This window comes from Enoplosus armatus, chromosome 16 (assembly GCF_043641665.1).
Source record: "Enoplosus armatus isolate fEnoArm2 chromosome 16, fEnoArm2.hap1, whole genome shotgun sequence".
NCBI classification, from domain to species: domain Eukaryota; kingdom Metazoa; phylum Chordata; class Actinopteri; order Centrarchiformes; family Enoplosidae; genus Enoplosus; species Enoplosus armatus.
The window spans coordinates 11038783-11145904 of record NC_092195.1 but is presented as its reverse complement, the minus strand read 5'-3'; the positions used below and the strand labels follow the sequence as shown (position 1 = coordinate 11145904).

Here is a 107122-nt window from a genome sequence, read left to right as displayed (position 1 = left end):
CCTGGTACATGACTGAGGCTAACCAATAAGCTGTCGAGAAAATGAGCTAAATGGGTGGTGCTTGTGGTGTGACGTCATATCATGCTACTTTTTTTAGCCAATTAAATAGAACCACCATTTTGATAGGAGAGGAAGTGAAATTGATGGTTTAGATGTCTTTTAGCTAGCATAGCATAAAGTGTTGGGACTTTTGAATATGTTTAACGATGACTAAAAAAACTAAATGGCTAGCTACCACGGCATAGTAATTTATACTTATAGCGAAACTTTCAGAAAAAATATAGATTTTTATGCTTAATGATACCTACTTGTAAATGTCGATTCAAATCTTTTACAGATTAACAATCTTACGTTTGGCCTTTCCACCTACCAATTTGCAAACATTTTCACTCTCGCACAAGTTGAGCAAAACCCAAGCCACCTGTCTGAATTATGGCCTACCAGTTAACCTTTACGAACAAAGATCAGTTTGATTGGAGACAAATCGACAGTGACAATGTGATGTAACTCCAAGCTTCTTCGTGGTGCACTCGTGTCCTACAATTTCTTGCGTTACGAATTTACTGTACCATTTTTGATTACTGAATCATTTTATTTATGTCAAATCTTTACTTGACCACTGGAAATGTTTTTTTTGAATTTCTGTGGCATGAAGCAGTTTGATTTTTGAGTAACGACCTAATTTGAAATTTGACAAACAAGATCACATGACCATTGTGCCCTCTGGTCAGGCAATGCAAACCAAGATGATGTAATTTTCTGGGCAAACAGAGGAACAACTTAAGAGACACAGTAAAGTGTCAACATTCATGATGGCTCTTCTGCAGCTGACCATGGCGGATCAGTCACATCCCAAAGGTAAGACTGCTGAAGGACAACTAAGTTAGATTACATCATCTCCAAACCCAAAGTATGGTAGAAAGTGAAAGGGATGTTTCCATGTGAGATTACTTCTTGTCAAACCAATACAAGGTTATTCAATTAAACCAGTGAGCCACCAATCAAAATCAACCACTTGAGAGTTCATTCATGTTCGCTAAGTCATACTGAACTGGCTGTGAATCAAGAAGGATGTAATTTCAAATCTGTCACCTCTGTGTTGCAACCTTGTAATGCAAAGTGTGTGTGTGTGTGTGTGTGTGTGCGCGTGCAGGAGTGTGTGCTTTGTTCCTGGCAGACTAATAGATTGTCCGCTATGCTATTATCAAATGCACCATGACCACTTCTTCAATATACACTTTATAATGCACTTTCTGACCGTGCTGACATGCAGTGAGTGGCAAATGAAAATATGTGAATGCTCCACTGATCCATTAGTTACATTTCAAATCTCATTAACATGCGGCCATCACCTCTAATAAACACTTTAACATGAGACACTTAATTGGAGAGCAATGTCTCCCTTGAGTTTGGTTTCCTCCCTCACATACAACATCAAGCAAATTTTTGAGTGGCTGTAATTCATTTGGAAGCACATTTCTCCAGAGGAAATCAATGGCTTCACATTAGACATGTATACATTTATCTTTCCTTGATATTCTAATGATGTTGAGGCTCAGTGAGCAATGGCTAAAGCTATTTACTACAGTACTGGGCATTGGTAATATTTTAGTATATATACATATCAGTACTATATCATAAACAATTAGGCGTGGATCTTCTTGGGAGCAGACACGCCGGTGAGAGAGCTGAGTGTCTTGTTCAGGGACGCACTGACAGGACATGTCAGGTTATTTCCATACAGTAATGGAGATGACCAGAATTTTTCTTTTACTCTCTAGCCAGCAGGTCACCCTGACAACCTGATCTGAATTTTCACCTCTACATGTCTTAATTACTGAATTTAAAACATGTCTGATTAGTTTGAAAAAGCCTTCAGGACCATATATATAAATGGATACTGTAATGTACAGTAGCAAGAGGGTCGAGAGGACACTGTAAATGCTGAGCTATTTAATAATTAGGCTGTAACTGAAGTGTTTAGCATATATTGAATCTCACATCAAAGTCCATTACGACAAAACACAGCAGCAGCAGATTTCACTGATTAAAAGCTCTTATCTGGCCGAACATGATGCTGTAGTGCTCTCTGCTATCATCTTATATAAATATAAACTTATACAGCCTGAATTTCATTTTCTCTTTGAGACAATAGATACTTTCATCAAAACACATTAAAATACCAGTATACTATTAGGATGAACAGGCCATAAAAGCCAGTTAAATTAAAAGCCATAAGAACTGTACATCAATCAAAGATGAAACCAGTATAACAAAATAATTAACCAGCATGAACCATCAATATGAACATTTTGTTTCTTATTTGTGTTGAGGAGAGCTTTTTAAATGAAACTATGCAGTAGTGTCTAGATGAAGGGGCTGCAGAAATAACAACCTAATTCTAATGACCAAGTAATGTTGAAGTAGTAATAGATTGGACAGATTTGCACATGACGTCAACTACTTTTAGTGGTTACAGCAGAATGTAGATCTCATTACTGACTGCAAAAAAAACTGAGCCTAAGCAGCCCTAAATATGGATTACAGATTGTTTGCAGGACATTTAACTACTGTACAACCAGAACACACACATCCACTGACCATTAGCAGATCAGAAACATATGGTTTTGAATTATGTTGGCCAACAGTGAAGACTTTGTCAAGGACATGTGTAGGAATCTACAACTGTTCCAAAGATCACACATATGCAAAATAATTGATTTCAGTCAGAAATGTATTAAATTAATCACTTTCATTACTTTAACAAGCACAATTTACAGTCAAAAACAGGCTATGGTCCATTAGTGCCTTAGACAAGCAAGTAATTAATACATTAGTCATTTGTAACACACAAGGGCAGGATTCTTTAAAAACTGCAGTTGAGTCAGGTCACCTTTAATATTATTAGACATGAGACATTTAGCTGTACAAGAGACTGTGCATTATGTCCCTCATAACTTAAGAGAGGCATGAGGAAAAGTCTGGCATGTTATTTGTCACTTGCACTGCCACAGAGAGGTCTGTGTACAACTCTGCATGTCATTTGCGTGAGAGATATAGACGTGTAAGTCCACATCCCCGCATACAGATCATTTATGTTTGAGCACTCTTCAGAAATGGCTCCTTTGCTGGTTTTTCAGATCCTGGGAGCACAAGGACCAATGCCAAGAGACACTAATATGAAGATCTGAAAAATCAGGGCTGCATTGTTAAATGTCACAGTATTTCTTTAACTTACAAAAGACTTTTGTGCATTTTAAACCAGATTAACCACTCTCTATTAGAGGCATGGAGTGCATGAGGGTGTATGCAGCTTCTGTGTTCAAGCTGTAGCTCAGTGTACAGAGAAGCTCCCACAGCAGTTCCTTCATGCCTTTCGAGTAAAGGGAAACCACTGAGGTCACAAATGGCAATCACAGCACACTTAATCCATGTAGCGTTAAAAAACACATCAATATCTTATCAGGAAAACACTGTTAGATGGGCCACAGCATAATACCTGGGCAAAACACACTTAAAGATGGAGCTTTAAATATGCCCCAGTAATATCTGAATCCAATAAATAAAAATGCATTGAGGTGAGCTGCAATAAAGAAAGAGGTTACGTCATTGTCATAATTTCATTTAAACTATGCAAAGTGAAGGGTCTGAAGTACAGAATCCACATGAGGCATCGATCCTTTTAAACACTTCAAAAATCATCTACAGACAAAATGTATTGGTGTTGAACAGACACAGGATTTACACGACTGTCAACAGGTAATCAATAGAGAACATGATTTAAATCAATTGTACATTTTGTAAACTGGATTTGATTTAGGAAACAAACCACCCCAAACATGTTGGGGGGGGTCCCATCTCCAAAGAGTCGTCCATTTTGTTGCATAATGTCATTTGAGCTTGGGCTGGAGCTGACAGATTTTTAGAGACCATCAGAGGGAGGAGCAAAACCGAGAAGACCATCTTCCAGATAAAATTTTAGACAACTGAGGTATTGAACAACCAATTGTTTACAATTTTGATAGGTAAAAAAAAGTCAAATTCCTGGAAGAAATAATAGGACACTGCATTTTCCAAGGTGGCTGGAATGTTGACCACATTTAGCCCCTTGTCCCAAATACCTCGCCTACCCCTCTTCTCACATGGTGAAAGCAGAGGCTAAGGAGGATTTGTGCAATATAATACGGGACAGGGGCAAAGGGTAGTTACGCACTGTACTGGACCATGGAGAAATTCTTCATGGCGCTGTCCAGTGCCACACCGGCCTCCTGCATCTCATACCTGTGGGTGACAACAAGCATCAGAATCTGTTCTCTCTGAATGCATCATATTCTTACTACATTTGTATTAGTGGGAAAACCTCCACGTGCTAACTCTATACTATATATCTATACTCACCAGTCAGAGATGGAGACAGTGTAGTAAATGGGCAGCTGGGAGGCGCTGAACTCCTCCAGGCCGCACGCTCCCATGTTGGAGAAGTGAAGCCAGTCTCCCACGCTGAGCTCAGGCAGCAGGCAGCGCTCCACCACATGGTCCAGCTGATCCAGTGATGGCCCCCACAGGCTGCTGGGATACACTGCCTCCTCAGCACACAGCACGTGCTGGAGGGAGGGAACAGTGTCATTAAAAGAGATAACAATCAGAAATGCCACTCATCTCTATTCTGTCACAATTAATGACATCATGCAAATGATACTAGGAGAGATGATACGCAGTAAAAATACCAATAAATATCTCAATAATTTGCAAACTGTATTCCTATGGTAGCTAAAACATGTTACAATAGCTATCTCAACCTCTATTGCTTATTAACTTACAAGCAACCTAAAACTGGATAGCCATTATCAACTAACTAATATAAGGTCACAGCCTTACACTGTTGTCCTATGGGATGAATTATAACAGTCCTGAAGCATCAGAAAACAAGTTCTACATCACTAGCCATCTTTGTCTGTCTATTTTACCTGGACCTTCTGTAATCAATTGTTACATTGTAAGTTAACTACAGCTCTAGTTTTACTTAATGGTGTGTAGTTCCTGTCACGTTTGGTTATTTTATGATTGTGAGGTAAACAGAGCATAGCAGAGGAAATGCATCATTAACGGTTACTGATGGTCCTGATTGGGTAGCAAACAGCTGTTTGTGGGTCGCCATTAACCTTTTTGACTTATGTCACACCTCGAGAGAACACTGCATGTTTAAATACCTTGGCTTTGTATGACCCAATGTACAGTCTTTATATGGGACAATTTAATTCACAAATCTAAAGCAATTCTGATCCTGCTTCCTTAAATACTCACAATGCATGACCCCCTTCTCCCTATTCAACTCGAGCCACTATCAGATGCTTCATTCAGTCCTGAATGGGGTTGACTCTCTTGGGTGGAGGCCTACTAACCTTGTGCACTGACGGGGTAGCGATGGAGTTTCCCAGCAGCTTGCGGTTGAATGGGCCATAAACACCCTCATTCATGTAGTACAGGAACTCAGTATCTTCATTGTCACCTGTGTAAATACAGTGGGTGGCCATGTCAGAAATATAGAACATAATGTATTATCCACAAACTGGGGACTCGGAGTGGGACATGATGGTTTTGTTATGATTATGCAACAGTCATGTGTAAAAAATCTTGACACAACAAGAATGAGAACACAAAGCATTCTGTCTTTTCTGAGACTGCATGTAATTATCTGCACAGTCAGGGTGCTGAGTAGTATTACAGTCAGATTTAACTGGACTACAGAGAACAAAGTCAACCTCTGAGAGAATGAAGTAACTCACCTTGAGCTAGGCTCTCCCAGTGGCGGGTCACCACCTTTTTGCCGATCACGTTGACAGCCAGGCTGAAAGCTGAGGCCACATAGAAGCTGCCTGGCTGGGCCAACACTTGCACACCGGACAGTGGGCTGAAGTAAGCATCCAGCAGCGGCCTGACTGCAGACTCAACCTACACACACAAAGTTACAGCATTCAGAGGGTGTTTCCAGATAAAAACAAACGTGAGAGAAATGATTTTAAAGCTGAAATCCTCTACTTTACACATGCAGCTAGGGAGATGCAACTGATGTAACATTTGATTTAAGTTGCACTTGTACTGATATCTTATATCACTGTTGTATGTGTAAACGGCTGTCTAGCGAGACGAATGAAAATGTCCATGAGTAAACTAGTCATGTCTTCAATAGTAGGGATGGTGTAGATTTTGCATTTGTTAAGGATTTCAACTTTTAAAAAAAAGCATGTTCTTCAGTTAAGTGTTCATATCACAGCCATTTACCACGTACCTGTTTGAGCTGAAAATCTGAGCCAGTAAATCCACCACCAATGTCCAGGATGTTCATGTTAAAGCCCAGATCCACCTGAACAGAGACAGCAAACAAGTCAGTTGTTACCCTTCATGAAAAGGAAAGTAAGAGATAACATAGCATTGAGGATACAGTATTAAAATCTTGAGTTGACTTATATCTACTTAATTCCTACTGATTATTATCTTTATAATGAAAAGATATTCTCCAGACAGCACTCACCCCCATGTCAAACACACAGCGGGCATCTGACAGTGCATGGGTGTAGGCCTGTTGCAGGTCTTGGCAAGAGCTGGGGATGTGGAAGGTCACCCCTACCACCTGGACTCCCAGCTCTTTGGCTGCTTCCAGCAGGTGCCGGCAGGTCTTCAGAGAGAAGCCGAAGGCCATGCTGGTCTCAGCTGCGTGGGCCTCGGTGGTCAACTGCAGCAGCAACCTAGAAGAAACAAACAAAATCAGCCAGGTATCAAATCATTCATCTAAATAAGATAAATATGTTTTTGACATTAACAAAGGCTTTCCCAATGTTCTGTTAAGTTTCAGCACGAGGCAGAAATATTGTACTTCACTATCAAAACAGTAATGACACTGACACAGTCTTCGGTTTCACAGTAATGCACGAGGATTAAAAGTAGCTAAGGAAAAAGGTTTGCCGTTTAATTTGATCACTTACTTTGCATTTGGGTGCAAGCGGGAAATCTTGGACAACTCTGCCTCATTTTCACACACAAGGTGCTGGATGTTGTTCTTGGCAGCATGCTTGATGTGAGCCAGCTGCTTGCAAACACCTGACAGAATGATGTTTTCTGGTGGCACGCCGTGCTCCAGCACCAGGGTCACTTCCACCTGGGGGAAACAGAACACACGTCAGAGAAATTAACACAACAAAGTATAAAAACCCCATCAAAACAATCAAAAAGGTGCCAAGTGTGTTGCATAAGGTGATGGCATAACAGTAATCAGCTGACAAGTAATCAATTGAGTGGTTTTAATGTAACTGCCCCCAAAAATCTCGTGCTTTCATAAGAGGATGAAGCACCGTGCAGTTTAAATAAACAAAAGCTACCTGAATTTGAAGTTCAAAGCTTACCTTGTTGTCACAAACGAAGCCCAGGCCCAAGGAGGCCAGCACCTCGATGACTGCAGGGCTGCTGTTGCATTTGACAGGGTAGTAGGGCTGCAGCTGTGGCACTACGTTCTGCCAGCACACATGCTGTCGCATCAGGGACCCGAGGTCACCCACCACAAACGCACTCTTCTCCACCTGGGAACAGAAGAGGAGGTGAGAACACAAAGCAACTGGTCAAACCACTAAAATCAAATCCTGTCAGATTTTCAAAGAGTTCATTGAGGTCTCAAAAACCAAAAGCATAAAACCTGCTGTCTAACAGATAGAAGTGCTAATGACAGTGTTGCGAAAGTTAATTGAAGCATTTTGGGAATTTATTCCACTGCAACCCGAAGCTACTGGTCTGTAAGCTGAACTGACCAGAGCCTGCTCGCAGATGTGTCCATCAATGACATCTTCAAGGGTCACTCCTCCCTCCAGGAGTTCAATGATGTAGCTGGGTTTGTCAGCGAGTCCTTTCATCTCAACCGTATTCCGCTAAGCCGACAATCATAAAGAACAGATAAGCAAGTCAAGGGGTCACGACTGAGCCAATGGGGTCCTGCCGGTATGCAACAAACTGGAAATGAGAGGGAGAAGAAAAAAAACGATTAATATCACCACAATAAGCTTTTTAAAAGCAATTTAATCAGGCAAATTAATTCTAGAGACATAGGGCAGATGAACTTCACACATATATGAATGTAGTCCCTTTGGGCATAAATATCCTATTACATTTAATGAACCCAAGGCTTTACTTAAATGATCTTATTTGGCTTCATTCTTTCTTGTATAATTAGTACATTTGTAAACTCCAGACACTTCATTGAGCTTCTATTTAAATTACTATTACTATTTATTATTTACTATGAACTTAAAAAAAACAAAAACAAAAAAACACTTTGCACCCAATACAAACATGTTTAATCACACCATGGTATGTAGGCCAAAGTCTATCCAGAACACAAAGATCCTGGACTTTGCTACAGGTGTGTGTGTGTGTGTGTATGTGTGTGAGGGAGCATGCATATTCATGCGTACAAGAGAGACAGAGTTACTCACATGGACAAGTCAGGAGATGGACCTGTCCCGCTATCAGCTAGGATCCCAAGGTGGCTCAGCGTTGAAGTCAAAGTGCTCCCGGTAAAGAGCCGCCCCTAGGCCCCCTGGGTAGCGCTCATACACCTGTGCAGAGACAGGGGAGCCCTATGGGACAAACATAATATTAGATATGAATACACAGGAAAGACACAGTAAAACGGAAGGCATGTACCATGTGTTTCATGTCATTATAAAGTTTACCATTATTATCTATGGATTCACATTTGTTGTCACTGTGGCCAAAATCTCACTGACACAATCGTTATGTTCAGCAACTCTCGCGCCCGTTTACGTGGCTTGTTTTTTAACCCAATAAACACCAAGTATATCATTTCTGACTAAATCATTATCTCAGCCGCCTATTTTTAAACACAATTAAGTTAGCCCGCATTATATGATAACGGTCTAAATAAAGCACAGTGATAACGAATACTGTGTCTTGATAAATGAGATATTATTATTGCAATGCGTCACCAAAACAAAACATGAAACCCTATAACACACAAATGTCATTAACTGTTATATTTAAAACTTAAAAGTGCAGCTGCATTGAACATAGGAAACGCCATCGCGAGGAAACGCGCTGCTGAGAGATTCCTGGCAGCGAGAGAGCTGCTAATGTTGAGCTGGCTGCCGACTGCACGTCGAAGGAAGAAGCTTATGTTAGCACTGTATTTTGTTCATAACCCCCCAAACAAACCTCAACACTGATACAACACAGGAATAAACACTAGACTGAGGTGCTAAAATGTTTCCATAATTTACTAATACCTTTAAATGTAACAGAAAGACATGTCAAAAACACAGAATTCAATGAATCGGTCTGTCATGTGCGGCAAGAAGGCAGAAAGACTAGCCCGCCATGTTACGTCCGCCTGCTGAATCCAAGGAACTCAACCGAAGTATTTCGCTTTACTTACGTGAGATAACGGCCAGGATGTTTTGGAAAATCGTCTTCTCTTTTTCGGCGGAATTTTTAAAGAGTAGTGGGCACAACGATATAAGAAAGAAAGAGGGCTGTTTTTGCCATATGTTTAGCTGAGGGGCGAGCGTCGGTCGAGTTGCGTCTTCTCTGTCGGTTGATGGGTGGAGAACTACTGAAGCTGAGCAGGGGAAGTGGAAAAGGTAATCAACTGCCCGTGGGCGGGGCCTAACGTTCAGTTCCACCAATGAGCTCTCTGCATTGTGGAGAATTGACCAAATATGCGTTTCCGAATATCACACAGGCCGCAGTGGCTCTGTGATGTTACATAACCATAAACTTTCCGTAGATGGCCACTCGTTTCAGTCAACCAGGCCGACTTACACTTTCACTGCTCTTGTTTACAAGGGACACTTCAGATACACTAGTTGTTGTACAATTCCAGTGGTGGTATGTAACCGAGTACATTTACTCAAGTACAATTTTGAAGTACTTGCACTGTATTATTTTATGCTATTTTATACTTCCACTCCACTACATTTATTTAACGACATTAGTTACTGGCTACTTTGCAGCTGATACTAACTAATAAATGATGATGTATTATTAAGGATTTAGCTACCCAGCAGTATATAAGTAATTACCCCACCTTTGCCAACTGCAACATGAGTGATGCTTACACATGAATGCATCACTAATGATAATCCAGTGATATAATATACTATTCTGAAATTCTGCATGAGTACTACTTACTTTTGGTACTTTAAGTATATTCTGATGCTTAAATTGATGTACTTTTAAGTAAGATTTTGAGTGCAGGACTTTTACTTGTAACAGAGTATTTTTACGCTGTAGTCCAACTTTTACTTAAAGAGTTCTTCTTCCACCACTGTACAATTCCAGCTGCTATGATGTATGTACAGGAGATGGACACTCATTTCACACAGTCCACTACAGCTATACAAGCATATATTTTAGATATAATGGTGATGAACGTTGAAATAAAAAACAAATCTGTCATATTGAGCACCATAGATCCCAATAAAAAATCCAATTTTGTATGCCCTTGTCTGTGTAGTCTTACCCACACATACTGGTTATAGACATTTTATTGAATTTCCAAAGTTCATTAAACAATAATCTGCTGTAAACATGAAGGTGTGGCTGAAACTTTGTACCCCTGCTTGAAAGCCATAAGGTAGCCTTTTGAGTCATTTGTTGTTGTTTGAACCAGCCACTTTTAAGTGTATATCCAGTAGATAGCTTTTCTGTATTTCTGTTGAATGCAATATTTCTGTAAATGTTTAGAAATTATAATTAGTGACAATGCATTAAAGTCACACACCCGGATATATGTATAGCCTAATTTGAGGAAAAGATAACATGACTGAAGCATTACTGGCTCAACCTGTTGTTGGCATTCATATATGTTTTGAGATGATTTGTATTTTCTTTGTTTAAACCTCTTTCCAAGTCAGTTTGAAAATGCAAAAAGACTGTTGGCCTTGTTTTAAGTCACACACAGGCAACAACGGTTCCTTCCATGATCATTTTCCCCCACGGCCAACATGATGTTAACTTATGCAGTGCTTTTCATAGACAAAGACAATATTTTCATCCTTGTTTTTTTTCAGACAGCATTCGTGAGCATTGAAGACATTTGAGAGTGCATAAACACAGGCCTTATGGCTGGGAAAGTTATGATGTTGAGAACATCAGTGGGTCAAAAGCATTTACATGTTATTACTGTTTTCACAACCTTGCTGAACTCAGCTATACACCGTTCAATGGATTCATATGGGGACTTAATCAATTTTAAAACAATGGCACAGCAAAGACAAAACATACAAAATATGCCTCTGTCTAGTTAGTGGATATTTTGACCTTCACGGTGTTCCTGCTTGTGTCACATGGAATCTGGGGGATTATTAAGATTCAAGAGCTTATTGAATATTTTGTTGATTAGTCCTTAAGCCTTTGTCACACTCACTTTCAGCCTTATTTCAAGTGTGATAATTGAATGCTTTATGCAATTCACTTTGATGGGAAGAAATTAGTTTTGCAAAATGCATCTCATTAAGGCAGTCTTGCGCTGTCACAACGTCAATAATCAGTGTATTTTTGTACTTACCAGCATGTTTAATGGCTTCAGTATTTGTTCCACACTGTGTAATTCAGTTAAATAGTCGCAGTTCCTGATTCATTGCGTAGATAATAGCAGGGTTTCGACTAAGTGGTCCTTCCTTGAGGTACTTGCACTGTATTATTTTATGCTATTTTATACTTCCACTCCACTACATTTATTTAACGACATTAGTTACTGGCTACTTTGATAATCCAGTGATATAATATACTATTCTGAAATTCTGCATGAGTACTACTTACTTTTGGTATTTTAAGTATATTATAAAATTGATGTACTTTTAAGTAAGATTTTGAGTGCAGGACTTTTACTTGTAACAGAGTATTTTTACACTGTGGTAGCTTTATGCAATTCACTTTGATGGGAAGAAATTAGTTTTGCAAAATGTATCTCATTAAGCATGGTGGTCAGGAGTTCAGTACAACACTAAATGACTGGCAAGATGAGCACAAAAACTCAGCCTGCAGCCACCTCAGTCGTATGACTTGTGTTTCTGTGGCTCTGGAGCAACACGCCGCATGGCTTCATCTGTCTGTCTGTAGCTGTCTGGCTGTCCTATAGCTTTTATCTTTGTTTTATGACAGTCACTGCAAAGGACATTGTGTTCACAAGACCATAACGTGACCTAGAAAACACTGGATTCTAAACAACAAGGAAAGTCCTGCATGGAAGCACTCTGACATTGATATTTTGAAGGCAAACGGCTGGCTGACCTTCTTTACTATGTTTAGAGACCAAGTGACCGGCTTAAATGTATGGATTCATGCTGTACAGTCATGCTAATGGCCCCGAGGTACATACTACAGTAATAGCTAATCAATTTGATCCACACACTTCTCGTTTCTGGGAAATAAGGTGTTTCTATATTAGTTTATTATAAAGTAATTATGTGAATGGATACAAGATAAAGTGCTTAACAGAGCCATAAATCATACACTGATGCTAATAAAAACAAGTTAAGTTCATTCTTTCCAGTCAACAGAAAACAGAGTTTTGGATTATGGCTGCACAATTATAGTTAAAGCTTTGATAATTATTCTAAATGGGTATAATGCTGTTTTCTTTAATATATTCACATTTTCTATCCACAATGCAACAAAATGTTGAGTATATAATAAAGTAAAAAAAGTAAAGTATGTGCTTCAAGGTCCACATCAGGGTCCATGAGGACAGGATTAAATTCGATTTTGTGCTTCAGTTCTGCTGAGTTCGGTTAAATGTCTTCAGTGTCCTCAGGAAGGAAATTCAATTTGTAGCTAGAAGTAAAAGATATAAACAAATGGCAGCACAAATAAACAACTCTCAATAGCCCCAGCATTTCTACAAACCCAAAATAAAAATATTTTCCAAAGTATGAAGAGTTAAGTAAGACAACTTGTGTAAGTGTAAGAGATGTTAGAGTGGCTGTGCAGATATATCCACCAGCATTAGCTCATTGAAGATATATTGGTATCTTTATATATGACAGCCGATAAGTAAAAAGAAATATCACTAAAGAAACTACAAACTATTAATAACTATTGTTTTTCACTTGTAAAATGTCCCTCATTGTACATATTCTGTTCACAATAGGCATTTTTACAGCAGACATTTGGAAAAAGCACAGCTGTTACTAATAACATAACGACGTCCCTGTTCAATTCAAGTGTCCCAGTAAGTCATGACAGTGTGACAGTGAGCCAACATGTACAATACCGGGACCCTGAAAAATGCCTATTGTTTAAAAAACAAATTTAAAGGATCATTCAACCTTGTCCTTTCATATCAGGAAAATGTGCAGGGACTGTTGAGAAATTACAAACCAGAATAGTTGGTCTATATACGAGGATTCACTGCCACCTAAAGGCAGTGACTGTTAAGTAATGTAGTAATTACATCTCACCAGAAGAGGTCGACATTGAGAGGCACTGACTGAGCTGCCAAAACAAACGCTCGTGCTGCCTTTAAGTACTATTGGAAATATTGGAATAACTATTTTATTAAAATTATGCAGCTGAAATTAATCAAAATATGTATCCTCTCCACTGCTGTACAAGATTAATACCACTGTCTTTCCATAATAAAGCATCACCTTCAGCCAAAAACTAATTTGCATTTGTACAACTAAGCTAACCATTTGGCCCATTTGTCCATTACTTTTAGCTATTTTAAACATTTATCCATCACTTTAGCTAACTACCTCAACTAATTTTACTATATGTTAACGTTACTTTTACCTAACTCAGTTTATCCATTACGTGTATCTATTTTAACCATCTATCTATTACTTTTAGCCAACAGTTTGCGAACTCTGCTTGTTTGCTAACTAGTATTCAGGTCTTGTAGCTGACTCAATATGTGGATATATATATATTTTTTTAATAAAATCACTTTTTTAACCGCCCCCCAGCGCTCAGCAAGTGCTATTTCTGACTTTTTATTCAGACATTGGACTTCACGAGGATTTCTCGGTCACATGAAGGCAGCATAGTGCGCAGCAGTCTTTGCGCAGACTCACAACTACTGCCCTGATCAGCTGACTGTGCGTAGATGCTCTGTTGAAGGACCACTTAGTCGAAACCCTGCTATTATCTGCGCGATGTATAAGAAGCTGCGACTATTTAACTGAGTTACACGGTGTGGAGCAAATACTGAAGCCATTAAACACGCCCGTAAGTACAAAAATACACCGATTATTGACGTCGTGACAGCGCGAGGCTGCAATGCAAAACAAGCTCGTGTCAGCAGCAAGCTAACACTGAATTTAACCATATATGAACCAGGTATATTCTGCCGTCTGCCAGTGATTTTTATTAGAGAATGAATAACAAATCAAACCTAAAGAGCAGCAGATCTTAGTCATGTGATGTTCCTGGTGTTTAATTAAGAGGAGGATCAGTATTTAGCACGTCGTCTGCAGCACAGAAACTGATCATATGACAGTCAATCAGCAGACATGGAGACCTGTCTGTCTGAACTGAGCTTTACTGATGTAATCAACCAGTGTGTTTGTGTGTGTGTGTGTGTGTGTGTGTGTGTGTGAGTGAGGAAATTCATGAACCAGAATCAAAATAGAAGTCAAAAGAGGAACAAAGAGCTTTATAATATGATTCTGATTCATGTAGGCATACTTACATCTCTGTATATTTATCTGTTACGTGCTGGTGGAAAAGTACTCATACCCTTTACTTTAGTAATAGCATAATGTGAAAATAGTCAGTTACAAGTAAAAGACAAGAAAGACTGTTTTTGGCTAATCCAGCAAATGAAATGCCTGACAAATCAAAGTACTTCATGATATTGATGCAAAAATCATTTTAAAAATCATTTAAAACATCGTTTAATACACCTAGAGATGTTGAAGGATTAGCTACCATGGTATAAATGATACAGCAGTGTTTCTGACGGCTGATACATTTTTATTGTCTCACAGTATGACCCCTACTAATATAATATCCTCTCAGCAGCAGCAGCAGGCCTGGAACAAGTCACAATAGAGCTCCATTTATACTGTTTCTCTTACTTCACCCTCAGTGACTTCCTCACATCAAAGGCCCGGTGCACAAACCTGTTACCAGCAGCCATGACAGAATTCTGGTTGATCTCCGCTCCGGGGGAGAAGACGTGCCAGCAGACCTGGGACAAGCTGATGGTGGCCACCACACGCACCAACAACCTCTCCGACAACAACAAGTTCAACATCCCTGATCTCAAGGTTAAACAGCCGTCTGGATCCCCCACCACAAGGAAATCCACCCACAAGTAGTCGTAGTAGTTAATATTTCTGTATGTTTTGTCTCCAACAGGTTGGAACACTCGATGTCTTAGTGGGTCTCTCGGATGAACTGGCTAAGTTAGACACTTTTGTGGAAAGGTAAACTTTCTAAATTCCTGCTGTATTTGTTGGGCAATAGGAGACTCATGAGCTCAGTTTTGTGATGAGCAAATGTCACATTTTAGTACAATTCTGACTCTTGTTGTCATTTATTGTTTGTCTTTCTGTTTATTTCTGACCCCTTGTGCTGGTCTCTAATGCCTCTGCTCACCCTGTGTTGTGTCTCAGTGTGGTGAAGAAGGTCGCTCAGTACATGGCCGATGTCCTGGAGGACAGCCGAGACAAAGTCCAGGAGAACCTGCTCGCTAATGGAGGTAATCACCATTACCAGACTAATGCCCAGACCCTCAGTCTCTTCAGTAGTTGACAGACGTGAGGTGAAGGAGGTCGTAGAAAGCAAACACCAGCGTGATGTCGTTGATAACACTTAAAAGAAAGACGTGCTAGGTTACTGTGTATTCAGATATACAACCATCCTACAATACAAAGCCTGTGGAAGTGGAGGTGATTAATGCTGGTGAGTTTAATCTGTTTTTCTTTCACTCTCTACAGTTGACCTGGTCACTTATATCACCAGATTTCAGTGGGACATGGCCAAGTATCCAATCAAACAGTCACTGAAGAACATCTCTGAGATCATCTCCAAGGTATGTTGGAAAATCTGCTCAATTGTACCTAATTGTAATTGTTTGATTATTATTATATGGCATATATGTCATAGTATATATAAAAATAAAGAACTAATCTATCTAATCTAATATTAATCCTCTCCTACTTGGTTTCTAGCAAGCGACTCAGATAGACAACGACCTGAAGGCCCGAGCTTCAGCCTACAACAACCTGAAGGGAAACCTGCAGAACCTGGAGAGGAAGAATGCGTGAGTAATATAATAATACTATTAATACACTGTATGTTGTCTCTAATTTGAATACAGAAGCATTTTCTAAATAATGTTGCACTATTTAGCTTGATCACACTCGATTAGCTTGTATTTGATCGTTGGTTATTTCCCTGTACAACAGAATGATGTGAACGTAAACCCTTCGAGAGAGAATTTTTCATTTTTTTTTGTAGATGTATAACATTTTGCAGCCCCTCTTTGGATAATGTCACAGCTCTGTGTATCATCAAGGAAGGCGGGATTGAAATATTTAAAGTAGTTTAGTTACCTTTGTACAGTACGTCTGCTCTACACATTGTGTATTTGGAACATCAATAAAAATATTGTTGATGTCTTTGTGAGAAAAAGACTCAAGTTGCCCGACAATCTGAGCTACATGTGTCGTCCTTTAGGGGGAGCTTGTTGACCAGGAGTTTGGCTGATATAGTGAAGAAAGAGGACTTTGTTCTGGACTCAGAGTACCTGATTACAATGCTGGTGGTCGTCCCAAAGTAAGTTTGCCTGCATCAGTATCTATATATCCAACATGCAGTGAGGTAGAACTGTCTTTGCATCCATGGCAGATATGATGGAGGTTCCCTAATAACTACAGCCACATAAAAAACAGTCTGAAAACTGATCTTTATTTTGTAGAATTGTTTATTTCCTCCATTGATTTTGGTTGAATGATGAAAAGAATTTTCTCTGTGTCCTGTGATGTCCCATGGAAATGGTCAAATTGTAATGCATTGACTTTCAAAAGTATTGGTGTCGGCCTTGAAGTTGTACTTTTAGACGTAAAATTCATTGCTGTCATCTTTCCCTTTCCACCCTCACCAGGACAAGCTATGCTGACTGGCAGAAGACGTATGAAACCCTGTCAGAAATGGTTGTGCCACGCTCCACTAAGTAAGGACAACTAAATGATTCAGTCCAAATTTATGAATGATCAACAACAGGAAGAAGACAGTTTCTGCTCTGTGATGTATCTGTAGTTAGCAGTGTCAGTAGTTACTCTTTATTTATAGGTGGTAGTTTCTGTCCGTTTAAGTCACAATTTTTAAATTTTATTTTCTTGGAAGATTTCTCAGACACGACAACTTGCCTGGCTTTCTCACGTTGTCATCCCACGTTGTCTTCCACAGTTGCTTTAGCCTTGTGCTCGACTCTGATTTAAAATAGGAAACATTTCATGCATGACCTGTAAAAAGCAACTGACTCGTATTAGAATAGAAAACATTATGTGGTTGACCTGCAGAAAGCAATTGACCTTTTGCCAGCGTGGGCCAGATGATTTGAGGCGTTATATTCGGGCTTCTGGACGGACACGCGGTGTGGTATGGTAACCTAGCAACCTGTATTTCCAGAACAGATATGGAGCACTGCATCTGACCTGGAAACAGGAAACATCTTATGTTAGAGCAGCTAGGGACAGGGGAAGTTTTCGTTTACTAAGAATTTGTTCGGGATTGTTTTGTCCTCTTATTTGTTTGTCAAATACTTGATACTTTCTATATGATATCTGTAACTTGTGCTTTTTGCAACAACCAAAGTGTTTTTGAGTGGGAAGCCAGTGAGGGATCATGCCCTTGTTGCTGCATTTGTGAACAGTGGATTTGATGAAATGTATCCAGCTCTCATGATGATGTGTGCTCTCCTCCAGGCTGCTGTTTGAAGACAACGACAGCGGTCTGTTCAGCGTCACACTCTTCAGGAAGGCTATAGATGACTTCAAGCACAAGGCCAGAGAAAACAAGTAAGTTATTCCTTTTCAGTTTTATCATAAGAATATGAGCCGTTCAAAATGTGTAAACTTTATCCTCATGATCCACTTGAGCTGTGTTTCAGCTTTGTTTTGAATCGCAGATTATGTATCTTGCTTGTGTTTTCCATGAACGATGTTTATTTATCCATATTTATCCCTGGAAATCGACTGCAGATAAATAGTAGTAATGACACCCAATGATTTAAGTAGGCCGCCTCTTTGTAAACGCAGGAACTGGCTTGTTATGCTCTAAAAAAAGATTCTATAATAAACACAATTTTGTCGGTACTCGTCAGTCCCTCCAATTAGCACGACAGAGGGATCTCATTGTGTGTGTTCATGTGTCTGTGTGTTTGTAACCCATTTTCAGGAGTGCACTTGAGTGTGTGTATGTATGTGTGTGTGTGTGTGTGTGTGTGTGTGTGTGTGTGTGTGTGTGCGCGCTCCTGCACGCCTGTGTGTTGGCTGACAGCTAATTGCCAGCTCTCTGCTGTGTGCCTTGATCTAGGTTTACAGTGCGTGATTTCCAGTACAATGAGGAGGAGATGAAGGCAGACAAAGAAGAGATGACACGTCTGTCCACCGACAAGAAGAAACAGTTTGTACGGCTGCTGTTTTCTTCACAAACAGCACTGCTGGCTAAGTAGGGAGGGAGGAAGTTAATGGAGCTCACTGTGTACGGGAAAAGAATGCTACGCTTTATAGATACTTGGCTGCAGATGTATGTTTATTTCTTATTCAATGTTTAATTTGAGCACACGTGACCTTGCACCTTGTCTTAAATAATGGGTGAAAGGCTGAAACCAGTGGTCATTTATATAAATCTGTCTTAAATCTGTCTTAGGGATAATTCACAAGGAACATTTAATAATTAATGCATATTTCCCCGCTGAGGGATTAATAAAGGATTATCTTATCTTATAAAAAAAAACATCCTAAATGGGAATGCTCAAGTTCAGCAAGTTTACAGGTGTGTTACCTTTTTTCAGAAATTCTTAAAATGCTGTTTCTATCTACCAGGGGCCTTTGGTACGATGGCTGAAAGTGAATTTCAGTGAAGCCTTCATTGCGTGGATTCACATAAAAGCCCTGCGTGTGTTTGTGGAGTCAGTATTGAGGTAAGCAAGTTAAGACCCTGCAGCATGAACCAACCTCAGTAAAGTCAATCAGTCTAGCATATTGGTGCAGACATACTCTCTAACATTTGTTCATTCATCCTTTTAATGTAAGATTTCATGTCTTAAAGAGGGCCTCACAGACTTGCTGTGTTTCTCAGATATGGGCTGCCAGTGAACTTCCAGGCCATGCTGCTGCAGCCCAACAAGAAGAACATGAAGAAGCTGAGGGAGGTGCTGTACGACCTGTACAAGCACCTGGACAGCAGCGCTGCGATCATTGATGTGAGTCTCCTTCACAAACTCTTTGACAAGTGGCAAGTAAAATGATTGGAGGAAGTCCAGCTCTTTGACCTGGTCTCTCCTGATCATCCTTTGTTCCTGTTGTTTGAGTTACTGACATCTGGTTATCGCTTCAGGATGGAGGGACTAAATCACCCTTTATTTATGTTGCCATAATTCTGTTAAACATTTGTTTTCTTAACTGGACTTGACTGATGTCTTTACATATGATTGACTGATGCCACCTGGCTGCAAACCAAATGTTCCCCTTGGAGACAATGAAACAACTGATTGATTGATTTTCTCCACCAGTGCAACTTATTATTTCATGTTTTGGGTCAGGCATGTAAAGTGCTTTTTGTAAACAGACTTCAGTGAAATTTTTAAAGATTAAGTTAAGAAGCCCAGAAAACATCATCATGCCAGGGGACCTTTCCACTGCCTTAGGTCCAGAAGCAAAGAGGCTCTGGCAAGCTCCTAGATGGTTCTATCACCACTGTCCAACACGTTGGGACAAATGAGACAGCCTTGTAATTTCAAAAACGAAACAAAACAATTTTGTCAGTAAACTTTCATGTGAACTGTAATAAAAGAAAGACATTGGAATATGGATACAAACAAGAAGGATGTGTTTGTAATTCTGTATCTCTGTTATGGCTGCAGGCGTCTATGGACATCCCAGGGCTGAACTTGAGCCAGCAGGAGTACTACCCCTACGTTTACTACAAGATCGACTGCAACCTGCTTGAGTTCAAAGTCTAGATACATTGCCATCATCATCATCATCTCACTCTCTGTGCAGTCGTGTACTGATGTGACATGTTCACATCCCCAAGCTTTAATTTATTTCCCCTGTTATTCCTGTTTATTCACATGTTCTCATCCTCTTTTCCTGTCTTATGTCCCGGGTACATTCCTGGGTCCATATTGAATGAGCTGTTGAACTTCTGTTCTAATATACTTGACTAATATGGGCCCTCTTCTTTGTTGTCACTTCCCTGTTTACAGCCACAAAACGGTCGACATTCCCTCACGGTATTAAACTACATGTAAAATACTGCATTTTTATTGTTGTTTTTTCCCCCTGTCACCCTTCTTTATTTAAATCAACAAAAACACAGTACACATGTGGGGGAAATGGGGAGAAATAAATGTATGTTGAATATAGTATTTATTTAAAGACTCTAAAATCAGTGAATATGTTTTTGTTTGTTTTTGAAAGTGATGTGTTTTTAGCTCCATGTAAGGATTGTCTGTTTACAAGTAGATGTTGACCATCGTTTTCCCCTCTCAAGCTATGATCCTGTGAAACACTGAGACAGGTCATTTTACAGTATAAAGAAGCAATATGTTTGCTGATTATATGCTCCTATAATTTCTGTATATTGAGCAGTTTGAGAAAAATAATGATAGGTCTATGTGCAAATACTGTATTGTCAGTATAACTCAAAATTGAACCACATATTTAACATATAAATGTGAAAAATAAATACTCTATGTGAAATATACTTGACTTTGGCTCCCTGTGCTCACTTTTTAACCGCAGAATAACGTTTGTGAACCTTCTCAGGCTGATATAAACCAACATCAGAATCACTATCAGTACCATATAAGACATATAAAGATATAACCCTGTTAATGAAAGAGGAACAGAAGATCAATTTTCCTGGACAACAGTCAAGATCTAGATGAAAGTTTACAGATAATGCAAACTTATTGGAAGTGTTGGAGCTTAGTTTTTTGATTTTACGCAACAATTTACCAGAAAGTTTCAGATTTTTGCTCAAGATTTTATGTTTTGAGTCACGCTCTAACATTTGCTCTCTGTAGTGCTACAGATTTTATCTAGACAAGTATAATGTTTGGGAAACATTATAAGCACATGTAAGTCCAGAGAAAGTTGTCAATAAGGGGTTTCTCTTTTCATATTCTGTATATCTCAATGTTTCTCCACTAGATATTCATTGAATAGACTTTTGGGTACCCCTTTCTAATAAAGCTTCCTTTATAAAGGGCTTATAAGTTGTAACTAATGGCTTTATTAATGGTTAATACATTATTTATAATGGATCACTAATAAGCCATGAATAAGAACAACTCTGCCAATTCATGAAAAATCCTGTTGGCTGGTGTTTATCCTCCTCCACACTTGCTTTGATCTTTTTCAGGTCTTTGATTAATCGTGAAAGACTGCTCCAAGAATAAAGTAAGTGGACCTCCTCTGGGAGAGGTCTGCAGAGCATCTGACCCAAAATCCATTTATGAACGACTTAACAATATTTACAACTGCAGACTGGATGTATTCATGTAAAACCTCGACCTTTATTACATGCTGAAAATCAGCATCTTCTTTTGAACTTATGAACTAATTGTATGTGTATATATAAGGATATCATGAAGTTAACAACTACATCTCCTGTGGGCACGCTTAAATGGAGGCTGGTGTATAAACAGATAATCAATGATAATACAGTAAAACACAGTTGCAATAATCTAAAAAAATATATCTACGTTATAATTGTTGACAAATGCAGTACTTTAATAAACTTCCTTCTTATAGCTGTGTACAACTACATTATATGTGAACTATTCATGAAATGTTTTTATACTGCTTATAAATGCTTAATAGGGGGACTTAAAGTAAAGTGTTCCCGTGATTCTGATGGGTATGATGCATATGATGCATGATGATGATGGTGGTGGTGGTAATGATGATGGGGACACTAGCTGGAGTTGATTTCCCTCACAGCCAATCAGCGGTCAGACTAGATGCAGTTTTAGCCCCCCCTCCTCCCCTCTCTGGATGACGCAGACAGCTCTGGTGTGTGTTAATGCTGGTCAGCTGCTGTCTGTGGAGAGCAGCATCACCGAGCAGCAGCAGCAGCAGCAGCAGCAGCACCCACTGATGATGGAAACGGAAACACGGATGGAGCTGCAGTAGAGATCCGGGGAGGATGCTGCGGCTGTTGTGCGACAAGCCGAGCCGTGTTTAGCCCGCCCGTGCCAGCTACACCTGCCGTGGATGATTTTCCCGATGGGTTGCGGAGGGAGTCGGGCGGACGCGATCATCGAGCCGAGGTACCATGAGAGCTGGACCAGAGAAACAGAATCGACGTGGCTTACCAACACGGACGTAGAGACCTCTTTACCAGTAGCAAACAGTAAGAGCCTCCGTCGTCTTTACATTGCATGTATCACAGGCCACATTCCATTCAAAATACATGCTCTTTTAGTCACACAAATGACACAATACTAGAAATACCACTCAAAACTACCAGCTGACAACTCCCTGCCATAGCAGTTTTGTTATTATCTTGATGTTGAAGGAAGCCAGGACAAGAATCTGGTTGTGTTTCAAGTGATAACCAGAGCCCTTAACTGCTGTCCAAAGGTAAAGCTCTGGAGGCCAGCCTGCGGGAGAAGAGGATGGTGAACACAGGCACCCAGTGTGGGAAGCAGGCCCTCACATCCACAGGGTCCAACCACCAGAGGAGACCCAGGCGCTCCCTGAGTGATGTAGGTGTCACTGGTAGCAGGTATTGGCATGTCTGACGGCTAAATGTGAACATCAACAGCCTCTGTCTTTGCACACATGGTGACGTACAGGATGTGAGACCCAGCAGCATGACATACTGCACCTGTCCTCCTTACATTACTTCTCATATGCAGGCTTTCTGCAGAATCAGAATCAGGAAGTAGCTTTTTTTTAAATGTGATTTGATCATGTAACCTTTATTTGAGCAGGGAAGTCCCATTGAAGTTGAAAACCTCTATTCCAAGAAAGATCTGACCAAGATGACAACACAAAATTAAAAGATAACAATACTAAAAAGCCATTGCCCAGAATGGTTTTATGGATTTATTGGCAAATGTTTCAGGAAAATACAAATATAGACATACAGAGACAAAGATAAGCAACAATATTATTCACAGGCTAGAGCTGGACAACAACCTTACAGTATCTTCAGTATATACATGTCAGCATCACGGTGCACTATATGCAGGTTTAGGGCACAAGAACATGCAAGAGAACATGGCAGTGCAAAGAATGCTGGAATGAATATTATGTGAATGGATTATAAGTAAGTCTATATACAGAGGTGTAGAGCTGAAACAAAGAGCTGATTAATAGAAAATGAACCTGCAACTGTTTGGATGAAATGTGCCGATTTGCTGCTTTTCTTTGTCATATATGTGTACATATATTTGGTGTTTTGGACTATTATTAGAACAGAGGAAGCAAGATGTCACCCTGGGGTCTAGTGATGGACCGTTTTCACCATTTTCTGGCATTTTATAGACTAAATGTGCACAAATAAACAGTAGATTGATCAATATTAAAATAAGAATATTAGTTGCAGCCCAGCTCCAAAGGAGGAGTGTGAGCTGTCACTTCTTAATCAATTGGTAAACTAGAGTGGATGTCTTTGTTTTTCTGGTTGATGAGAAATTTCAATGACAATTTTTTTTCCAGACTTCTGTAGCTGTAAGTACAAACAGTGAACATTGAGTAGTATAATAAATTGTATTGTAATAATCTGGATTCTTAGGAACATGGCCCACCATAACATTTTCTTCCAACCATCTGTTTGCCTAATCTTTTATCTCGAGAGCTAACAGCACAAACTGTTATCTGCAAATGCAAATTTATCGGCTTTAATGCTTTAATGTGTATGAATAGACGATAGAAGGAGGCAGACCGATAACACCGTATGGACACTTTTATCCTGCATGTTTTAAATTCAGTTTGAGGACAAATGCAAATGTTTTTTGTTCTTTAGAAAACTCAACAGTTCAAAAAAGATATTAAAAATCGATTCCTCTGAGCTAAGAAATTACGTTTTCAGCGACTCAGAAACATAGACTGTTGTGTTTTATTCGTTTAACCTTCCACTTATGAGCAGTGCTTCAGTGACTCAGGTCTCTGTTGGACATCTTTGCCCACTCGCTCTCTGTCCAGTGTGGTGACATTTAAATGACATTCAAAATCTTACATCTTTTTGCAGCAAACCACTCGTGACTCCAAAAGGAGGGCATCAAAGGAGGCCAGCGCTTTGTCTAAGGACGGCCAGCCTGTCAATATTAACAGCAGCGGAGACTCTGAACCTGGGAATGTGTGTGACGAAAGATGAAGACGAGCCAAGTCTCTGTGAAGAGGAAGATGACCAGAGCTGTGAGCAGTCCACCAGAGGATGGGATGGCGACTTACAGAAAGCGTGCGGATGATGTTTGCTAGTGACTTTGCAAGATCTTGGCCATTGATCTCAGTGATTTACAACATAAGCACCTGCATATGTCTCCATCCAAAGATCTCGGGATGCTGCATCTTTGTTGTGCCATTGCAAATGCATGTGTGAAACAGAGAGTGGGTCACCAACGGCGTTCACACTCTCCACCGAGCTTTTCTCCCATGCTTATGGTGCCGGTCAGGGAATGTGTCACTGTGCTAAGCCAATTTTAAGAAAACAAGGCCGTCCCATATGCACATGATAATCACTATCTGCACATCAAATGTTGTCTGTGTGGGGCCTTCCTAAAGAATTTGCTTCAGTTCTTTGTGCAAGTATATTCCTTTTGTTGTGAATGGAAAAATAACCAATAGTGTGGGAACCAGTGACGATGCTGTTTAACCTCAGCCAATGCTGTAAATTATTTTCATTTAGAAGACCCTGAAGTGCTGTTTAGGAACTGAGATTTGGAGGTTTGAAGCTTGATGGCTGAAGACTGTCTTTTCCAGTTTTTGCAAGATAAAGAAACAAACACACCCGCATGTGCCTACAATCCATCTTGATCTGAACTGCTCCTGTTTTTTTTTAACTTTGTTCAGTTTTATGTGTTCTCCAGTTCTCTTAACATCTTCTTTTATGTTATATGATGTTACACTTTATTATGATGTGACATTTGTGTGGCTTACACTGATCTGCATGCATAAATCAATCTGAAACTCCAGCCAAACAATATCAAAAGCAAGCTGTCTGGAATAAAACATTTTGCCTGGTACACATGAAAATAGAAAAAAAACTGCACACTAGTACATTCCGGAGGTGATTCAGGAAAGTGAGATTTATGGCCAGCAGATGGCGTAGTTGACCAGCTGGGGTCTTACTAATTGAAGTCCTCTAGAGGATTTCTATTGACAACAACCACTTCAAGAAAACCATCTATTTAATAGAGGATGTTCAGGTCAGCTTTGCTGGAGAGTAATTGAAAAGCAATCTATATTAAATTCAGTCTGACCAAACACTTTCTGCTTGCGATCACTGTTGCTTGTCAAGAGTTTTTGATAATTCACAGAGATGATAATGGTGAAATGTGTATAGGCCACCTTTTGTGCTGGAGAACATTTGAACAAACAGGATCTACCACATTTTTCTTCTTTGAATTAAAATCGTTGTCAGCTTCTTAAGTTGTGAAACCCAGAATGAAGTGATGTGTGCAGTCATTTCCTCGTCTCGAATTAACTAGAATTAATCAGCCTACATCAATAGACCACTATCTCGCTTTATATTATTATATCTACGAATTCATGTGTTTCTATATATCTTAAAGACCTAGTTAAATACGTTTAGATATACAGTTCTCTCATTGTCCTATACCAAGCCCACAAATACATGAGTTGATTACAGCTTAGATTACAGTTAGCTATCACTACTACTGGGCGTACTCCAAAAACAAAAACATTTTATCTTTATTTTTTGGGGGTGAATAGCATTATAATCAAATTTCAGCAAGAAAAAACAAAAGCAGTTATGTTTGTATTTAGCTAGTGAGCTAGTTTTAACTACTGTTAAAATGCTATATTCTGTTGGGATCTTATTCTGCAAATTTGAGCAAAATGAGATAAAACTTAAAGACTCAATTGATCCTCAGGAGAAAAATCACACAGCAGCACAAGAGACTGTCCAAGAGGTAAGAAAAACTATATTAATGAAATAAGAAATTAAGGAAAGAGAGGTGACATTAAAACATAGGAGAACTGTGCAAATATTTATGCAAAATAAGTCCAGAAATCAAGTACTACAGCAGTCAAATAAAAGTGGTGGAGTATTAAGTTGTAAAACATGGAATTACTCAAGCAAAGTATTTTCCACCTCATTAGCTTCTAAACCACTAAAATTCCCAACTATAATGTACCTTTTAAGCCCAGGGATACTCACTCAACATGACCAATATGTTTGGACTTTTTATACTGAATATGGCCCACACACCTGATGACGGAAGCCCTGTTGGACCAAAAACGACCATTTCGCCTGCAGTTCAAGGAGTTAAAGCTGATGGACAAGCCAGTCATGCGCAGTAATCGGCGAGCACTGAGACCACGCGGAACTTGCTGTCAGCTCGCTGTCGCTCACACTGAGCCGTTGGTGCTTTTCGTTCATACCGGAGATACAACAGCTGATCGAGAGGTTAACGTCTGACTCTGCGTAGCAGAGAGACTCTGAAATATCAACAGACAATTCGCTTTTGTTTTTTCTCTCTACCTTATGTGGTTATTATGATGTGAGGATGGCCAAGCGACCGGGGACTGACGACGGGATGTTGACTTCGCCGACCGTTCTCCGGGATTTCGCAGCCGATTTGAACGCCGCGGACGTGAGCATGGACTGCGGAGACGGGGCCGTCGAGGTCTCCTTGGAAGAAATCCTGAAGCTTTACAGCCAGCCGATAAACGAGGAACAGGCGTGGGCAGTGTGTTATCAGTGTTGTCGGACTTTAGCGCAGAAACATCGGAGGAAAAGCTCCAAGTCTGCCGGAGCTTCGGCTGTCGACTATCCGAGGAGGATTGAGGGACCCGGGGATGTGAGGATCCGGAGAGACGGGAGTATCATACTGCACTTTGAAGACAGCACAGGTAAACGAACCCAGAGCAGCCAGGTGTCGGGATTTATACTCAAACATGTGTCTGATGTGAGTAACCGCGCAGCTAAACGACAAAGACTGCTATCTCAACAGCCTGCCAACAATGAAGCGTTTTCCTTCACATCACACGCAGGCCAAAGCAGTGGAGCATCCCTGTAAAGAGGCCATATTGTTGTGGCTGTCTGCTTCCAGCCATGTGGTGAATGTGTTTACAGACGCCCGACGCGTTTCTTAATACATAATGCATCACACCCGCATCCCCGTGCAGCGAGCTGTGTTATCAATTATTAACAGACAGGGTTTGTTCTCAGAGTGTCTTATTTACATTATAAACATGCTTCATGCTACTGCTTCATTCAAACGGGTGTGTTCGCAGGGCTGATTCAGGATGGCTGCTGTGGGGTTGTGTTTGAAAAATGATACTCCTGCAGCGGTCAGTTAGCTTCAGTAAACAATGGACCATGTGATGGATTCAAAAGTGCAAAGCACCTTGGTCCAGAGCAAAGCTATAGAGCCTGCATCAGGGCCACGGTGAATAACTGGCAAAAGGCCAAACACAGATGACTCACATTGCTGCCAACAGCCCCATTATTTGTGTTGTGACATTTGGGTAAAAGCACAGATTAATGTGGGGGGCATTCGTTCAGAGCAGGTGCTTGGTGTGGGCTGCATGCACCTGAGGGAGATTTTAAACACACAATGGAAACACGTTTTGATATGGTTTGGTAAGAAAAGTGAGGTGGAAGCTTGCATGCACATGGGCTGCATAAAGTAGTTCCACTCAGCTGTGGTCCATGAGGTCCACTTTCCTGCAGGTGTGTGGTCCACCTTGACTCTTTACCTCAGAGTTAAAACGATTTAATAGATAAAATGATCAGTCAATTGACACAAAATTAATTGGCAACAATTATGAAAATCCTTTAAGCCCAAATGCCAAGATTTCACCGATTTGCTTGATTTCATGACTGTAGTATGGGGTTTGGACTGTTGCTTGAATAAAACAAGCAATATGAAGATATCACCTTGGGTTTTCCACTATATTCTGTTTCTGCCTTATCTACCCCTAATCTATCTGACAACAGGTTACCTGTCTGTTCTCACGGACAGGAATAGGCAGTTAATGGACTATGTCAAACAATTCCAATCCAGATAACTTGGACCCTGCGGTCATTTAATATAGTCAAGCATAGATTTACACTTGGGATACAAGTTGAAAGCAATCAACTACTGGAAAAACTACCATTACTCTGGCTCTCAAGGAACACCTGGTAACTGTGGTGTGAAATAGTTCCCGATGACTTGTCAACACTGAAAACCAACACGGCTCTGTGTAGTGAAAACTACAACTGAGACCCTGCAATGTATTTTTTTTAAAGCAGATCCTCTAATTGAAGGGGCTTCCTGCAAAGCTTGTTTCAGTGCACCAGTTCAGGTGTGTGTCAAAGCCTTGTACCTTTTTAACTGCATTGTATTAATATGTGAGAGGAGGAGCTGTGGCTGTCAGCTCAGCCTCAGGCACAGAGGTTATGTCCTAGCTCTCCTGGGAACTTATTAGCCACCTTTCTTCTTATTTCCCCCTCCCCTGTTTATACCCCCACACTCCTCCTCTCTCTTGAGCTAACCCCTCAGTCCAGCTCTCCTTCATCTCAGCATATTTAACCAACCCGTAATGTTTGCTGTGTGTGGAAATTACACTCTCAGTATAAACAGATTCAGCCAGTGCTGCTGAGAGTCTTGGCACTGCCAGAAATGGAACAAACGTGACTATTAGATGCACAGACTTTAGAAGTCTGACTGCAGATGAGTTTGGAGATTATGGGGAGAGTCCTTTGATGCTCCTCTGGCTGGTGGCTGAGGTATTTTGGGACAGCTTGGCCCTGTCCTGATTCTTATTAGGCCTGGCGATGAGAGAGACGGGAGATTCATTAAGCTTGCGGTAGCTCAGCGGCTAGTTTAAGAGGTTACTACCCCCCAGCAGAAAATCTATGCTAATGCAACCTATGTATGGCCTGCACATGAGTCCCTGACAAGGTGGCATGATTTCAAGCTCCCTGGCTGATGCCACGCTTCCTATCTTAGCTGCTTGTATCAAGATGTCGTCTAGATCCACACACTGCTGCTATGGTCAGCTAGCAAGGAATCGCAGCAAACAAAGAAGTGTGTATTTGTTGTGATGCATATCAAAGAGAATCGGACTAATAAGCCGAACTGAGTCCAAGTCAAGTGTTATTTTAGGCTCAATTGATGTGAGATGCACGCTGCTCCTGCTGCCGTCAGATCAATTCACATAGTGCACAGGGAAGAAAATGTATTCACTCCCACTCCACGTTGCCTGGAGAAGGGCCTGAATGCTGCATCAAGATGAGACACTTGTTTACCCCAAGATTTTCAATGATTCATACCTACAGTACAGAGGAATGTTTTTCCTTCTCGTTGATTTGGTGCAGTATTTTAAAAATAAGGGATGTAACATCTCTTCTGTGTTTACTCATTAGATTAGAGTGATTGGTAAAAGATAAGATACTTTAAAAATGTATTCTGGTGGAAACCCATCTGTATCCATTTCTGTGAATAGGATAGTCTGGGTGACACTGCACCCTGCTCCAAATATGCCCTCTGTGACTTACTTTCCCTGGCCAGACCGTCTCTCCTTGGCTGAGACAAACAGAGGACCTAGTGTTTCTCAGATGAGCGTTGGTGGATGACTGTTTATTTTCTTTCTTCCGTCCGTTAGCTGTAATTCATTCATAGTGACCTCCACAGAATCGAGCTACGCTACGAGACGAGTATTTTCCGTGAATGTCTCCTTAAGCTCTCTAGCATAGAAAAATGCCATTGCATGCAGCTACAGCAGTCAGAGTAGTCCCATTTAATTGTAAAGCACTCGGTCATTTCCTCAAATTGAACTTTTATTAGCATTCAGGTAGATGACACATCTCATTTACATGCAGTGAGCTGATTTTACACTCTGGACTGACGTTAAAGTCTGCACATTTATCGCTCTAGTGTACTTTCACCTCTGACGTTACTCTTACCAGCAGTTACCCTGTGTTCCAATCGCTATTGGCAAGTGATTAGCTGTCAAAGGTTAAAGTGAACTCTGTATGTAACAAATGTAATCTTGTTAGGGAATGTAAGTTATTCAATGTGGGAATGCCTTTTGGGCTCTTACAGGAAAATCTAGAGGTTCAGGTGTATTGGAAAAGCCAGCATCAAAACAAGAGATAAGACCGTCAAAGCGTTCGACCTCATGTCACAATCAAGGTTGAGGTTTCTTCATTTTGACTTTCCATTTTCAGACGGGTTTTCATGAAAATGAATAGAGGGCAATGGTTAGACGTCTTTCTTGCGAGTATGAATGAGCAGTCACATTACTATAAGCAGCCCCCAGTGGCAGCTTTTGACACCTCAATTTGTCTCAGGCAGTGTGCAGTGACTGCAGTGAAAACATAGTCGTTTACTCGCTCACTCGTTTTACAGTCATGTTTAGTGCTGTCGAGTGATTTAGTCTCATCTCCATTCTGATGTTTTAATATTTTATGTTCTGTAACACTGTGTGAGGTGTGCGTCTGTCTTCTTTAAAGATCTCTTGCTTAATTGTACAGAGCGCGCACATAAATAATTCAGAGGGTGTGTTTGCCTCGCTGATTGTTTGGTACAAATAACCACTTGCACAATTGCATAACTAGCCACAGTGTTTTGAGTGTGAATAATTCACTCTCTGTTCTGTCATTACAGATAAATACGGAGCGGCGCCCACGTCATTAGAGGTGAGTTTCACATCACAGCCTCCTTAGTCACTCCAAGTTCAGTTTTTAAAAAAGGACCTTTCCTTTTCAACAAGTGCCAGTAGAGCTGATTGTGGTTTTATTACCCTCAAGATAAAATATGCTGTTTTTTTCATGTTTGGGTAATGCTGTCATCAGATTCCTCTGTCATGCATTATTTAGTTCACTCATCTTGTCAACACACAAAACTATTTCAGAATCTGTTTTCACAGCTTGCCCACCCCTGACACTATTAGTGAGCAATTACACCACAAGCAGACTGGTGCGGCGGCCCTGTGTTGCAATGTTGTTGACATTGGCCTTGACAAAAACCTTCCCTCTGTATATCGAGTGCAAGAAGACATTTTAGATTAATGTTAACTGATTATCAGTGCTGGTAGAACTGGTAGAAATCTGCTTGATGTGTCACATCAGCACAGTTAGAATGTAAATATGGCACTGCTCAGCAGGTACAGATGGAAATAGGGTGTGTTTTCTTGGATTTTTCCGTGTGTGAACATGCACACGCAGAATAAACGTACCTCTTACTAAAAATGAACATGATCACAGCATTCAGGAACTGCACTGGAAGTTGTATCCCAAAAAATATAGATTTGTACTCAACATGCACGACATCCTTCTGTTTGTCCCAGAGGTTTGAGCCCTGACCTGTGATGCACTAAACACGAGTGAGTGGGAGCTCTGTACAAATGGCACTCTTTACTTTATTCTGCTGTTATTGTGTGTGCTGCGCGCTAATGCAGAAGTGCACTTAAAAAGAGAGCACGTCTTTGTTGTTTTCCTCCTCGTTTTGTTCATAAATGCATTACTTTTCTGTACTGTAATACACTCAAACATCATCACTGAAATCACGTGAAGCAGACATGTGGCCAGTGTATGTTTGGCCATGGTATAATACTGGGAGGAGAAGTCTCTCTCAAATCTTCACTAAGTGTACACAGACTAATTACAGAGACCTCTGTCAGCTCCGAGCAGTCAGATCGTCTGTTGTGTTTGTCTTGTAGTCCATGTGATCACAGGCATGCACACTATGGGTTTTTGCATGGCTTAGTTGGAAATGGCATTCCTGCTGCCTCAGCTGACAGTCAACATGGATGAAATCCCATGATTGAACTGTGGGCTGCTCAGCCTAAACCTTTGCTTATACCGCCTTACGAGTGAACAGGGTGTGTTTGCGTCGTTGATTTCTTTGAAATGCGTGACATCTTGCATAATGGTTATTTGAGTGCATCAACGTGACCACAAAGTCGACCCTGTGGCTAAACCTTGAGGGCACACCTTGTTTTAAAAGATTAATTAACTGATTTTTTTAGTCTCATTGATTGATTGATAGCTTAAGCACAGATATAATTGCTTGTCACTTGTGTGGCTTGTTTTCACGCACCCTAAAAAAAAAAAACAATAGCAATGTTGGCCTGTCAGATGATTGGTCCACCATTTTGGTCCAAAGTGAAATATCATTAACGCCACATAAGGATTATTTATAATAATTTTCCCTGACCAACATTTTAATTTGTCGTTTAGCTGGACAATGAGCAAATATTAGCATCCTAACATGCTAAACTAAGACGGTGAATGTGGTAAACATTAAACTTGTTAAATATAAGCATGTTAGCATTGTCATTACGAACATGTTAGCATGCTAAACTTAGCATTCAGCTCAAAGCACAGCTGTCGCTAAGTATAGCCTCACAGCAGAGCAGCTGGCTTAGCTGTAGACTTAGTTTTGTTTCAACTTCCCTGTTTGATTTGTTGCTTTGTAATTTTTTTTTAGTGCTTGATGAAATTTTCTGTTCTGAAAGGCTGTTAACATTAACTGGAACTCTAAATTTGCCCTGCTGCTTTGCCTTGACCTAATTTTACTGGGATCATTTGGGAACATTGGTTTACTGCAAGCAGCAACTCGCACAAACACAGTATGACCCTTTTTAATTGATAATGCACAGCTATGCTGTCACACATAGTAGCCATAGTCGTGTCTCCGTCCCTTGTGTAAGTGAGTCAGCCAACTAGCCAGTCTACCATTCTCTCATACCCTTCTCTGCTTCCACACACTCGAGTCTTTTGGAGATAATCACTAGCTTGTGTTGAGTTGACCCACTTTCCCTCACTTACACCACAGAACCTGTTAGAAGAATCCTCAATAATGTCAAGCAAGATAGCGATTTTGTTACTTTACATTCAAACTGGTCATGAGTTTGTTCTGAGTTTGTTCTGAGTTTGTGGTGCTCTGTTGTCATGTTCATGGTTAGTAGTAATTATTTCTTAGAAGGGAAGAATTTGTGTGAGACACCTTCTGTTGTAGGACGAGCTTAACCCAGTTTGTCCTCATTTGAAGATTAAGCTTGAGGTGAGATTAGTTGTAGTATCCTATTACAGCTTCTCCAGTTTGCCAGGTCTGCTCAGGTCCATGTAGCTCAATTTTGGGCCAAGACAATTATTTTGCCAGCGTCATGCACAAGGTAAAGCCTCGGACTTTGAAATGGATCCTAATAGATTGGATTTCCGGCATCAGCATCAGCAAATGGTAGTTAATGTGTTTTCTCATTCTCCAAATACTATGGACCCATCATACCCCAAGTTTGAAGCGTTGCTCACTCAGTTTTTTTCTTGTTTCAAAGTTAAATTCCAGATTCAAATTGGATCTTCGTTCTCACTTATCCTCTTTCCAGATGGTTAGAGGTTACATGTGTTTGGCTCGGATTAAGTGGACTAGTGCATATTTTTGCATGTAAACAGTGTACAGTACTGGCTTCCAAGCTGCAGCTGGTTGAACAGGGGCTGCATGTGTCTGCATGTGAGGCTGGGTGTGCAGGGACTGGGTGTCCTGCCCCCCCCATACCAGTCACTGCAGGCAATGAGCTCTTTCTCTACAAAGACTGTCTTAGCTGTCAGCTCTGATATCAGACTGCACATTTTAAGAGGAAAACACATAATTTAATGCAATTTTTAATGATGAAGACTTAAATAAGTACAGGTGTTGTGTATAGATTTTTTTTAATTCACACATAGTCCCTTCGAGTGATTGGCTGACACCCAATTTCATCCCTGTATTTACTAGTGACCTCATTGTTACATGCTGCTTTTATCCTATGACAGCTTCATTTAAAAGCACCCGTCCGGCTCATATTACAGCCCCAGAGGTTACATTTCTGCCCATACAGGGATATTCACAGCAAGTGCAAAACCACAGAAATGCAATTTATTGAGTAGTCTGAGCTACTTGAGTTGGGATATATCTATTTATATCCACCATTCAAGAGTTTTTTTTTTTTTTTTTTCCTGGTCCAGTCAGGTCTGAGAGATGAATTGAGTTTCCCCTTCAGTCTGTCAAGTTTATGAAGTTATCAGATCTTTTGTCACAGATATTTTCCAGTAGCTGCTAGAAAGCTGTTTTTTGGAATAAGACAAATGGGTTTGTGTGAAGAGCCAGTTTTGTCTTCTCTGTCATAGAAGCAGCCGGTCAGATTTGTCTGGTGTTTAGAGCCACTGTGTGGATTTCTGACAAACCCAAACTCAGTAGGAGGAACTATAAATGCAGCAGATGATGGTTATAATGAAATAAACTAGACTCTGAATGTTTGTCCCTTTTTTGGGTTGATGATTGTAGCACATACAATAACTGCTGTGTGCAGCGTGTGTTGGCTAGGCTATTTAACCTTGAAAAGCTGATTCTTTCATAGTATCACACTTGTTCTCAGTGTATTTTTTTAGTTATACCTGGAGAATTTTTCTATCTTACCTGCATCTACAGTATCAGTATTTATGCCTATGTCATCCTTTTTATAGCTTGAATTGATGACACATGATGTCAGTGATGGCTGTTTGATCCAGAGAGATGTTTTCTCAATCCTCAGCAATTTCCAGCTGACTTCATAGATGAGTGCAAACTCTACAGCTTTTGACAACATGATATGAAAGAGCATCATCGTGTTCTGTCCCACTATGAACTATGATAGGGGAGCTTCAGACTGGAGGAGGCTGAGCATCCGCTCCTGCTGTGGAAGACCTCTAGATTTAGTCGTTATGTAACTGTCTGTGTTGTGATGGCTTTGCTCTACTACTGCAGCAAATGCTGAAGGCTGCTTAGCTGACTGCTTTGTCAACTCTGTGATGCCTTGGGCTGCAACTGCAAAGGCAAGAGTGTGATCGTGTTGACGCTGACCCAAAAATGATGTCAGGCCTGTCATGTCTGCAAGAATACAGACTTTTGCTTTCAGTTGAGTAGTGTTATAACTTTTATACTTGTCATATATTTGAAAAGTAAGGTGAGAAAAGGGTTTCCTGCGATTATGCAGATGAGAATGTCAGATCATCTGCTATATTATATATTGCCATGTGCATAGATGTCAGTTTGACAACCGATATGAATTGATAATTCATTAAGGGAAAAGGAGGAGTCGTCGTATATTCCGAACTGATCTTGGTGCTAAAAGACTCAACAGCACATAAGCCTGACTTTTTCCTTTCTCTTGTGTTTGTGTGAGTGTTAGTGGTGCTCTTTAACACAAACAACTCATTCTTTGCCCATCTGCGTACTGGTTGACTCACTGATGCTTTCCCCATCATGGTTGCTACTCTTGTACTGCTTGTCGAGCCAGCCTATACAATTGCGAATACGTATGTCTGTTTTTCAACCTAGTCTTGTTTTTTAGGATTACTAATCTTACAGTTTGCCCCATATGAGTTAGGGTTAGTTATTTATGAAAGGCTCAGTGATAGTAAAGTAAAACATGCAGTGCATAGGAAAAGAAGATGTTTTGCTTAATTTATTTAACCTTCATCTAATTAGGGGTGCTCCTATTGAGAATGAGTCACTTTTCCAAGGTAGCATACAGCTTTGGGGCCAAAGGCCACATGAGTTTTAGCCTCACCAGAGACTGCATTTACACTCTACAGCTGCTGAGCTGTTTGGCCTGAAAGGAGACCAAGCAGATGTTTTTTATTATGTGCCCCTCTTAATTGTTTTTGGTTGTCAAAAGGCCACTGTTTGAGTGTACAGCTTGACCCATTTTAACTGGTTAAGTGGAAAAACTACTCTTAATTTTGTTGAGTGGGCACAAAGCTTTAACAAGGTAATGTTTGGAGGCATGAGGATTTTATTTCCATATTCACTTGTATGATTTTATCCATCATTTGAAGTCTTAGCTATTATTAGCTATTTTGTACTAGCTCTGCCTATCGGGAACTAGCTGTGGTGATCAAGATTTGATATGAAACGCAGCGTTCCTTCAGGAGACAAAGGTTAGTCATGAGTAAAAAAATTTGCCTCAGACACTGGTCTTAGTGGGAGAGGGAGGTTCTCTAGTACAAAACAAATCATTGTTTAAGACTGAAGCACTCAGGCAGTGATGTCATGCAAGAGCTTATTATGATTATTTGTTTGTGGAGCGTGAGAAAAGTTGCTCCTGAGGGAGCATGGAGTATATTCTGAATGGAATTGTTATGTTACACACTGGTTCTGATATTTGTGTATTTTAGTACACAGTAAGTACTAAGCCTGTCTCAGTAATACACAGCACTAGAGCTGAATTTACTCCCTGTGATATTTTTATTTTTTTTGACATGCAGATGACTCATCCCGCTGCATTTCCTCAGAAGCGTTTGAAAATGTAGGCGGTTTCCTGCGTTACCTGTGGTTGGCTAAGACCACAGCGACGGGAACATATGTGTGTTTCATCCACCGTGGCAGGCGTCCACCTATCCTGGGTGGGGCCTGGTTTCAATTAGTGGTTTGCTACCAAACATGTCTGCCCGTGCCTGAGACCCAGCAGTGGATTTTCTGGCTGTCTCTTCTTAACTGTTTGTCCACATACTTTTTCCCCCTCCTTCCACCTCCTGCTCCTCTGCTTTGCTTCCTTTCCTCATTCCTCTGAGTCACAAGTCTTCAAATGAGATTGTCATGTGCAATTAGAAAACCTAGCTGCATTTTTCCTCTTAGCTGTTATGCCCCTAGATTAGTCTGGGTACTGGCTATCGATACTTCAGATGACTCTTCCTCCTCCTCATCCCATCCATAAACTCAAAGGGAACTTTGGTTATTTTATCCAAGGTTTATTGGACTTCATTCAGATTATTATACAGAGTGCTTTAATTGATGATGTATTGAACAGTGAGCCTTTCTGTGCTGGCTACTGTTGAAACCACTGGGGAGTTAATTATTACAAGCTATTTTGTGTTGGCAGGGAAATTGGATTTAAACACTAACTGCCAGGATACCAATTGGAAATGTAGTGTAATGCAGCTGCTTAAATTAGACATCTATAATCAAGCGTGGAAAATCCTCTTGTATTCATATTAGTTTACTATATGTGGTCCGGCGTAAACCTTGGCGTCCCTGTGGCCCACAGACCCTCTGTGCTGTGTGTCACTCCAGCATTCCCTCGTATCTCCGCCCACTACAGCGCATGTTGTCCTACAGATGGATTATAAGGTTACATAATAAGACACTAAGGAATAGGATATTTGTTTTAGTGCTGGAATAGGATTATCAGCCGCACACATAGAGATGGTTGATAAATGATAACATTACAACCCCCACGAAACAGATTTTTTCCAGGAAAGAATAGGATCCATAGGTCAGTGATGGAAAATTCAGAATAGAGGCTGCTGCTACTTTGATGGTATTGGTGTTTTTAAGTACTCGTCATTTTCATTTATAGAAAGATATTGAATAGGGAGCTGAGTTAAACTGATGGTTCAGGTTTCATAGCAGTTTCCCATGACACAAATTCAGACATATCTGGCACTAACACCTACTGTACCGCTCAAAAGACAAACACAAAATACAAATAAATAGAAATGTTTAATCCTATCAAGTTTTAATGTATGTTTCTCTCAAGGCTCTTGTGACTAACACCTCTAACACGAGAGCACTCAACCTTCCTTTTTTAGGCATGACTGTTCTCACCCTTTTAGTAAACTAAGCTAAATCAGTAGAGACAGGCAAGGATCCCTGTAAGTCAGGTGATGTAGGTGTCTAATGCAGAGAAAAGACAGCAATACTTGTAATGATTATGACATATTATGAAATAATTGACAAACAGAAGTGGAGACCAATTTAACTTTTTAAATGGAATAGTTCCACATTTTTCTGTTCAATGAAAACAATGCAAGGGTTTAAAAGCCCATTTGGGTTATCTGAAAAAAACATTGTCACAAAGCTGAAAACAGCTATTGTTATTACCTCATGAAAAGCTGATGTTTTTGAGATACATGCTTTTCACAGCGACACCATGCTTCTCAGAAAGATCATTGGCAGAAACGATCAGTATGTAAACATCTTGGTGAGTTTACTCCAGACGTGAGGGCGGCACTTCGACTCCATATGACATGTCAGTTTGATTATGTCAGTAATGATTTTTAAACTCAGCTGCCGAAGTCAATGAGCCCAAACATGCTCGGTCAACACACCCTCTGTGCGGTACACTCCCAGGCACCACAGCCAGGTCCTGTTCCCTGGCACCTCACCCAAGCACAGCCAGCCGTGCCCATCAACACCCACATTAACAACACTCTGTTGAAAAAGGGAGGTGTCCTAATAAAACAATGTCGCTCCATTCCTGTCTGGATGAGAACATACTGTACAGAAATGACTCACAGTAGGCAGCACTGTAGGCAGCTGTTAGCTGATCATTTTGTAACATTTTTAACATTCTATTTTTACATCCTTACATTTTTAATGGATCAGCATTGGCTGTAGTATAAAGTCAATTCAGATCCTTTTGTTTATGGCAAACCATTGCACTGTTTTGTGGGCATGCTCTATTGTTCTCTGTAAAAACACTGGAACCTGTTCCACGTTGCAAACACAGAAACTTGGTCCACCATTGCGAGTTGGCTCATCACAGAGCAGCACACACAAATAGATGGCAGCAGTTTTTATGATGGATATCCACATCCAAATCCTGTGCAAACAGTTGTACACTGACACAAGTCTGTTGTTGGATATTGGAAAACAATAAAGGCACTCCACCACACACACCACTCGAAGCTACAGCATATTTTCTTGCAGGCTGAGAGTGAATCGTGGAGCTAAAGTACTATATGTAAGAAAACACAAATATCAGACATGGGCAGATGCTGAATATTATGACATATTGGTGTCAAAGGCAAAACAACTTTACATCCTTAGTTATTGTGATGTCAGATGTGATTGACTATTGACTAAATGGCTCAGTTCACATATAAAATACCATAAAAATGACGGACTAGAAAAGGCAGCATTTTCTCTAGAAAATGTGTGTGTGCTTGCTGCTGAAAATTTGCGACAAACATTGAGTGAACATGAAGTTTTAGTTTAAGTGTCAATTTAAATGTGAATGCTGTTTGAAGTTGAAGTATCAGTCGTGGTGAAAGTCCCGAAAGGAGTTTCAGTTCAAGTTCAAGCACTGAAGGAAGTTGAGATTTAAGTGATGAATTGAGCTCAGTGTCTGTTGACGTGGAAGATCTGCAAGAAATTAGTGTACGGGTTAAGGTTAACCCACATTACTTTTATTATTTCATTACTAATTAACATTTTAAGTCAACAGAGGCCCTGACGACCGATACATGTACTATTTCCTTTGAAATCATATTTTATCCAGAATCCAGATTTTGTTTTTTATTCCTTACTGAGCTCTGATTTGACATCAGTTGTCCTGTCCTACAGATGTCTGAGGTTTGCAGAGGTTGTTTCAGGTCTGCTGTCCTTCTTAGCTCAACTTGCTTCCAAACGCTGGTTAGATTAAGTTGTCAGGAGAGGACATGGCACAGCAGAGCCAACTGGACATGCTGCAGTAAAAGAACAACTTTGTTTCGTCATAGCCTGGTGGTGGTTTCAGACTGCAGGATGAGTTCAAACAAGCTGCAAAAAAAGATGGGTCATACCCTACTTATTAATAAGGGGAAGCAGTGATGAAATGAAATCATCCCCAGATTATTGTAATAATCACGCTGTTTGGAGGAACGCTGTGGCCTCGTTTCACATCTGGTTTGAGGACATGACTGAACTGTCTTCTTGTCTGCTCAGGTGAATCGAGTTTGTTTTAGAGAAAGTTGTTTATCTAACTATCTACAGTGGAGCTAAGAAATTGGGTCTGTTCCATGAGGATGTGCTGGTGTGCCATTAATTATAGAGCAGCAGAGGCAGGGAAAATATGTTAACAGCAAGTAAACAAATATCAATGGACAGTAAACTACCCTAGCTTAATTGGAAATGTCCCTCAAGTTGGAACAAATATAATTCACTTAATTGTCAAGCTGAAGAACAGTTAATGTTGTGTCTACCACTGAATGGTATTTATGAATTCACCATTTGACCCAATTCACCAAAACAAACAACAAAAAAAGCAAAAGAATAGCACTGTGCAGGTATGACAGTGAATAATAATGTTCATATTCAGTTTATTCTTTGTCTTTCATGTCTTGCTTAGAAGTAAAAGATCTGATATTGTGGGCAGTGGATGTCAATCTGAACTTGTGTGGATACATGAATCTCTTTGAGACTGTAACTGTGATGAAAGGCTCCTATAAAACCTAGACCAAATCCTACACTGGATTCCACATTTTTTTTCCCTTTAGAAACTCAATTGAAAGAAACTATTTTAGCCGGGGACCAAAGCCTATAAAACTGGTTTATTTTCCAGTGCAGAGTAATAATTTGTCCATTGTCCCACAGATTATTGACTCGCTGGGTGTCATGATCTACAAAGCTCTGGACTATGGCCTCAAAGAAAACGAGGAGCGGGAGCTCAGCCCACCGCTGGAGCACCTGATCGACATGATGACCAACACGGAGAAAACGGAGAGTGACCCCTGTCCTGATGAGGGCTACGAAGCCACAGAGGAGGAGGATGAGTGTGAGGAAGGGGAGGAGGAAGAGGAGCCCGACTCTGCTACCACCACCACCCGCTCAGACAGCAGCGTCCCAGCCTATCGAGACATCATCACGGTAGGTTGTTGGGGGGAATTCGTGAATGCTCTCACACTCACACAATACTTCTAACAACTCTTAATAATTTACTGCAACGTTTCAGTCAGTCATGGTTTGAGGGGTGGCTGATGAAGACTGATAGAAATGGCGCAGCAAATTATTGATGATATTGTAAGCGTATTAAATGTGCAGATTGTTGCTTTGAATAGTTCTTCCTTTATCCCACATGTGTTTAACAATTGCTTTGATGTTTGCACATTTTCCCACATTTTTTACATCAGGTCTGTTAACAGAGCAGTGCATCCACACACACACCATCATCATTCCAGCTCACAACACAAATTCCCCTGATGGGAGCCGTCACGCTGTAAATTCCCCAAGTAGCTTCTGAATATGTGACTGGTAATTATAGCCATGTAAACACACTGGTATTTGGGGAATAGGCTTAGAAACTTTCACAGCCCGTTCCTCCCATGTAATAAGCACAAATGTAAGGTCTGTTTGCGCCCAGTGCGTCTCTCGCCTGGCTCCTAATTCCTCCAACAATCATTCTCTTGAGTGTAAACTGCAATATGTTGGTATGACATGGCTCGATTAGATAATGCACATTCCTGACTGACCTCCTTCCTTTACTTGTACTCTGCTGCTCTGTCAGGCAGAGGTAGGTTGGGTCGGCGAGGGTTCAGAGAGACGAGGAGCTGACAAAAGATGACAGGACTTGCTAGTGAAGCATCCCACTAAGACGGGCACAGTTAGAGGTTGAATGTGCTGAATGGGTTTCCTCATTGCTTTAGTGAAATGGGGTGAACTGAAGAGTGGCTACATGAGCTGCCATCTTACCAAACCTGTCAATCTGGAGTTTAGATTGTAGTCCACTCAACTCAATGTTAATTATCGCTCATCATTTCACACAGAAGAGGCCATCAATTTAACACCAAATCTCCAAACTGTGACATTGGCATAATCTGTCGTAATTTCTCAAAGTTGCGTAGTTAATCTACATTTTGTGTAGTAAATTAAGTTTTGTGCTTGTTTTGTGTGTATAGATTGTTTTTAGCACAAACAGTGGAAACCACCAACGCAGCGGTATTTTAAGCACGCTAGTAAAGACTCTCACAGCTCAGGTGTCATTTTACCTGTGAATTTCCCTTCAGTGAATGAGGAAGAAGACACTTTTTGCTGTGTCAGACATTCCTGTGGCTATCCCAGCCCATCAGGAGAACATGAAAATATGTCATTGGTCTGGTTCCCTCCTTTTGTGTCACTGGAGATAATTTGACAGCTCATCCATTACTGTGGCAGGCAGCCTTTATTATCATTACAATCGCATTCAAATACCATGAGAGTCAGAGCTTTAAGTGGTGCACATGTGATGCTAGTCAGATAATGTTGCTCTGACTGGACAATCAGGTTCAGGCTGTCGATGGTTCTGCTTTACATAGTTTTCAGCCACGCTAGCAGCATGGTTCTATGGATGACAATGTTGGCCTGTTTTTGTTTTCTCCATATGGTGAAGCCTACTGACTTTAGTGATCCCCTGATGTTTTCTATAGCGCCACCATGAGGCACTCTGACACTTTTGTTTTTTTATGAATGGATGATATTTAATAACTTGGGTGTTCCATTTCCATTTTCGATCTAGCGGCATCATCAGGCGAAAATTTTGATTTGACCAAATAGCCTTTAAAAAACTAATGACATTCCAGCCTCAGCTGTACTTTGTGTTTAGTGCTAATTAGTGTAATGTTAGCATGCTAACACACTGAACTAAGATGGTGAACATGGTAAACTGCTTAATGTTGGCCATGTTTAATGAATGATTATTCAATAAGTACCAGTATATATAACTCATTCCTTCCCTTTTCTCCTCTATAGCTATGTTCTTCCCACCTGCCCAGCCCATCGGACGCCCCCAACCATTACCAGGCTGTGTGTCGTGCTCTTTATACCGAGACCAGGGAACTATGCACCTTTCTGGATAAGATCAAGAGTGCCAAGGAGGTAAGAAAGTCTAGCATGTGACATCTGCAAGTTCTTGATAAGTCTGCTGAGGATGAGTCACAGTCGAGCAAAAACCCAAACGATGTCGCCTGCTCACCCACTTGAATCATCATTTTTTAACCATAGCAATTGATAATAAACTTATGAAGTCACCTGAAACCTATTTCAGGTTCAGAAACTCTCACTTTTTAATAATTGTCACTCATCCATATTCCCAGAGTCATTTAAAGTAATTTTCTCCATGAGTCATGCTCTCACAATAGGAGAGAAACTGAATGTGATGGGGAAACTTGTGCTTGGAGGCACAGAACAGATAAGAGGATATGAGAAAGTACCAAACCTCTCTTGTCCCTGGGGTTTACCACTCTGCTCCCTGGTATGTGGATTCACTGTGTAGAATTAAATTGGTTGAATTAGGATCTGTCAGGCCAACAGGCTTTCTAACGCTGGGAAAAGAAGTGGTGCCCAGAAACTGCACAATAGCAACAAAACAGCCCACAAAGTGGTAATGGCCCAGAAGGATTGAGACTGTGTGGGTGTCCCTGTCTGACCCCTCTTCCGCCAATTGAGCACTCAACATCGTTTGGCATGACTTAACTCTACATGGACGTGATCTGGCATCTGGTTTCTTATGTCGGTGTACTAGCTTATTGTCAGACTTATTTCTGTACATGGAGTATTGGTGCTGGTGTAATTGACTATGATCAGTGAGGTATTCCCAATAGAGCTTGTGTGTCATAGAGACAGAATGTTTTGGACTTTTAACACACTGTACAAACAATTGGAATTCACTCTTTTTAATTACAATCATTAATTGAAAATTGTTAGCATGACAAAGTACCAGTAAAGAAATAAACCATGGAAGATGTCATAAGCAGCTTGAGCAGACCCAGATGGACATCAAATGAAATTCTTGTACTATTATTAGCACACCTTTTGAGTTCCCTCATTGAGTTGAGATCTAAAGATGTAGCCACATGACTTATTCTATAGCTTGTCAGACAGCTTTACTGTACAGTATGTACACACTCATGCGATAGGTGCTGGCTGTGACATGATTCATGCAAACAATCTTATGTAATGTATGGTTATAGAATCAAGTTTAACCTTATTACAGTAATTTAAGGAGCTTACAGGAGGGGACCGCCAGGCTATAGGGAGCGCTTTGCACTTCTTGTAGCACTGAATGTCTACGGATTGTTGCTAATGAGTAACCATACACAGTACCACAACACACATGCTTACAAATTAGGAGGTTAGTCAGTGAGTCTTTCTTTCAGTTTCTCACTGGTGTTGTTTTTCTCTTCCCTGTCAGTGTCTATCAGCTTCGTCTCGTTGGATTCCCTACGTCTTTTCTAGAAATGAACTAAAACCATCATTTGTTGTGAAGGGTGTCAAGTGAGCGGCAAGTTAAATGTTGTCATGGTTTTAAAAAAAAGGAAGGAGTCCTGGGTAACAAAAGGTGGAAGATGAATTGGCAGCAGAAATGCATTTTGATATTAGAAGGTCAGATCAGCAGAAAAAAGATTAGGAAGAAGGAATGTGTTTCAGCAGTAGACAGGGGTGTGGATGAAAAGATGTCAATGATAAGAAGAAAAACAGCTGTCAGCAGAGGAGCCTTTAGGCTTTCTCTCTGCGAGTTTATGATTGAGGGAAATGTAAAAGTATAGTGGAGCTACCAGAACAACACCCTGTCCCTGCATTCAATCTGGGCAGCTGCTTTGTTCGTCTTCGCTCAGTCATCCCTTCAGCAAAGAAACATATCAACTGAAAGGATGATGTGACAGCAGAGTACATGTTTACAGTATCTTCAGTTGCCACATGCAGCTGATTTGCAGTAAAGTAAATGGAAAAAGGATGCACGTATTGGAGATGTCAACAAGGAGGGCGATCCTTAACCTTACCCAGTTTGACATTTGAACTAGTCACCCAGAGCAGGCAGACATTAATGGCAGCCATTAGTTGACTATTGGCTTCTTTTACCTCTGCAACACTGTCAATGTAGGATGAGACAGACATCGATGTGTTCATGTGAAACAACATCCATTGATTAATTAACCAGACTGCTATGACAATATGGGCAGTTTGCCAGTGACCTCAACTTAATTTCAGCCAGTGCTGTGAATGAATGCAGTGGTACACCAATTTAATATCATGACATTCTCTATTTTTTTTGCCTGTCTCTCTTTTCTTGGCCAGAACCTTCGAAGAATGGAAGGTGAGACTCGGGAGGAACCCGTTAAAGACCTCGATGAGTTGCAAAACGCAGATTGGGTAACAAGAATATCTACTTACTACACCACACACCACTAGATTTAACTCTGGAACCACGTGTTGGTATTTACATAACAACAGCGTTTATCACATTTCTTTTGTCCCCACCAGGCCCGGTTCTGGGTGCAGGTGATGCGAGATCTTCGCGATGGCGTCAAGTTGAAGAAGGTTCAGGAGCGTCAGTACAACCCTCTTCCCATCGAATACCAGCTCACACCGTATGAAATGCTGATGGACGACATCCGCTCCAAACGCTACAAGCTGCGGAAAGTCATGGTAAGGATTTTACTAGCTATTTTCTCTGTTTGGAATAAGCCACGCCCAAAATATTACAATGAGATGATTGTTTTTCTTTACCACTTGTTTTGCTACATTTAATAAGCCGCATATCTTCATTGTCTTTGAAATGTTGATCAGGTGGCTGTTTCATGGTAACTTCCCACTGCGGAAAACTTTTTCAGTTCAGTTTATTTTTTTGATCCACATCAAATTTAACAATGTCATTCCAGGTGAATGGAGACATCCCGCCAAGATTAAAGAAGAGCGCACATGAGATCATTCTTGAATTCATCCGGTCGCGACCACCTCTCAACCCTGTGAGTAGTACACAACATGGTGCCAGTAATCTGTCGGATGATATGTTCCCCATTGTTGCACAATACAGTATTCACTATGCAGTACTGATATGTCATGTATTTTCATCAGAGTGAAATTTCAGGTTGGCAGCATTTAGAGCATGACTGATATGATAATGACTGCCCATATTCAAGCTGGTCCTGAAAAGTCAATTAGCGCTTAGTCAGTCAGTGCAATCAATATTTAGTTGTCAGTTGTTAGACTCGTACACTGGCATTCACAGCAGATGTCAGATGACAGGGTGTGAATGATGGGAAACATGATGTCACATGCATGTCAGTCAAAGTTTATCACTTTATTAACGCAACCCCCGAACAGAATCGCTAGACGACTTCATGCAATTACGACTTCATGCCCTCTTTCTGCGGAGGTGTGAGGGGGAAAAAAAAATCTCACTTCGGTTTCCACGGTGATAGCAGTCGAGTGCTCACTTGTGTGGTTGTCATGACAGGTCTCAGCCCGTAAACTCAAACCCCACCCGCCACGTCCCCGGAGCCTCCACGAGCGACTGCTGGAGGGCATCAAATCTGAAAGGAAGCTCAGGCCGGTCTCACCGGACATGATCCGCCGAAGCCGCCTGGGTAAGCCGCTGACAGTTCCACAAACACTCTCCTGGGCATAACTGACACTATTTATTGGACGTTTTGTTCAAACTATCAAACTAAACCTTTTTGTTTCTTCTTGATTTGTTTCTCATCAGTGAGAGTATGACTGTTAACTTACTGCATGGCTGCTTTTTATGAGCCTAACAGGACAGAAACCATTAACCATGACTTAATCATTATTAACCACATCCATCATGATTACTCTAACAACCCTCTTCCTACAGTGATCTGTTCACTTAATCAGACGTGACCGAGTGTTTAAGCAGAGATCACTTTGTCTGCAGCCGTGTACAGTATGTACACACTCATGCGATAGGTGCTGGCTGTGACTTCTGCAGGAGGCATAATTCATGCAAGCTATCTTATGTAATATATGGTTATAGAATCAAGTTTAACCTTCAAACTGCTAATGTGACTCTTGTGGTTACAGACAAATGTTCTCTGGTTTGAACTTAATTGACATTCCTGTTGATATAAGTCCAGTATGTAATGCTGCACTTTGTGGTTACTTTTTATAAAAGCAAGCAGTACACAGGAGGTAGATAATCCTTTTGGTATGCAGTCGTCCTAATTGGCCAATTGGATATAGCATATATTTTGAGAGTCTATACCATACAGTGCTTCTATGCAGTTTACACAAGACGCCTTTTGTAAGGGGATTTTGGAGGGTTACGGAGCAGTTGTTGCATAATCATACATATGGAAGTTCTCTGAAACTGTTGCTAAAAATAATACGGTCCTTATAATCTTAGATTTATTCAGAAACTGTCTATTTTTGCGAATGTTTTTTTAAACTTGGATGAGTCATCGACTTCACCATCCATTTTAACTCGTGGATTTCTTTGTCTCCTATTTCCTTCATCTCCTTTTTTTTTTCCAAACATGGGCATATCTGTCAGTCATACGACCTCTTAGCATGTCGTACAGTTTTGACTCATCAGGTAAAGTTTCATGTCACCTATTGTGTTCCTATTGTTGCACCTCGTGTTTCATTCCAGGCTATTTTAGGGTTAGCACCTGATTTAAACACACACACCCTCTTTATTATTTCACCCTCGTATGACACACTGTCACTTACTGGCTGTTGTGATAGAGATGCTGTACCTGAGAAAGAAATGGGTCAACACAGTGCAACCTAATCTCAGACTGTGTGAAATGGTCACCTTGGTTTTCATTCACCTTTGCAACGTGTTTGCTGAGAGTGAAAAACATACAAGGCAGAGTTTCTATATTTTAGGCATGTTATGAATGATAAGTTCAACAGCGTTCCCTGGATGTGGTAGTTACTCACAGGGACTAGCTGCGGCCTGATAGCCGTTGAGCCAGAGCCAGTAGGGTGAGATTACAGATCATCACTCTGCCTCTGCAGCCAGTCTGCCCTGCTTGTCACCCTAATCCGCTCTCACTGTGGAATATGAAACATTACATAACACTGGTGTCAGCGGCCTACCTCCACATAAAAAGTTGCATGGCAGATGACAGTTTCACAGGATGACCATAATCCAGATGGTTGTACGGGAGTAACCTTTTGCACTGTGGCCGCACTCATTGTCTTTCTCTGCTTCCCTGGCACTTCCCTTCACTTACCCGTCCCTTATGCACAACATATTTGTGAGTGTAGCCCACAACTCCACAGCATCCCTGCAATTCGCAACTGGTCTGACAGATGCTTGTTGTCCTCCCTGTGGTATCAGTCTGATGTTAGGGATGGAAATGATAATATGTGTGTGTGTGTTTGTGTGGCCCTACTGAAGGTCATATTCCCTTAATTCCTCTACAGGTGCAGGGAAAAGCATCAGCACTCCTCAGGACTTGTTCCGCAGCTCAGGTAAAACACTCATGAAGCAAGGTCTTCTGGGTATGAAGCCGGTTTCCTTCATTTAGATGAAATGATTGATGAGTCCGTAACATACATTTATGGCTGGGGCTCATATTGGTCACCATGTGGTCTGCGTATACTGACTCTGTGGTATCCTACAGTCACAATACAATGACACCCATAGTTTACACAGGAGGCATGATGGCCAGCTGTTAAGATAAGGAGACAAGGTTATGCAAATTTATGGTTCACTTGTAATACAAAATTGTGTCTTTCACCCGCAGACACTCCTGATGCACTCAGGAAGTTGGCTGTCAGCACCCAGTCTCTGGCCAGTGGCCCCACAGGACCCACTCAAGGTGGACTGCAGCCCCTCAGCCAGAGGAAGAGGCTGCTCAGAGCGCCCACGCTGGCTGAGCTGGACAGCTCCGAATCTGACGTAAGCTAGATATCTGACTCTTATTGGCTGGGCTCATAATATGATCTTCCCCTTAATGTTACAACTTCTTTACCAAGTGAATTGATGGAGAAAATCTAAATGGTTTAATTGCACAACCGGGCTATTGCCCACACTGTGTCAAGTCATATTCCAATTTAGTCGCTTGAAAAATGTTGATGCAGTATCTTACAACTTAGTATCCATGTTTCCACAAGAAAAATGACACTTGGCAATAATGGTTTACACGTTTCTATAAGTCAATTATGTGTATTTGTTTTTTTCTAAAGATGTAAATCAGCCCAAAGATTATTAACGAAGTGTTTTAAACATGTAAACCGGGCATACATAATTTGGCTTATTTAAACAGGCTTTCAAAAGATGACCAACTTGTTTAATATTTCTTAGGGAAATTGGACTGGATTTTGTTTTGCCGCGCAATATTCAAAGTAATTTAAAACTATCAGTATCAGGTGACTTAATATGTAATCCTCTTGACAGGAGGAGCCCACACGTAGCAGCTCCAGTATGTCCACATCTTTGTTGGAGGACACGTCACCCGAGTCTGTTGTAGGGAAGAAGGGTAAGAGCTCACCTGGAGCATATTGTAATATAGTACATTCTGCTAGTTGACCACGACACTGAAGTTGTCATATCTTCATAATGTTCACTCTTTAGCAGTCTTTTCATGTGTTCTTCTTTTTCGTCCCGTGTCTTCAGCTCCTCCAAACTTCCTGCCCGTCTCTGCCACCCCACAGCCAGACAAGCGTCAGTCTCCACAGAGGCGGCACTCCATCGAGAAGGAGGCCCCCACCAGTGTCCACCCCTTTGCGCCTCCGTCCAGACAGAGCTCCAAGTCTTTGGTATGTCGACTATAAAAGCTCTTTCTATTGGATTATTTATCAAGGCTGTTATAAAACTAATGAATGAAGCCTCTAAGGTTGATAAATACACTTACTGCACATTAGATGATTAAACTAAGAAGGTATATCACGTTCCTTATTGGTATGACTAAATGAAAAGGAGAATTTGCTAAACAAGTAAAAAGTGGTTAAGTACAAGCACATGTGAACTGCAGAGTTTGTAGAATAACAAATATATATAATATGTATCTGTTGAATTTACTCCCGTCCTGTGACTGCTCATTTGTTTGCTATGAGGTCATTGGTCCTCTGAGTAACTCTGCCGGTTGTATGATTCTAGTGAGGTTGATGGATGTAATTGAAACCACAGGACAGGCCGCTGTATGAAGGGCATTTAGATGGAATTGGTTCATTCTCGCCACTTGCTAGTTTAAAGGCAGACCTCTGGCGCCAAACCAGAGGCCTGAGTTATAACCACCAGATGATCATCCAGATTAGAAGAAATGCACTTAAAACCCTGGAGGAGACGGCTCTCCTGGGGACAGTTTTACACTTTCACGTTGTCTTTTTCTTGAAATTAGTGACCATTTACCTTTTGTTGCTATTTTAAAGGCGATCCAGAGGAAGAGTTAGCATTGAGTACCACTGGTCATATGTAATGTAAATAATGTAAAACCGTGTTGAGTTTATTACTTGGGATATTGCTGATGATTCACTTTAAAAGCAATGGCATAATTTATTAATAGTAACTTGTTTTATCACTTTTCCTTTATGCCTTTGATGTGAATGATTACATCCTGTCTTGCCTCTTAAAAAGACAATATTTAAACTTCTTTGTGACAGATTGAGGTTATCAAAAGCTACACATTTACAGTTTTCTAGTCATCCTTTTCATGATAAAATCAAAGAGTAATTTATTTTACCAGAAGCCATGTTTCTTTTCCTTTCCTCTCTCTTGTCTTTGATTCATGCTCTAACATGCTCTACCTTTCACATAGCTACTCTGAGTTGAGCTTTTCTAGTAGATGTAAAACAGTAAGATCCTTGTTGCAGTTCCCCCTCCCTTTCTGGTACTCATGTTATGTCTCATTAAAATGTTTACACTGGTCCACTGACTTATCCCAAAGACTTACTTGCTTACTTGACTATTTTATATATAATGCTGCAGCTGATGGAGGATCCCAGCGCCAAGGTAACTTGGTCAACCTTCTGTCTGTCCATCACCATCAGCCCATTTTTACATTTAGCTTCGTAATGGCATTTCTTCTATATTGGAGCAGTAGAAAAGTAGAAAAAGAGTGGGACAGATTAGGGGAGACACAGGAAGCAGGGATGTGTAATGATCTGCACCATCAGTAGACACCAGCTGTGATCCTTGGTGTCTATGATGGAGCAGAAAGAATGATACCATGAGATGATGAAGGCTGTCCTCTCAGTGAACTCTTCTCCTTTTTAGAGAAGGATGATTTTTCTGTCACGGGACTTCCTGTTATGAACTTCTGCTGTTAATGGAATTAAATTTCATGCCACATGTTGGATAAAGTAACAGTTAATTGATGATATGAGCTCATGCAAGTAGAGATGTTTGTGAAATAATGTATGAACTGCAGTAAACATTTGTTATAAGAACAAAATGGAAGACAAAGTTTGCCTCTCAAAACATCTTTTACTAGATTCACGTAGTTCTTTTTTTTTTTTTATTAAGTGTTCTGCATGTGAGTAGCTTGTTGGAATATAAGTTCCTGTTTGAATGTTCTGTTCCCTCTGTCTGCTGGTCAGCTGGAAGCCGCCAGTGGTGCTCAGGGCACGGTATGTCACTGCTACTGCCTATCATCAAATTGTATCATCAAAGGCACATAACTCTGTGTGGGGAACCCATCTAGAAAGCCGTATAATCCAATAGACTTGTTTTTAAATGAATGGGGGCCTTGTGTCATGACCATTTGTGTGAATGGGAGATCCGCCGCATGCTGAAAATATCTCAGGGAAGTTTAAAAAGAAAATGGACAGAAGTTGAGGAATGATCTGTAAACATTTACAGCTCACATTTTCTAATCCAAGCTAACCAAAGGACAATGAGTGTAAATGATTGGTGAAGAAGTTCCCTGAGCAATTTTCACTTCTGTGTAGTTTGACTCTGGGTGCATTAAGCTATCAAGTTGAGACAAAAGATGGATGAGTTTGTTGAAAGTGTTGAATAGCCTCCCAGCGATGTCACAAATCGTCTGGCAGCAACGTGCACCATGATGGGGGTCCACAAATTGGTTCATGTGGAAAACCGTCATAGTGTAGGTCCATTGACTAAAAAACATAAACATGTGGTGCAAAAAAAGAAATCCACCATGTTGAGCTGGCTGACTTCTCCATGTAGAAGCAGTTTTTGAGTGTTTTTAATATGGATCTGTGGTCAGGAATAAAGTAAACAATAATTGTAGTAAACTGATGTGGACCACCAACATGACGGTTATGTTGCATCACCAGCATGCTCTGTATTTCTGTTCATGTCAGCGGAAGCATCGTTTGTGGTTCATAGAGGAAGAAGACCTGGTGTTTTCACCATCTCATCGCATGCTTGGTCTTTTGGTTCGGTGGTGTGCAGTGGGTGTCACTGTATTGCTTGAATTGTGCATTTGGCCACATTCACATGGTGTTCGTCTCATCGGCAGCAGAAGCCATCACTTCTTGCTGCTGCGCTGTTTCGGGTTATCTGTTTCCTTATCTGTATATGTGAGTGTAGTTTGTTGATGTGTGTTTTTTTTTTTCGTCCAGGAGGAGTTCTGTTACCCAGTGGAGTGTCTGGCTCTGACGGTGGAGGAGGTGATGCACATCAGACAGGTTCTGGTCAAGGCTGAGCTGGAGAAGTTTCAGCAGTACAAAGACATCTACACCGCTCTGAAGAAAGGAAAGGTAGACGCCACGTGTTTGAGTTTTTGTCGTTGGAGTAATAATTTTTCCTCAGTCAGCATTTAAATACAACAGATTCTGTGTCCCTTCTTCACCTCATGCTCTCCATTCTAGCTTTGCTTCTCATGTCGGACCAAGAGGTTCTCTCTCTTCACCTGGTCCTACACCTGCCAGTTCTGCAAAAGGTAAATTCAATCACTATTACTAGAAATACTCGTCTTATAGGGGAACTCCACAAATGTTATACTTTAAAGTCTGTTTACAGATGTTGGAGTACTATTGCATATGTGGGAAGCATATGTCTGATACGTTTCCAGCGTCAGACTACAAGTTTGAAAATCTTGAAAGGCTTACCAGACCCCTGTAGCCCGCTCCTCATCTCTGCTTGAGGGAAGCAGCGCGAGGCTACATTAGCCGCTATTAGCATAATGCACCCGAATCTCCGACCCACCTGTCTGCGGCCGTGTTGCATTATGGATAATGCAGGTTTTGACAAGGAAGAAGAATGCATGAAATAGAAAAGATGATATCTCTGGTTCTGCTGCATCAATTTTTATCCTTTTTGTTTTAAACTGTCCAACAATGTTATAGTGCAATGCTAAATCGGTAGAGTACTCTTTAAGTATAGCATCTGTTCAGTAATGTTCAACTAAACAGTTAATTTTTATCGTCTCCAGGCCCGTGTGTTCCCAGTGCTCTAAAAAGGTAGGAGGCTGACTAATATTTAACACACTTTTGAACTTTCACTTTGGAATCTGTTGACCTTCTTGACATGTTGGCACCTCTATGAACACCAACCGCATGTATGAGCAGTTTTGTATTTATTTATTTATTTATTTATTTATTTTGTAACCATTTTGTTTAACCTCAGATGCGGCTGCCTTCTAAGCCCTACTCCACCATGCCCATCTATTCTTTGGGCCCCAGTGCTGTGGCTAAAGAAGAGCCAAGTGGAGCGTCTGCCCCTGCTGAGCCAGAAAAGCACCCATTTGGGTCTGGACATAGCCGACACAGCCTACGCAGAAGTGTTTACAAGTATGTTACAATACAACTCCTGTTTCTTCTTTATATAATGAAAACCTATGGTAGAAATGTCATGCTTTATCAGATTAGCTGTTCATTATTTCTTTCCGTCCTCAGGTTCTCTAAGCACAGCAGTAGTGGCAGCAAAGATGGCCGGTCAGAGGACGAGCCAGAGCTGCCCAAGGAGCTTACTGAGGACTGGGTCACCATGGAGATCTGCGTAGACTGCAAAAAGTTCATCACTGAGATCATCTCCTCCAGCAAGCGCAGCCTGTGCGTGGCCACCAAGCGAGCCCGCCTTAATCGCAAAACCCAGTCCTTCTACATGTCATCGTCTAACTCTGTGAACTTCAGGCCCTCTGAGCGCACCATCAACGAGGTGTAGAAAGTGGGACTGCCTTGTGCACTTTTGTTCACGTCTCTCCCAGAGCTTAGTTATTCAATGAAGAAAAAGAAGAAAAAATAATCCTGTTAGTCTAGTTTTGACATGGACTGGTTCACTGTGACGATGAAGCCAGTCCATCCCACCCCAAAGTTAGTAAAGGTTCTTATACCTTACCCGGTCTCAGGAAAAGTTGGTATGCTCTGATTGGTCATGACAGGTCAGGACTCGACAGTAGCTGCCAGATAACAAAGGAGAGCCATGTTTCTATAAGTCAGTGATAATTCAGGACACGGTGGGTGGATACATTGAGCTGCTGATGTCGCTACCAGGTAAGAGAATGTATATTTGACATGAGAGCGGGAGATGATACAGAAAGCCCAAAGGGGCAGTGATAACATGTAGATAGCATAAAGGCCCGTCCCTAATCTTAGCTATGAATACGTTTTCCAGTTCCTGTTTACTTCTAGCACTCAGGAAGGACAACAGATTGTCTTTTGACAGAAATGCACTGTAGATCCTGCTGTCAGGTCTGTTGGGGTAGACCTCTGCCTCTCCCCTGCCCCCTCTCTTATTCTTCCAGCAACAATTATGCCAAATGTTACATCATTCATTTTTTAGCCAGTTTAAATGCATATTTACTGTTCTCTCATGTTGTAGGGACGACACGCTGAGGGGCGACAATAGTCCGATTATTTTTCTCGGTGGGTTTTAGCTATTAGTTTTAATGTATATTCAATTCTGTGCCTGGTGCCAAAATGTAATTTCTTTCTTTGAATGCCTTTTTGTAGTTGTGGACCTATTGTACATATGTGTGATAAACTCAATGGGAGACATTTTAGGGTTTCTCGCCCTTCCATGTTCCAAGCTGGGCAATAGAAGCACAGAAATGTAGGGTTGCGGATGTGTAAATGCTGTATATCTTAATTGTTCCAAATTTAAATTTAATATAAAAAACTCAACAAAGTAGAAGTATAATTTTACCATGTTTTTAAGATTTCTGCCTCTGGAGTTTCTTTATTTGAAATTCTTCTTTTGAAACCTTTATTATTACTGTTATTATGTTTGTGTCAATGTAATATTAAGATTTTATTTCTATTGTATAGTTTATAAACTCCTCAGTGTTAAGATAGTCCTCTAAATCGCAAATTGCACTTTTATTGGACCAATTTATTGTTTATGTTGGGTTTTTGTCTTAATTAATATTAATGATTAAAATCTTTTGTTTTTCATCTCTTGGGGGTTGATAGTGCCATTTCCTCATGAATGAAAGTTGTGAGTCTGTGAATGGCTGCAAGTTGTTTGTAAGAATGAAATAATGGCTAAAACAAAACAAAACACTCCATTTAATTGAATGTGGGCATTTTTAAGTGTATAACTGTCATTGAATATGCTTTATGAACTTTTAGTCCCTTTCAAAACACACACACACACACACACACACACACACACGTTCATATAGTGTGTTTAGTGACAATTATAACCAAATGAAGATGAAGCCTAACCAGCCTGTTAAATAATGACATCTGACCAGTTTTATTTTAGACCTCCTGTAAGGAATGTATGCATGCTGTACTGTGATCAGTTTGTTTTTATCAAAGAAATTACAATAAAATCATCATGATTCTTTCGTTTGAGGCAATGATCCTTTTACAGAATGTAAAAGCCTGGTGTTAAAAATGCACTGTTACAGAGTGCAAAGTCATGTCAGACGGCAGAGGGCGATGGAGGTACATTGAAAGGAAATCTTTCTGTTGCACTTCACCTCACTCTGTGGTCTTGGGGACATCAGGTGGTGAAAGGTGTGTATTGCAGGCATTTTTAAATTCCATCACTTTGCCATATTCAGAATTGATGCATCTGATTATGCTGATTGAGTAACATAACAGAGTCATGCAAACACTGTCTTTGCAAACTGTCTCTTGATTTTTCTTTTCTTTTAAAAAAAAAAAAAAGTGGTATTACTCCAGTATTAAAATAAATTAAAAATAAACCATGCACATTTTAAAATATATTGATTCTGTAGCTTATTTTCACTAAAATGCTACTGTACATGTCATCTAGCTTTGTAGCCTCAAGAATTAAGTGAATTTTCAGAGTACTGAAAGTTACCTTTTGGTCATAGCTTGCACCAAATCAAAGCGGTGATGTATCTGGTCTTAGTAGGACTCATGTGAAAGAAAAAGGCAGAGTCTCTTAACATTTCTACTCCACCTTTTAGCTGCGTAGGTGTAAACCTTCTTAATCCCCCGGTCCATCACATTAACACACTGGGTTAAGTTACAGACTGGCAATAGGCGCAATAGGCCCTCTCATGTGACGCAGCAGGGAAACCCATCAATTAAAACTACTTCAAGCAGGTGGATGTTGTAGTTTCTTTCTTTCAAACAAGAAAATAAACTCACCTGTATTTTTCCAGTCATTGAGATCTTAACTAAGGAGGAGAAATGGATGTCACTGATTGATTTGAGGTTATATTCTACATGACATTTCTTCACCCTCAGGTTACACGGTAGTACACATATTGTGTAAAACCTGATGGATTATTCCATTTTATTTATGTAATGTAAGATTTATACTGGTGGCTCTTATATATGCATATAGTTCTTCTAACCACAATTGACGTATGTGTGTATGTACACACACACACACACACACACACACACACACACACAGAATAGGCTAGCAATGAAATGCTATCCCTTGATGGGTTAGTAACAGACACTGAAAATAACCTGCCAGGCCACAGCCTCCCTGAAGGGTGACCCTCACACACTGGTTTCTATGGAAAGACTGCAAGCAAACACACAGTCAATAAACAGTCTGAATAGGTTGTGTATTTAGCAGCAGCTCAATGAAAAAAGTTTCACAGGGTGTTGTTTGGAAATGCCGCTCTGGCTAACTGAGTCGATGTGACATCTGACTGATCTGATGGTAAACTATTCAGAATGGTCTTTGTTGATGGGTTAAAACTTTTAGGTTTGAGGTAAGACATTCTGCTGTCCTGTCTATGTGTCTTGATAATAATTTGATAAGGCATCAGCTGTTGAATCCACACACACACAGAGGGCTATTGTGAGACATTCAGAGTGACCAGGCTAACAAGGAGCTATTTAACTCAATGACAGTCTGGGCGTGCTAATGTGGAGTGTGCAAGTTTCAGTGTTTCCCCACTAATGGGCAGGGATTCAAATGTAAGAGTGAAATCTGATCCCGCATCTCTTCCCCTAAGGTCAACTTCAGCGGAGGGCCGCATACAAGTAGGCCATACCATACAAACAGTGAGCCTCTCAGAGGGGGGGGGGGGGGGCGGCGGAACTAGATATTTAGCCTACACTTGGAGCTCCTTTAGCCAGACGCTCTTTATGATAAGAATGTGGCATGATGGTGATGATGATTGAATGGTTTGGTCATGTCAGTCATAATGTAACATAAAGCATAAAGTATTAATTTCATGCCAGATAAACTGCTTTAACTTTCTATCATAAGTTAAGCAGTATTTTGGGGGATGTTGCAGTGACACTTAATGATGTATGGAGAACAAATGTGTCACCTGATAGCCAGTGAACATGTTTCTGTGTCCGTGTCAACAATGTTCCCTTGAGTATGAAGGGAACATGACTCAGCCAGTCCGCAGACAAATAGAGAACCATTTAAATCTGCACCAAGTTCAACCAAAGGCACTCCAATGAAACAATAACAAAATATGTACCGCTGTCCATAACGGAAAACATTCTAGAGAACATTCTGTGCAGAGAAATTCAAAGCAATGAATTAGAAATTGGATTTTCTTTGCGGTATCACCACATACATATACATAAATAACAGTTCCTTTATAAACCAAGTCACAAACAGGGGAATCAATATCCAAAATATAAGTATGTTATACAGTAGGAAACATTTTAAAGAAAAACAAAAACGCAAGAGAAAGTCAATTGTGCAAGTAGCAGCAACACATTATGCACCATGCAGCTGATCAGTGATGCAATCTTAAATAGATACTCACTACAGGGTTGCATGCCATAGATGATCCAACGGGGTGATAATAGGGTTGTCATGGCAATTGTTGCCAAGGCCAGCAGCTGGAGCACAACAGTGTGGTCAAGAGGGTTACAGGGCCAAGACAGAAGCAACAGTGGTGGAAAAGAGAGGTTCCACAGTCTCATTGTCTTCCATCTTCCTCCGATAAGTTACAGCTTTTGTTCTCTTTGATTATTTGCAAACCCCGAAAATCTCCCCATCACTATTTCCAGTCATAGTTGCCTTTAGCAGGTCACTGCATCCCTACAATGCACTTGCCCTCACATGTCCTTACATTAACATAGCTGCCTGCGAAGCCATTTTCTTCATTGTACATGGTGAAATTAGAAGTAAACCACCACTGAACTACTCAAATCTTTATGTTTACAGTGATTCAATTGATCTAAAATGTCACATCTTTATTCTTCATATCACTTCATACACTACATACATACACTGCATATGTTGAAACAACACAGAACATGCTTAGTTGGGGGTTGCAGGAACAATTCTCGGTCATGAATCAAGCCAGCTCAACTGGAATAACGTTGGCCCAGATCATTTCATTAAGTACAAATGTGCTTCTCATCAACATTTCAGCAAACATGATAGACTAGTGCACTCTGATAGAAGCATGTGGGTCAAGGAGGAATGTATTTTCTACGAAGTGCAAATTCATTAGCCCTCTGCTCTGTCATTTTCAGTTTTACAAGACAAGCAGATCTCACAGAGTTAGCAAGCAGCCAGACGTGTAATTCCTTATATATTTAATTGTTACAGGGAAGTCAACTGCAGTTGCCAGGCAGTGATATGCTGTATATAAATATTAGGGAAATGAAAGCATTAACACTTTCAGTTACCATCAAACAAGTGCAGCCATCTGCGGAAAGAGCTTTTTGGATTGCACATGTGTCAGAACAGCTGCTTGCTGTGTAAGTATGTCTGCCTCTTGTCATCTCTTGGGTTCTCAGTTCGGTTCGACCCCAGGTGCCTTAGAAGTGACACCTCTGCTCGTCAGCTGAGCTCTCCTTTGATTCAGATGAAAGCCAGCCTGGCCTAACGTGCTGCTAAATTGCAGCAGAGACTGAGCTGCGTGAGGGAATGCAGTCAGTTTGAAATGGTTTCTCATTTGAGTAGTTAGAGGCCAATAAATCATGGCAAAGGGGAGGGGATGACCATGTAGCAAAGCATTCGATGATGGATCACGGTGGGTTGGGTCTGTTGGAAACACAGACTAGCGGCAGGGAGCCGTGGTCAAACAGCTTGTATGGCAAAGAACCTTTCGAGGTCCAAAGATCTGTCTTCGGGTCATAACACTCGAAGCAGTCCGAGTCCTCAATGACATCTTGGCCGTTCAGGATGCGTCCACCGGTGACATAGAGCTTGTTGTTGATCACTGTAGCGCTGTGATGCATCCGTCGCTCCTTTAGGTTCTCACATTTGACGAATTTGTTGGCTTTGGTGTCGTAGGCAATCATTCGCCTGGTGTATCCTGGAAATTAGATTTTCATTTTCATAAGTCTGGTGATATTTGATATTCTTGCCAACAATGAATTGACAACAAGTATTGTTTGTGTATCCAAAGCTGGATTTAGCTTATTCCTCTGTGCCATAGAGCTGCAGTGTTGTCAGTAAACTATTACAAACACATCACTGAGCCGCACCATTGCACTGGGAGACCTGTTCTTTCATTTCAATGACCATGGGAACTGTAGTTTATTTTGAGTCACTCCCACTTACATTGCCATGCTGCTGGAAATACTTTGTAGAGCACCAAAAGTGTATTGATCTGCAGCTGAAAATAGTTCCAAAAAATGCACTGTTTATTTCTGTTTGAGTGATGTTTCCTAAAAACAACAGTTCCCAGCTGTTTTAGGAAAAGTTACTGAAGTTACTGAGCCTTTTTTAAAAATGAAAATATATATATTCTTTTAAGATTTACACCTTCAGTAGGAAACAATGGGCTTGGGGCTGAGAGCCACAGACAGAGTGAACAACAACAAATTATTTGGCAACCATTCATTGAGCTCACCTCCTATGATGTAGATCTTGTCTTCAATGACAGCAGCCGGAGCACAAACGTTTTTCACCGTCCTTGTCTCCAGCCTGGACCACAAGTTGCGAGAGATGTGATACACCTGTTCACAGACATCAACAAAAAGCCAACCAAATACTGAAAATGAACTCTGTTTAAGGGCCATGTCTGTATTTGAGTGACAGCAATATAGGAATTGGTCGTGAGATGAGAAGTCTATTATTATCTACCTGAATCAGCTGAACTGGATTCTGCATGGCATCCTCCCCTCCGAAAACATAGATCCTCTGATCACTGGCGGCAACAGCTGGATGCAGCACCGCTGTGGGCATAGGTGCCATGGCCTCCCATTGATTAAACATACTGTTATATCTCTCTACAGATTGCGAGATTCTCTTGTCCACCCCAATGCCTCCTAACACAAAAATAAAGTGCAGATAGGAAACACTTTGGTGGGCGTATCGTGGCTCCAACATGGGCTCAGCAGTCCGCCACTGGTTGGTCTTGAGGGAGAGTGTGTAAACTGTGGCGCTGACTGAGCTGTCACCTGATGTCATGCAGAGGCTGAGTCCGCCAAGCACATAGAGGATGCTATGAATACACACATATGCAGCTTTGTAGAGCCGCAGAGGGAGCTTGGCCAACCACTGCCAACGGTGAGTCCTTTCGTCATAAAGTAGGGCTTCTCTTGAGGTTTGTTCATTGTTTTTGCGTCCTCCGACCACCACCAGTGTTTCCCTGCAGGTGTAACGTCGTGGTGTGGTCCAAAGGGGCTTGAGCTCTCGGCTACACTTGGTGCTGACTGTAAGCATGAGGCGGCGCACTGACTCGATTATCTCAGTACAGAGGGTGGAGGACTGCACCAGTGGGTCATTGGCAATAAACTGGAAGAGGTAAGTTGGATGGATGTAGCGAAGACGGACCTTCTTGAAGAGATCATGGATTGCACCGCGTCGTGAGAACGGGTCATGGTGGATCCATGCCAGGAGGGTCTCAAACACTTGCTCCTCCTCTGCACAAAGTCGGTCATCTTCGAGGTAACACATGAGCTCAGGAAGAGACAACTCACAGAAGTCCTCTGTAGCAGCTACATCAGAGAAACACCTCACAGCCATCTCCTTTGCCCTGTCCCTCAAACTCTCACAGTGAAGGATCTCAGAGAGTCGTATCATGCTCAGACAGTTTTCTGGACTCAGCTGCTCCCGGAGGAACATGGAGCAGGCCTCAAAGAGACCTCCATAGTGAAGCATGGACGCTGCCTGCATGAGTGGGAGCACAATCTCCATGGTGATAGTGATGCAGCCTGTGTAGACATAGTCCACGATGCCAGTGAGGACATTTGAAGAGATTCCCTTCAGATTCACTCGGGCCTGACTGCTCTCCAGGAAGTTGCTGCAGAACATGGCGCGGAAGTATGGGCTGCTGGACACCAGGACGTTCCTGTGGCAGGGGATCTCCTGGTGCTCCGTGCAGAGCAGGACGTCTGTCAGGATACGCTCCTGCCGGAGGATGTTGAGCTGGGCAAGTAGGTGGGTGGGAAGTTCTGAGTCTTTGAAAAAGAAAACTTCTCGTGGTCGACAGGCCATTCTGTGGGAAAAGAGAGACTCCGTGATCATAGTGTTTTCTGTTCCATTGAAAAGACATTGCATGATGACATTACACTGACATTACACAGCTATATGAAACTATGACAACCTCCATTAAAGGAATTAGTTTGACATTTTAGGAACTAAGCTTATTGACGTTCTTGCTGAGAGTTAGAGGAGAAGATCTATACCAACTGCCAGGACACAGTTAGCTTAGCTTAGCACAGAGACTGGGGAAATGGGGGAAAAGCTAGCCTGGCTCTGTCCAAATGTAATAAATCTGCATACCTGTGCATACTCTCTCGTGTAAATTTCACTAAATGACACATAATATCTCATTGGCTACTTTGCTTGTGAAACTGAGGTGGCACACCTTGTCCTGGCAGCTTTTTGCTTCATCACACATTTCCTTGGCGAAAGCTGGTGTTTCATCCACACAGGTAAACTTTGAAAGCACTATGCATTATACACAATTTAAACTTTACTTTAAATTGTGTATAATGCATAGTGCTTTCAAGGAACGTAGAATTCATTGAAATTCTGACTGCTAGCAAACCCTTTCATTTATTAGCCCAATCTCAAACTCTTAAAACACGAGCAGCAATCCTTGATGTGGCAATTACTGTCTCACAGATTTCTATTTTTACCCCTTCTAAATTATCTTGATGTATCAAGCATTAGGCCACATCCCCCTTATCAAGCAGCCCATCACTGCTAACATGAACAGAACTGTGTCAACAGACCATCTGTGTTTTCTCTCCATCCCTCTGAATTTCTCTCCCTGGACCTCTCTCTCCCTCGCTATCTCTGTTGCTATTTTTTATATGTTCTGTATTTCCTCCATCATATTCCTCCTCTCTCATAGTCTCAGTCTGTCTCTCCCTGGCCGGAGGGTTTGTGGTGATCCTGCCGTTTAAAGAGCGGGAATGTCATTGCGCTATTAGCAACTCTAAGTCTTCTAATCACCCCCACGACAGCTACTGATTTACTCCCACTTACGGGGCCTCGGCCTGTCTGATGTGTTTGATCTCTGATCATTGTATATTATGAAATGCCAGTTTTCCCCTCAGATCTTAAACAAGACCTGCCGGTGGAGACCAAGAGCTCCTTATGATAAATTGCATCAGAAAGTGAGTCACACGCATGTATAAATTATATTCAATCACTTAGGATACTTTCTATAACGTTTCTGAACATTTGTCATGTAACCAATATGGCTTTGTGTGCTCTTTTGTGACATATTATACTCCTATATATACTCCCAATACTGTAACCAAGAAGCAAAAGCTTATTTATAAATATATTATCAACACAACATTTTCTAGTAATAATTATTCTGTAATAATACATGTGGCACATCTGGATTATATTAGCTGTGTCTGACTCCCTTAAATCTGAAAATGAATTAGAAGAAGATATAATTGAAGCAGATACTGAGGCTATTGCTGAGAAAATTGAACAGTTTGAGAGAAACTGATGAACCTGTTACCAGTTCATCAGCAACATCTGTGACTCAGTGAATCCTTACCTCCTGCCCTCAGAAAATCAATAATATCCAAAATGTCTGGTCGGTCTGGTCAGATCAAAATATCAGTTCAAATCAAAAGAGAACCAAAACATTATCCAGAGAGCGAGTGGGTAGTGTAGTCAGGGAGAGAAAGGGAGCATGACACACAGAAACGACGAGGCTCTCCAGTTAGGCGCTGTGGAGCTCGCCATGAGGCCACTGTGTACATTCCTGCTGCTAAGAATAGTATCCCAGGCCACTGTGACTCCAGCCAGGCCTCTCATGTGACACAGAGCTGTTTGGTACCCACTTGCCGGCTTAACAGCTCTGCCAGGGTCCAGTGGAGAGAGCGTTTACAATAGCCAGGGGAGGGAGAATCATCACAGGGTCCTGACTCAGCCATCGAGCCCACCCAGGCTGGTGTTTAATCAAAGTGTCCCCGAGCTGCTAACCCTTGTCCATCTTCCTGTGCTGTTGAAATCTTCCCCTCCTCCTCCTCCCTCATGTGTGTAACCCAGGATGAAGGTAAATATAGAGCAGCGCTGATGGGCCGGCTTGATCAGGAGAAACAGCTGTAAGAACTGGGCTCAGTGTGCCTCAAGATGTGGTGGTGTTTCTGTGTGTTGGTTCATGAGTATGCACAACTGGAGACGACTACTTTTACTACTACTACTGCTCACCTGTTTAAGGTGTCAGTTAGTAATGTGTGTGTCACGTTGTCATATAGCACCTATTACCCCCAATCCTGGATGTAGTGGAGATGTATGTACTGCGGTCTCAGTGGCATATTTGGCCTAATGAAATCTAGTTTGATAATCCATATTTTAAGGTTAGTGATAGTCCATTCAAAAAACCCTACCCAATTAAAAGGGAAAACTACAGTATAACATTGTGGTTCCCAACTTGGGGGACTCACCATGGGGTCCCCAAGATAAGTGTTTTGCCAGTTGAACACTTTTAAGGTGAACTTTAAGGTGGCAGCTGGGGGAAATGTTCGGTTTGCATTAGCAGTAACTTAATACAACTCTGATACGGCATTAAAGAGAGCGGAGGGGAAACAGTGAAGCTGATATCAGTAGGGTAAAATTACAATAATGCTACATTCATCGTTTCCTGTGAATCCCTTGTGCGTATTTGAATCCAGGGAAGGAGTTGCAGACTCCGCCACTAACAATAAAAACTACTATATAGAGAGTAACTACAGAATGTAAATACAGTGAATAGATATTGCTAAGAAATATCGAACATAGATATAAATAGATATACAGTATCAAAAACTGATTTCATGAAAATCTTAGGGATTATAACTGTGGAAGAAAATCTGCCAGTGTAGTGAGAATATTTCAATGTTTGATTCAAGTATCTAAAAAATCCTTGAAACAAGTTGCTTTCTATTGGAAACTGAAATTACTCTGTAACTGTAGCTTTCTCTCTTTTTAAAATATTTTTTAAGGATTTATTTACAGACAAAAATGCCTTGATACGATGGTGATGTTTAACCATGTTATGATAACAAAATTATGTATGTAAAATAAAAAAACATTCTGACTTATTTTTCAAATTTAGCGTCTTTGTCGAATACTGGACACCTTCATCTCTTCAGGCCTCTAAAAATCCTTCAAATTAAACAGTCTGAGAAGGACAACTGCTAGCAGCTCATGTCCACACTGAAACAGATATTGCTTCATTTTAAGGGGTCACGAGGTTAAAGGCTGGGAAACAGCGATACAGTAGAACAACTCTCACACTGAAAGATAAAAATGAATCTGGACAGAATCTCTTGTAACATTATTGGAAGTCACTGATGGGATAGATTAAAAGAGAAATGAAATATATTCTCCTTTCATGTCATGACCTCATGTTTCCACTCATACTTTCCAGAGACAGATATGGTTCTGAGGCTTTTAAATTGATATCTCTAAGTTGTCATTTCTTTATCTCGCCCACCTCATCGCCTTGTCTTCAGCCCCTCTCGTACTTGTGCTCCTTGCAGCTCCTGAGGCGGTGAGATGAAATATTGCCATGTTTGTTTAATAGCACATGACAAGGAACTGGAGTTACATATGGACAGATTGAATGACATAGCTGCAAGAAAATGAGCTGTCAGCAAGTCAGACATCATGACATGCAAGCTTTGGTGGACTTTGTCACATAGTGAAATCCTACACTCTGTTACAACTCATAAGTCATGGTGTGTACGACAGACTCCTTCAGGGGAGAGGCTGAAAATCTGATAAAGACCAGCTTCTTAAAAAAATACAGGTCCACTTATAATTCATTTTACTGGCTTAAAATCTCACTTTCTTGATCCAGTGATATTCCTACTGCAGAAAAACTAATGATGGCTTTGGGGACTTTTATTTAAATCTACCGACAAAGCTCAGGACTGAAAGTGTGCTGCAGTAAATCTTGATTTTGCACAATTTTTAAAATCTGATTTATTGGAAGTAATTTGAAAAGCCAAATGATAAACAAATTTCTGAATTTCCACCATGAAGAAATAGCAAACATGAGGTTTTATGATGGTAAGAATGCATGATAAATATGACATATAAATATATATTATATATAAGAGCATGATCAGGCACCATTCTCATTATCCATTCAATTTTATTCTAAAGTAGCAGACCACCCCACAATATTTTAAAGCCATTTCGCAGCATTTATTTGAGAGCCCCTCAGCCTTGGGAACAGTACACCATGTGGGATCAACTGATATGTAAACAGGATCTCAAGTGATTTCTAAGACTGATATTTATTATTTTGTATTATTTTTGATGCTTTGATACACTTAATTCAGTTACTTTTTGTTTTTCTTGATGCTTTTCATGTTTTGAATGTTTTGTCAGTGAGGAAATAAAGATAAACCTGACCTTGAACTTGAAAGGTTTGAATCATAATTTCCATATTATCAAGTTCTATATAAATTGGAAATTCCTACATGCTCTCGAAAACAGAATACAAGTATGCCACATTGATGCATAGTGTGAGGGCCAAGACTAACACTTTACAGGTCCAAAATGGACTGAGAAATCGTGATTTAAAATTGCATACATCCTACTCTTACATCACACTACCCAGAGGACCCAGAACTCCATGAACCTGAATGCCCCATTTGTGTGAATCTGACAGAAGGTTTGTCAAGAAATATGCACCTAAACAACTAAAATGCTAATGGCCTTAAGGTGGGTTCTATGTTTTTGACTTGTTGTCTTGAAGAGTGTTCCTGTCAAAATCTAGTTTTAGGACCTCAGTCATTTACATGTTGTGCTTACATGTTGCATTCCTAAATTAATCTGCGTTTAATCAAATTGCAACACAGTAAAATGGGGGCCAGGTTAATATTATGCAGCATAGACCAACTGTACACATAAAGTAGTGTGGGAGAAACGGGAAGTTAAATGATAAATCTTTTATGTTTGTCTTTTTGTCAACAAATCCCATGAAAAGACTAAAACCAACAACAAATTGATCTTATATCGTCTGTGTATCCAAAGTCTTATTCCTCTGAGCCTGTGAAGCGCCATTGTTGTCCTAAACCTATTAGAAACACATCAATGAGACATATTGTTGCACTGGGTGACATGACCATGGGCACTGTAGTTTATTTTGAGTCAATCCCACATACAGTATACTGTCCTCCTGCTGTAAATAGCCTACTCACTCGAGCACCACATGCGTATTAATCCATGGGTGAAAACAGTCCCCAACAAATACGCCATTTACTGCTTAATGTTTGCTAAAAACTACGTTGTTTTAGGAAGTTCCATAAGTTTAAAGTATATATTCATGACACGTTTTTAAAGATGTAAGTCTATAGGGAATGAATGGGCTTAGTGCTGAGAGACACAGACAAGCTGTAAAGTACTGAGAGATTAAATAACACATTGTTGGTTTATAGTCTTTTTATTACATATGTTGATGATAAGAGCATGTAGTATAATATAAATACAGAATAAGACCTATCCTTTGATAGGGGCCCAGCACTTAATTCTTGCCCTGGGGGTCTCCAGCAGGTTAATCCGCCCATGATCTCAACTTCGGCTGACATCTTACCCAGGAGGCAATGAATGTCTGTGTGTGTCTTAATATTACTTTTCTGAGGTGAAACACTATTTTACATGACATTGATCCGGTTTGACAACCCCATCACCTCTCATTTGTCCCCACGCTATCGACATCCATTCACATCCACGGTGCACGCCTCGACAGGAAGTGACGAATGTAGCCACGAGCGTGACGAACGGCTTGTTCGAAAATACAACAAGGAAGTGGCCGTTTATTGTAAAGGAAAATAATCACCGGATAAAACATCAACTCCAAATCGGGGGTCGCTTCGCTCGGTTGTTGGGTGTCGGGGGGGTAAAGTCACCGTGGACTTGCCCGAGAGCCCGTTTCTCATCGTCTCGAGGGATTCTGCTTTTAGCCAGCTAGCTAGCTAGCGATGAACTCGGACGTGGAATTTCACATCAGGCAGAATTATCCGTGGAACAAGCTCCCAGCTAATGTCAAACAGGTACTGTGTTTTAACATTTCCTCGGGGCAGGGTGACGGGGGAACACCGCGGTGTCCTGGGGGTGAACCTGTCAATGTCACCGCGGTGCTCTCTGCCATGCAGGCAGCTGTCAGGGTCGCACGACTCGCTAACCTCCTCTGCAGGAGCTTCACCATTCAGCCGGAGCCATGACTGACCATCATTACATTACAGCCATCGAAGCCAGGCTGCCTCTGCTTAACTTCACTGGCATCACATGACTGATTGTTTGATAGGTGGCGTCACATGATGTTAGCGCGTGGATGTCGCCTGAAAATACGGCATTCACACGTTTGTGCACGATGTGTAATAGACTTGTAATGTCGTGAAATATGAAGGATGCTTTACTATTAATAGTCTGCATAAATCCCTCCTCCTGCGTAACGTTGTGCCATTACGCCAACATGCATGTACATACAGTAGCTTTGAGCTGCCTGCATCCCCGTGCATCCACACCAAAGATGGATTACCAACCAGAAAAGTGGGCAGGGGCACCAGACCTCCAGGCTTATTGTGTGTCAACTGCTTTGTGCTAATATGGTTTAAATAACTATATATATAGTGTTCAAATCAGTGTTCCTCACTGTGTGGATGTCAGTTCCAGAGGCCAGAGATGCAGTGGCACTATAAACTGAGCCGTTGACCAGCTGTGACTGAATTTATGTACAGTGACTGTTAGCAAAAAAACGGTGAATCTTATAATGACACTTACAAATAAACTGAATTTAATGTGGATTGGTCACATCATGGCCGATACCTGATCAACTTACTAAGGTCAGTACTGGAGCCGATACAGTTCTGATGTATTTTGATTGGAAGTATGGACTACTAAAGCACAATATCAAGTGACACCATAAAGAGAGCCTTTATTACCTGACCTTGTCTTGGGAGCTTGTGTCAAAATGTAGTTTTAAGACCTTGATTGTTTCAGTTTTGTCTTTATATAGGCTATTGCATATTCCCAGATTGATGTGTTTTATCACATTACACACAGCAACTTGGGGCCAAATAGGGGAAAAATTATAGACATTGCACAGACAGTGGGATAAAAAGGGGCCCAGTAGCTAATTTTGCCCCCCAGCAAGTTAATCCAGCCATGGTCCTCACCTGTGTGTTGTGTTTTCTCCTCTGCAGAGTTTGGGGAACTCTCAGCGTGAGTATGAGAAGCATGTGCTGCTGTACAGCATCCGCAACCAGCTGCGATTCCGCAATAACCTAGGTGAGCATGTTTGTCCCTCACACCAGTGCTGAACATACACCTTGTACTGTAGGACACATCATGATTAGGCGTGAGATTAAAAGACAAAGAGCGAACAAATTCTCATGCATTCAATAGCTCAAGATTAAGGTTTCTGTAAATATGCAGAGGTAAAGGTGCATTTATCCCACCATTAAGATGGTGGGATAAATCTTATTATTTAGGCTGCATTAGCTCTAGCTAGGTGTATCTAAGAACTGGCAGCTTAACTCTTACACTTGTATGTGTATGAACAGGTAATGCAGCTTGAGTGAAATCGACACTATGAATAAGCCTACTTGTCTTCAATAACCAAGAAAGTGATGGTATTACCAGTTAAGTAATATGTCACTGAAAATAATGTGCAATAGTCTCTAGCTGTGTAATAATACACACTTTATGTAATCAATTGTATTACTTCCCTTGTGACCTTCTGGAGCTTGTTCAGGATCAATACTCCTTTTTTAACCTGACAGGTATAGATTGCATACTGTATGAACACCCACCCCTGTGTGTGACCTGACTGCTATATGTGTGTGTGTTTTATGGGCAGTGCGTCACGTGAGGAAGGATGAGCGCAAGTATTATGAGGAGCTCCTGAAGTACAGCCGGGACCACCTGATGCTGTACCCTTATCACCTGTCTGACATTATGGTCAAAGGGCTACGAGTCACTCCATTCTCATATTACATAGGAATCATGGAGGTAAGCAACTTCTGCTGGATTGCAGAACAGAGTAGGGAAGACGGGTGTTTGATGTGGGAAGGCATTATCTTCAACCACTTTTCTGTTATAATAATCTCAGTAAGCAGCTTCTCATACACCTGAGCATCTATCTTTGTACACACGGTATGTGAAAGCTCTGGCCGATTCAGTCGTCTAGCATTGCTTTCTTCTTAAACCCAAGACAATAACATGATGATTTCACAATTTCCTCTACGCTTTCTGAACAATGAGCTGGGTAAACTCAAAGGCACAGAGCAGGAATTCTTATTGTGCAGCAGCAAAGATTCTCTAATTGGTTTGGAAACATCCAGTCTCTCTTGATTTAGATTGAACAATGTCTACAATTTTGGCATCCCTGGAAACCACTACAGAACTGGCACTAAACAAAACAGGGAATCCAAGAACCCATTATAATAAGAAGGAGGAATAAGAAGAAGAAAGATCTGAGTTTTTTACAACTCCCTGCTGTCATGTGTTATGTGGTCTTCGTTACTTGGATAATTGAAACATTCCATATTATATAGTACACCTGAATACATCTACTAAAAAGGTATCCCTTTGTGCAGCTACACCATTATGGTATAGTCAATATGTATAGAGGAGAAACCTGTGTATGTACGTGACTAGCATGAGTGAGTCATGCACTTGGAATTACATGTCATTTACATGTAAAAAAAGAGGTGAAAGTTGTAACATAGCATACATTACCTCTCCATTGAGTGAGTGTATTTAATTATAAGATACATTCAGTTAGTCTATAAGATATTATGCCGTTTTAGAAGAGCATGTGGTGTAATGTATTTCCTACGTTGATAGACTTGGCGTCTGTCAGGCACTAGGTGTCAGTGTCTAGTGAAGCCTCATGTAGCAGCTCAGGTAGACACACGGAGTACTGATCCCAGGACAAACGCACCCAGAGAAATCTTTGCTGTTTGCTCTGCAGTCGGTTTGGGCTTGGTCTGCATGACGGCTCACTCTCACTGATAAAGCTCAGTCTGTTGCTTGAGGCCGCCACTGCCCGGTTCACAGGGAAGTAGTTTGTCGGAGACCTGCTGTGTTCTCCTTGACTTCTGACATTCTCACTTCGATTACAAAGTATGTTGCTTGTGAAAAAAAATCCATGCTACATATAATAATTATGATTTCTTAATGAAAGTAATGCACCTGTAATGTAGTTACTTTGCACACGAAGCTGATTACAGTTATATTTATTGTGTAATTTCTTTGCATAATGCCCTCAGGTGTATTTCCATTACTCCACACCCCTGTGTGTTTACACAGAAAATGTGTATGCAGGTGCTAGCTGCCACATTTGATTATTCCACATTCAGCATACTTCCCATTTCATCAGAACAGATGTCACTAACATGCCCAGTGTTGTTTCGTATGACTTAACTCATAAACCTGAATAAAGACGAACCATTTAGTTTTCATACATAAAAAAGGCTTCACCCACTTTCCAATGCGTGCAAAACTAAACTTGACTGAGCTTTAATTGTGGCCACTAAATTGCCGAAGGCTATGTCATATTCTGATAATCCGTCTTAAGCACTTAATGAAAATGGGGAGTAGAAATTAGCACACCGCCCAGATCTGCTAATCCTGTTATTAATCAGAGGCAGGGGGACATAGAAAGGGGGATAGGAAAAATGAGTTTAATTCTTCTTTTCCCTGTCTCCTTTCTCCTTTCTTTTTTTGCACCTCCAGGATATTATGAACAGCGAGAAGAGTTACGACTCCTTGCCCAACTTCACTGCTGCTGACTGTGAGTTTTTTTCACCCGTTTTCTCAGGTTCCCCCTCCTCTCCCACACTGTTGAAATGATTTTACTGGGGTTCTGTGTACCTCCCACTCCTGCTCTCTCTGGTCTCTTTTTTTCTTTTTTTCTTTTTTTCTCCATCTTTCCCAGTTCTTGTTTTTAAAGGGCTGTCTGTGTTTGAGGTGGTAGAACAGTCACAGTGAAAAGATGCAAAGTTTTCAGGAAGCGTAGAGATTTTCATAAGGGTCATGAGGTCATTGGAGGGCTACTTTAAACTTTTAACTGAAGATCTTCAAGGGATATATATATGTGTATATATATACATAAAGCTTCTCAATTGTTAGTGATCTGCTTTTCTGTGTTTTATATCATTATGAAATGAATATCTTTGGGTTTTTGACTGTTGGTCGGACAAAACAAGCCATTTGAAGACGTCACCATTAGCTTAAGAAACTGTGAGGGGCATCTTTTTTTACTTTTTTTTTATTGACCAAACACTTAATTGGGAAAATAATTTCCAGATTAATTTGCTTTTAACAACATAAAGTACATTTTATGACTTTGGCTTAATTTCTGAAGAAAATCTAAATGTTTTTTAGGGAGTTGGGTTATTTGTTGTTGTATGTTGATAAAGATGAAGATTGGCACCTGGATGCCAGCCTTCTGGCAGTTGTAGCATATGTCTGTTGTTTATACAGTTTTCTTCACAGATGCATCTGTTTTTTCAAGTGTTGTTGATTTGCTTCTGTGTTGTGGAGGTATGATTTATGATTTTTCCTGGAAAGCCCACTACCACGTCCCTCCAAACAAATCCCACACTGGTTTTGAGGGTTTATAAGACAAATGGTTTTCCAAACCTCGGCCTGTCACGATAACTACTTTTGTTGGATGATACATTGTCCCAGGAACAATTGCGATACATGATATTATTTCCATTTTAAGACCATATTATGCCACTGATGCAATGATAATATAAGAGTATAATAATGCAAGTATTCCAATTCAAAGAGCAATGAACTTTTAATCTAAAGAATATATTCAGACATTGGAATTGGAATGTGAAAAAAATATTCAAATATCCTTAATAAATGGTTGTGTTTTAGATTAGTTTTTAGGTTAGTTGTATAGCCACTTTCTGTTGCCACTATTTTTAAACAAAGTCAACATGCCGCCTTGTTCATGTTAATGGGCTCTCCTCTCTCATTCAGTTCAAACCCAAAATGTTCCCACGCCGGGCTGTGGAGTGTGGCTTTGAAACCATCTGGACTTATTCTTCCAAACTTTTTGGCTTCAATTATGCAGTTGTCGGAAAAAACACCTATTAGCCTTGAGTAACACATTATCATCACTATCACTTCACCTGGTTCGCTGTTGCTTTGTGTGTGTGAGTGAGAGAAGGAGCTGCCTGAGCCCCGTCCATGGTGAAACTGCGAAACAGAGAGCAGGCGGGAGGACAGAAGCAGCGCGACCAGAACTGACAGCAAAACGTGTCTCAGCATTGTGTTTTTTTCTGTTCATTTGAGTTAGGCGCTGTGAAAATATGCTTATAATGGAAGGGAAAACCCTGCTGCTTATCATATTGGCTAAAATGTTGGTGACATTCTTATGTAAACAAACATGCAGGTAAACACAACGGGCAATATCAAGGTCAGCAAAAATGATCAAGGTTATGTCCATTTAACGTAATTGTTGTCACAGGCCTAAACCCACTGACTAGTGTTACTAATAAACATGAAACATTTCTTTGTATTTCCATAACCAAACCACAGCACTGGCCAAGTGGTTTTTGGATTGACTCTTTTAAATCCCTTTTCATGGTGAATCAAAACCGTCTGCTTTCTGATGTGTTACTGCATCACTGAGGAGCTGCGTTCCTCAGAAATGATCGCAAAACCAGATTCAGATTGCATCAAAGCTGAAAGTCAAGTATGGGGTCAGTTGTAGCGTTCTTCGACTTTCTGCTGTCGAGTGAAACGGGCTTTGGCATTGGCCTGTGAGTGATGGAGTCCTGGCAGTACAGGACCTTCACGCTGTGGAGACAGAAGGCTGCCAGCAGGCTGCCGAGCTCGCAGGGGCCTCTCTCCTCTAATCTCCCTGGAGGAGCTTTGGAAGTGTGTCATGCAGAAGTGGGTGGATGGAGAGGCAGTGAGAGTGAGTGAGAGAGAGTTTTTTACGTGGGCGGATGTTTGTGTGTTGTGTCTGTGTGTCTGTGAAACAGCTTGATGCGCATGTAGCATTCTGCTGCGTTAGGAGGCCGGAATGCGAACATCCCTTACTGGTCCCTGTTTGCGTTGGCAGTCGTTCCAACATATTTTTTTTGCTCTGCCCTTTCCAGGCCTGTGCACCATAGAGGAGGTGACACGGTGGGATTTGGGGCCAAGATTTGCATACTTATCCGCTATACAGGCCATAAAACTTTTGTTATGTGGCCCAGAATTTATGTGTTGATTTAATTGCAGATAAAAATGCATGCACACGCTCACTCTTATTATTTTCAGAGAACCCTCTGTGTATGTTGGTAGATGGATTAGTAGTGCTAGTAGTGTTAGCTTTTGTGTGTGTGCGTGTGTGTGTGTCTCAAGGGTTTGTCTCAGAGAGGGTGTGTAGGTATTTGTGTGGACATACTCCCTCAGCAGAGTTTGGATGAGTCACTGTTGCCACTCGTAAAAAAAACCCCAACTTCTTTCTCCGAAGTAACTCTCCAATATGAAGTTGGAAATATCCAGAAAAACTCATTCTCAAACTTTGCTTGTTGCTGTAATTGTGTCTCATTTTTTTTGCAAAGCCTCAGAGGCTGTAATTGAAAAATGCCGGAGACTTTTTTCAAGGTTCAAGGTACATTTATTAGTCATTCTGCAACACAGGGCTGCACAATGAAATTCACGTTGTAGTGCCCGTCACGCTACACACACAGAACACACATACAAATACCCCAAATCAGAAAAGAATAAAAATAAAAACAATATATATACGGTTACTTGTGTACATATATTATACAAAGGTAGTGGTATAATAATGTGCAAAACCAGCATAACAGAAAATTTCATGTCATTTATTTGTGGGGGAGTGGATGGAGGATAAGGTGGAGTTGAGGAGTCTCACAGCCTGAGGAAAGAAGCAGCTCTGTAGTCTGGTGGTTCGGCAGCAGATACTTCTATACCGCTTGCCAGGCGGCAGCAGGGTGAACAGGCTGTGGCTGCGGTGGGTGTTGCCTCTTAGTGTCCTTTGGGCTCTGTGCAGATACCTCCCCTCACCGATATCACTGATGCTCTGTCGATGGGTACCAATGATGTTCTGGGCGGGTTTAATCACCCGCTGCAGAGCCCTCCTGTCCAGGGCCGTGCACATCCCATGCCAGTTTGTAGTGTTTCCACTCAGATGCTTTCTATTGCTCCTCTGTAAACGTTTCCTTTAGAAATGTTGCAGCTTGCAGCAAATACAAGTTTTACTTACTTGCTTAACTTTTCATCCCACAGGTCTGCGGCTGCTTGGCATTGGGAGAAACCAGTACATTGACCTGATGAACCAATGCAGGTCTTCCAAAGTAAGACGTTGTTGTTTAGCCTTTTTAAATGATCATTTATAGAACAAAACCTCATACGTTAAACTGGCACTGTTCAACTGACAACTGACAAACTGACAGCAGACAAACTGACAGCACATGCAGTGTAAAATGCATATGGGAATACTGAATATTAAATCCAGCTATATCTCCCCTGATTGGCTGGCCAGCAACAAACTGCATAGCAATGCCCAATATGCTGACATATCCTCATAAATGTAACTATAATAGACATAAAATGTAGCTCACTCAAGCTCAAACACTATTAACAAAAAAATCATGTTTTGTAAATTTTTATGTAAATATTTTTCCACCATCAGCACTTGACAGCCATCTCTATCAGATTTTAGTGACTAGATCTCACCTCACCTGCTTCCCCATTTGTCTCCTTTGTCAGAAATTCTTCCGCAGGAAGTCAGCGCGGGACCTGCTGCCGTCCAAACCAGTGGAAATCTCTGTGGAGCCATGGTGGGTGGCGCAGACAGGCTACATCACTGAGGATGATATCAGGGTGAGATAAGAGCTTTGCTTCTTGTGTTTTTTTCTATGTTCCAGTTTAATTTGATAATAATAATGTGTTTAGATATTTCATTTTGAATGGGGGCTGGGCAGGCTGGGATGGATAATACACTGATACGATGGGAGGGGAGAGGACAACATGAACATTTTTGGTAAAATGAGAATGATGTGTTTTTTACTCTGAGCTTTCATTGAAATTCTTACATGTTACCCACCAAACTACAATTGTTCATCCTGTGAGCCCCTGCACTGCATGTGGAGATCTCACCTGACTAAAAATAAATACCTGCCACGTTCCCAACAGTTCTTCTGCCTTCCACAAGAAAAAAAAAAGGAAAAGCGTCTAGGAATGCACGCAGTTATAATAAGCAAATGTATTCATCCTCCCAGAGACTGCACTACCGCTGTTGTTCACTGGAGGTGATTTTTGACATCGGTGGAAACAAACCCACATGTACAAGTATGCTCTAATGCTGCGTGTGTGTTGTGTGTAATTACAGATCTGTTCTCCAGCAGAGAAGAAAGCCATTGATAAGATGATAGATTCTGGTCCTCAGCTGGCTGGATCAATGGAGTACAATGTGGTCTTAAGTGAGTATCTGTCACATGTTATGTTCCCATTTAAAACAACTGTATCTGCATGCATCAAAGACACGATGGGTTTATAAATGACGTTTACTCCCCGTTTTATCCTATTAATAAAACTTTAATACCTTTTAATACTGTATGTCTATTTAGCAAGAACTGCCAAAATTCTACAAAATATATATTTTTTCTAATTTATTTACCTCTAGAAAAACTGTAATTCTTTAAGCAAACTTAAGTTCAGTGCAGTTGGCTGTCTAATTCACTGGTAAACGTGTTTTTAGATGTGGATTCTGTGTTTATAGTTTTGATGTAATGACATACAAGAAACTGTTTTCACCCTCAGTCTGGTAAAAAGAAAAGATAAATTCCTTCAAATTTAAATCAAACCACTACGATACAAACCACTTGTATCAACTGGAGGGTAAAGTTAGGCCAAAGTTAGTAGTGGTGTTGGAGACATGTTGCTAATATTCTGTCCCCGTCATGTCTGTGAATTGAAACACCACTTTACCACCTTTAACTTCACATCCTTACTTTGAGATAGCTCAAGATATTGCACAAAGCATTTCAGAATGGATTGCTTCACCTTTTTCCAAATTTGATCTGGTCCAATCTCCTCTTGCATTTTGTCCCACCCATCCTGTGCTTCCTGTTTCAACAGGAATTGTGGAACAAGTTGCCTCCAAAGGGCTGTTTAGTTATGACTTCACAATCCTTGTGCAACCGCATTTTTAGATGTAATATTATTTGATATATTTGCTGTTTAAACAGTATATTAGTGCAGAAAGGATCATAGAAAAGTGCGAAAGCAGTTGGGGACAAAAAGAGTAGTTTGAAACTCTGATGGATTTATTGGTTTGACTTTTTATATCTGCCTACTGGTACATATACACATCTAAAGCTTCAGCGTTTTTCAGAAAACTGGGATTTTAAAATACAATACAAGAAAATATTTTTCCTCCTTGATATTCAGCTAGCAAGGGGCAAAAGTAAAGTCACTGACACTAATGTTGCAGATGGTCTCAACGGTGTGCTGTTGTGAATTTAAAAGATGAAGCGCAGGGACTGAGGTTGTGTCCATGCAGTTTAAATGTTAATTAGAGAACAGTTTGACAGTGATGAACCTCTGCCACCGGAGTGCTGGCGATTGAGTGGGAACAAATACAATTAAATACAGGAGACGCAGGGCAATGTGAATATAAGTAGCTGCTTTAATGAGATGTCATTGGCTCAAATTCTTTCCACCACTCTGAATGTACAATGCTCTGTTCTACGCAGAAACTGGATTGTTTGATTTTTTTTTTCTGTACGTGGCAACAACAATGGATATTATACCAAGTATGTCAATTATTATTATTATTGTATGTTTGTTTTTGTTACTCCAGGCTTGTACAACCGGGGCTTCATCTACTTGGATGTTCCCATATCTGATGACAGCTGCATCTCAGGTACATCAGTGTGTGTGTGTGTGTGTGTGTTTGTGTGGTGTGTTTAAACATCCTGCTATTATCCTCCCCTAAGTGATTACCTTGACTAAACACTGGAAGCATTATGGGTAATGGACTCGCACTGATCTGAAACGATGTCTAATAGTGCCGTTACAGATACATACAGTATTTCAAAAGAAGGTAGTAAAAAGTATGTGGAAATGTTTGCACAGTTGTTCGTCAATGTGTCTTTCAGTGCCCCCGCTGGAAGGCTTTGTCATGAATCGCGTCCAGGGCGATTACTTTGAAACGCTTCTCTACAAAATCTTTGTGTCCATTGATGAGCAGACAAACGTAGCAGAGGTAGGCTTCACAAACCTGCTGTGCTCATTGAATGTAATGTGACCTTGTGTGTGTGTGTTTATTGATCAACCTTTCCAACCGAGTCCTATTTTTTTTTTGTCTTGCTCTCTACTTATCCTTCCTCCCCCCGCGCCTCTCAGCTGGCGAGCGTGTTGGAGATTGACTTGGACTTGGTGAAGGTGGGTATCCACTCGCTGCAGAATGTGTGAGTCATATTGTAATGTATAGACCAAAGTACTGTTTTTCACAAGGGGAAGGAAAAATGGTGGATCTTGGGAATATGTCCCCGATTTCAAAATTGACACTGACAAAATGGAGGGGTAATTTTCTCTGGTTCCACTGAGATTTTGAAGAGATGCTTTTCTTTTTCCTCTCAGTATGCTTGAAGACACACAGTGTAGCAGTAGAAAGAAATAAAGTGAACAGAGTTTTTCATTATTTGATGTTTTAGGGCCAAATATTGAGATTTAAGTTTCAAATCTGAGAGATTAAAACCATTTTTCAGTAATATTCAGTTTCTTTGAATTTGCTTTCCGGGGATATGCTATTATTAAATTTGAGTGCTGGCAATTTGTTGTATAAATATATATTATATCATTTTATTACAGTAGTTCATCATGACATTGCTGTCTCTTTTGTTGTTGTTGGCATTTCAAAACAGAAACAGCATGCAAAGGGTTGAGAGAGGAAAGGATATTATGTAGCCTAGCAAGCAGATTTTTCTGCACAATTTGGCTGTTTCATTCTGGATGCAGACTCACAGAGACGTACACCTGAGAGCCAGACTGTGACACACACACACACACACACACACACACACACACACACACACACACACACACACACATACACACATTGTTTCAGGTTAGATCCATCATGCCCCATGACTCTACCAGAGGGCTGAGCAGCACCATTCCAGTTGAATTGGTGCTCGAGTTTGACCCAGTTTTCCCCAGTTTCCTATTCACTCTCCATCAGACACGGAGCCAAACTCTCAGTGTTATGACCTCCAGTGTGAAGAGCTGAACTCCCCAGTCCCTTTGCCTCATCTCGTTCTTGCTGCTGAAAAGCAGCACTTAAGAGAAGTGGTTGAAGGCAGCGGTTGCAGCTATTCTCCAGGAGAAACCCTGTAACTTCAATGATTGTGACGTCTGTGAGGTGTCCTTTGTGCAGAACTTTTCCCATCGTGACTCAAGTTTAACTTTCTCTTGTGTAATGACTACCTCATGGCCTGAGTCACTTGAAAAAAAAAAGTCCTCGCTGTGCTTCTTTTGGTATGATAAGGGGGTGGCTAAGAGTCGACCTTAGCTCACACCTCTGGGGCATGAAGGTGTAGAAAGCAATCAAGCCCACCATACTTGACTGAGGTGCCCTGTTCAGTCTGAATAAAAGATTTAACGACAGAGCTACTTGATGACTGTATACATTAAGGAAGTAATGAAAAAATCAGCCAACAGTTTAGTGGAAAGTTCACAGCGTTACCTTTTTTATTCCTTTTTTTTAGTCAGTTTGAGTCACCATACATCGAATAATTACATTTTATTGTAGATTCTGTTGGGGATTAAAAGAGCATCACCCTCAAGAGTATTCAGGTAGTTTTTAGACTCTTTTAGACCCTCACAAGTCAACATTGATGTCAGTAGAATTTGACCATGTGATAGAAAAGCAATCTCCTTATAACCAGTGAACCAAGTCTATCAAAGTGGTTAAGTGTTTTGGACTATTCATCCATCCATCCTTCACATTACATAGATAGTACAGAAATGGTCAACCTTACTTGTTAAGGTAGCTGTTTATCACAGTGTGAAATATTAAAACAGCTATTAAATTATACATTCACCCCCAAAACACTTTAAAGAACATCTTTTTTGTTTTGATAATGTATTCTTTTAATTCCTGTGCATGCCTGACTAAACGTAACAATGTAGTGTTATTTTCACCTCGGCTTGTATTTCTGTAGGAGAAAATCTGTGAAAAAAACGTCAACACTAGGTTGAGCATAAGGTTTTGGCATCAACTCCTTTGATTAAAAGAGTGCCACTCATTCACACCAGCAATCATGCAGGAAGCAATCGACTATAAAAGGGAAAAACGACCATTTTTTTCCAGTGACAGTCTCAAGTGGTGCAATTCATGTTTTCTCTCTTTTTTTACATTCCCTTATCATTTCTCTTTCTCATCTTCCTAAAGTCTAACACACCTCAGTACTAAAGGTCCAGGTGACAAGCCACAGGTTGATGATATACAGTATTACAGTGAAAGAGTAATTTAATACTAATCAAAGTAATCAAACATCTTTTCACTGTGTTTTCACTGTTTTATCAGAATGCAGTCTCCATGTACTGTCGCCTCGGCTTCGCTGTAAAGAAAGGTCAGGTGTTCAGCTCAGACCAGCTCCACCCCACCTGGAAGAACGCTCCGTCTGTCAACAGGCTCAAGTATGTGCTGGTTGTACAGGCAGCCAATATCAACCATGTCTGGACTTTACTGTCTGTAATGGCAGTGTTGCCACGTGTTGAACCATGTTTGTCCCATTAACTTGCATTATTCTACATTTTTAGGAGGAATGTTAGAAACACTGAAGGAACCTTTTTCTTAATGATTCAACCTTTTACACACTAGTATGTTATGTGGGACGGAAATGAGCAGCATTCATTCGTTCACCTACATCCACCTCATAAATCCTTTACGCTCACAATCAGGAAAAATGAATTTCTCTAAATGTTTAAATATTTAAATGAACTCAGCTTCAGAACTTAAAGAACCACTACTTTTGGTTTGATTGTGGTGACAGTGCTCTTTCTTTCAATCACCGTGGCTCTGTCCTCTGTATTAGGAGCACCATGGACCCTCAGAAGATGCTGCTGTCCTGGGAGCAGGGCAGTCCTGTCATGGAGGGAGGCTCCTCAGCCACCGACACCGACACCACCAGTCTGGAAGACCAAGGTCTGTCTGGCCACAGACATATACACAAATGTTGCAGTGTATGCAAATAAACACACATCCTAATGTATGCACACAAAGCACCTTGTGAATGTTACCGCCAAAGTTTTGAATAAGAAGTGTTAATTAATCCCATAGAAAGCACAGTCATGCTTCTGAAAGTCATTCTCACATTAATAGGTGTTTGTTTAAAATGGTCTTATTTTTGGTCTAATTTTAAATTTGTTATGCATGTTAAGCAACTGTTAGGTTGCTCAGACTAATAAATTGGATATTATCAAAGTGGCTGTTCATCAACCACATTTACTTGTTAATAATGAATTAAAATTAGACTATTCGAGAAAGAGACCTGGTCCTTGTAAACACATTTCATTTTCAGAAAATCACAAGTTCATATCCTCAATTCAAGAATGATGCAGTTGTGCTATTACAGCTATTGTTATATATATTTTTCTGTGTCTCTGCAGCAGACACAGCCAGCGTAAGCAGCCTGAGCATTCCGGCCGCACCCACAAAGAGGATTGCCTTCCTCTTCGACTCCACCCTTACAGCCTTCCTCATGATGGGAAACCTGTCTCCGGTTAGTGACAGGATGTGGACATGAGAACACAAACACACACACAGATTCTCAATGTTAAAAGCATTCGACTGTATGTCTTGATTCCTCTGTGTCCTTCTATTAGAACCTGAAGAGTCATGCAGTGACCATGTTTGAGGTGGGTAAGCTGTCTGATGAGACTCTGGACAGCTTCCTGGCTGAGTTGGAGAAGGTGAGACCAGCAAGGGAAACAAGAAAAATAAATGTGCCAGTGTGTTAAGTAAAGCCTCTGCCATGAAACACCACAGGATACTGAATCGATATTGTACACGCTCACAGGTACACCACATACATGCACACAAACACTTATTTCCTGGTGTCTGTGTCTCCAGGTGGAGAGCACAGCAGAGGGCGAGGCCCAGCGCTACTTTGATCATGCTCTGACCCTGAAAAATACCATTCTCTTCCTGCGTTACAACAAAGAACTCACTCAGGACCAAGGACCTGATATCCCAAATATAGGTAATTACACAGTTATACCCTCTTTGTCATTCTGCAAGATCCAGACATAATACACCTGCTCATGTTGATACATGTGGTAAATAGGCAGTAAGATTTGTTTTTGTGTGTTATTATGCAGCTGGCATGCTTGTTTTGGTTTTAAGTTCTCACTGCCGTCCCAGTATCAACAGAAAGCTAGTAGAATAGAAACTCATATTGTCTGCACACAGTACCCTCTGTGCTCCGTCTGTGCTTTCTGTTTTGTTAGTTTCCTGTCAACAGTTGACATCATCTGTGATACAAATGCAGCCATCATTTTGTAATCGTTTCAAAATCACTTTCAAATCTGCACATATCAACCAGACTGATAACGTGAGAGGCGGGAGGTGGCTGTGCAGAGTGAACTTGGTGAAACGAGTTTTCATCTTGGCTCTATTATTGAAAAGATATTCTGAGGTTTCAGTGCCACAATACAGCAAACAACTACTGTAAATGACTTCCATTCAACTACTTCAACTTGTTCTGCAGTCGTCAATAAGTAATGAAGCATTTAAAAGTTATTTTCATGTGAAAGTTCTAGATGAGGATGGAAAATCACGGGCATACTACTGTATGAACTCTGTATGAAGAGAAAAGCTGTATGTTCCACTCGTGTCTCTAGGGGGAGCAGTGAGTGAGTCCTCCAACGATGACAAAACAAATCTCTGAGTTTCCATGTAGCTACTATTGTGCCACCAGATGCTGTTTGTTTGGTTTGGCCGTGTGCCTCCCCTCTGATTGTCTTATCTCTCAGTCATCCTCAGCTGCTGCTTCAGGCGTCTGCTGAGAAGCGAGCGCACTGGGCGCCTGCTGGCTGAAGCTAAACTAAGCCCACAATGATACCAGAGTCTAGTAATGATCCTGATGATTTTTTCATTTATGAAGTGAGGAAAATGTATCTTGCGAGAGAGACTAGAGTCTTTTTTGCTGTGACTCAGTGCAGCTCCACGTAGTAGTAGAAAGTTTAATTATGACTGAATGTCCGACACGGAGACCTCTCTTTATTGAATAAATATAGACAGTTCCTTGACCTGTTTGACTGATTTTCAGTCAGTTCTTTGCACCTGCGAAACTCAATTCTGGTACTGATTTACCTGTAATCATCCCTCTCAGCAGTTCTCTCTATTGCTTACCTCTTAGATTTATATCTAGGAGAGAAGAGGTCATTATTAAATCCAAGAATGCCAGGTTGACATTTGTGTCCTTTGAGAGGACGTTCTTTACAAGTCGCCTTGGAGAGAACACTCTTTTGAACACCACGGCGATAAAGAAGGAAAGAAAGAAAGAAAGAATCTTTACTGTGCGTTCTGGATGTGATTCACTGCTCTTCAACCCAAGTTAATGTGTGATGCATCCAAACTTAGCAGATGAAGCTCCAGGATCTTTATTTGCCCTTCTTCCTCTGCTTCTTTTCATGTAAAGGAGAATTTTCGACATTTTGGGAAATAACGCTTATCGCTTTCTTGCTTAGAGTTAGATGAGAAGATGGATACTACTCTCATATCTGTCTGATAATATAAGGCTATAGCCAGCAGCTGCTTAGCTGAGCTTAGCATAAAGACTGGAAACAGCAGGAAACAGCTAGCCAAAATGTTACACTATTGCTTCAAGAAATGTACTTTATTCATGCACTTACTTCAGTCACGTCATATAAGGCACAAGAATACAAACTACATGTGTACACCAAATCACTTGCACTTTGTTCCCAGCCTATTTTGTATAGAAGTTGTGAATGTTCCTGGTTTTTCCCTCAACTAGGTTTCCCCTTGGACATGTTGCGCTGTGAGAGCCTGCTGGGTCTGGACCAGGCCACCTGCAGCCGCGTCCTCAACAAGAACTACAAGCTGCTGGTCTCCATGGCGCCGCTCAGCAACGAGATCAGGCCCATCAGCAGCTGCACGCCTCAGGTATGCCGCCTGGAGGGAGGGAGAGCAGAGGGGATACTGTGTGGCGGGCCGGGACGTTGGATCAAATGTTGCCTGTGTTAAGAGTTGTGTGTTTGAGTTTTAGTCGACAGTTTGTGCGTGTGTGTGCTCTGTTTGGCTGTGTTTGCCCTCTTGCGGTGTGTGTGCACTTGTGTCCCTGGAGTGATTTGTGAGTGTGTGTGTGTGCTTTGTGGACGCTCAGCCTGCAGTTGCCCCCAACAGCAAAACTACACAAAGAGAGAGAGAGAGAGCGAGAGAGAGAGGAAGAGAGGCGAGACTCATGAGTAATTCCTCTTCCTGGCCACACTCCAGCTTTGTAGCAGAGCTCAGAGAGACAGAGGGAAAGAAGTTAAACTCTTGCTGTGCCATTCACGCTGCTGTTTATTCTTGCACTGCTGGGACTCAACGAAGTGGAAATCAGTGAATTCTCTCTTTGTTTTCTGCTCACATCTCTAATAGCAGCTTCAGTTCTGCTCCTCTGACAGAAGAAGACAATTATTCTCCTTTGTCTCTGTTACCTTTCTGTTCATGTGAAGTGTGTGTTTATGTAAGAAATGAAATATCTGATAATTTGTACATGTGTATGCATTAGTTCTGCTCCCGTACACTTACATATGTGTGCATGTTTGTTTCTCCCTGCAGCACATTGGGCCGGCCATCCCTGAGGTGAGCTCCATCTGGTTCAAGCTGTACCTGTACCATGTGACGGGCCAAGGCCCGCCGTCTCTGCTGCTCTCCAAAGGCTCCAGGCTCCGCAAACTGCCCGACATATTCCAGGTCAGCCCAAACTAATAATTAATCAAGTGTAGGTGCACGGTTGAGTAAGTAAATGTACGCTGATACAGATGCTGTACAGGAAAAAAGAAATGCCTTTGAAGTCAGATAAGAAAAGCCCCACGGGTGATAAGAAAAATAATACTCTGAGCCCGATCAAGGACGTGATTGGACACTTTTTCATTCCTCTTTGACACCTGCCCTTTTCTATCTTGACCTTGCTGTTTCAGTTGGAGGAACAGGTAATCAGAGCACTGGAGGTAACATTCAAGGCCATTTCCTTCATCCCCATCAACCTTCGTTTCTTAGCAAAGCACCTGGTGCATCGCAATCATACCACACGGTGCACCTGCATTTTACTCCTCCAAGGCTTCCCAGTGATCTTGGGATTTTTTTAAACTATCCTGGGAATGTGAGAGAGGGGACAAAAGAGAATTTTATGCAGTAAATAAATTCTCAGGAGAGGACAGTTAATATCATACAAATGGGTCACTTTATGGGAACACAGCAGAATGCATTTTTCTGTCTTCACACTTTAACTGTAGTAACAATCAATCCACTTTCAGAGCTGAAAATAATTAACAAAACAGAAAAGAATGAGACCTTAACTTCATGGATAAGCTCTGACTCAGTTCAAAAAATAAAATAAAAGTAAAATCATGTAATATCAGCAGTGGGTCGGAGGTTTAATTATTTTAATCGGTTATTGTTTGGTGAACTGATGGTTGACAAGTTGACGTGTCGGTATGAGCGGAGGAGTGATGTTTCCTCTCCTTCAACTTTCACTCAGATTAAACCACTTCTAATAAACAGTAGTTATACTGTGAATATGTTTTACATGTTGAAACTTATAAATGTTATTACTGTCGTAGAGGACAGAGGTACTGAAACATTCCTTTGTTTATCCTTCCTTTGGCTGTTATTTGTTTCTGTGTATTTTTCCTGCTAACTTGTGTCTTTAAGAGCCTTTAAGTTTTATGAAGAGCTCTATATTATATGAAGAGCACTGTTCTTATTCTTCATCATCACTCAGTACGGTGATTGATGAGCTGTCTCGTGATGCTGTATACCATCACACCACAGTCCTGATGGTTTCACTGACTAGCAGCTGTGGAAGAATCCTTTGTTGACACGTTTTTCTCTGTTCAGGCCTACGACAGGTTGCTGATCACTTCCTGGGGTCACGACCCCGGAGTCGTCCCCACATCCAACGTGCTGACCATGCTCAACGATGCCCTCACACACTCTGCTGTGCTCATCCAGGTAAACACACATATGAGCTCCAATTTTACACTGAGGTTGTTTCAAGAAGTTGTTGTTGTTTTTGGTTTAATTGCTTCATCTAATGTTATGTATCTACTCTTTGTGTGTTTTCAGTAATAACATATTTGGTGCCAAGTCTCACTGTGTGGATATATAAACTGTACTGTGTGTGTGTGTAACCCTCAGGGTCATGGTATGCACGGTCATGGAGAAACAGTTCACATCCCGTTCCCCTTTGATGAGGAAGATCTGAAAGGAGGTGAGTTATTATATGTGGATAAAAACTATTAAATAACTTAATAATTGACATCATGCAGACTCTATGTTATGCTAATACATGTGCTCATGATAAGCCGACATAGAACAGAAATAATTCACTCAATCAGAGTAATTCAGTCCAAGTCTTAAAGCTACATTTATATTCAAAGTACTGAGTCATACAAAAAATATAAAAACAAAACATGAAAAGTGAATATTGCACTTTTTTTAATGGATGTTTACCTAATTGGCAAAGAAGGTGATGCTAAAATAAAGGGGAGAAATTTGTTAAAATAAACAAAACAAAAATCTCCAAACCGCAGGGGATCAGTATTCTTCTTCTAATCTTAGTAATGCACAATCTGGAGTTGATCCATTAGACAGGAATGGCAGACTTTGTCATTCGCTTCCTGTTGCTGTTCACATTTCTTGACTTCAGGGAGGTAGAAGCTGCACTTTTCTTGGGTATAAAGCAGGATGAACTTATTAACTGACAATATTCTAATTACTAGTAATATCAATATTAGTATATTGTCACTGCCATGTTGTGTGTAAATGATTAACATAACCTCAGTCACGCTGTGCTCCTTTTGACTGGTGACTCAAATATTCAGTTTTAGGCTTTGAGGATTTTAACTCGTCAAACATCATAAAAAGGATTTGAATCCTCTGAAATCCTTTTCTTTGTGAATTTGTGTGTCAAGCTTAACACTGAAGTCTCATCCCCCCCGATACATTTGCTTTCAGAATATTACATCCTCTGGAGAAACAGGTTTTATATGAATGCCATGCTATGGAGATATTAATAGTATCTCTGGAGTCCTGTTAATCACTTTGAGTGCTGCACTTGAACCATTGTTTGTGTTGTCTCTCTCTCTCCTCGCTGTGCAGAGTTCTCCTACTCCAACATGTGTACACACAAGGCGCTGCAGAAGCTGAAGGAGCAAGTGGACCTGGAGCACCAGTGTGGCTACATCACCATGCTCAACTCCAACAACCGGCACCGTCGCAGGGCCAGCGACAGTGCTGAGTGCAGAGGTAGGGGCGCTAACACACACACACTCCTTTCTGACTTTGTGAGCATTTGAGAGACACGACGTATAGTTGAATTAGTAACAATGTCCTTGCCTCTGATTGCCATTAGCACTGATGGTGCAAATTGGATAAAGATTGCTCACAGTCCAGTTTAATTATGCTGTTTGTCTGCATAATTGTGCACCTTCTTGTGATAGCCTTTGCTAATGGACGTGGATCGAACAGTATTAGCCTTTACTTTGAGATTTACTGATTGAATCTTGCTGACGTAAGCGTTTACAGATTTTTGTTTAACATAGATATTCAACAGTGCCCAGTGTGTTTTAATTGACAGACCTCTGAAATTTATCCAGCAAAAGGACAATTATTCAAAAAGTTGTGCTTTTAATGAACCTTCTTAACTGAAGGGCATTCAAGCTATAATCTAGCTGTGATCAGTTTCCCAGAAACAACCTTTTTATGCCTTGATGCTGATGGAGATTTGTTGCTTTTCTTCAAGGGGACACCCATTTAGGTGGAGGCCTGGACACCAACGGCAGCACTGAGTCCTTTGAACTTGTGACAGAAGAAAACAACGGGGAGGGCAAAGTAAAGACAGAAAGTATGTCTACTTTTTTGGTTTATATATTTTATTATTAGAATATCTTCAAGAAACTTTACTGAATCGGATGTTTGAGAGTTCAAAAGAGACTGTAAAGATGCTGAAGAGGTGGGTAAATTCTGACAAAGGTCCCACGTCGGATTCAAAACCAGCATGTCCGTGTTAATGGTACGTGTCTCGTGTTGTAATGCATGTTATCCCCATCCCTTCTCCCCCTTCCGAATCCCTTCCTTTCAGCCCTTTCATCTGAGGATGAGTGGGTCCCTCTTGAACTGTGCTTCGGCATGCCCCTCTTCAGCTCTGAGCTCAACCGCAAAGTGTGTCGAAAAATCGCCTCGCACAAACTGTGCGGCAACGAAAGGTAAAAAATAAAAACCTCACACAGCATGCTCAAAAATTTCACTTTTGTTTAAAACACTGAGAAAAGTGTAAAGACGTGTGTTGTAGCAATGAGAGACGTTAGCTTTGTTGTCGTTTCAGCCTTCAAGAGCTACTTCACTCAAGCCGAAAGCTATCGCTGAAGGTGTTGAGCTTCGTTCAGTCATTCCAGGTAAAAACACTCTGCTGTCTCTTCAGGTTGCCTCTTGAGAATACTCCCAGAAAAGAAAAGAAAGGAATAGAAAAGAAAAGAAAGGAAAAGAAAGGAAAAGAAATAACAATGTCCAGTGGAAATATCAGCAGTGGGAGATTTCATTTTACAGATTGAGTCTGTTCGAATAATCAAGAATCAAGATCAAGACTGATTAATAATTTATAAAGATGTATTTTATAGAATTGTTGGTTTAATCTGGTTTGGTGTATACAAGGCCTCCTCCACTTCAAATGTCAAGTCAGGCAGTGAGCCACAAGAGGCTGTGCTTTTAGGACACTGAAGGTTTTTAGTCTCAGTGTGAAGCACAATGTGGGGAGAAACCATGAATTAGTTGATAATAAGATAATGAGATATTTCAGCTGTGATCTTGAGAAAAGATTGCTTCACATGAGAAAACAAACCAATTAAATCTTTCATTTGGAATAACTGGCTAAAAGATTAAATATGAGCAGCACTAAAGTGTTTTGTTTTTTTAATCTTGAGATAATGAGATAATTAAATCATAAATTTGATATAACGGGATTAAAACAATTATCAGTGACCATGACTGCTCTTGGCAGCTATTTCATTAAACCTCTTGTTTTGGATCAGTATAGGTTAAATAGTACAAATCAGTTTCAAAAACTTTATTTAGTCGGCATCTTAATACATTTTGTCAAACCCATAAATATGTTGTAATAATGAGATGTCCCACAGACTGTTTAAGAATAGACTTCTAGATGAACATAGTAAACATGAAGCAGTGTGTTCTGTGCATGTTGTGTGCTGGACGTCATAGGAGAAACCAAAGAAAGACAACAAACAAAACAAAAATGCAAGACAATTATGATTGTTGAAATTGAGTGCAGTGACGCAGGGGTTGTGTGAGAGACAGGTTGAGATAAAAATTAGGTATGCTGTTGATTTGCAGATGTTGTGGAGTATGTGAGGATGTGGGTTTCAGTCTGTGAGGGTGAAGAGAGTGAGGGGAAATAAACAAGACAATATTAAGCTGAAGGGAAATTTTGGCAGAAAAACAATTTAATAGAAAGGTGAAGGCCATGGTAAAAATGTAGTTTTCATTGAAATTTGAACATCCTGTCTCTTTTGTGTGCAGTCTGCCCTGTCACAGACCCTGCAGATCGAGCCTCTTGACCCTATCTGCACATTTTATACACACATTTCCAGCCACTTGAGTTCGTGTTTGGAGAGGCTGGATTTTTTATAAAGCGTCCACAGACAGGAACCATTCTATCTAGCCTTTCCTGACTGAGAAACGTATCCTTGTCCCACATGTCTCCCGCTCTGCCTGTTGTTCTGACCTGTGACATTTGCTCTGTGTTGGCAGGACGCCATCCAGTCCTCTGACCTGGACAGTGGCGTGTCAAACCCTCTCAGTCAGCCCCCGGCGGAGTCCGGTGTCCCCCTGCCCGCCCTCAACCTCCTCTTCAAGGACGGGCAGCTGAAGGAGTGGAGCGGGCGGGCCCCTCCTCCTCTGGACATCTCTGCTCTGCAGAAGGACCAACCCACATAAGCCACCCCCCCCCTCCCCGAAACTTCTACATTTGGTCACGAGGAAATTACTATTTGAGGTCCAACCCTGCGTCTTCATATCCGATCACAAGGAAGCACTCTCATTCAGAAGCCTCGCCCTCTTGTCCATCAGTGTTCAGTCATGGGAAAATTAGCCCCGCCAGCACTTATCTACTGTATGAGGAATCGTCCTTCTGACAGTGTTGCCAACACTAGTTCGAACCCCCCCTCGCTGTTCCCCTCTGTGATTCCTCGTATTCGTAGCAAGGCAGTGTTATCTGTTGAAGTGGTGCTATTTTCACAGTATATAACAGTGATGCAGGTAAACGGCATATAACCTGGAAAACCATTTCACTGGAAACATGAGCGCTGTCCTCCACTGACCCCCACCCCACCCCCCTTCAATCAATGGATGTTTTGTGATTCTCGAGAGCGGAGTGTAAAATGGTTGATATTGTATAGATGTTCCAAAAATGACCCACAAAATAAACAAAGTGTTGAACAGACTTCTTCAGGAATCATTTGACAATATGCATAATCTAGGACCAAGTCTTTGGACTGGACTCTAAATACAGACCCCGCTGCCTCCCCGTGTTGTCTCATGTTAAGTGATCTGATGCATGATACTGTTGCACAACTTGTACCATAAAAAGAAATACTTTCCTCTTTACTTGTAATCAATATTGGGGGCATTTATTATTTGCACTGTGCAAGATTTCTCCAAACCTGTGGATGAAGTCATGTAAATCTTTTTTTTTTTTAATCGTTGGATCTCTTGTAAATTTTAGAGCTCACGTTTACCACAAGAACGTTGTTTCCTCTTGGAAACTCAGACAGGTTAGAAATTGACTGGGCATCAGAGAAACTGCTGTTCTTTTTATCCTTTGTTATCATTCTTTCTCAGTACAAGAGAACACCAAAGACCATTTTCTTTTCCTGTATAATGCTCTTTATCTTCTGTTTTACTGTCCTTCCTTTTTATTTTGCTGCCTTAATACTGACAACCAATCAAAAAGTACCAGGTCTTTGAAATCGTCAAATCTCTGGGTTTGATTTGCTTATGTTTAGTTTTTTTGCCTTTTAGTTTTTTTCAAATGATTGATGTGCATTTGGATGAGTGTATATAATCAATAAAAGCAACAACATTGGGTCACAAACTACCAACCATCAGCCCTGTTCAAGAATTCGACAAGATTAACCGAGTGTACCTAATTGCATAGAACGGGAACAGTCGGGTCTGTGTGTTTGACCCAGGCCTGTTGCCACCGTTGCCTGCCAGTATCTCTCCCTGGATCGACTCCAGTCCGTGTGCAGTGCAGTGCACTCTTGGCCGGCCCGCCACGCTCTCCAAGGGATTCTGTTTACACCATGTTTTGAAAAATGGGGTTTGTAGTCTAGAGAGGAGAAGGCAACATCGCTGTGAAGGCTGCCACAGACCCATGGGATGGAAATGCTAATGCTTTGCCCGGCGTCTCAGAGATGTGATGGCCCAAAAAGTGTGTGAAGTCTGTCATGAATTTTCAGTGTGGCTCCAAGAATATAGAGTACTTTTTATTGCATTTAGAGTGATAACCCATTTTGTTGAGTTTTTCTTTTTTTCTTTTTTTTTTGAAGGAATCTGCCTTCTGCAGTTTTTGACCCACTTGTGGTTGTTGTTTCTAGTAACGTGATGCTGAAATAGACAAAAAAAGAGACTAACATGAAGTCCCGTTGAAGCATGATGACTGTGTAGAAACAGTTGTGTGTATGTTGTGTATGCGTGTGTATTGTACACCTCACTTTTGGTGTGTTTTCATACACGCCTAGCCCCCCACCCTGCCTGTCTGTTATCTAGTTGCAGTACTCGGCCATCCCAGATACCCCCCATCCTTCCCCAGGTATACATCCGCCACAGTGTTTAAAAAAAAGAAGAAGCTAATTTTATACGTCAGCCTATATTTTAGGAAATCTTTGTTGTTGCTTGTTTAATAGAACTGTGAATATCATTGAGTTAATAATAATGATGACGCTCTTGTAATTAAATGGGTTAAAAAAAGAAGAAAGTGACATTCCTTCAACATGCCCCTCCTCCATCTTTGCTCCATCTCCCCTCTGCTCCAGTTACATATTATTATTATCATTATTACAAATAAATATGTAAAAAGTATATGAAAATATAAATAAATATGTAATAACTTTTTCCTCCCTGAAAATGCCTCCCAGTGTTGTTTTTCCTGATCTATACTCTGTGGCTTTGTATCAGTGATTCCAGCCCCTACTGGCTCTGAAATGTAGCCAATCACATTACACGATATTAAGCCATACTCGGTAGATGTTTTCCTAGCCAGGTGGAGCAGATGGTTTGCAAGACGCAGAGGTCCGGATGCTCTGTCCATCTGCCTCAAATGCACACTTGTTCACCTATCCTTGTAGATTTAAATGGATGCTGAGCTGAAACACTGTCTGATACATGCATGTGAAGCCTTTGAAAAGCTATGAAAAACCCACATTTTTGGGAGGAAGATTAAGGTGTCAGTGTGTGGCTGGCTGCTGTGCCCCCACCGGACAGGTGGATCCCTGCCTAATTGCCTATGTCTCCCAGGCCTCCCTGCTCCAGTAATTTCCCAGCACCACAAATTACAGTGTGTCACCGTGGGGGCACCAGGGGTGTAAACTGGGTCACGCCACCTGAGATTAAGAAGCTACGAGAAGCGGTCAAATAGGCTTCTTGTCACCACTCTAACAGTACGTTTCTGTCCTAACACCCTCGGCCGTGCACTGATGCTTGGGAAAGGTGTAATACATCTGCTGAATTCCATCTGCAGATTTGTTATTTTTGACTTCCATGCTTTGTCAAACTGGAACTGCTGAAGGCTTCAGGCTGAAGTGGGAGAAAAGCCGGGAATAGAAGAAAGGAAAAAAAAAAGGTTGTGCACAGTACATGCATGAACTTGAGTCAAAGCTGATGAGAGGTCAGTGAAGGTGATGGTGAAATTATACTTGCACACAGCATCTGGTGCTTTATCATCCTTACCTCATTTCAAGTCAAACTGGAAGTACATCTTGCATAATGTTCCTTTGAATTGTGTTGCATCATTATCAGATCAGTTCATGATGCTACAGTTTATCCCTCTTGGTGTAAGCTGTCATAGGTATGTATTGAACATAGACTACAAGAGAACTTGTAAGTCAGATAAATATCTGTATTGCCAAAGAAGTCAAAACGGAAACAAAAATGTCTTTTAACAATACAGCTATGCTAGCAGCTCTGTGAGGCTGTAGGCTACTTGGACTGAATGCTAATGTCACGATGACAACGCTAACATGCTGATGTTTAGCAGGTTTGTTTATCATGTTCACCATCTTTGTGTAGCATGTTAGCATGGTGACATTTGCTAATAAAAACATACAGCTGAGGGGAATGTGATTAATTTTGCAGGTATTTAGCCAACCTTACAACATTTTCTGCCAACTTGTAGATGGGTTGCAAAAGTTAAAATGTTAATGTGCTGGTGGTGCTACAGGAAACATCAGGGGATAAACAAAATCATTAGGATTCATCCTCTGGGGACCATCAATGTCTGTACAAAATCTCATGGTAATCCATTCAATAGTTGTGGACAGACGGACCTTCCCACAGTGCCACGCTGCTGGTGTGGCTAAAAATCGTTTAGTGTTGGTTCTGTTTTCTACCTTTAAACCTGGATGAAGAAATTTGACTTGAACCCTGTGACCCAGGTTGAATTTTACTAATCAAGGGAAACTTTCTGGATCGCACAGGGTTGGTGCACATGATCACACAGTGTGATCATGTGCAGCTCTAAGAAAGCTCAGTCTCTTAATTAACCTGATAGTCTTAAGGAGTCCTGTCCAAAGGCCTCCATGCTAATCTGCTGAGTCCACAGTGGCCAATGAGGCCATTCTGCCTGTTTAAACTAGATGAATGGGTACAAAAGAAAGTATTCTTTCTGTTGAGACGTGTCCTCTATCATATCTACTGTACTGGATGACTTTGCAGTCAGTTTGTAATCGGTCCCTCCTGTGGGGACCCAGCTCAGTGCTGAGGTCAAACTCAGGTTCGTCTGCTCTGTTACAGTTTGTGTCCCTGTCTGTCTCTCTTCTTCACTGAGTTGAACATTTGTTTTTCTTTACAGCCTGTCAAACATGCTCACACCCTTTAGCATCTCTCCCAATCTCTCACTCACAGCCATACCATCTCCAGGACAGGTGTTTTCACACAGAGGCTGCTGCAGCGTGAGCCATTTTTGGGGCACACTGAGCACATTCCCCTTGCCTGTGGGATACAGTAGTGAGAAAATAGCCCATAACTGAGAGCGAGTCTAGGCAGGCCACAAGCCACTACAAACGTAATGGAGACATTATGGTCCCACCAGGAGATGGAGAGGGAGCAAATGACTGCGCAGCTTCAGTTCATTCAAGGACAGACAGGTGGTCAAAACAGTAAAATATCCGCAGATGTTGGACCCCTCACAGTCCTCCTCACTGGGTACCACATTCAGCCACTAAACCCAGGATGGAGGTTTGCCTACTTTGCATTTTCTCTGTATAGTGAGTAAAAAGACTTTTTCATCAGAGAGATTTACAAAAAATATAATCAGGTAATATAATATAATTAAAAACAACTAACAAAATTAACAAATAAAATAAAAATGGCTACAAAAATAAAACAAAAAATAACCATAGAATAGAATGAAAATACATAGCTATATCAATAATTAAAATAAAAAATAAACATAACAACCTAATATAAATCAATACATAAAATAAAAAATAGCAACAAAATACAATAAAATACAGTATAAGTACAAATAACTCACTAAAAATAAATACAATTAACTAAAAATGATTTAACTCAAATCAAATACAAAAGCCAACTTACTAACTAAATAAATCACAATACAATAAAATAAGTAGCTAAAATAAAATAGAATAAATTGATACAATTCTTAAATCCTTTATAAATATAATCCTACAGGCCTACAGTAGCCTAGATAAACATAAATAGAGCATTCAGAGAAATACATTTACTCCAAACATCTCAAGGGATATTTGAGCTTTTATTTCCAGTTGAATTAATCAAACAGAAAAAAAAGCTTCATGATCACAACTATTCACACAAAGTCACAACATTTAAGTTCCGTCTGTGGAGATGAGGAGCGGATATTAGAGGTGCGGTGATGAAAATTACGCGCACTTCCGCTTTAAAAGCGAAGCTGTGTGTCTGTGAAGAGTCGCTGTGGCGATGCCGAGCCACAGACCTGCGTTCAGTTCACCGCCGGCCGGATCTCTGCTGCACAGTGCGCAGCGTATGCGCCGCCAGCACAGTGGACTAGTTTGTCAAACATATGAGTCCTGTGCGTCGCGGATTAGGATTTTAACTCTCATTGTTTCCTGTGTGACAGCCGGCGGACGGAACTTTACGCAGGGAGGCGGCAGGTGAGTCCACGAGGCTACACCTGAGGGATCATTTGAAACCAGTTTGTTTTCTCCTCCCAACTCCACTTGTTGATGGGGCACTAACAGGCCAGCCCGGCAGACACATCGCGGAGATATTCTCATGCGTAATTTGGATAAAACCCCTGTCAGACGGCAGGGCGAAGGAAGTTTCGACCTGTGAGCTCTCGTGGCAGATGGTGGTGATGTTTGGCGGCCGGTAACAGCTCTCGGCATCAGATCGCATTACACAGGCTGCTACCTGGCGAGCAGCGGCATGGGGAACCAGATGGACAAGCTGTCACATTTAAGTTACGCAGAAGTTCCCACAGTGGACCCGAACGGAGTGGACACGGAGGACGGTCCGCGGATCGGAGTCTCTTATATATTTTCTAACGACGACGACGAGCTGGAGGATGGCTGCGCGGTCGATGGCACAGTTAGGGACCCGAATCAGGAAGAGAAACAGTACGACCAGCGCGACGAGGTGGAGTGCGCCGTCTACAACAGAGATGAATGCATTTACGAGAAGATCGTCAAGTCCGCCAACCTGGAGGTTTACTCCCCGGAGAATCTACTCAACAAATGTAAAGCAGGGGACCTGGTGGAGTTTGTGGCCACCGGGCAGTTCCCGCACTGGGCTGTGTACGTGGGCGACTTCCAGGTGGTGCACCTGCACAGAGCCGAGGTGAAAAACAGCTTTTTGACAGATGCGAGTCAAGGGAGGAGGTGCAGGATTGTGAACGACTTTTACAAATTCAAAGCTCTGGGGCCAGACATGGTGGTGCAGAACGCGATGGAGCAAGTGGGCTTGAAGGACCGGGAGCTGAGCTGGAGAAACTCCGAGTGCTTCGCAGCCTGGTGCATGTTCGGCAAGAGGGAGTTCAAGATGGGTGGGGAGATACGGATAGGCAAGCAGCCCTACCGGCTGAAAATATTCATGTCCGACAAACATTCGCACGTGTTGGAGTTTCAGAGTTTGGAGGACATGATCATGGAGAAGAGGAGGAACGATCACCTGGGCAGGACAGCTGTGTTGCAGGAGCTGGCCACTCATTTCAGCCGCGTGGAGGACATAAAAAGTGAGCCGGCCGCTGACTGATGTCTGCCCTTTTGATGCTCTTCAGAATAATTGCTTTGCCAGTAGAGCAGCCTTTACCAAACATAACCTGTTACACCCTGCTTTAATCTATAGCAAGCCTTCACTCCTTCATTTGACTTTTTTAATTGGGGCACGTGTGTGGTCATCTCCACTTGGATGTTGTAATTGTGGTCCATGTTTTCACATTTAACATGTTATTGCCTTAAAGCCACAATCCTCTGACATCCTCTGATGCTTAATGGCCTTAGCAATTATGAATTCACTTATCTGAGAGAAACTTAATTGATTGAATTGGTCAGATAGGCTTGTTTGTAGCTCCAGCAGCCCCTCCACACAGAATGTATAGTTTTTATGAAAGCTTTACTCATCCGTCTCAGACTGTCATGACTCTGTACGTAGAGTGCGTGTTTCTCTATTCATAGTGTGTCCTGTTACTTGATCCTGGCGTGGTTTAACTTCATCCCTCAGCTCACCCAGACAGCAGAGTGTCAGAGCTGCTCGCCGAATACAAGAAGGATTCTTCTCTCACACCAGCACATCTGAAGAAAATGCTGTGGAGCTGGTCTGTGTTACACTGTTCAAAGTCTGTCTTAACTGTACCCAAAGGTCAAGTAAACCATCCTTGTCTCTTTTTTTTTTTTTTTTTTTCATTTCTTTCATGCACAAGAATAAGATTTAGCTCCTGCAACGCATCATTTTCTGTTTGGTTATTTAATAGAGAGTATTTAAAATGCTCGTCCCGTCGTCTTCATGTGATCTCACAGTGTTTCCTCTGTAGAGACTTTTGGAGATCTTAGTTCATAGTTTGCAGGGGTTTTTTTTTTTTAGCATGTGATTATCTGAAAATAGTAGCCTACAAAGTTACCACCGCTAATGGTAAAACAAATAGCTGACATATCGATATTTGATATTTCTCACTTACTGTCTTTAAGGAGCATGATAGTCCCTATGACTTTGAAGTAAGTGGTTGGTAGATTTTTTTTAAATTTTATTACCAAAGATACTAACCAGTTTCATCAATCTAGTTTTTAGACTACCAGGAAGCTGGGTTATAGCAAGCTAGCTTTGGGGTTTCATTTTAGGTGTGCTAGTCTCACAAAGTTAGCTCACTTTTAACTGAGGTAGCACCACTGAGCTACGTTACAGGGCAAACAACTGCTTCCTCATCAGTCAACTCTCAGAATACATGAGTTAATTCTACTGTAGAGCTGAAGGAACTGGTGGACTCATCGATTAGCTGATGGATGGAAACATAATCGACAAGTATTTTGATAATCGCTAAATAGTTTTAGCCATTTTTCATGCAAAAATTGTGAAAAACATTCACAGGTTCCAGCTTCTCCCCTGTGAGGATTTGCTGCTTTTCATTCAATCTCTGGGTTTTTGATGTTGGACGGGCAACGGGCATTTCATAGACTAAACCATTAATAAAAAAAATCAATATTGAAAATAATTGATAGGTGCAACCCTGCCTGATTCCACTATTGACAGGTTGTGATGATTCCAGGGGCCAAGAGCTGGAGAGGGCTCATACAAATTGCATTAAAATCGTAAAGGGGGTCTAAAGTAAGACTTTAGGGACTCAGACTTCCAAGTTGTGGCTGACAGGACCCAGATATGGAAAGAATTACTGCATTCAATTAAATTCAATGAAAAATAGCCTGCTGACTTTGGATGAAAAGCATTTTACACAATGACCAACACTCCTCCAAGATTGTTTCTATCAGAACTACAATGCAGCATTTTGTTTAGACCATCTGCAACCTTTAGTATTGAATTAGGACAGACCATAATATCAATAAACTACATTTGTTGTTGCATATAAATTCCACTGCAAGATTTTTGTCGGACTCCAGACAGTATGTTGTTTTCACTGCAGCCCTGAGGGACAAGAGGGAACATTGTTACACAGAGTGTTTTTACAGCCTCAGTGTGATGAAACAACATCAATGAAAGAATGCTCATTGTGCCCTGATGATGGCAGTGACAAGCTTATGTAGTTATAGCTGTAGCAGACTACAGTGTATGCAGTTTCCTACCAGTAATTCTCTCAAGGCCTTGACATCAGAAAATGTTACTTTAAATTGAAATGTTACTTTCAAAGCCAGCTCAGAGCTTCTTCTGTCCTACAAACATTTTCACTTCACCTACAAAGCATAAAAGTACATTGTGTCCAGACTGATGTGGTGAGAATGAGCACCGCGGCCACAGCAGGACAATGTCAACTCTCAACAAGTAACTGCGGTGTGCTGGACTCATGTTTTGGTGCCTCAGCAATATTTCAAACGATGATCTCAGTCTTTAATACAGAACGACTTCACTGTTGCACTGAATTGCTCCATGTAGCAACAGACTGAGGATACAGCTTAAAACCTGTAGCTGTCTGATCGACAGTTTCTCATAAGATGATTTAACTTGAGATCATCTACGACAGTCTGTCAGATTTATAAATATTCTTTCATAATGACCACAGTGAGACTTGAATGGTGTGCTACATACGGTGCATACAGTATGGAGTGTCTGGCTGCTTTAGTCCCCATGTGCTGAATTTTCCCCAGCAGTTGCTTTGATGTTCCTTGCAGCACTGTAATCAAATTAGGACACGGTAAACCCTCCTTAGGGTCTTGTCAAGTTCAGCCTTTCCTAAGTCTGTTAGACAGTTTTATATTGAACCAAGGGTCATTTAACAAGACAGGAGTGCAGCTGTGCAGATGTTACTGCTGTAGCTACAGAGGGGGTTATATCCTCTTGTGCGTGAATGCGGGAACATCCTGTGTGTCAGCTGCAGAGAGTTGAGCTTTGTGTTGCAGGTTCTTGAGACGTTAGGCTGAATTTCACAAACTCGATTCCAAATGAATGCTAATGTTGCTCCGTAAGTGCTGGACGTGTAAATAAGCAACTGTTGGCTAACAAGCAGGACTCTGCAGTCGTCTGACCAGGGCTGTCCGATAGCATGTACTTTACATCAGTCAACACTCAAACTCAGAACTTTGTTTTGTTGATGTGGCCCGCAGGCTCTGAAACAGCCTTCCAAGATAAAAGGTCAGCCAGCAGTGTAAAAGTTTTAAATGCCATCTGAACGCCTCCTCGTATAGACAGGCCTTTCATTGATGTTGCGTGTGTGTGTTCTTAGTTTGTTTGTTGGTGTTATGCTGTGTTTTTATTGACTTGGGAAGCACTTTTCGACACTTGATATAGAAAGGTACTTTAGACATAAATGTAACTTCCTTTAAACTTCCTGAGACATGTAAGTCAGCTAGATAGGGGACTAAATGGCTCATAGGTATGAATGTCTGAGTGTGAGTGTTTTCCTGCCTCCTGCTGCATGCTGAAATAGGTTGCAAGTATTAATGCCACTAAGTGTATCTTATTTTTATGCAGACCATTCCTCTTGTAGTGTATTGGGAGGGTGTACAGCTCTTATAGTGAAGCAGCAGCGATCCAGCATTAACTGTCTCCCAGGCCATTCCTCTTGATGGGATGTGAAAGCTCGGACGTAGTAGAGGCAACCCAATTATAATCAACTGTCAGCGCTCGCCTACAGGTACCTCAGCCTGCTGCTGCTGCTACTGTGTAGGTTTCGTTTCCATTGGACGCTGATGAATTGATGAGATTAGTTGCTTTATAAGAGACTGAGAAGTTGGAATTCATGTCTCACTGTGGCTGAAATACAAATGTTGCTGTACACGTGAGAGGTATACCTCTAGTGGATGAGGAACATGAAGCAGCATTTTGCTTCACACATCTATTGTACGTGCAGATGAGTGGCTGCACATTAGCACATTAACAGCCAAAAAGAGAAGTTTAGAAACCTGTTTGAGAGGCTCGTCTTGATGTGGTACTTTTCTCATTCTCACCACACAAGAATGATTCAGCTTTGGAAAAAAAGGGAAATGCTCAGATTTTCCAATTTGTCCAATTAATTTGTTATCCAAACACTAACAAAAGACTAAGCACATCATTAGTGACCAAAGTATATACACAAAAAGGCCCAAAAGGCTTTTCATACAAGGGCCTAGAGACTGTGTATATTGTCAGTGAGCTTATAGTTTTCTGTGTTGATTTAGTTAATGTGCTCTATGGTGAGACAAGATAATATGCACCTTTTCCATCTGTAAGACAAAGCCTTATACATGGCCTGACTATATATTAATGACATTACTTTCAGGCAAAATGTCTTACTTGAAGGAATAGTACGACATTTTGGGAAATATGCTTATTCGTTTTCTTGCCGAAAGTTTGATGAGGAGATCGATACCAATCTCATTTTATTTGTATGTTGAATATGAAGCTAGAGCCAGCAGCTTGGTAGCTTAGCCAGAACCAGTAACTTCCTGAAGTTTCCACTGGTTGCCTGGCAACTGCTGCCAGCCAAGCCGGTGAATTGTTGTTTTTATATTTCAGTTTTTGTACATATAAAACAAACGAGATGTAACGTGTTGAGTAGTGAGCTTCAAAGGTGCCAGAACCCAGCTAGCTGTTTCCCACTGATTTCAGTCTTTATGCTAAGCTAAGCTAACCAGCTGCTGGCTATAGCTTCACATTTACCGTGCAAACATTAGAGTGGCATTGATCTTCTCATCAAGAAAGAAAGTGAATAAGCTTTAAAATGCTGAATTATTCCTCTAATGATCAAGAACAAATCAGTAGTACCAGAAGTTATGCTATTGTTTTTTTTACCATTACTTGAAAGACCTTATAACTACATCCCAATACATTTCATAAAGAAGCTGTAACATATGAGAGAGAAATTAATATTGAATCAGTGCAGCATCTAAAAAGAGACAGTGCACACACACACAGACAAACTCATACTTCTACAACAAAAAACTACAACAAAAGACCCAATTTAGTGCGCAACACGGAGGCCCATCCTGGGTTTCTTTCTTAACAAGTAATCAAGTGTGAATAAGCTCATTCAAAAGTTTATACTGCATGCACACACTCAAACACTTGCAAATGTTTTATGATTCAAGTCCCGCTCTCTTCGTGGCGTGACCTGTCTGGACAAACAGAGAGGATGTTTAGAAAAGTTATGAGATCACACCTGCCATGCTGGCAGTGAGTAACAGCCATCCACAATAGCTTCTCTTTGTGTGTTAGAGTCATGCCAGGAAAACTCCCCAAAGCCTTGAGGACAATCATTACAGTGATGTCACACTTGTCCTCGTAGGTTGATGCAAAACACTTTGAAAGGAGGAATGACGTAACAGTTTTATTTGCATCAGCCAAATGCAATGCAGCAAAACCAAAGGATTAATCACTGACATGGTGAATAACGAGAAATTTCTGAAATGGATCCAAAGTACGTTTTAAAGCAAGACTATGTAACCTTGTGCTGAAGACCAGCCACCTTAATTACAGGGTGAAAACATACTGTAACAGTAGCACAATAGAGAAGAGTCAACAATCTGACTCCATAACTCCCGTCGTGTTAATTCTTTGTTCAGAGGTTACACATCTTGCTTTAAAGCTGAATTTTGAGAGTTTATCAAAATATGAGAGAAAAAAAAAAGCATTGTTTTTGAGCTATGGTGTCTCTAGCTATCAAGTTTAGGATTCAGTGAAGTGCTTGCCATACATTTTCACCAATGAACTGGCTGTTGCCTCTGATACATTTACAACACTTTCTTGGATTCAATCGGTCCTCCTCTAAACTTCTCCATTTCCCATTAGTGGGAAGGCTGCCCGCATATTTTGCCCAAAATGTTGCCTGAAGCTGTGGTCTGTCATTTGAGGTCCGCAGTTGAGTGGCACAGCTGAGTGGCTTGAAATGCCGAAGAGGCAGGTGGCTTCATTGTCTGCCCGGGCTTTGTTTATCTCTGCTGTTTGTCCTGGTCTTTCCCATGGCAGCACCCGCTGGCAACGGTTCTTTGAACTGGTCATTTTGAGATGGTAGGGCTCTATGTTTGCTGGGGGGCACCCAAGTCACATTAATTGAGTTGTTTTAAATGATCCCACTTGGCTTTGAGGTAATTTGCATCAGCTAAGCAAACACAAGCTATTCAAGCCCTGTTTATATAAAGCTTTTAGCAAAGAGGTGTGTGAAAGCTGTACGCCTTTGACTTACATGACCGTGGCGGTAGATGCATTAGTGTCACATGTTATATCTCACCGCACTTGACTTGAAAGTCACTTTACTGGACGAAGTGAGGTCGGGGACATTCAAATTTACATACTCTAACCCAACATTAAAGGCTTTTCTCTTCAGTGTTAACGCACCATTAATGCTGAATTGGAGGACATGAGATCAGAGCGTGTGAGTCAACGGATGCGGTAGCCCAACAGTTTCTTCTTATCGCTCCCTTATCTGTTTACGCAGCTGTATATGCAGGATCAGCTTTGAAAGGACAGAATGCCACAGCAAACTCTTTGGTATGAATGAATGTCATTATTTTTTCATTACATTTGTCTATTTTACAAGGACACTAGACTTTTTCCCCCATCAATTCAATCAGCAGCTCCTATCTGACCATCTGGATGGTTATATCATTTAATTTGGCAATCATTTCCTATTTAAGGTTTAACGACTTTGCAGTTGTTTCAGGTTACTGAGTCCTGATGTCGTCTATTTACTTAATTTCTAATTATCCTTGTTTGCAGAGTTCTCCATTCACTCAAAAGTGCCTCTTTAGTTCTGTCAAGCTATGTGTAAGACTGTGCCAGACAGAAATTAGTTGGTAATTCTTCTACTAACATGTAAGTGTGAGCTCATCTGGTGTAAGCTTCAAGTCTTAACTGAAACATTTACATGCTGCTGGTGCTGAATAACACATAAGATGAATCAAAGCTCTGAGTCATTAACAGATATTTTGCATAAATTCCAGACTGTGTGATATGAAGGTGCATTGAGTGTGGAGTCTTATCAGAGTTGACTAAATGTATTTATCACTGTGTGAATTATGTATAAATATGCAATATGTTAGTGTGTCTGCCAGATCTTGGGGACATATTACAGCTGAACTATGCTGCTCTGGCTGCATCCCTGCATTTACATACCTCATTATGTGGCAGCCTCCGCACAGACTGTGTTGGTTTGAGTCCCTCCTGGCCGCAGTTATTCCACTGTCTAAAATAATCAGCTTTTTTCCCTTTTTTGTGTGTGTGTGTGTGTGTGTGGGGGGGGGGGGGGGGGGGGGGGGGGGGGGGGGGGGGGCGCTTCAGAAGCCGTTTAAAGGAAAGAAAAGCAAAAGAAAGGGTAAGGAGCAGGAAGGAGGTACTCAAAAATCGATTTGCATTCTGCCTCTCATCCTTGTGCAGCTACAATTTCCCCTTAACAAATGAATTAACAGCAACTTTCACGAGGCTGCCTGAGTAATTACTTGTTCAAAGTGCGACACTCTTGAAAGCACAGAAAATTGTACTGCACCACATTGCCAATTTTCTTATTAGTTGGGAATGCATGTGAGACTTTGTAATGACTGTCATCTGCTCGCTCACACTTATTTTCAAACAAAGGGTAATTTTCAGAGTTCACTTGAGTGTACCAAATCTTTCTCGTCACATCAGCTGGCGTTTGGCCATTTGCAAAAGTGATGATGGATATCCGTCTACACCGATTAAACTATTGAAATAAGGCAAAGTACACACTCGTAATAGCGTAACAGAGAAATTGTTCCTCTACAAATGTGGTCATCTTGTGTTTTTCAAGGTTATTACCCAAATATTACTGCTCTTCAGACATTCTGGTTTATTGGATTGGAAGAGCACATGATGCAAATAGGCCATAATGGCATATTCTCCTGAGCCCCCGGTGAAACAGACCATATTGGTCATATAATTTTGATGGCAGTGGAGTATAGTAAATGGGTGGATTGTCGAGCGACAGCCCCTCTCTGCCGGGCAGCTGCAGACAGCTGAGGGCACGCTCTGACTGGCACATGCCATCTGTCTGGAGATCTGGGGACCAAGGTGTTGCTCCAAATGCGTGTCACTGTCATCTTCATTGTGAAATCTGAGTGGGGCGCAATCGATCACTCTCGGAAGTTGACCTCGGGTTGTTTTCATTTCTCACTTCAGGAGTTGAGGTCAGAGTTCAGGGAAGCTGAGATGATCCGAGACCGAAGACTGATGGTGGACAGAAAGAGGAAAATTAGAATTTTAGGTTTGATAATCAGGCGGGACTCGGGTGGCCCCCGGTGACTTAATCAGCTTCAGGAGCTAGCAGTCTCGTCTCTCTCCACAGAGTTAAGGGCTTCGCCTCACCTGTCTCTTCAGAGAGGCCATTTGTTCAGATGGTGTCAGTATGCTGAGCTTCTTCTGCTAATGATTCCACAGGCGGTCGAGGTGCTGTCACTAACAGCTTTGCCAAAAGAGAGAATTGACTCTTCTGGTGTGGTACACAATGCTGCAGGGTTTTGTTCTGCAGGGAGGTCAGCCAGCGTGTTACGTGACATATCAGTATTCAAGAAATTTTGCCCTATCGTGTTTAAACCCCTTGGCCCTGTCTTCCTTGATCTGGGTGTGTCTGGGGAGCGCATTAGGCCAAATGAACATCCACGGACTAATTGCTGCTCATTTGCATAAATGTGTGGCTTCCAGATGCCAGGAGTGTGGCGAATGGAGATAACAGCTGGCTGGGTCACCTCTCCGGCATGTGTGAGTGAACTCCGACCTCCATTGTGGCTCCAATTCTGTGTGTCTTTGTGTGAAATGTCATCTATTCACAATCCTTACTTTAAAGCAGCTATAATCAACATTTTTATGATAACAAAGAATCAAATTACCAGAGTATGTGTGATGTGAAGGCTGGCGCTCGTAGTGACAAACCCACAGAGAATTATCACCCGACTGCAGTTTACATCTGCTCTACAGAGCGCTTACAGCTCATGGTTTTGGTTTTAACCACTCCACTGTTTTAGTTCACTCTCACCCCTCTCCACTGCTGCAGGCATCTATTTTCAGCAAAAAGCTCTAAAAACCCGCGGTAAAAACAACCTGTCCAGCACCAAACAGCAGACAGACAATGTTAGTGGCTAGCTAGTGGAGTTGGTAGAGACCAAAAACAGAGCTAAAAGAGAGTGAATGTTGGACTCACCAAGTGGCCAGAAACTCGACTCCAAATGAATGCTGATGTTGCTCTGTGACTGCTGGATGTGTAAATATGCAACCATGAGCTAACAAGTTTACCATATCAACCCAAAAGGTGATAATACAACAGTTTGGTATTCACAGCTTGTTTCTGCTGCTCAGTGGCCCAAAATCTGTTAATGTAGCTTTACATTTCTTTCAAACATCACTGGAAGAAAACCTCATTATTTCTTAATCCAAACTGTGTTAAGAGAGAGGAGATATTGACAAAGACACTGTTTCAGATTTGTGCGTCTGGTGTTCCCCATGTGGTCCAGCTCCTGCACTGCAGGTGCAGAGCCCTTTTCAAATCCTAACCATGAAACACAATACTCGCCCAAGGCTGGTATGATGGAGAAAATGAGTCTGACAATCAGGCTTAACCCGGAGAAAATATCAATATCTGCAGGTCACTGCTGAAATAATAATGCATTTGGTGAAAGGAAATTATGAGCTAAAACTCAAATTTAGAGGTATTCAAAGAAAGTCAAGTAATGCAACATTCAGAATCAAATATTAGTGAGGCATTGTCCGAAACACCATGTTTCTGGTGTAATATCAATTTTTCTGTGCACAATTAGAGCCAGACAATCAAAAGCTTTTAATGGATGCTGATTTTTCTTTCTTTACTCTGCTCTGTGTTCCTGTGAACATCAGGGGACACAATCTGAAAAAGAAAAGACAGCATGATTACAGCATGTTGATCAAATATCCAATGTTTGAAAAGGGTCTGTGAAGCAGCAAAATTATGATTTAAGATGAGATTGAAGATTATAAAACAGGGTTAGTAAAATAAGAAGCAAAGCACATTGTAATCTCTGCAGCCTCCCTCTGTAGAGTGAACAAAACCAAAGTCAAAGCTAATCAACTATAATTCACTTTGCAATTTAAAAGCGGTGAGGTACCTAGGTATGTTCACTCTGTATTTGTATTCACACAGTGTGTGTAAAGCCGAGAATAATGAGCTCACACTCATGAGGTGCATTTTCATCACTCTGCCTGGTGGGTCAGCCAAAGCAGAGGAAATTCCAGTGCTTCAAGAGGGTTGATTACGATAATAACAGCAGCACAGAAAACAAAGGATCAAGTCAGTGGCATGGGGAGTGTAAGACTCGAGAGCCTTATTTTGATTAACACAAGGGTGTTTCAGCAGCGTGTAATATCAGAGGGAATGTTAGTAACAGCGTGAAGTGCCACGCAGTGCCGCAGTTCAAAAAACAAAAGTGTGCTCCAATTACACTGCCAAGTGTACATAGTTCACATGACTTTATTTAGATGTTACATTCTCTGCTGTGTTTCACTGACTGCACATTAATGTTGACATTAAACTGCTTATTTGCTGGAGAGGAAGATAAAAGTTCAACAGTTATACGGCTCTCCATTTTCACTCTCCACTTGATGGAAACACATTAGGGGAGTCATATCTACTTCATCAAAAAACACAAGAGAGCCTGCAAGGGTGCAGAGTTACACGCTCAGTCATCCACATTGTTTGAAAGAAAAAGGAAATGTCCTGTTGTTGCTTGCTTTGTTGATAGTGAGGCTTGCTGGTTTTATTCCTGTAATTTGGCTCAGCTTTATGAGAAGCAGTTAGCAATGTTTGTTTCGATAAGTGCTACCGTATAAATAAACATCATTATTGTTTTATTATTGTCCTCACACCGAAATATCTTCCACAAGTGTTCACATTCAATGCTTCTTATCACAGGAAGCTGCAGTCATGGCTCAC

General features: G+C 41.1%; 7 protein-coding genes across 9 annotated transcripts; 5 read left to right on the top strand and 2 right to left on the bottom strand.

Moving 5' to 3' along the window:
• Positions 1-2716: 2716 nt before the first annotated feature.
• azin1b (antizyme inhibitor 1b) lies at positions 2717-9590 on the bottom strand. Its single transcript, XM_070921610.1, has 11 exons — positions 9440-9590; positions 8481-8624; positions 7800-7998; positions 7401-7574; positions 6984-7156; positions 6533-6746; positions 6290-6364; positions 5787-5952; positions 5403-5509; positions 4399-4604; positions 2717-4281 (listed from the first exon to the last, which is right to left on the bottom strand). The coding sequence occupies exons 3-11, from the start codon at positions 7899-7901 to the stop codon at positions 4206-4208; spliced, it is 1293 nt and encodes a 430-aa protein (XP_070777711.1). The 5' UTR covers positions 7902-7998; positions 8481-8624; positions 9440-9590; the 3' UTR covers positions 2717-4205.
• A 4507-nt stretch (positions 9591-14097) lies between these two features.
• Positions 14098-20937, top strand: atp6v1c1b (ATPase H+ transporting V1 subunit C1b). Its single transcript, XM_070921689.1, has 13 exons — positions 14098-14235; positions 15098-15278; positions 15370-15437; positions 15627-15712; positions 15951-16045; positions 16185-16276; positions 16693-16791; positions 17120-17188; positions 17943-18035; positions 18553-18646; positions 19065-19162; positions 19321-19444; positions 20105-20937. Exons 2-13 carry the CDS (start codon positions 15147-15149, stop codon positions 20201-20203), a joined length of 1149 nt encoding a protein of 382 aa, XP_070777790.1. The 5' UTR covers positions 14098-14235; positions 15098-15146; the 3' UTR covers positions 20204-20937.
• A 1526-nt stretch (positions 20938-22463) lies between these two features.
• Positions 22464-24573, top strand: LOC139299488 (brain and acute leukemia cytoplasmic protein). Its single transcript, XM_070922396.1, has 3 exons — positions 22464-22602; positions 22833-22957; positions 24448-24573. Exons 1-3 carry the CDS (start codon positions 22464-22466, stop codon positions 24571-24573), a joined length of 390 nt encoding a protein of 129 aa, XP_070778497.1.
• Positions 24574-26766: 2193 nt separating this feature from the next.
• Positions 26767-55009, top strand: spire1a (spire-type actin nucleation factor 1a). 3 transcript variants are annotated; one of them, XM_070921306.1, is made up of 18 exons: positions 26767-27293; positions 31040-31071; positions 40748-41020; positions 42878-43003; positions 45203-45277; positions 45389-45553; positions 45787-45873; positions 46365-46494; positions 48299-48346; positions 48622-48776; positions 49275-49356; positions 49494-49636; positions 51416-51445; positions 52406-52543; positions 52655-52725; positions 53218-53245; positions 53412-53575; positions 53681-55009. In XM_070921306.1, the coding sequence occupies exons 1-18, from the start codon at positions 26948-26950 to the stop codon at positions 53946-53948; spliced, it is 2361 nt and encodes a 786-aa protein (XP_070777407.1). In that variant the 5' UTR covers positions 26767-26947; the 3' UTR covers positions 53949-55009. The 3 variants fall into 3 exon arrangements, with proteins under 3 accessions (XP_070777407.1, XP_070777409.1, XP_070777410.1); XM_070921308.1 differs by lacking the exon at positions 48299-48346; XM_070921309.1 differs by lacking the exons at positions 48299-48346; positions 51416-51445.
• A 4158-nt stretch (positions 55010-59167) lies between these two features.
• Positions 59168-61586, bottom strand: klhl38a (kelch-like family member 38a). Its single transcript, XM_070922245.1, has 3 exons — positions 60231-61586; positions 59998-60103; positions 59168-59457 (listed from the first exon to the last, which is right to left on the bottom strand). The coding sequence occupies exons 1-3, from the start codon at positions 61584-61586 to the stop codon at positions 59168-59170; spliced, it is 1752 nt and encodes a 583-aa protein (XP_070778346.1).
• Positions 61587-67537: 5951 nt separating this feature from the next.
• On the top strand, positions 67538-90295 carry fam91a1 (family with sequence similarity 91 member A1). The gene is made up of 24 exons (XM_070921569.1): positions 67538-67609; positions 68762-68846; positions 69418-69569; positions 71298-71355; positions 74826-74893; positions 75309-75422; positions 75931-76021; positions 77404-77466; positions 77702-77808; positions 77949-77987; positions 80134-80246; positions 80645-80754; positions 81219-81331; positions 81435-81521; positions 81682-81811; positions 83588-83736; positions 84397-84531; positions 85678-85791; positions 85978-86050; positions 86941-87087; positions 87584-87685; positions 87923-88046; positions 88166-88235; positions 89605-90295. Exons 1-24 carry the CDS (start codon positions 67538-67540, stop codon positions 89788-89790), a joined length of 2502 nt encoding a protein of 833 aa, XP_070777670.1. The 3' UTR covers positions 89791-90295.
• A 5204-nt stretch (positions 90296-95499) lies between these two features.
• On the top strand, positions 95500-96419 carry lratd2a (LRAT domain containing 2a). Its single transcript, XM_070922289.1, has one exon. It carries the CDS (start codon positions 95500-95502, stop codon positions 96322-96324), a length of 825 nt encoding a protein of 274 aa, XP_070778390.1. The 3' UTR covers positions 96325-96419.
• Positions 96420-107122: the final 10703 nt, after the last annotated feature.

What these genes read in the sequence shown, in the direction of transcription:
- azin1b (XM_070921610.1), bottom strand. Translation starts at nt 7,901, where the DNA reads ATGAAAGGACTCGCTGACAAACCCAGCTACATCATTGAACTCCTGGAG. An exon ending in ACATCTGCGAGCAGGCTCTG is followed by an intron (nt 7,575 to 7,799) that starts GTCAGTTCAGCT and finishes TTCTGTTCCCAG; the next exon opens with GTGGAGAAGAGTGCGTTTGT. An exon ending in CAGATTTTCAGCTCAAACAG is followed by an intron (nt 5,953 to 6,289) that starts GTACGTGGTAAA and finishes TTGTGTGTGTAG; the next exon opens with GTTGAGTCTGCAGTCAGGCC.
- atp6v1c1b (XM_070921689.1), top strand. Translation starts at nt 15,147, where the DNA reads ATGACAGAATTCTGGTTGATCTCCGCTCCGGGGGAGAAGACGTGCCAG. An exon ending in ATGCTGGTGGTCGTCCCAAA is followed by an intron (nt 16,792 to 17,119) that starts GTAAGTTTGCCT and finishes CACCCTCACCAG; the next exon opens with GACAAGCTATGCTGACTGGC. An exon ending in CCGACAAGAAGAAACAGTTT is followed by an intron (nt 18,647 to 19,064) that starts GTACGGCTGCTG and finishes TCTATCTACCAG; the next exon opens with GGGCCTTTGGTACGATGGCT.
- LOC139299488 (XM_070922396.1), top strand. Translation starts at nt 22,464, where the DNA reads ATGATTTTCCCGATGGGTTGCGGAGGGAGTCGGGCGGACGCGATCATC. An exon ending in CTCTTTACCAGTAGCAAACA is followed by an intron (nt 22,603 to 22,832) that starts GTAAGAGCCTCC and finishes TGCTGTCCAAAG; the next exon opens with GTAAAGCTCTGGAGGCCAGC. An exon ending in CCAGGCGCTCCCTGAGTGAT is followed by an intron (nt 22,958 to 24,447) that starts GTAGGTGTCACT and finishes ATCTTTTTGCAG; the next exon opens with CAAACCACTCGTGACTCCAA.
- spire1a (XM_070921306.1), top strand. Translation starts at nt 26,948, where the DNA reads ATGGCCAAGCGACCGGGGACTGACGACGGGATGTTGACTTCGCCGACC. An exon ending in GTCTGTTGTAGGGAAGAAGG is followed by an intron (nt 49,357 to 49,493) that starts GTAAGAGCTCAC and finishes CCGTGTCTTCAG; the next exon opens with CTCCTCCAAACTTCCTGCCC. An exon ending in CTACGCAGAAGTGTTTACAA is followed by an intron (nt 53,576 to 53,680) that starts GTATGTTACAAT and finishes TTCCGTCCTCAG; the next exon opens with GTTCTCTAAGCACAGCAGTA.
- klhl38a (XM_070922245.1), bottom strand. Translation starts at nt 61,586, where the DNA reads ATGGCCTGTCGACCACGAGAAGTTTTCTTTTTCAAAGACTCAGAACTT. An exon ending in ATCCAGTTCAGCTGATTCAG is followed by an intron (nt 60,104 to 60,230) that starts GTAGATAATAAT and finishes GTCTGTGAACAG; the next exon opens with GTGTATCACATCTCTCGCAA. An exon ending in CAAGATCTACATCATAGGAG is followed by an intron (nt 59,458 to 59,997) that starts GTGAGCTCAATG and finishes TCTAATTTCCAG; the next exon opens with GATACACCAGGCGAATGATT.
- fam91a1 (XM_070921569.1), top strand. Translation starts at nt 67,538, where the DNA reads ATGAACTCGGACGTGGAATTTCACATCAGGCAGAATTATCCGTGGAAC. An exon ending in ACCAATGCAGGTCTTCCAAA is followed by an intron (nt 74,894 to 75,308) that starts GTAAGACGTTGT and finishes CTCCTTTGTCAG; the next exon opens with AAATTCTTCCGCAGGAAGTC. An exon ending in CGACAGTGCTGAGTGCAGAG is followed by an intron (nt 87,088 to 87,583) that starts GTAGGGGCGCTA and finishes CTTTTCTTCAAG; the next exon opens with GGGACACCCATTTAGGTGGA.
- lratd2a (XM_070922289.1), top strand. Translation starts at nt 95,500, where the DNA reads ATGGGGAACCAGATGGACAAGCTGTCACATTTAAGTTACGCAGAAGTT.